This window comes from Apus apus, chromosome 1, assembly GCF_020740795.1.
Source record: "Apus apus isolate bApuApu2 chromosome 1, bApuApu2.pri.cur, whole genome shotgun sequence".
NCBI lineage: Eukaryota > Metazoa > Chordata > Aves > Apodiformes > Apodidae > Apus > Apus apus.
In genome coordinates, this window is record NC_067282.1 from 101,840,737 (window position 1) to 101,984,915 (window position 144,179).

Here is a 144,179-nt window from a genome sequence, read left to right on the forward strand (position 1 = left end):
TTCGGTTGTGCTACAAAAGTAATCAGCAGGAAAAAAAAGGAATTGGAGGAAGTGCTAAATCAGCTTTGAGCTCCTGGAATATGTCCGTTTTGCTGGCTACATTCGCTCACCATGTTTGTGTTACACAGCTGAAGGTGAAGGCCCACCTTTAATAATGCAGATTATATCTACATGATACCCTTACAGATACCATGATGATATCTAGCATAGGCAGGACCCTTGCAGAATACAATGTCAGCATTCCTGACAGCTCTACATGAGGTACTCCTGCTCTGCTGTCACTAGTATCTTTTTCCTGATGTTTGTTGTGATAATAAAGCAAGCCTATACAAGATGACAGGCTGATCTTAAAAAAAATGTGCTTGGAGGATTAATCCTGAACCCTCCACATGACTCTATCTTTGTATAACTTAGAGGCAGCTGTCTAGATCTTGGTCTGCATATGCCTCCTACACATAAGCGTGTCCTTAAAAAGAATACTGGTAACATCATAAAATGTACCCTGTAAAGGTGAGGAATGCTTAGTTTCATAATCTCAATTCTAGTAATAGGTATTTTAAAGTATGGTTTGTACTCATGTGGTCACATACTATTTGCTTTGTGGAGAATGATCTGATTTACTCCCACAAGGCCAGGTTTTTCCTGTGACTCATATGTTCATGTATGTGGCTTTGTCTCAGACACCTTTGCCCGTGTATCTTGAGCACATCACAGTCAAAGTTTCTGACAGTGAAAAGCCTAATTGATGCACTTAATGCAAGGGTTGAGGCACAAGGGTATTTCCAATGCCTGATTTCTCAAATTACTCAGTACCCATTTATGCTGGTTACTATTGCATTTAAAAATCAATCCCCAATCATGACTAAGTGACACAGAGGAAATCTGTGGCCATGGAGTCTCCAGCTCCTTTCCCACAAACCCTGCCTGCCACTTCCTTCCCTTCTGCCTCTCAGCTCATCCGTTGTGCTGAAATGGTTGTTTTGTCTCCAACTGATTTTCCTTCTTCTGAAGGCAATTAGAGCACTTTAGGAAGCGAAAAGCAAATGAAGCGTACTGCAGTAAACCTGTTATTTGGCCTTTTAATGGAATAATCCCTCTCCACATACATTTTATTTTATTATAATTTTTGTAAGTTTTTGTTTTAAAATTATTTACTGATATACACTTTATGCACCAATTTGGTTGTAATTTAATATAAAGTAATTAACGTACAGTAACTGTCTTCTTTTCTCTATTGTCACGATATCCCCTGGCACTAGTAAGAGCACCAGCAAGGAGGTTTGACATTCTAAAAACCTTTTTTATTTCCCAATGAATAAAGGTATTTAGGCTATAATTAAATTTTAAAATGCCTGCAGTGGACTCCAGAGGCCACGTTCACTCTTCATGCACATACGTCCACTCCCATTGACTAAAATCTGCACTTGGATCACGGATTCATTGATTTGCAGCTTTGGTCTGAGCTTCCAGTGCCTTTAGTTTTCCTTATTAGAAACAGCTTATTTTTGGTAAGTTTCTTTGCTGCAACTGTTGCAGATACCTTTTAATTTGAAGCTCCTCAAGCACTAATGGTATGACCATTTTCTAAAAAAATGCCAATTATTATCTCTGTCTTTGAAATTCTAAAAACATTCGACTCCATTTTAGTTCTTAGGCAAGTTGGTATAGAGACAATTGTTTACAGACTTCCAGGAAGATTTCCATAACTGCATATTTTCCTGAAGGATTAGGAGGAATTTAAATTCTCCAGTGGCCTGGGAGTACTACTAACAGTTACTTCCCTGTTGCAATGGATGATCATTTCCTGAGATTTTAACCAAAATTTGGAAGTGATGCCCAAGATTATGGTAAATTCTGTTTGATCTGTGTACATTCATACATATTTACCAAAGGCCAGGCTGCCTTCCAAATACTCTCAGACTCTCCCAGAGGTACATAGCTACAATCTGCAATCTATAAAGAATGAAAACATGTCTTGCAGAATAGTGAAACATAGAGACAAGGAAGAGGTTTTCCCCCGTGGCATGTCAGTGGGTCAAGAAAAGAAGAAAAGAGTTCTAATTCCACTTCTGATGGCCATCCCGTAAGTAACCTTAATAATTTCACCTCTTGTTTCTCTGTATTACAATTAAGACCGTAAGAGAGGTTTTATTAAGACATTTATCCCTGTATCCCATGTCTGGTGTCAAACAGTAATAGTTACTTGAGGACAAACTGTGAGAACAGGACAAATGTGAAACAGAGACTTTTTAGGCCTGAAGTGAATTGGCATCTTGATATTCAGTAACCATGCCTGAAGTTTTCTTGTCTAATTGCTTTGTTAACACATTTATACTCTTGGCTTCTGCAACACAGTATGGCAATAAGCTCTGCTGTTTAATTATGCACTGTGTGGAAAACTCTGCCTGTTGTTTCTTTTAAAACCTGACTGTGACACACTTGTTTGAAAGCCACTGCTTTTGTAGTATAAGAAATAATTTCTCCCTTTTCAGCATTGCCTATGATTTTGGAAATAATTTGGTTTTGGAAATAATCCTTTTTCTTCAGGGAAGATGACAATTCTATTTAGTTTCTCACTGTACAGAAGTTATTCCATAACAACAATAATATGTGTTGCCCTTTTTAGTACTTTCATCAGTTATTCTCTGGTTCTAGAGAAGACAAAACCCGGACTGTAAAATTTAGGTGCCTCACTGCTTTAGCTGCTGTCTGAAAGACATGCTTTGCTTTCTTTCTATGTTTGTCTTTTTGTGTGTTTCTTTTCCTGCTTATTTTTCTTTTCTTCTTTTCTCTTTCTTCGCTAACAACTTTCAGCACTCTGTATGACTGCCCCCGGGTAATGAGCTATTTTCACAGAGCAGCCTACACTGATCTGAACACGTAATCCCTTGAATCATAAAATCTGGTGTGGGACGTGTCAGTCTTTATGTATAGGTGGGGTTGTTTTTCTACAGGTGCATCAGGTTTTCAGCTGATCAAATGATAATTTCACCTGCTATTTTATTGCTCATCACTCAGCATCAAGTCATCACCCTACAACTCTTCATAGTCAATTTTACTTTTTAGTACTCATCAGCAAAGGTTCCTCTTTTCCTCTTTGTTCTTCTTTCCAGACAATTCACTAAGACATTAGAGAGCACAAGTTCCAGCACAGCTCTCAGTGGTAGCCCCTTGCAGCATTTTCTGCACTGTGATAACTGAACATTTATATATAACATATATAAAACAGAGAATTTATTCTCTGTTTTCTAATCACACATCAGTCCATGAGAAGAACTGGAGCCTTCTACCCTTCTGCTTAATTTCGTCATGTGTTTTTGAGGAGGGAGCTTTCAAGTGTGCTTTATTAACAGGTTAATCACAGAGTCATTGACTTTCATTGATTTTGATTCTTGTCTGCATCACAATGAGGTTATAGTAAGGAAACTTCTAAGACACAAGAAGCCTGAAATTTGTCAGCATTCACATAGATGTTCAACAGCTCCAGAAACGTTGACTCACATGGAATGTGACGCCTCTGAGATGTGTTAGCCTTGTTTCAAGCTGCTTATGTTTGGATGTATCTACAGGAATGTGTCTCTGGAACTTAGATTCTCTCTTGTGCCAGAAAAACTGTTTAAAATCTTGGCTTGTTTCAACAAATTTGACAAAGGTTTGGAAAAAAACAGTCTTTCGAGATCTAGAAAAAAAAGGAGGCTTGATGAAGGTCAACATTCATAGTGCTGCCATGAACGTCTAAGTTTAACATGAGCACATGTCAGAGCACCTTGTAAGCCAACAGAGGAAGAAGGATAGAAGGAGCAGATGGTATGAAAGCTTCAGCTGTAGGAAAAATCTTCAGTCAGATCTTGTGACAAATTAGATGACAGAGAATCCAACCATCAGTCACAAAAAGCTTTGAAACGTGGTTTTGGTCACTCACAGATCTTCTTATCTGATAATAATAATTGTTCAAAAGTCCTTGGTGTAAACAGCCCATCTCCACATATCCTACCAGCAGAGACAACTGGCAGTCTGTACTCCTGATTTAGAAATGTAGGAAACATCTATCAATTTATTAAAAACAAAACAAAACAAACAAACAAACAAAAACCCCACACCAACAAAACCACAAAAAACCATGCAAGTGGGAGAAGTTTCATGGAAAATGTATCTGCTTTTGGTTGTGTTTTTTTTTTCTTTGTGAAGGAAACTGAAGAATGAAAAACTGCCTGCAAAGCCAAACAAGTGTTATGGGAAAGTGGATAATAAGAATAAGACAATCAAGAGAAACTGAACAGTTCTGCATCTGGTCAGATCAACAGCTGTTTTATTTGAGGAAAGCTGAGCCACAGAAGCTGAACTAGTCCAATAAAGGGCTGATGTAATTGTGATTATGACAGTAAACAAGCTTACAGTAAATGAAACCTTACAGTATCTTCATTCTGCTGTACTCCCTTATCTGGAGTACCTATTGACCTTATTCCTGCTGCTGATATAAGAAACTGCAGTGCATCACTGCCCTACTGTCTTCACTTTTAAAAAATCACTACAGAACCATAAACTGGTGTTATATTGCAAATTCCAGATTTATGTACACAAACAATTAGCTCACTTTAATAAACATCTATTCAACACACCCACTGAAAGCTGAAAGGAGCTTGGCAAAATTAATACTTCCTGATTAAATTTTACTTCAATGAAAAAATGCAGATTGTATGATACTGCAATGCTTAGTCATTCATCTCAGTTTCGATAAAATATTTCATTCCATAACAAGGTCCAAATACTGTATTTTAATATTTTGAAACAAAACATTTTAATGTTCGTATTATAAACATCTCATTTGGAAAGAAAAACACATTTTTATTGGAGCTTTTTAACAGATTTTAACTTCAAAATTGCTGGCTTCACTTTCAGCCTCACCAAAAAAAAAAATATTTAAATGTATATTTACTAAAAATATCATCAGCTGGAGATGTTATGCTTGCCAAGAAATTGAAAAAAAAAAGTTATTTGCATACCTCTAGATTTCAGAGCTCCTGAAAGTCGTATCATTTTTTAAGTTCTTCACTTGAATTTAGAAATTTTGCTTCAGACATCTCTAACTAAAATAAGAATACGTAGAGTCATTCAGATGCTCAGAATTCCCCACACATCTGTGCAACACAGAGGGATCTTCCTAAGAGATGAATTTTTAACTTAGAGCTAGAAGTGGACGTAGTGCGCAAAAAACGTGTTTTCTTTCTCAGCAAACAGCCCATTAAAGTGATAGTATAAAGAAATTAATGTGTTTCTGAGTGCTCAAAAAGCAACCTCAGTGATCCTCTATGTACGTTGTGTTCTGTCTTCTTAGTATCCCAAGACATTTTCTGCAACATGGTTCTGAATAAGACTGCAGCTCTGTCCAGGCAGTGTAGAAGATCTCCTGTCCAGCAAAAGAATATTCTTTGAAGGAATTTATCTTTAGTAATCAGGCAGATTTTCTAACATGGTTGTCCAGCTTTGCCCACATCTGACACCTCATATTACAGGTATGACTGCCAAGCTCTCTGCCGTTCTCATGTTAAGCTTTCTGCACTGGCACACCATGTCAACAAACTGATTTGCTGTTGTCTTGCTTTTAGTGTGCCTCTTCCCCTTCTGCTTTCTGCATGAAGATGTGGGGGTTTGGGTTGTTTTTTTTCTCTGTCCATTTCTCATGGTTTTTTGCTGATTTTTTTGTTCTTCTGGCTAGTTTTCTGCTAGGCTGTTGCTTTTGCTGCTGAGAAAGGAGGGGTGCAAGTTTTTTTCTCATTACTGGTTCTCAACAGATCTAGAGAAGGCTCAGGTAAGCTGCTGTCTTCTCTTGCTGGCATTTGGTGTCCCTGCAGCCCATAACTCAGACACAGGCATCTGGGATTTCACATTATGATTGCCATCTCCTCACCAAAGTGGTAAGGAAGCCTCTCAGTGTGCCCACAATAGTGTACTCTATGCTTTCAAGGGTCTTCGGATATTCAGAGATGGGATTTGGAAAAGGACCGGGTGAATACTGCATTTTTGGTTTAGTTCCCAAACTGAGACACTGTGGGTGAGGAATGAGAAAGAAAATTTTGGAAGACTGTGAATATGGTTTCTTTGATACAAAAAAGAAATGCTGTGTTGTGATTAGAGCTTTGAGCCCCTTTAAATAATCAGAACAATTTTTAAACAAACAAACAAACAAAAAGTCATCTTGAAATGAAAGGATATAAAAATAATTGTTTTTTAAAAGGCCAGATAAAACATATTTATATCCTTAAGATATATATTTTCTACTAAAACCATTCATCATATTTATCTCAGGATTCACAGACAGCTTGTCCACCCAAAAAGGGGTTTCATTTTTAGTGAATTTACTTTTTATCTGCTTAAAAGCAGATATCCTACTGTGAGTCAACACTGGCATATTTAAATCACTAAGGCACTGGAAAAATCCCACTCTTCACTAACAAAATTCACAAGGCTTCAACCACATTGCCTGGGGAGTGCAGCACACTGCACCAAACACACTCAGTATTTGCAGTCAGTGAAGGGAGCTGTGCTGATGACATTGATTCTATCTGGGCTATTTCAACCATAATTTTCAGTGTACCTGATGCATAAAGCACAATTATAACTCCATGTTTTGTTTTGGTTTTTTCACTTTGCACTCCTGAGGTCATGGTGTTCTTAAAAATTCCACCTATTATTTATTGAGAATAAGCTGATTGAGGAAGCTGATGGTAGAAGATGACCAGAAGGGTTTCTCCTGCTTTCTGTGTTCTGCCTGCTGCAGATACTGGATATCTTCATGCTGCTCCAGGTGCTCTGTCCTCCTCACTGTATTTCTCAATGTTTTGGAAGTGAAATGAAAGGATTTTCAAACATTCCTCTGCATCTAAAAATGGCAGCAGGAGAAGCTGGGTACAAGGAATTAAACCAATTACAAGTTACCTAACCCAACTGGGAAAAGACAAGCTTTGGGTGGTGGGCCCTTAGGGTTCATTTGCAACAAAGTGGTCTTAAGAGCCTTCTTCGTGCCATGCTGAGTGCTAATAAAGCATCATCAGGCTTTATGCTGACTGAAGAGAAAATACTGAACTCTCTCTCCTGTAATTTCTTAAATGCATTTAGCAGCTGCACGCACAAACTCTGACTAAACTGTTCTGGTTTACAGCATACTTTTCTATCTTTTACAGACTGGTAAGATTCAGCCTTGACTCCCTGCCAGGCTCAATATGAAGCATTCTATAATTATCGGTCTAGTGATGGCATTTAAAAGCAAATGCATTATCATGCACAGAAATAATCTCATGTCCCCTACAGCGAGTTCCACAACAAGGACCGTCACTTTGTTTAACTATAACTCTGGCTTTGTTACATTTAAACCTCTGCCATCAATAGACTCGCCCAGCCAAAAAAGGTGTTATTTTAGTGACAAAATAGCATGCAGTCTGGACTGGCTGCAACATACCTAAAGGTCACATAATGTCAGAGTTGTTATTTTCAAATCATCTACACTCATGAGCTGTACTTGCAAAGCTAGCTATCAAAACTATAATAAACACAGAGCGTGTTTGGTGCTGCATGAAAATTTGTGCCCTATCGTTTAGTAAGTATGGAAGAGAAGCAGAAAGATTTCTTCCCACTCCTCCTCCTCTCACTATTGTGCAACCACTGTATTCAGCAGACCATTACATTAAAAGTAATTAATAGCTTGAGCCCCTCTTTACCAATATTTTTTTCTCCTTGACCCACTTGGCAATCAAAGACAATGCAGTATTATCCATTGCAGAGTTGTGAGCTCCATCAGATCCTGATATTTTACCCTGTCATGGATCAAAAAGATTAAAAGCAACTTTAAAAAGCCCATGTTGTGACACTAAGTCCAGTAACTCTAGCCTGTCTGCTTCAACAGATTTGGAAACTAAGCAAAGATTAATGTTTTGAATGGTATCTGAATTACTGTTCTGTCAACCAGCTGCAGAGACAGGGGTTACTGTTTTCCCATTCTTTTGGTTGGTTTTAGTTTCCATAATCCAGATTGCTTTCAATCGCTACTTGCAGCATCAGGGAGGCTATGCTGCATCTGCAGTGACAGGCATTGTTAAAAATAATATTTCCAGCCACATTTAAGGTGGGAGCTGCAGGTCATTGGTTGAACAGGTTAATATGACTGACATAGATTGCACTAACTCTAAGAGTGATTACATTTATTTGCTGACCTGGATCTTCTGTAGATTAAGTCATACACCTGCCTTCACCTTTTTCTACCCTCTCATTTCCTCTACCTTAAAAAAATAAATTGGTTAACAGATATAGGCAGCTGGGAGGCTTCACAATTTACCTCTCTGTTTTCTTTTTTTCAGTGACAAAAGCAGTGGAGGAAAGGAGCTGAGATAAAAGAACTAACTGTCCTGTGCTTACCTCAGGCAGCTGTACCACACATTGCCCCACTCTGTGCTCATACCTGGCACTACTCTTAATATACCCTATATGACATCAGTCAGGGTTGAAACGAGAAGACAGAAAGACTTTAAATTTGTGTACACAGAGCTGATCATGTTTATCAGGGCTGAGCTGCATGCAATGCTCTGCATGAACTCCAGTCAACAAAAAGCAACTTCTCCTTATATTACTGTGAATTATTTACTGCAACATTTTGAACTGACATCCGGATTTTTTCCCCCTCTGTTCGGAGTTTTATTGCAGAAAAGAAGTAAACAAATAGCAGAAGAGGGGAAATAAATCCCATTGAAATGCACTGGCTGAAACAGTGCCTTATGCAAGAAAAATTGTACCATTTGTTACAGTGCTGTACCGATGTGTTCAGACCATCTCTGACCATGGCAGAGATGTGCGAAGCAAAGCTCTAGCTAGAGAATCCCTTGGGCCATGGGACTTTGTTTATGGGTTGTTAATGAAGATACACCCAAGTGGCCAGCCCCAAAGAAAGGGCCTTTGAATCCTCCCTATAAACTGTGGAGAATTTTAAAGCGGAGGCACTGGGCACACACACATACACACACATGCAAACATGCACACATGCACAGACCAGAGACGGAAGTCTTCCCCATTACCAAGTAACTGAGGACATCATGTCATTGGCACAGAGGATAGAGTAGTCACTGCGCAACTGTGTTGTGCCCCACACACAGAAATAGGCAGGGCTGAGAACAAGTCCCTGTCTATTTCTCTCATACAAGCATTAGGGGAAAGAGCCAGCTAAGTCCTGAAAAGAAGTGTCAACTATTACTCAGTGTCTTGTATTTGCCTTGAATCCAAAATCCAGTTTTTTCCTCAGTTAAAGTTTAGGTTGGTTGTAAGGACCTTTTCCATAACCTCTGGCTCTTGCCATTAATGCCGTTGCTGGATCTGGCACATAAGTGCCGGCTGAGTTTCACCTTCATTTCTAAGAAAAACAGCATTTAAATACACAGCTGGTGTTACCAGGTCACACTCTGCAGCAAAGGAAGTTAAGGAAAATGGCTATTATGAATGTTATTATGTAAGATTCTGCCTGAGCAAATTATTAAATGAACAGAATATCCATACGTTTTTGACAGGGTGAAAACTTATTTGGACAAGTCAGCAAAAAGCTCTGCTGAGTGATTGCCACAGGCAACCATCTGAGAAAGGGGTGCAGCCAGAGACACAAAGCTGAAGTGGCAGACAGAAATGAGAGGCCAGTGTCAAGCTGAAATGCTGGGCTCAGCACTCACACAGCCAGAGATGGGCATTTGACATGCAGGTAGTGCCATATATGCCAAGAGCAACTCTGATGGAAGCAGTGACCAAGCTTTGGTGCACCCTTTCTGCAGCTGTTTTGCTTTCCTACAGATGCCAAAGTCTAGGCACCCACAAAATAGGCAGTGGCTGAAGGCATCAGTTACTCCACCACCAGTTTCCCCTGCTGATGGCCAGACTGCTTCTAAAGGAGGTATTAATGTGTGGGGTGGCAGCAATACATGACAGGGCAGTCCCTCACATAAGCAGCACGCCTTCTCCTTCCCCTGGCAACAGCAGCAGCAGGTGTCTCCTCCTCTGTGGCTCTCCCCTGAATTCTGCTTCTTTTCCACAGAGGGAGCAGCTTCACCCCTAAGCAGCAAACCTCTGTAACCACCTTAGGCCAAGTGCTTTTTCCAGGGTGAAACCCATGGGTGTGAGTCTGAGCCCCCTTGTATCAGGTCAGCCCTGGCTGGCTGCAGTGATTCTGTTACGGGCAAACTACACACACATGCTTGTCCCTTAGCCACACACACCTCTTGGGGGAAAAAAAAAATCTTTAATGAAGCATTTTCCCAGTGTAAGGGGGAGAAGGTGAGAGAGGCTTCTCAGGGAATAGAAGACTTGTGTGAGAAATGGATGTAGATGGTACAATTAAGAATTTGGGGGGGTGGATGCTAATTGTGGAGAGAAGCAGGAAACAAAGGGACAAATCCAGCCTTTTGCCTGAATAGATTTGTTCCTGTAGGAGAAGAGATTGAGGCTCTGCTGTGTTGCTCTGTGTGTTGCTGAGCTGCACCTCTGCTGGTGGGGATGAAGCAGTGAGCAGAGGAGCAACCCCATACCCTAGCAGGACAGGTTACAGTGCAGCTGTGCCCCACAGAGACTGCTTTGGTGTCTGGGCTGCCCTTGGACACTAGCCCCAGAACTTTTTGTCCAGTGTTTTCCACATGCAAAGCCTGAACCTGAGACCCTCTCAATTATCCCTGATCTCCAGTGCCAGAGCCACTTACAGATGCTTAAGTGTCACAAACCAACGACTGGATTAACCCTGGAGAGTGGAGGAATAAATATAATTACTAGGGAGTCTGGATGCTACAGATGCAGACTGACCCGATCTGCCTCCTTTGCTTTGACTGCCAAACAGAAAAGGAGGGGACAAGCCTCTGTGTCAACTCACAGAAGAAATGAAAACCTTCAACCATTCATTAGCAACACTCCTGCCTAAAGACATGTGAGCCTGCCTCTGGTAATGTAGGTAAGCCAACTTGAAAATACAGTAAAAATGAAAGAGAACTGTCAAGCTGATAATTAATGTGCAGTTGAAAAATTATGCCTCATTGATGCTGTCCTGGTTAGCGGAACAGCCCCAGGGAGAGGATCTGAACCAGCTTGTACTCTCACTCTCTGCATTTCCATGTCTATTGTGGTAGATGCTATGCAAGTACTCTTTATTCTGTTCAAATTGAGATGGAATATTTTTATTCTGTATTTTTTATTAACCTGAGACTGAAGACTCACTTACTTTGGTAGGTCTGTCCTAGCTGAAGGAAAGCAGCCTCTTTCCTTCCTTACAAAGGCAAATACAGGGTGCAAAAGGTACCTGCGATGACCTGCCTGCTGGTTATAGCACCTTAGTTGGCATCCATAATTTGTCAAGGACACTCCTTTATTTTCCTGAGGAGAAAATAAATAAATATTTTCTCATATTGTCACCTGATTCGATGTGAGATACAGGAGGCCTAAGGAAGAAACACAGTAATTCCAAGTCTTAGATAGGCCAGGTAAACACATAAATCTGGGCTAGCATTAGAAGCTGTTCGTTTTCCTTTCCCTCCCTCTCCTCCAAATTGTTCCTGGTCACAAAAATCCAGGAGGAAAATTCATAGAAATGTCTTCACAGGCAATAAACCAAAGTTAATGTTCTGATATAAAACCACTGGAGTAAGAATATTTTCATATGGTTGGAAGATGGAGGCAGAATAGGCAGAAATATGGCCTTGTGGGTGCCATATGACTTTATGTGTTACATAGAATCTGAATCCTTCTTACAGCTTTTAGAAGGGATACTGCTCTAATGTAAAGGCTGTAGAACAAGGAAGTTTAGTGAATCAGTGGAGGGGTTCTGAAGCAGAACTACCACCATAAGCAAATCAAACAGCCTTGCTATCCTGCTGAAATTAAAAGTACACAACAAAATTGACTTGTGGTTAGCAGAGCTGCATGGAAGGATGTGGTTACCTCCTCAGTCGCTCTACATGCAATGAAAGGAGCACACACTCCTTTTTTGTTTGGGAACACTGAGAATCAGTTGCCTCCTGAAGGAAATGCTGCTGCACTGCTCCAGATATGTTACTGGGACATCAAAAAGAATTAACATCCTGCTTCCACTTACACAAAGAGAGGGGTCTCATCTGATGCCAAATGGCCATATGCACTGATACAGAAATAATGTCTTGGCAGCCAGCAGTGGTGAAAAAGAGCCAAATTATATCATTCACTCTCCTTTCAGTGGGGATAGAAGACTTTATTTACTACTTTGGCAATTGTCAGCACCACAGCTGCCTCTGGTCACGTGTAAGGGGAGCAGAGAGAAGGCAACAAAAAATAATTGAATCCTTAGAGCCTAGGGATCCTCTCTAGTAAATGCCCCACACTCGATGCAACAGGGTGCTATCCTAGAACTCAGGAAACCTCCATTGTGGTCTCACTGCTGTCAGCCATGTCTCCTGCGTGACCCTGGCTGGTTGCTTCATCTCTCTTCTTTCCTTCTGCTCTTGGTACTGTTTATTTGTCTCACAAGCTTTGAGGACAGAGATTGACATATTGTGTGAACTCCATGCTTAGCTCAGCACTCTGCTAGTCTCATCTGTAGGCCCTGTAGGCACTCCTGCCACAGAATAAAAACAACACCAGCTGCATACCTAATAAGAAAGAGATTACACTTGAAGGGCCAAAAAGGGGCAGATTTTCAGACAGATAGAATAAATATGTAACATGGATGTTACAGGATGGGCAGTTTTGTCACTCCAGAGCACCTTTAGGTGTGCAGATGACTGATGGAGTACACATACAATGCGAGAATTCACCGGTGTGGCTAGAATGAGCAGCAGAAACAGTTAAATAGCTTCAATATTTTTTAAGCAGAAGCTATCAGGGAGAGGAACTGAGTTAATATGAGAAAGGAAGGATAAATACCTCTATGAATGGTTGCCAGATTCTTCAGGGCCATACTGCATAAAGAATATACTTGCAGGGCATTGAAAAAAGGAGAACAAGTGTTTAACTCTGTGACCTAACAAGTTTTAAGATTTGTCCAGTTTCCATTGCCAGAATATCAGACAGCCCACCTGTCTGACAACTTCTTGTATGCTTCAAGCAACTGATAATTAACAAACACAGAATAGAGTGACCCCATCTTAATTTAAGATGCATGCTCAAATCACACAGCTCAATTCTTGTTGCTCAAGCAAACCCCTGCAGAGTAGTAATGTGATAAATGAGGACTAAAAAATACTCCCAAAAAGCTAAAGCCCTTCTCACAGGACAGAAAGCAATGCCAATTTCTAAAACTTTTGTTACATACAATTCAACAAAACCTGCTAAAAAAAAATAAAGGGGTCAGTGCCTCAGAGAATTTTTGTACTTTTAAAACAAACCATAATCGCCCCACAGAGAGAAGCTGAGGAGACCCTCATCTGTGCTTTCTCTGCAGAACAGTTCCACAACTTCATTAAGAGGATCAGTGTATTTTGTAACTAAATGAGTTTCTGTCTTGCTGGCAGGCATATTCTGCTCACAGAACAAAGAAACCACACATAAAAATGTTCCAAAGGGAGATGTCCTTAAAAAAAAAAAAAATTAAAAAAAAAAAAAAGGCATTGTAACACCATCAGACTGCAGAGTCTGCCAGAAATTATGACTTTGTTGAAATAAAAAAAGAGACTGACAGGAATTAGGAAGCAAGCTAGATGCATGTGACAAAAATCTGTTCTCTTGACCTTTTTATTTCTCAGTTAATGCCTGTGAATTTCTGCGTGTTCTAAAGCAATTGCTGTATTCTTTCCCTGTATTCAAAAGTCACTCTGCTGTCCTCCAACTTCTGCACCAGGCGGCTGGGTTTAGGGACATGGCAGCACACTCAGACTTGCTTTTGGGGAATTTTAAGGTATCTCATCAACACCTGGAGCCCTGGAGAATAAAGCTGTGAAGGCTTTCTCTCAAAGGCAACAGGCTTAGTGCTCGTCTCCTGGTGTTCTGGTCCTTAGATGCAAGCCTAACTGGGCCCATTAAACCTGAGATGAAGAACTGCCTGAAAGACAAATGTGAAAAATCACAGCACTAAGCCACTGGGAAATTCAAACTTCTCCATGCATGGGAGCCAACAAGGCTGCTGATCTGTAAGGAAATATTCAGACACTGATCCATGAACTGCGTTCTTGCTCAGAGTCTGACTGGGAGAAGAAAGGGATAATATGACCTCAGATCTGGCAAGTAATGGTAACAGAAGGTGAGAAGGGGGAAAAGGAAAACAACCACCAGTCAGCTGAGGATGATGATGGTGATTTGAGATCAAGAGCAGTTCTGTCTGTCATGTTTTACTTTTCCCCTTTAAGATACCCAAAAACAAGATGAAAAAGGAAGCTGGAGATAAAGCCCCAAACAAGATTTTTATGAGGGACTTCTTTTTGTTTCTCCTAATGCATGGCAGATTGGTAATTATTTTTTGTATTTCAATTATCAAACAGAAGAACAGGAATTCACTAGATGGTGAACATTTCCCAAAATATATAAATTTTTAAGATAAGCAAAATATACCCAAGATGTCAAGTGTGAGCCTGTTGATCTCTTTCATCACCCTCAGCTGAAAGAGAAACCTGCACAAGGAATTTTTTCCAAACTTCTTAAACACACATTCACTCAAAAGTAACCAGTTTTGGTGAATGTTATCCTTTAATACATCCATAGTTAAAGGAAATTAATCTCTCATGAGGTTACAACTATCCTGTAGAGTCACAACTTGGTCTAACCTTGTGACTTCTTTATCACTTGCAAACAACAACCCATCTCAACCTTGCTCCAGACTCTCCTGAAACATCTGAATTCTGAAAAAAGTGGTTGCAGCATTTATGGAGAGACTAGCTAACCTGAGCTCTGCCAGTCACAGCAAAAGGAAAAACAGCCCAGAATAAGAGACCGTTATCAGAATATCCCTTATAGATGTCTGTCTGTCTTTTACATAAAAAAAGCTTTGCGACGCTGATAGCCTCAGTTGTGAGCATTTGATAGGAAAAGATCAACTACCTTCAGGCAATGTAGACCCAAATGTGTTAGGGATTTAAATCTAATTCCAAGAGAATGGATGGCTTCATGTTTATTTTGGCTGGCTCTAGAGTGGCTCCATGCATGCAAAATCAATACTAAATGCTACTCAGAAGTCAACTGCTAGCTTGTGCAGATTATAGCAGTCTGGTATTATGTGATGCCAGCATAGAACTCCACTAGTAAATGAGCTGAATCATCATGGATAAGTTTCCTCAGTTATAAACACACATGGAAACTATGAGTGGTCTAATCTGCAAGTGATGGATAAGCATACCATTCAAGAAAAACATGTATTTGCCTTATCAAGCTCCAAATATTCCTTTGTGCTTATGAACAGGTCCAGGACTTTTCTTTCATAAGCCAAGTTATAAATTGTTGTTAGACTCTGGCTATCATGAAGCCACATCAGTATCACTTTCTTCAGCCTCCCAATATGATTTATGGATGTATACGTATTCTTTCTGTTAAGCCACATAGTCCTCATTTAGTTGAAACCTTGTATTGAATAATGAAAGTTTACTAGGATGCTGTGTCAGCAGGATATGCCATTCATTTCAGGCAATATTTGAATATTTTCTACATGCTGAAGATGCTGTGATACTGGAAGAGACTTCTGTTTACTTCATGTCAAATGTTGAGCAAAAGGAGATAAAAGCTTCTCTTTTATCTCTTTAATCCTACAAAGATTTGTTTCAGAACCCTTTTTTTTTTTTTTTTTTTTTCCCAAAGCCATAGAGTTTTACTTCATGGCATTCACAGAAGGTCACAAAGACCATTCAAATCTTGAAGCATCTTTAAACACCCAGGAGAAAGTAATTGCATTGTGTTCAAACTAAAAGATTACTGTGGTAATGAAATTTTTTAGGAATAGTAGGCTGAATATCAAAAAGAAATTAATTTAAATGCACTCCCTGGCCTTATTTATCGTGCACCCAGTGAAGTAAGAGCACCACAGCTGCTCAGTTCCTCACCCTCCACTACTCCGTTCCCTCGTGTGTGAAAGCTCCCCAAGGAGTCGGAAGGGTCACCCTTGCCAACTATTCCAGAGCTTTACCACAGGCATCTCCACAGAGCAGGATGGGCTGTCCCTATACATTGATGTTTTTCAGATAACAATCATCCCCTCCTCTGCAGATGCTCTACCCAAATTAAAACCATGCTGGAACCTGTGTAGGCTCAAAAATTCATTAATGGATTTGAGTGAAATTGCCGTTTTATGGAATGTAATTTCACATATGGGTAGCTACACTATCTATGGAGTTCATGGTTGAAACAATGTAAAGCACATCTTACGCTAACACTAAAGATAAACTCATTTTGTGAGCTTCTCAGCTTCCTCTAGCCCACATTAAGCACAAATATATAATGGGAACAAGAGTCTTTAAAGTTGGATCATCAAGAGGAGCTGAAGAGATATTTATTGTTCCAAAAACACAGCCCTTTTCAGGGCAGTATGTGGTGCCCTGCCATTTCAGAAACATAATCTGAAATATCAGAAAGCTTGCAGTTGACTTGCTAAATATCTCCTGCTATAAGTGTGCTATTTTTTAAATATATGAGAGATACACTTCTACTCTGGGGAGGTGATCCATGTCTCCAATTGTTGTGGAGCATGACTGGCAAGTAAGAAGTTATCTTCTCTCCAGACAAAATAACACAAATGTGATCCACTGCAAAACCCACAATGATTATACGAATAACGTGCAAACCTCAAAATCAAGACACATTTTAGTATGATATTAAAAACAATGTATTTAACCTGCTTTGGTTTATCAAAGGTCTTAATTTCTCACTTACTATCACTGTGTGGTATCCAATATTTAGGTTTCAATCATTCATTCAAATCAGGTCTTCTGCAAAAAGTATTTCTTACTTGATTGATTTTATCTCTTGTGCACTGCATTTAAAAGTTCCTATCACAAGCCATAGGCCTGTTTAATATTATTGAAATTACGTTGCTAATATCCATATCAATTATCATTTGAGATTTATGTCCAGTAAAGATATGAATGCAGTCTGGCTTTTCCGTTTTTACTTCTGCAAGTATAATTTATTGAGACATAAATAGTAATATTCAAGCTATCAAGTATAAACATCAATACTTGGAAGCACTGTGTAATTTAAGAGTTACATACCTCTAAATTAAGTTACAGTCCTTTCTGAATGCTCACATCTTTAACTGCAGACTTCAGCTCACCAGGAATTCTGATTTTTGGAAGCAGCAGGCTGTCAAGTAATACAGTACTAACATCTCGAAATAAGCTTTTCAGAACTGGGGAATCAGCAGCACCTAGTTGGAAAATAAAAAATGTTTAGTTTTTCATAGTTTTCCATACTTTTTTTTACTAAACACTCACGTTTATATGTAATAATCGTTTTCCCACCTGTCAGTCAGTCTGATTTAATTATACATTTGGTGGTTTAGTGATTCCAGAGACATACAGGAAAACAGGCTGGAAGGAACCTCAGTAAGTCGCCCATCCTGTCACTACTCAAATTTCAGCTACCCTGAAACCTTCCTTAATGACCAGCTTGTGTTTAATATCCTCCAATGCTCCCCTCCATGGGTAAGTTATTCCTTTGCTGTTCAATGTGTTAGAAAGTTCTATCTTATCGCATGAAACCGGGACTAACTGGTAAACAATGGTATGTCATCTGGGAAAGAGACAGCATATGTGAGGCCTGGCCTGGCCTGTCCAAACAAAAATCTGTTTGATTGCAACAGATATTTGTTTTGGTGAACCATAAAACAAATACCTTCCTGAAGCTGAAAGCTTACAAAGCAGGGGCGTCTGTTGCTCAGTTAGTACACAACTGGCAGTGGAGGTAGGATTGTCTAAAGGCTCAGTCACTAACACAAGCTTTTAATCTCAGTTCACTGTTGTCACAGATAATGTAAACTGGAGGGACTTGTCCTCTAGAAGTGTCTTTCCCTCCCCTTTGACTACGGAGGGGACACTGGTGACTGATTTGGCCTAAATGTCTAACTTACATGAAGCTGCGTAAGATGAACTAGATGAACTCCAGCTTCAGTGTATGCAAAGGAACAGAAGATATTAAGCATTTGTCAATGGTACAAAGAGCCCACATTTAGGTTTTTGAGTATCAATGGATGCAAAGTGTTGTCTTCAATCTTAAGCTTAAAATACTAGTGTTTTATTTGCACAGCTGTTCTGAGAAAATAAGTACCACTGGCATATTTTGAGACTACTGTGTTGAGTTATGTATTAATGTATGTTGTTACAAGGAACTCTTCTAAGGTGGCACCACCCCAAAGCAAAGCTTGCTTCCTTTCAGCTGAGGTGGTAATATTATCAGAGACCATGGCATGCTTCACACTTGATCTGTCTGTAGACATAAGGGAGAAAGCACCTTAAGATAAAAGAAAGAAAACCTGAAAGTCATGCTGAAGGCAGAAGTTTTGTATTGCTTTGGCTCAGTGAGCTGCCTAATAGAGACAGATGCTTGTACTTACCAAGAGGGGCTACCTCTAGCAAAAAGAGTTAAAGACCACACTTAACACTGTCAAACACTTATCAACCTTTTAGTACTTTAAAGTGTAAATCTGACTGGGCTCTATAACTATCTCAATGACCTTTATCTTGTGCAGCCCTCTTATCTTGTGCAGCTGTCTTCCTTTTTCTATTTGGCATTGTTTTTATTAGGATTTGTCAGTGTACTGAAGTGTGCATCTGAATAAACTGAGAAATTTAATAGTGCAAATAATGGAGAATCACGTCCTATTGTATCTGAAGGCAAAACTTTCTGTCTATCAGAAAATTGACACAACCTGCCTTTGCATTGAAAAAACTAACTAAATACTACAGTTGCTACGTATTTCTGTGAGTCTATCTAGAAGAAGTATTGCTACTAAATGACATTGATATTATTTTTTTATTTAAATATCTTCTGATAAAGTGAGGATCAATCATTTTTCACCAAGAAAAACAACAACAAAAAAGTATATATCTCAACATTACCAATGCTATAGAAGTATCAGTCCATAGTCAAAAACTTCCCACATCAATGAAACTGGAGCTGAAGATGTTTTTAACAAAACACACTGACCCTAGCCTAACAGCCTTGTGCCCCAGGGGAGATCCCAGCTAACAGTTTTGGTGACAGCCTGTTGATGTTTTCCAGCTTTGGAAATCCTGCAGGGAATGGAGTTATGGCCAAAAAGGATGGATACCTGTGGGATCCCTATCTAAAAAGGTACATTGACAATACAGATGAAGGAATGCATTTGTGGGTGTGCAACGGTTCCATAAATTCCTTTTTGGAAATATTTGTGGGATTAGTTGCATTTTTCCCCCTTATTTATGATTAATGTTTCCTAGTTGGTGGGGAATACTTCAATATTTTAGGACTTTCTTTTCTCTTTTAAGATTCTAAAACACAGCTGACAACACACTAGCCTGGCTAACTTTTACCTCCTTTTAACGTGTTTTAGTTTTCAGTAGTACTCATCTAATTTTATTAAATCTTTATTAAAGTTAAAATAAATGTGGCACAGACCGTAAAAGGAACTATTCATTTACTAGCACAAGGCAACTACTTTCAGGACAGATGCTTCTTGTGGAAAAACGGAATGATCAAATGAAAATGTCAGCAAAAAATGCAGCAAGTTACAGTCCCTGTTGTCAGGAAATTGATGAATTTCAAAGCATCATCAGTCGTATATGGAAAGGTGAATTATTAAAAAGTAAATAAAGATTCTTTTAAAGTTATATTCTGTCTATAAAAACCTGAATAATAGTTGGGATTTTGCCTGCAGCTCTGCAGGTGGATACAGCCATTATTCTCTCAGCCCTTGTTCTCACCCACTCACACTCCTTCGTGTCACCTGATGGCTAGAAAGGCAGATCCTGCTTTCCTTTGAAGTAGCTGGAAATGAGAATAACAACACCCTGCTGCCACTTAGCCCTGTTTGCTGGCAGGCTCTAGCTGCTTTACAGGAGCCATCAGCATCATTAGCTCCACTTTACCAGTGTGGAAACCAGAGCCCTGCAAACAGTAAGTTGTGTCTATGAACAGCCAGTGAGTCAGTAGGAGAATCAGGAGAACCCCAACATCCCCACTTGTGGGTGGTGTTACCACAAGCACGGCATGATGGACAATACTCTGCATGCTCTCAGAAAGGGTCCATTTCTTTGCCAGGGTACTCCAGATGGAAGCCCCCAAAAGCTCACCTGCCCATCAGCTTAGAGACTTCCTTCAGAGGTTCAGGCTCCATTTTCTCTCATGTGACAGGTGTCCCAGTTGTTCTGCTGCCAGCATTGCCCTCTGGCCTCATTAGCTTTATCCTTGTTTTGCATTCACCCCTCTGAAGCATCTATCGACAGAAACCATGCTTCCTCTCACCCCCAGTATGGTAAATTATTCAAACAAGGCTCTTCTAGTATCATTGTAAGTATTATGCTCTGCATTTTCCTAACCATCTTAATAGCCCATCAATCATGCACCCTATTTAAAGGAACTTTTTTTGATCCTGAGTGACCAAATTATACTCCACCTGCCATCAGTGTATGTGTACTCCCCTCTCTCTGAAAGGAATAACTCACCTAATCCATCTTGGGTTTTTAGTGTCTTTTTCTTCTCCATTATGTTGACAGCCTGCATACAAAGTTATGTCTTTATCTTATCTCTGTCTCTGTCATCCCTGTAGAAGAGTTTTTAATAGTAGGCATATGATGACAGCAGCTGTTCTTACAACTCATGTGTTCATATGAGTTGCATTTTGAGTTGTGAAACTAACATAGTTTTAGTGCTCTGTGTGCAAAGTCTATCTGTAAACTATTCTGGATGCCCTGTCTGTCCCTATGATGTGTCATCAATGAGGCAGATAAGTACACTCCCACTTTTCATGTGAAATAAGCCACGTCTCTCGCAAGCTGGTCCTTGAAGAAATCCCTTTCTTCAAGCACGGGATGCCTCAGTATTTCTTTGCTCTCACAGGGCAAAGAGTGATTTTAGGGGGAAATGAGGCAGAATCCAGAATACTTATTTTCACACTGAAAATAGTTTGGAACTAAATGGACAAACCTTCACAGTAAGGAACACAATAAAAAAATCTGAAGGCAACTGTGCTGCCGTAAGCAGGGAAAGGTAGAAAAATACTGTGATATATATCAATACAGGCTAACTGTAGCAGTGCATGGCACTGTTATTAGTAGTCTGTACACAAAGCAAGAGAGGGAATGACAAGTGAGAAAGTAAGAAATAAACAATCATCTTGGAAAACGTGCTTTATCCAGAGAACTAGATCACAGGGAGAATACGAGCTTCAAAGAAAAATATGGTGAAAAACATCAGATCTCAGAAAAATAAGTATCTTTTATGTACACTGAGCTTATCACCAACATGGCTCACTACCTTCTGCATGGGGGTGTTATAAGAACAAAGCAGCTAGTGTTTCAAATTAATATGTGCATAAATTAGGTTTCAGAACAACCCCATGAACTGAACTGGTAGGGTGGAGTTAGTTTGGCTGTTGCCATCTAAAAGTCAGGAAACCAGACTGTGTTTATCATCTAAGCATCTAAAAGAGAAAGAGAGAGAAAGAGTGACCATATGCAGAAACCAAAATCTAACCCAGGTAAGGAGAATTTTCCACTGGAAGTGCCTATCAGTTGCCTTTGACTATGGTGCTAAATGAGACACGCACACACTTTTTATGCAATTAAAATTAAGTAAAATAAATCTGGGCATTTGTAAAAAGAACCCAAGAAGGTCAAATGCTATATTTCATACAGTTCTAAAATAAATTCTGTATAAAACTTCTGAACTACTAAGGGTTAACTTAGTTTAGGTACAAAAATTTTTTCCAAAGGCATGAAGAGTTATCACGAGTACTAGTGACCAGGAAGATTGGCTTCTGGACCCTAAAAATTATTAAAAACTCTAGTAATGAAAGAAAACAAGTGTTTGTAAGAAATACCAAGGAAAAGCCAGCATGGCTTTTGCAAAGGACAGTCATGCCTCACATATCACACAGTTCTCAGATGAGGTGAGGAACAAAAAACATTACAGTTAATACAGTCTGCTTGGATTGCAGAAAAAACCACAACGGCAGTGAGAGCCTCTGTCAAAGGGCCTATGAAAACTAAGTATTTATGGAATAAATGGAAATGATGAATTAGTAACTACTTTTAGGAAAAAAAAAAAAAAAGGAAGAAAGAAAAATATGAGAATTATTTGATTCTTCACAGTATAATTCTGTCCCTTATGGTGCTGCTAATGGATTGGAGCTGGGCCCAGTCCTCTTCCACATATTCATAAATGTTGCAGGAAGCAGATATGAAGGGCACTGACAACATTAGTTCAAGCAAAATTATTCAGAAAAGGACAATCTAAAGCTGACCATGAAGTATTCAAAAGATTATAAGGTTTTATATTTAATTCCGTGTTAGTAACTGCAGTGTGATGCCAAAGGGTAACATTCTGCTTACATACAAACAGGCAATGTAGCCATAGATGTGTACGTACATATGTGCATGTGTGTACAGGCTATTATATATATGCAGCTAGACGGTAAATTACCTCATGTAATTTAAGAATAATAGCTGGAGTCCTTCCAGATTCTCTGAATATTTTGAATAAATGATATATCAATATTCATGAGCTGTCTAGGAAACAAAGTATATTAAGAATGATTAGGAAAGGAGAAGAGAAAAAAAACTGGATGGCATTATGTTTCTATTATTACTGTACATTATGTACTAATTATTCACTTCACCTCATCTCAAAAGAATGTACTCGAACTAGGATAGAGAAGGAATGGTTTTGTTACAAGTAGAGTGGAGGGACTACATGATAGATAATAGATAATAACAGACTAGATGATAGATTACATAGATGGAATATGGCTGAGATAGATATGAAGAGTAGGAAATTATTTATTCACTATTTCTTGCAATACAACAGCAGGTAGACTGATAACGAAGTTATCAACCAGCAGTTTGAAAGCAGAGGGGAAAAATCTTTCCACCTAAGACCAGAAATTAATTCTCACAGGATACTATCGAAGCTAGGGCATAAATTTGCTCCCAAGTGGCAGTGAGAGTCACTGAATGCAGGTCTACTGGCATTTCTGGGCTAGAAACATCCAGCCCTGCTCAGAAAATTCCTCAGTGAGCACTTTCCACAGTTGTCAGTTTGTGCTGGGGAAAAAAAAAAAAGACAAACACCACCAAAAACAAAAAAACACACCTTGCAAGCTTTCCTTTTGGCCTCTAGAACTTGGCTTTAATGCGGGTTAGAAAGAGAATTTCAAAGAATGAACAAATATGAAAGGATTATTTTTGTGTATTTGTAGTTTTAGTGTACTTACAAATGAGTTTACATCAAATAAATATTTGAAAGGTGTCCAGTGTGTTTACATAACTCAGCATTGTCTCTTAGAGAGGGAAAGAGGAAAGAAGACATACAGCTTCCCTGTTTCCTTTCTGTGATTGAGTTCTGTTCCTCACAAAATACTGGTTGTTGACATTCCTCGTTTTCTTCCTGGTACCTCCAGATTATTTACAGAAGTAATCCCTTCATTCTGTCTACAAATACAGGAGTCTGCCTTTTTTTCCCATGTATTAAAACAAACAAACCAGCCCCATAATCAAAAAAGGTCACGGCAATTCTGTAAAAATTGCATCCTCAGATGAAATAAATTACTGTAACTTTGGCTTCAGTGGAGCTGTGACAATTTACAGCAGCTAAATATTACCCCAGCACTAGAATTCAAGTTATCAAGAATGTGAAATGTTACAATATTGATTCAGAAAAATCTCTTTGAATTTATTTTTCTAAATTAATCTGCTGCCAGAGCCATTAAACATCATAGGGAAATATTTCTAGGGTGCACTTTAAGGTAAAAAATGTAGATTGGAGTCCAAATTCACCAATGCATTTAGTTATTCTGGGTCATTCTTAGGCTCCTAAGTGTTTTATGACTCTGACCCTTGTGGTGTAGGATTGCATCAATAGCCTATTTAGCAAATGTCACTCAGATGGACAAATGCAGTCCTAAATACTACTATTCTTATTTTTTGCTAAATATACTGTCAGTATTCCAGTAGCATTCATGAGGAGTGTTCTCCAAAAGAGCTATGGACATACCCTACCTTGAGATCTCACAATTTATAGAGGCAATATAGGAAGTGTCTGTGAAAATTCTCCGTTCAGACTAAGCTTGCCTCAGTGGCTCATCTGCCCTTTCCATTGTATAGTGGCTAATTTCCTCCAGGTTCCTCAGCAGAGTGGTTCTTGAGAAGGATCAGGAAGGAGAAAACAATCTCATGATTCAGATTTTATCAGCCAAACCGTACATAACTTCAAGGGGGAATAAAGTCTAAAGGGCTGTATTAAGATTGTTAGTTATAATTACGTGGTTTACTCATTATAGCCCCTTCTCCCCAGTGGCTATAAAGTCTGGCAGCAAAAAGGCCAAGTGCTGAGTTCTGCACTGAGGCCACAACAACTCCATTCAACCCTACAGGCTTGGGGAAGTGTGGCTGGAGAGCTGCCCAGAGGAAAAGGACCTGGGGGTGTTGGTTGACAGTAGCTGAGTATGAACCAGCAGTGTGCCCAGGTGGCCAAGAAGGCCAACAGCATCCTGGCCTGCATCAGAGCCAGTGTGGCCAGCAGGAGTAGAGAGGTGATTGTCCCCACATACTGAGCTGCACCTTGAGCACTGTGTTCAGTTCTGGGCCTGTTACTACAGGAAGAACGCGGAGGTGCTGGATCAGCAGGTACAGAGAAGGGCAACGAAACTGGTGAAGGGGTGGTCTTCAGGATAAGTCTTATGAGGAGCGACTGAGGGAGCTGGGGATATTTAGTCTGGAGAAAAGGAGGCTGAGGGAAGGCTGAGGCCTTCTTGCTTTCTACAGCTCCCTGAAAGGAGATCGTAAAGAGGCAAGTGCGAGTCTCACAAGTAACAAACGATGTAGGATAAGAGGAAATGGCCTCAAGTTGTACCAGGAGAGGTTTAGGCTGGATATTAGGAAACATTTCTTCACAGAAGGGGTTGTCAAGCACTGGAACAGGCTGCCAAGGGAAATGGTGGAGTCACCATCCCTGGACATGTTTAAAAGTCGTGTAGATATGTTTTTTAGGGACATGGTTTAGCACTGGAATCAGTAGAGTTAGGTTAATGGTGGGACTTAATGATCTTAATGGTCTTTCCAATCTAAACGATTCTATGACTCTGTGATTTCTGTTACTCAAGAACTGAGGGAAGAAATGCTGAGATGAGAAGCTGGGATAGAATTCAAAGGTGAGTTACCCAAAATACCAAAAAATAAAGAAATTTCCTTAAAAGACAGAGTAATGTTTCAGTCAAATGCTTTGTTTTCAAGCTCTACCACACAACTGCCATATGACTTAAGATGTGCTATTACTTTTCTTTTCCAGTACCCCCTTTATGAAGTGTTATCCATATTTAATTTCTAATGCTTGTCTTGGTTTTAAGTACCCAGCTGAAATTTTGCTGGAGGAGGGAGAACCTTTATAAACCTGTACATGCATGTGTGGACAAAGCTTTCTGTAACTGAGTCCAGTTTTCAGCTGAGCCTCTAGAAAGTAATGTAAGATGAGCTTCATTTTACCAATAAAGCATGATTGAAAAATTGTTGACCTGTACAGCATGAAAATTGTAAGACTGTAAAAAATGAAAAAATATATTATAAAAATAGAAAGATATATTATATCTTTGAGAGAAATATAATGAAGACAAAGTGTTTCCTTCTCTTTACCTGCATGAATTTTGACTCTTGCCAGGTCCTCAAAGATATTTATTTTAAATATTTCTTAGAACCCAGGTCAAAACGATAGGTAGCCTGCGTGTGCTAATATTGTGCAGAACACTGCTAACCTCTCTTTTTACTTATGGTATTTGTAACTGGCATTTACATTTACTGGCATCATAAACAAGTGAGAGAGAGGGGCAGTTTTTCCCACTGTCTATGTATTTATCTTGCATGTTAGGCAACATTTGGAACCAGATCAAAACCAATTTAAGCATTTTTCATTTATAACCCTTTTCTACTCTTGGTTTGCATGGGTATTTCCAACAGCAACAGAGAAGAGAAAATATTTCAAAGCAAAGCAAAATGTGGTTATAAAACAGCCAACAAAGGCAAGAAGTTTCAAGGGAAAATGTAGCTCCTGGAAATAATTTCAAGAATTTATCTTTACACAGACTGCTACACATACTAATATAATTACAGAAGTACAAATCCCTCACACACATATCAATGCACAGAGTAAATACAATTACATCAGTGCTTATGTGAGCATAGCTTGTTTTATCACAGAAAGAGAGAAAAGTTTTTATGGTACTTGGCCTGCATGCACCTTACATCCATAATATTAGTACTATTATTTTGGCATAAACCTTTGCATTTCTCATACATGTAGTCACACTGGTACAAAAACTGGATGTAAAGCAATGCTATCCTGTCCCCCTGCCCCTTATTTTCAGGTTCTTCCTCTTCTGATCTCGTTTAAATTATCCTAAGTTTGGGGGATTGATCAGCCCACCCACTGCAGAGAGATTTGGTCCCAGTTATAAGCTGTTTTTTAGTGGTTTAACTCAAAAACGTGTTCTTAGCTTCTTTGTGGCAGCTGCTGAAGGTGAATGCAACAAAGCTCTGGCAGCAGTAAATGCAATCCACCCAGAGTTATAATAGTTAGTGGAAAATTGCTGAAATTAAATAAAAAGTGTTGAGTTAAAAGCAGTTTTTTAAATCAGCATTTGGAGGTGTGTATCTTCTTAATGGCTCTCTGGTTGCTATGAGAACAAGGGCTTTCCTCTCTCCCCCCAGGTTTTGCCTTTAACGGTGTTCAGTGCAATGCTGCTCCATGTCATTCTTTGAGCTGGCTGAGGCAGCATCATATGCTTTTATTGCAATACATGTATACATGTAGCCACCTACAGAGAATGAAAAGACTGATTTTTCTTCTTTGTGGCAGGTACAGTGTTAGATAACCAAGTTAACTGTAATAGATTATTAGTCCTACCCAGGTTTATTGGCTTATTTGTTCATTCATTCTTTCCCTTCTTGTAAGTATTGACCTTAAACCTATCACAAGTTTTGATGTCTCTTACAAAAAAGGTTGGAAAGAAACTGGCAGTGCAATTAGTAATGTTAAAACAGCATGAATTCAAATAATATAACTTGTTTCTTAGCAGCTGATAGAAGGAATACAAATTAGAAGGTGGAATTAAAATTTACCAATGGAATTGGAAAGCTTCAAAACAAAAGACCTCATTTCAGGCTGAGAAATACAGACTTCTTTCAAGACAGCAATAATTTAAAACAAGAGAGGGTCAGAACATGAGTTTAACAAGCACACGTTTGTTTGCTTTCCTTTCAAGAGACTGGCAGCTCTACAGTGTGCAACTGTGAGGATGGTTGTGATGGCACAATGAATGCTCTTACCCCTTCTTGCTTCAGTTCTCATCAACACCCATTCATTAGTCGGCTGTGAAGAGGAAGAACACAATAACTGCTGTGTCGTGGACCACTCTCCTCCACTTTCCATTGACAGAGAGGAATACACATACCAAATATTCTTGCTGTCATTGAGGAAGGGTTGAGTTGGGATGTTGAGCTGTGTGGGAGCACACTGGAGCCATTTCTCCCTGCACCAGGCACATCACTTCCGACATCTGACAGTGAAAATGATGCCACAACAGTGGATTTTTTTCTTCCTTTATTTTTTGTTTTAAACAATGTCGTAGCTGAAGGATGAGCAAAATATGCTTATTCCTCCCAGGACTCCTAAATTTAGGTTATGTGCAGAAAAATTATTTCCACCATCACAGATCTTGCCCTCCTTGCCAGCTTATCTGGGACCAAGTTGCTGAAAGCAGCCTGTAGGTGAGCAGGGGGAGAACACACACACCACATGATTTGATGGCAGAGCCAGTGCCATGAGGACCAGTGTGGTGCTGCTAAAAGAGCCCAATTCATAGATTCTGTTGCGTTAATTCAGAATCCCAGTAACGGGTGTGATGGCATTTTAACAATTTCGGAAGTAGAGGAGGGAGAATAAAAATAACAAAAACTGCACTTCTTATTGCCCTCTCATGTGAGTTGCAAGGTAAGCAGCAGTAAGCCATGTAAGCAAAAGTAATTTCAAGGCCAAATCCATTAACAAGTCATACAAGTGGCACTCCAGAGCAACCCTTTGGGCCTCCCTGGTGGCCAGTGTATGTATCTCTGGCTCCTCAAAAGTCTTAGAAAGCTCTTGTGAATGAACTTGCTATGGATGGGTGCCAGGGCTCTCTGTCTGGCCCAGTCTCCTCCATGTATCCCATCTGCTTTTCATGATGCCACATAATCAACATCACACATAAAGGGTGGCTTAGATGTATCCTAAAAGACTCTGAGGTCACCTGTTATAAAGCCTCAGAGCATTTACCAGCAGCCTAAATCCATGTCTAGCCCTTAGGAGCCAGTTTAAAGATGCTCCTTCAGCCTTAAAGTGCACCACATCCTGGGAAGTTCAGGAGCATGGCAGGTGTAACCCAGGAGACCTTGCTTCTTTTCTGTTGCTCTCTGAGAAACCAGAGACCACCTGAAAAATTGTCTTAGCTCCCAAAAATCTTTCCTCCAAGGCAGTAGTGAAGAATGCAGCAGAGGTTTGCACCCTGAAGTTTTTCCTGCTTATTGCACAGTCTCCACAAATACTCCTGCATATGAAGGCTGCATTTGAGACATCAGAGGGAATTTCAGAACCAGGCTAAGCATGTGCAACTCTACTGATAACTCCCACCTGCACCTGAATCTCAATTTGTCACCAGTGTAACCATACCATGGCTAAGTACACTTGGGGAACATATGCCTTGATGCTGCTCAGAAGGTGCTCTGTGATGAAGGAAATGTCTATTTCCTTGTTTGGTTGTACATGACAGACCATGGAGGAGCTCCCCTATGTAACATTCTAAATTAAGAAGTCAGTGCACAGGTATCCACTTTTCAGTTTAATTTGTTCTTCATTAAGTTCCCACTAAGGAATACTAATGTCACAGTGGAGAACAAATCACTCCAGTGTGTCACATAAAGTCAAAGTTTTTCATTTGACCTGAGAGATAATTTCTCTAAACAATATCACTACAGTCAAGAGGAATTATAACTGATTCATACAGCAAAAACATAATTAGCATTCTTAGAAAATAACTGACTGCTGATGTACTTACTGCCTTATAAAAAGGTTTTTTCTTAGGAGTGAGAGAAATAAACTAAGAGGCTTTTTGTTAGTGTCATGTGCAGGATGATCATATTTACCACTTGCCATGCCACCTTTTGGAAGTATTATATATTAAATAAAAGATGTATCATATATTTTAAAAGAAGATTTACTACTACTACTACTACTACTACTACTACTACTACTACTAATAATAATAATAATAATAATAATAATAATAATAATAAAAATAATAATAATACATACAACGTTGGCTATATCAGAAATAGCTTCGGTATCAATAGCTGAAGAAAAAACAGTCCCCTCCATCTTCATGTCTATCTGTGCAGTCAAGTTCAAATTGATTCTTAGACTCATTTATAGGTATGATATCAAAAAAGCTGGAAGGCTGTTGGAGGGACACACTTATTTGTACCAGCTACAATGTCACAAAGCTTAAAGAATATGAAACAAGGAAAGGGTACAAGTTTTATTACCACACACTTGCATCAACCTCTTAAGACAACTGAATGATGCAACTTTCTTCACCCAAAACGTATGTGTGTAAGTTATCAAATTCCTCCAACTGCTTTGGCTAAAACTACTGTGATTTTTCTAATTTTTACAGAAAATGTTTAAATATTTGGTTATTCATCAATCTACCATTTTGCAATGACATTTCATTTTGAAATCTACCCTCAAATAATATTCAAAAGGGTGAAAAAATCTAGGGCAAAGAAACAAAGCCAATTTGACTGATTCAAAAGCAAATAGCTTGTTGGACTTAGAATAAATAATAATAATAATAAAAAAACACTTCTGAAGCACAAAAACTGGAAACTATTGGGTAAAATTAAACTCTATTTCCATCCTAATTTTTTCAGTTCTTGAAAAAACAGACATTTGCAAAAATTTGTGACTTAATATACTCATCAGGCCTCAAAAGCTCAGCAGACTTATTTGTTCTGTGATTTTTGCAGTGTAAATACCTGCTAACTATCATATTTTATTATTGATTTTGATGAGTGAATGATGTAAATCTGCAGGAATGTACCTGGAATTCTGTTGCCCACATGTTGCAAATAAAGACTTAGTATTCTCACATTACTTCTGTATGCAAACTGGCTGGAGAGGAGTAAAAAAATTGCCTCTATATCTAGCAGATGAGCTGGGAAAAAACCCAATTGTTATGCTTGCAGCATTGCTTTAACTTTTAGTTTGTTTATTCGGGCATCAAAAAGCAGAGACAGGTACAAGTGATATGAAGACTATAAAACAGTAGAGAGCCCATGAAAATCTTCCTTCGTTTAATATCCCAAAAAAGCTGACTTAAGACAGATATTTTTTTTTTTCTAAACTTTAATTCTTGTAGGTCAATGCAGTGATTGATTTATTTATGGCTCTGGCAAGTTGTATCCAGACTAGGTTGGGTTCTCTGTCATAGCAGCAATTTTGTTTTTATATATATTTACAGATGTTTAATTTTCAAAAAAAATATTTTTATGTAGAAAACGTATTGTTCAATTTTCCTCTGGGCTTTGCATTACCATTGTCTTTCATTTTCATCCAAGACAGAGGCCAAAGATTTTAGGCCCTGAATGTGCACCACCAGAAACCTGACTTTTAAATATGAGTATGCACTGCAAGAAATATAACACTCACCTGAGGAAAAGCAACCAATGCACAAGGGAAAGTTTCACTGTTCAAGCCAATAAGGACTTGGCCCTTGGAGTTGTCTTTTCTAGACATAGCAAAGAGACAAAATTTAAGTGGTTTGTTTCAGACTGTGAAACCTGGACTCTGCTGTCTTCCAGCTATTGCTGTTCCTTGGGTTTTGTTTATGTTTTCCTGCTCATCTCTTTAACACTTCTTTCCAATTTCTCAGGAGGCCATACCAATATATGAAAGTATGTTAAATTCATATTTCATCTTAGTTGTTAACAAAGAGAGATTTCTGACCATTTGACAGTAAATTACACCATCACTATGCTCTAAATTTTCCAGATTTTTCCATAGACATATAATATCAACACCTATTTAATTTTCCCCATTCCTTTCCTTCAAGGTGATCTCTGCATTTGTAACTTAATCCCAGGAACACCACCACTAGCCATTTGCACAAAAGTGATGAGAAAGTATAGCTGCACACATTATTTTAAGAATTGATACCCAAAGTGATGAACGGAGATTTAAGTGCTAGACTGAATCAGTTATTTTGTGAATAGCAAAAAGCAGTGCATATACTAAACAGTGAATAGCTGGCTCTTGTAACACAGCAGTAGTTGGTTTTGCTGGGGAAATGCAACTGAATCAATAAGCATCAGGGTTGCAAACTGATTTTGTTGATTGATCTCGTGATCTCAGCAACTTCTAAGCAATATAGTTACTACTGCTGTCCATTGCAAAAAATTATGCATGTTCTGAATTTCTCCTAAATGACTGAAACAATATTATTCTTTTTAAAAGCCTCCTAGGTCTACAATTTCAAATAAATTTTCATCATTTGAGGTCATTGTCTTTGTGTGGAAACCTTAAGGATATGTTAAAGCACTTTGGCTTGGTTGTCTTCTGTCTCAAAAGACATTTTAGAAGTCATCTGGCTCAGATAGGCTTTTGCACAAGATTTCACTTCTTTAATGTCTTGTCTAGTCTCTCCCATGACTTAGCAAGGAACCACCTTTCTAGTTCTTTTCTGTATGTCTGTGTTTTCCATTGTGTATGTTATAAAGGTGCATATATTACTATGGAAATCTAAAATCTTCTGTATTTGGCTGCAGGGAGAATTTCAATCACAGTGTTTAAAGGATGTGGTTTTATTGCAGTCATGTCTTTTACAAGGTTTTGCTTTCAACTTGGTAAATAGTTTGTTTCCTTTCTATCCCTGTAGAAACTCCGTATCACTATGCCCAAGGAACATGAGCATTTCCAGACAATCTTTAGAAATCAATGATTCTTTGTGGGAAGTATTAAAACCTGAGATCTCCATTAAATATCAAGTGTATGAATTATAATAAGCTTTCAAGGGGAGATTTGAATCTGAACAGAAGCTGAGAGAGAAAAAGAGTATGGGAGAAGAGACTCATCTCCAGCTCAGTATCCTTTCTGGGAAAAGCAATTCTGCAGACAGACCTTGGGGGAGAATCGGTTCATATCTGACAAATGTGGAAGCTGCCAGATAACCTTTCAGTGGAATGGTAGCAATATAGACTATCTCAAGACAGGAAAAATACATCTATAACTTTTTTTTTTTTTACTCTTTTCATTTTTTTCTCTACAGCTGTTCCTAATACACCTTCCTTACTCTCTTCAAGCATGTTATACTGAATTATTTTGTGGTTTGTGGTCTAGCTAGCTTCATGGGTGACTATGAGGTCTCTGGTAAATCATAGCATCCTGCTTTCAAGAGAACAGCCAACTAAGCTATTGGTCCCCAAAACCTCAATTCAACACGAGCTCTAATGCATAAAGGAGGACTAAGTTGAGGCAGCTGGGGAAGCCTGTCTGGGGAGCCCAGGTAGTTTGAGATCTATGTCTGAGGCCTAAGTATCTTTTAAACTTTCACACTATCCAGCTGTGATTACCTAACACAACATGGCAGTGGTATGTGAAAGTGAGCAGGCAGTTTCTGAGCTCATTCTTACCTGTAAGGAAAGATGTCTCAGAAGAGGAGAAGGGGAGACATTACCCAGTGTATGGAAGTGTGCTTGGCAAACTGAAGAAACATCCATCAATATTCAATTTTGAATGGACTATCTAGACATTTCCTTGGAGGGTAACATAGATTCGGAGACTAAACATAGTTAAACATATGGATTAACAAAGAAAGAAGGTGCATATTGCTGCATTTCTTTGGATTCCTTCCTTAAATACCTTAACATTGACTAAATAATCATTATGCTACATAATCTCCCCTAAAAATTTAACAAGGTAGGAAAAAACAGTCCTGGTGCTGCTCACTGATTGAACTTTAGGAAATATCTGTCACTATGACAGTTTTTTCAACATTTGAGGTTCTTGCACAGAAGTGAAGTCTGAGGGGTGCTTGTTCCACGTGCGTCAAGAACCATTTTCTGAAAGCAGCTTTCCGTGAGGCATGTAGCATTCACAATTGGCAGGCAGATGGGGCTCAGTTAAAAGGCTTCCAAAGGCTACCAAACCTGCTGGGCTCCTTATAGCTAAAAGGAAGCATTAGAGAGGCACAGTGACGCATTTCCATATTTTCTGTTGTTCTCTATTATGTTCTCTACTGTGGAGCCATTTAGGCAAGTTATTTCCTTTAAGTGTCCTTCCATTCCATCTGCTAATACCACTTTTGAAGCCATGATCTCTCTGCATAAGAAGTAAGTGATGATAGAAGAGGTCTGAAAGTAATTAAATGTTAAGATTTTTCTGTTAAAACCTGATCCAATTCAGAATTTATTCTTAATTGTTTTCATCTATTTTAAAATCAATCTAGAAATTGATGAAAACAGTTCTGATTAACAGAAAATAAAAATCCGAGGTACCTAAACACTTCAGAAAAAATATGTAGCATTTCACTTTTAGGATGGTGGTGGTGTTTGTTTTCAAATAATTAGCAGAACAACTGAATTTTATCAGATATGTCTCAAAAGAAAAAACTTATCAAATTTCTCCACAGTGTTGATTAATATTTATTCTGTAGATTTCCTTTAATTCAAGAAACTAATTAAAATGAGTTTTCTTCTTCCTGGTCATACTTTAATCTGATTTTTGCAGCATTGATAGCAGAAATGCATGTTGATAATTCCTGAAACAACTATTTAGAATTTGTGAGTTCTGCTGGTGAACAGTTGGTGTTGTCCTGAAAGAAGTCTGAGTAATAATTATGACCTAAAAGCTCCAGATGAAGTTTGAGTCTCAACAAGAAGTACTGCAGAAATTAACACACCCTTCAAATAAAAAAGCAGCATGATGGATCCTGTTCCTGATCTGTTATGAAACATGTTAAACTGATTTCAAGATACGTAAAACTGAGTAGTACAGGACAAAATATTCATACAATTGCTATCAATCTTATACTCCACAGTGTTTGCACTGGCATTACATCAAGCATCACCTGTCATGGGCAAAACCTTATGGACCTACACACAATACAGTCTCTGAACAGAAGAAGAGAGCCTGCCTCAGTAGCAGTGTTAGAGGTTAGATGCAAACAGATGAGTGAATATAGAATGGTTTCGGTTGGAAGGGACCTTAAAAATCATCTAGTTCCAGCACCTGTGCATGGGCAGGGACATCTTCCACTAGACCAGGCTGTGCAAAGGCCCATCCAACCTGGCCTTGAACATCAAATAATAATGAAACACTAATAAACAGTGCAGCCTAAATGGTGTTCTGTCTTACAGGCACTCACAGACAAGGAGAATTTAAACAAGGTCTCTGAAATCACTGGGAACTCCTCCTAGGTAAAATGAACAAGACAGAAGGAAGTTGTCAAGAGGACAACAAAACCTGGTACAACAGTGTGGCTGGCATGCAAATTGACTTTGCAGTTCCAAATGAGAACTGGCTGGTTGGAGGCATGACTGTAAAGGTCATGACAACAGCAGTAAGGCTAAGGCAACAATATGAATCTAGCATGAATTCTAAATGGATGGAGAAAAGAAGTTGCAGTCAGTGCCATCAGGAACAGATAGCAAAGTGTAAATTCCTACATTTTAAAGAGATTTATTCCTTCTTTGAGAAGATATTTAAATCCCAAGAAGAAGTCAACTGTGCACAGGTGAAGGGTTAGAAGAGTTTGCAACATCTCCACTGAATTTACATAAGATGAACATGAACTAAGGTAACAAGGGGAAGGCACAGAGCCAGGGGTTACATTTTGGAGATGGGTCAAATGACAGTGATTAATAACACCAATATGTCAGGAGAGAAGTGGAGCTAGTGTTTTTTTTAAAAAAAGTCAAAGAATGGAGAAGGGAGCATCAGCCAAAGGTGGACGAAGTGTTGTCAAAGACAAAGCCAAACACCCACTCAAAAAGATGTGGATAGGAATCACAGCTTGTCTGGTAGAAGGAGGGAAGAGATTGGGGGGGATATAGGAACAGAGAGATTTAATGAGAAACTCTCCATGTGTGTGAATTGTAAGGACAAATGGAGGCACTGGAGAGAGAAAGGGGAGAGGATGCAGGAGGGGGAAATATTCAGTGAAGCAAAGCAGGAAGTAATAAAGGCTAGGAAATATTACAAGCAAGCAAACCCAAAAATCCCCAGTGTCTACGAAAAGTATCTTTTCTTTGTTTCAGGGGAGGTAAAGGGAATAACACTGTTTTGACTTAGATCTCCCTTGTTTTGCCTGCAGCTGCCATTTTCCTGCATGCAGTACAACACTTTTCAGGGAAAGGAAAATTCCCTTTATAATGGAGATGGCCACTGTCTAGATACCACAGGTAGTTGTGCTTCTCTGTCAGCCTGTTTATAAACAACAGAACACTGGCTAAAATGAAACTATTTTTTTCTTGTCATAAATATTAACACCAAATGACTTTTGCTATTTTTTTATTCAAGGCAATGAGCAAGAGAATATTTCAGAGGTATTCATATGAATATTTTAAAGTAGGGAAAATAAACAGTCCAGATATGCTGCAATTCCATCTTGTTCCCACAGGCAAAATGATACCAATCCATCTCTGAAGAGCTGTTTTGCTGGCATTTATTGGTTCTCATCAACTGCTGATTGGAGGGGGAAGGACATAATATTCAAGAAACAAGCATACTAGAGGGATCCCATTCTGTGCTTTGGGATTGCTTGTGGTGCTAGCCAGTTCCACCAATTCATTTCTCCTTGCACATGTAGGTTCAATACTGAATCAGACTCCCCTGTGCCTTCCTCTCCCTGCACTCCCTTTACTGAAGGAGGTGACACAGAAGTGTGAGGAGAGGGTGATTTAAGGGATTCCAATCCCATGCATCAGTGCTGCTTTAGGAGGTCCTTTACTCTATTTGCACTTGTCTGTAAGCCATTTATACCACATTTAACCCAGTTTCTGGCAGAAAGAATAATGTGCTTTCTTCTTAATGCACAACTGAAAGTATACTTGGGATTTGTGAAGACAATGCAGGTTTTAAGAATATCCATACTACTTCCAGGTTTTTAGTTTGGGCTGAGCAATGTTTGCTTTGTTTTGTGGAAGGCTGAAAGTCACTGCTTAGTTCTTCCCAATGCTATCTTCTTTCTTGTGCCTTCCAGCTCTGCCAGCTCACTGACAATACATGCCGTACTGTTACCCTTGAAGCCCTCCTACCTCTTGCCTGTAGCTCATCTGATGGGATCAACAGAAGGAAGGCTTTCAGTTTCCAGTGCAGAAGAGCTGGTTGGCCAGGTGCGGCAGAAAAAAACCTCCCGATTTCTGACTCCCTCACCACCTACATTCCCTTTAATACATAATTGCCTGAACTCATGCAATGCATCTTGCTTGTTCTCTGGGCACGCAATAAGACTGGGAGCCCAGCAATGGAAAGTCTGAAAAGGGCTGGATCCAGGCAAGAGCAAACTTCGCCTGCCAGAGACCTGGAGCAGCCCTGCCCCGCGGCTTTTCTGATGCAAGCCAAGGGAGTGTGTTGACTTCATTAGGGGAAGCTTTGATGACAGAGGGGAACGACATCTCTCCCTCCAGACGTTGCTCCAGGACAAGATAGTGGTGCAAAACCTGCCTGACTTCCCTTGAAAAGCCGTCCGCAAGGCACCATCCAGAATGCAGCTGCTGTTGTGCAAGATGGCAAGTTGCACAATGTAAAACCTGTTCCCCACCACTTTGGCAGTGGGTGTAAAACAAGCCCAGTTAATGGGAAAGGGGAAGATCAACCTCCTCACTATGTGTCTGAGGTAACTAAAGATAAGCGAATAACAGATAAGATAGCTTGCTGGCAAAAAAAAATATTTAACTGGCTTCAATCAACATGTTGGGACACTAGGCAATGGAGGAGAAGTCATGTTTTAGAATGTTTTCTTCCGCACACACACTCTGGTTTATGTCTTTCATTTTACTTTTAGAACAGCTTAATAAGATGTAAGTAAAAATCAATTTCAAATAGCCATATTAAATGAGAAAATCCAAGAAAATATTTCAGTAAAATATTTCACTTTGACCAAAAATCATTTACCAAGTTTTTCCCTTAATTTATGAATAGCTGTATATTAACTAAAAGCTGCATTTTTCTTTGAAACAAAAAATTGGTGAAGTCTGGCTGTGACATGCTCTCTGCCACTAAGTATCTCTGAATCAGTAGATACGGCAAGTCTCAGCTCACATGTAACCAACAACAAAAAAAAAAAACAAACCAAACTGACTTGCTTGGCACTTCTAAAAGGCAGTTATGAAAGAAGTTATGGGAAAAAAAAATCATTATTTCTTCTAATGATAGGAGGTTCTTTCAGAATATACTGTGTCTTGATGTTATTGCTTTTTTAACTTATTCAGTATTATCACATAAATTCCCTCTCTGATTTCAAAAATGCTGTCAGCAAATATTCCAGAGTTAAAAGTAGAAAAACTGAACAATTTCTTCATAACCGCAGCCTCCTTTTTATTTGTAAAGTACTGGTGAGTACAGTTAGTGCTCACAAGTGTGGTTATTGCCAAGAATTTTTCAATTAACCATTCAGTATGCATGGCAAGTATTCATAGGATTTTAATTCTGAGCATATGCTCTGTGTGTTTCTTTATTTGGATTAGCCACTGTCTTCTGATTCTTTAACCCATGCAAGACTTCCCAGCCCTGATGCATACACTTGCCTACACACTTGCACAAGAATTCTCAACATCATTTCGTTGTGTGAATAGAAGATTCATGTACATGTAATACTCAGCCAATAGCTGATCAACACCACACGAGGCACTCCTGCAAGCAGTGGTTATGAAAGTTTTGGCTACGTCAGTTCTTACCAACTTCAGTTAAGATTTTCTTAGTAGAGGTGACTGTGAACTGCCTCTTTTGTGTAACGTCCTAAGCACATTAATAGTGCCTTCCTAGGGCAGACTTTTTTAAATGCCTTTCAAAGTAATAAGCTAGAGGATTACCACTAAGTAAAGCAGGTGAAAAGAATAAACTCATCATGGTTCCTTCAGGAATAGAAAGAAATCCCAAATAACACTAAATGTATGTCCAGCCTGAAAAGTAACCACTCGATCCCTCAGATGACACCAAGCTAGGTGGGTGTGTCAATCGGCTAGAGGGTAGGGAAGATCTACAGGGGGGCCTAGACAGGTTAAATCAGTGGGCCAAGGTTAATTGCATGGGGTTCAACAAGGCCAAGCTCTGGGTCCTGCACTTGGGTCATAACAACCCCATGGCAAGCTACAGACCTGGTGATGTGTGGTTGGAAACCTGCAGGTTGGAAAAGGACCTGGGGGTATTGATTGACAGTTGACTAGATATGAGTCAGCAGTGCACACAGGTGGCTAAAAAGCCCATGGCATCCTGGCTTGTATTAGGAACACTGTGGCCAGCAGCAATAGGGACGTGATGGTCCCCCATTCTCAACACTGGTGAGGCCACACTTTGAATGTTGTGTTCAGTTCTGGGCCCCTCACTATAAGAAGGACATAGAAGTGCTGGAGCGTGTCCAGAAAAGGGCAACAAGGCTTGTGAAGGGCCTAGAGCACAAGACTTATGAGAAGTGGCTGAGAGAGCTGAAGTTGTTTAGTCTGGAGAAGGGGAGGCTGAGGGGAGACCTCATTGCTCTTTACAACTACCTGAAAGGAGCCTGGAGTGATGAGGGGGACAGTCTTTTCTCCCTAGTGACATGTGATAGGACCAGAGGGAATGGATGCAAGCTGCACCAGGGGAGGTTTAGGTCAGATATTAGGAAGCATTTTTTCACAAAAAGGGATGCTTGGCATCGAAATAGTTTGCCCAGGGCACTGGTGGAGTCACCATCTCTGGAGGCATTTAAACAGCATGTGGACCTGGTGCTTAGGGACATGGTTTAGTGGTGAGCTTGTGGTGTTAGGTCTAGGGTTGGGCTGGATGATCTTGAAGGTCTCTTGCAACCAAAAACGGTCTGTGATTCTGTGATTCTTTGATTCTGTGATTCTGTGATGTAGTACAAAAGCACCTAATGCCACGGAAAACACACTTTTAAAATATATAGTACATTTTCAACAGCAAGGAAGAGTTCTTATGAGCAGTTAAAGTTTAAAGCCTGTTGTTACCATGTGCAGAAGCATTATCAACAGCTTATTCTGAGATGACCTGTAGCACAGCTCTGAGCCAAGCCAATTTGACAACCCAGATGCCCGCAGTTAGCTGTTTCCCTAAGTCCCTCCAGCTTTCTGCTCACAACCCAGGAGTTGCCCTGAGCAGTGTGAGGTTTGAAGCAGGAACATTAGTGAGGACATTACACAACTCCTGAGGGACAAAGGTTTGGTTCTTCTGGGCATGAGCAATATACATCTGTAGAGCAGCAAATCCAGAAATTGAAACAGGGAGAATGTGACAAATAGCAGCATGAACAAAAAAAATGTTTTGCCAGAACTTTCTCCAGGTCATTGAAATTGAAGCTTGTCCAGGATTGTTTTTATCCTCTTTTCCTTTTTGTATCACTTTATATTGCCACCCGTTCCTCGATCTCTCTCCCCTTTTATATGAATGGTTCGCTCTGACACCAGTATACCACAGAGTAAATGAATCACTGCAGTAGTCATTATGAAAATAGAAATCACTGCTTATCTGTTCCTGCATGTGTAGGCAGACAATTTATTTGGTAATAAACCATGTGCTGAAATGGAGAGATTTATCTGAAGCATAATCTTTGGGAAAATGTTTGCACCTAATCTGAATCTGTAGAAGCATGATCTCACCTGGTGGCTCTCTGAAGAGAGAGGAGGGTGTGGAGGAGCAGGATCAGTTTTGATTCTTACAAAAGAAAACCTGTTGCCAAAAGTGCATCCAGGCATTCCACACAGGAACAAAAAGAAAATACAAGCGAAGAGAAGGAAAAAGCAATAATCCACAGAAGGAGGAAGTTAGTAAGAAACAACTTCCTATACTGTCTTCCATTACTCAAGGAGAACCAAGGGCAATAAACATGCATGGTCCTACTAGCTTTATTATCTTTTGAACTGCCCCTGACTATACTCTCAATAATGCAAATAAACCACAGAGGCAGAAAAGGGACAAACATGAACAATAATAATTCTCAAAAGAAAAATTCAATTCAATAAATCCTCCGGGTCTCTTCACCACATTCTCTCTCCAAGAAGGCCAGCAGTTGGTGAAAACCTCAAACCTATTTGGCAAAATAAATCACTAGTTGGATTTGGAGTTGGTTGTGGTGGAGATAAGGTCTGTATGTAGATGTACACGGTAAGAAAATATTTGCAAACAACAAAAAAAATAAATACAGAGGCAGTAACTATTGGCCATTGCTGCATAAGCAGTGCAAGGGTAAAAATGTGCACAGGCTACATCCACCAGATCTTTCATTGCATAAAACATCATATCCAGGGGGCACTGGTTGTTCTGGTGTTGGTTTTGGTGCAAGAGGTTTTCTTCCCCTAGACAGAGGGACACCCCTCATCAGTGTGAGCTGGCTTTTAGAGAAAAATGCCAATCAAAATGTTTGTGGCATCTGCTGTAGAAAACCCCAAACAAAATAATGTGTAGAACAGCAAAGGAGAAGGAGAACTCAGAGAAGGTGGAGGTGAAGGCAAAGGAGAGGATGGAAAGTGTCACTGTGACAGTTCTCTGAGAACATCTCCTTGGATGGAAAAGTGCAGACAGGACACCTTTGTGAAGGGGTGACTGGCAGGCACTCTGACATATAACTTCACTGTGATTGCTCATAGTATTTAGTCAAGCTGAGAAAAAAGCTTCAAATTTTTCACATACAAGTAAATATCCTGGTGCAGATCTATAGAGCAGTGTCAAGGAAGCTCTGCTGGACAATCCTTTCCACAAACATTAAACATTCTCCACTTTTAAAAATCCAGGATCAGACTAACACACAGAGCCAAATTTCTGAGCATCCCATCCCTCTTCTCCACCAGCCTTGTAGGTTACCTGATATTCAGGCAACAGCACAGATCTGGAGTCAGGTCCAAACTTGCAACATGATCCTTTCCTGGGATCGTTGTCTTTAATGCCATGATACAGGTAGTTTATGTCCTTAATGAGAATCCATTTATCTCACAGCTTTGTACCTTGCATTAATTCAGCACTGCTTTAGGGCAGAAGTCCCATAAATTCAGTGTGTCAGCTGAGTCAGGTTTACGGTGCATGTGCAGTAAGCACAGCGAAACTGCATTTTATGTGCATGTGAGGCACAACTGTGTAATACACATGGTAGCTGGGGGCATCTGGCATCTTTAATAAGGCCCTCCTTTAATTTGGTTCCCCATCTGACGTGTTATGCCAATACAAGAAGTTATTTACATTAACCACTTCATGGAAATCCTTTACTCATCTACAGTGTCTCATTTATGACCTGTCATCCTTTTGTAGAGCAATAGCTAGGAAGATGTTTGCCCCTCCACAAGATCAAAGAGAAGCTAGAGATTTGGATCTCCGATGTGTCATCCAAATGCCATCAGTATATGTCCATGCAAGTCCCATCAAAATCAGCTGGAAAACTGCATACACACCCATGAGAAAGGCTTTACTGTTCCATTTTTTGAGCAGTGCTTTGAAACTGGGAAAAGCTGGTGATGGCAGTTACTTGATATCAGCACAATGGAAACATTCATAGAACCTGGGAATTCTCCTTAAATTTTTTTACAGAGACTAGACACAAACAGGTAAATAAGTATGATGAGCGATAACCCCCCTGTCCCCCTGAAGAACAGATTTTATTTAACAGCAGATGATAAGTAGTTGGAGATGTTTTCTCAATGAAAAGGTAATGTGACCAAGAAGTGCTGTGTATGTTCATGATTCTTGAGATCTTCCTGGCCTTCATATCCTTAGTTTAGAACCTATTGATCCATGGTGATGTTTATAAAAACTACCTGAGACATGGTACCCAGGATGTGTTTGCTATGATTTGTGTCAATTTCCTTCAGTATTACTGACCAAATACTTGGGCATTACTGACAAAAATATTTTTTTTTTCTAAATTACCAGAACTGATGTTTTGTTTGTTTCCAATAAAAAATAATTACATTAATATTTATCTTAGGAATAGCTTTCAATGGACCCAAGAAGAGGAAGACACTGAAAGAAAAATACAGATAGGTAATTTTGTCACTAACATGCACACTTAAATATTGTTATAAAGTACTTTTGCCCCAGGAATGTTTTAGGGTTTTGTTGGTCAGTTCAGTGAACTGGTTGGCTCTTACTCTCTTGCTAAAGTTGTGACTGCAAACAAAATTATACTTAATACATCTACTGGAATAGTTAACTGGGCAATTTTATTTAAAGTTTGAAACATACATGCATGTATATAAATAAATTAATAAATAAATAAAAAAATATAAAGGCTTTTAAAGTTTTTCTTTGTGGAAGATCTTTGGGGGTTGTTACTTCTTACAGGCAAAAAGCAAGCTTCTGGAGAGCTTAATTGGTTTATAATTGCATTTGATAGGGAATAATTTTTTAGAAATAGATTTTTGGTTTTTCACATTCAAAGCTGTTGAAACAATACAAAAGACACTTTTTAATGTTAGGAAAACAGACTGTTTTAAACTTCCACCTCCTCTTTGTTACTTTGATTTCTAGCAAGATGGAAATTGTGGGAATAAGGGAGGCAAGCCTTAGTACCGCCTGTTTTCTCTATTCTAAAACACAGGAACAAAGAAGGAGTTTTTTTCAGGAGAAATTTCTTGAACATCTGAGGACAAAATTAGTTTTGACTTTGAAGTACCTGATCATATTTAAGCATCAGATCTACATCTTCTGTATCTTTTGAGTTTCTAAGCTGAGGGATAATATGGAACTGAGCATGTGCTATCTCCTTCAGCATATTTGAGATAACAGAAATCACAGCTCCAACATATTAGACAAAGGATGGCAGAATCTATCTATGCCAGTTTCTTAAGTGTTTCAGATTATCAGGAGTGGAAACCTGACAGCAATCTATAGACCACCCTGGGTGGCTCCTCTGCCAGCAGTTTTCACTCTCTGAGGCTTCTTCACACCTGCCATTTACTAGATAGTTATCTCTAAGACAGAATTTATAAATAAAAATTATTGTGAAATGCAGTGGCACAGACCAAGCTTTCATGGAGGCTACTGAGGTTCTTAAGGGCAGTAATAATTAAAATGCCTCATTACTATTTACTTCAAAAGGAGGCTGATGTTGGGCTGTATTTTCTAATTCCTTCAAATTACAAAAAACAAAAGGACAATACAAAGTACTGTCAGTATCACAATAACAGATCTAGGCTCCTTCTGACCCCTCCTTCAGAGGAAAAGAACAAGAATACAATTACTTTCCTTTAAGGAGTTTGTGGAGTGCTGAGCTTCCATACAGAAAATAACAAGGTACACACAAATATCATTTGTAGCTATAGGTCTGACAAACCAGCGCTGCCTCACTTCCAGGTAACATTATGTCCATCCACGAGCACCATGTGTTACATGATATAGATAACTTGCAAGGACCCACTTCCATAAACACTGTATGACCCAGTGAAGCACCCAGGCTGCACTAGTTTATTAAACAATGCAAGACTGTCCTCGACACTGAGATTCAAACATCTTTACCTGGCTGAGGTACGTCAGTCCCTGGTACAGTTCAAGCTTGGACCAGCCAGAACTCTCCCAAGCAGTCCCCAGGTGAGAACCAGGGACCAAACCAGCAGTTTCAGGGGAAGAGAGAGTTTGTAACATTATGAGCATGGACTGTGCTGTACTGATTGGTCTCTGCACGAAGAGCTCCAGGCACATTCAACCTCCTAGACAGAGATCCAACCATAGCAGCGCTCTGACATCCAAAAGTTGAAGCAAGTGTTTTATATTCTCCACTCACATGTATGTTCCTCCTGCATCATTCTCTGAACTTGTCAGGCATACAAACTGACATTGTGGTTTCAGCTTTGGGATTGCTTACATTTTCTGTAAAACACAGCAAATGTCATATTATTTGTTGTCTTATCTCCTGACTTCCACTAAGTTACATTGAAGGGGATTTTGGTCAATGGGAAGATTCCCCACTACATCTAATCAACAATACTCTTTATCAGGAAAGCACTTGCAGTTAAATTGTGGGAAGATCTGTTTAACAATATCTACCTGAAACCACTGAAATATGTTTTATCATGACCAATTACTTAACCAAAAGTATTCTGTTAAAAAAATCTCTTTAAAGGTTCTCAAAAGAAATACCTGAGTGAATACTTGTAGATTATTTACATTGCTCAGTTTGTAACAGCAAGCTCTTTATCCTCTTCCTATTCATGCAGTTTCCCATCCACTTTATATTGTAGTCAGGTAAGCGAACTTGCTACCTGACCCACACAGACGACAGACAAACATTTGCTTTCAAGCAGCTGGTGGCAAGGTTATCACCCCCACCTGTCTGGTTTTTTGCTACCTTTTAGCAGAGCTGTTTGTCTGATTGCTCCCTAAGCAATTAAGTTAAAATGACCCTCAAGAACAAACACCAGCCACTTGATTTCTTGAAGCTAGAAGGTTCCTCTTGGACTGGAGCAAGGTAGGGAGCATTCACATGAGCGCCTGTGCTGACAGACACAGCGATAGACTCTAGCTGCAAGAAACTGAGAACAAGCTGGGGTGAGAGAATTGCTTTTCACCAGCGAAGTTCAACAGGGAAAGGGTGTTTGCCCATAGCCAGAGTGAAATAGTTTATTTTAAATGTGATCATGTCTAGGCATAACATTGAGCTACATAAAAAAAACTGTTTTTTACTCCAGAATGCTATTAATGTGCTAAATGCTGGAGCAAAATACATGTGTATTTCCAGATATTATGGAACAGCAAATGTTGATGAGTTTGGTGGTGGGTTCTATTTGGTCTTTTTTTTTTTTCTTCTTTTCCCTCCATCTTTGAGGGAAAGAAAAAAAAACATCACCAAGAGAAAGTACTTTATCAAGTGACTAATTTAGGTAGTTTTCTTTTAGTGTCAACTTCAAAAGATAAAGAAATCTCTCCCTAAGTTCCACCTGTGACTACACAGAAGAGGTCATAAGCCCTGCAGAGCACATTTTTAATTTGCATTTTAAATCAACAGTCTTAGCCTTTGCTGTCATTTTATTCCACAAAGTGAAAAAACAAGGGCTGTACATTTTTGTATACAGATTTTTTTCTTATGTCAGTTCATTTCAAAATGGACTTTCAGATAAAGGTACTAAAAGTGGCCCTGCCTACATTAAAGGAAGCTGGTTTAATTAATGAGTCTTATACTAGAATTCCTTCATCCTAAAACCTTTCTGCAATTTAGAATGGCACAGGACTGTTTGATTGTTGGCTATAAGATGCGGAGATTATGCCATCCTAGAAGGATTCCAAATATATATGGTCTTTTCAACAAAGAGAATTGCTCCTTGCAGGTAATACATATCCAGGATGATCAGTGGATCTCCACCCTGAATTACAGCTCCAGTACAAACCTGGACAAGTTCTGACTTATGGTCCTGTCCCAGCCTTTGCTTTCTGCCACGAGCACCTCCAAACCACACTTTCCATGTGGTACAAGTGACTGAACTTAAACAGTGGGGCATGACTTGAAGACGTCTGCTAGACTGGTCCCACAAAACTACTGAAAAATAATTTTTGTGGTTTTCTGCCACATAATAATAAAGAATATGTACATTTTAAATGCTTCAAGATGTTTTTTACATTAAATATGCAACTATTCTACAATTGTATACATGCAAGCTGCTTTTCAAAATAGGGGCCCACTTTCCTACTGTGTTGAGGCAGAAAGGATGTCAGACAACTCTCTCTGAACCTTGGATTTTTGATAGATTTTGTGTCCAGAAGTGGTAAACTGAAGCCACTGAAATTAACTGGAAAAAAAATCTCTGTGTGGAGAAGATGTTACCAAAAAACATATCTATGATGGCATGTCCAGTCTAACTTCAAATATTTCAGTAATTATTCTCCCTAGTCACTCTGAAGTTTTCCATCCTGCAAAGAAGGGTTAGTGTCTGTCTAGACTGAAAGACCTTAGCATTTAGTGAAATCTAAGGAGCTGGTGAACTCTCTCCTCATTAAACAGTAGAGCAGTTTATAAACTTTGTGACCGATTTTTCACCAGTATTCATGCAAGTATTCAGATCTATTAATTTCTAATTCCCATCCAGAGAAAGAATTATTCCAAAGTCATTCTCCCAGTTCTTACTTTTAAAGGCAGTTTCAAAGTATGGAAATGGAACTTCTCATGGGAGGGAAAGCCTGACATTCTTGGCTGCTTGTCCTTTTGAACCTGACATAATTAAGTCCCAGGAAAGCTCCATCTCAACAGCAGAGAGTTTTATGTTAGTGAATAATAATTTCTCTTTAAAGACAGAAGTGTCATGCAATAGGAGGTTTTGGATTTATAAAATGTGGTCTTGGAGAGCAGCACCCACTAGAACCGCCACCTCACCACATGCTACTGCTGGATGAAGTTTTGATATAAAAAAGGGCAACCTGTGGAAAGTTGCTCCCTTTGTACTTCTCTAGCTATTTTCCCCTTTTCAGAAATAAACACTGTGACCGGCTCAGACACTGCAATGCTCAGAGCCAGTAGAGCTTGCAGAGCAGTTACACAAGCTGCTCAAGACAGACCCAGCAGTCTGCCACAACCGTGACCTTAAATAGCTTTCCTTTCTATGCCAATTCAAGCCACTGTTTGACTGTGCAGCAAATCTGACTTCAGGGCTGCTAACATAAGAGCAGAAATGCTGTGGCCATATAATGCAATGCACTGATCCAGTATAAATTCACTTTGCCAGCTCAAATCTGCTGAAACAATATCAAGAGGTTATGTTTGTACAGGCGGGCTTCATACAGTACCATGTATTCACATCACACTGTGCTCCTGAGCAGGTACCATCAGTCCCACCAGAGCCAGCAGGAAGCCGGCACAAACTCCATGTCCTGTGCATGGACTATCTGCACAGAAATGCAGACAGGCACCCATGCTTAAGCCACATCAAATCCCTGCTACTGCATGATTCAGCAGTGTCTCATCCAGCATTTCAGGTCATGGGGGCTCAGCTTCATTTGTTTCCAGTCCTGAGACCCAGATCAGAAGGGACAGACATTTGCAGTGTGGGTTTTCTTCCCCTTCCCTTTCCACTTCCTGTCTCCTCTCCTCTCTTCTCCTCTCCTCTCCTCTCTTCTCATCTCTCATTTTAATTTCCATGTTATTTATGTCTGTTTGTATTTAGAGGGAACATACATATCAAATGTGTTTGAGAACAGAAATTTCTCAGTGTATGTTGGAATGAAAAGCTCAGCAGGGTGGATCAGAAAGGCACAGTGATGTCCCTCTCATCACGCCAATAGGTATCCCACTACTAAGTCCAGCTGTATAATACTATTTTTACCCTTGGTTTCAGAAGAAAATAAAGGGAGTAAAATCAGTCATAATAGTCGTGAAAATTTTCCCACCAGGAAAATATTGAAAAACTCTTTTGGTAGTAGCTGTGTGTCCAGTTGCATCAGTCTTTCTTCATACATACCATCCCCTTGAATAAATATTAACTTTTCTGATCAAGCATCAAGCAGTTATTCACATAAGCTTCATTTCTAACATAATGACACTGGCAAAAAAAAACAGAAACAAACAAACAAACTAACAAACAAAAAAAAAACAAAACAAACAAAAAAAACCACCAAGTGTTTTAACACCTACCCTGGCAAACACTCTGTGTTCTTTATTGGATGGTTTGCTATGATATGTTACATTACTGTATTATTATTAATTGTTATATTACTATGTTTGGAACAGACTGCCAACAGCAGATGGACTATTACTGATATGCAAGTAGGTGAGACAGTGGCTGGGCAAATGAAACCATTGTTAGCAGATCTCTTCTCCAGCTTCTCCTTGGTAGAGGGCCATAACAAAGTGGTAGGAATCTCTCAATATAATATCATTTCTCATTTTTTGTAATATGATATAAAAAGTAATGCAAACAAAAATTACTGGTGAGTCATGGTTGTGAAAGCCATTTCTATGCATCATTAGCGCATGTATTTACAATCAGATGTAAGATGCACAGGGAAACTGTGAAACTCCCATAGGGGAGCCGTATGCGGAATAAATCTATGCAGGTTTTACTGCAAACTTACTTAAGCTTTAGGTGTTTAGGTAACTTTATGGCTTGAATTTACATCTAAAGTTTTAATGACTAGATTTGGCAGATTTTAATGCTCTAAATTAGACAGGAAAAATTGTCTCTCTCAAAAGTGAGGCCTAAATGATATTTCCCCATACAGCTGGCTTATTAACAAACCTATGCAAATCGAAGTCAGTTATGTGTCTTTTTCTTCCCTAATGTCAGTGGCAATAGGGTCTCTTGGTTATATGCAGTCTACAAAGAGAAAGAGGTGGGGTCAGTATGCGGACAGCAACACCCTCACAGATGGTAAGCGAAGTGTCAGCATGCAAACAGGCGGTGCACTGTGTGTTTGCTAAGATGAGGTACCCAGCCAGAATGTGCAAGCAGCCCCTGCTGAATTGAGTCACCTACAGGGAAGGGAAGACTGCTAGCTGGTCTGGCTCAGGATTAATTATTGGTGTTTATAAATTGCTGTCACAGGTGCTCACAGACACTCAACCACTGGGGAAGGATGCTGGCTGGTAGAAGAGTCAGTAAATTTCTGCTGTCCCCTCCTCCCTCTCCTTGTGTCTTCAAGAATAACACCTGAATAAGTTTCATAGAGACTAGACCTTCATGGCAACTATGCTTGCCTTCTGCCCATCTTTCTGCTTCTCTTATAATTTGAATCCCAAGACAGATAGTACCAGCAGGTCACTGGCTGCAGGGATGGATTCCTATGTAGGCAGCACAGACACAGACACAGACATGAAGTAGATCATCACATATAATGCCTGCACCGCTCATCGAGGTGTGTGCACCACACCATGCTGATGCAGAGAGCGAGCATAGCTGTAGGAAGACCTTCTCCCTCTCTTTTTTCTCAGTCAAGAAACAGCCCACCCGTTAAATGAAGAGCTGTGTGCCTAAAAGCCCAGGAGAGGGACGCAGCAGTGGGAGTCCAGCACAGCCAGAAGCAGGGCCTTGAATCCTGGTTGGCTGTGTACACAGGCAGATGTTAAGCAGTGACTCATGAGCGCTTTGTTTTGTCTTCTCTAACAGGCAGAGATGATATGTAGGTCCTCTACCTCCCACTCTGACCTCCAGCTCAGGCAGAAGGATGACTACGCTGGCCTCCTGCAAGCTGTATCATGGGGGAGTAATGACAGCTGTCTGATGATGGGCAATTCTTCTCAGAGCCATGGTAACAATGATCCTAATCAAGGGACACAAAAAATGAGCAGTCTCCACCTCCCACTCTCTCTGTCATACGCACACATACACACCCACACATCCACACACACACACAGGAAACCCAAAAACATAATGATGCAGTACTCCTGACCTGAAGGATATGTTAGCTCTAGAGAGGGAGAACATACATGGGGGCCACCTCCAGCTTTCTCTCTGCTGCAGTGTCTAAAGGGTTCCCAGAGATGCACAGCTGTGCTAACAGGACTGCAAGGCCTGTTTTCCACAGGACTTAATGAGGCAGGTTTATAGCAGTGAGGGAAGAGCTATAGGTCTCATCACTAAAGGGGCTGGGGTTTTTTGTTAAACTTCCTGCCAGGAAGGATTACCTCTGTGCTAATGAGAGAGGCAGACTCAGTTTGTCCTTATGCCTCCCTCTTATCAGTGGATTACAGAGTTCCAACTGATCAGATGATCCTACAGAGATTTTAAAGAGTTTGCCTTCTCCTTTCTAGGTAATGTTTTCTACCATTGCTTCTACCATGGTTCAGTCAGGGCTCTGTTCCTGCTGTTATGTGCTACAATAGATGACACCACACACAAACTTGTTCATCCAGTGCAGACTCCATGAACTGAGGCCTTCTCAGGTGCTGAAACTTGTGTACCCTCACACAGAAATGCTGTGCAAAGAAACCCTCACAAGTTGCAATTTGCAGTCTTCTTAACTGTAGTCCTGTGTCATCATCACACAAATATAAATCCGTAGCACTCCACACAGAGCTAAAGTTATGCCTTGCTTTCAGCCATCTCCAGACAGGAAATTCCCATTGCCCATTTTGAACATCCTCATATACACCTTGTCTCTTCATAGGGTGAGTAATTAATTTCACCAGCAGCCTCCTGCTTGTTTATGCTGCACATCCCAATTGAAATTAATTAGCCATGTTAAAGTTTTCAAACTAAAAATAAAACATTCCTGAACATGCTATATGTGCCCTTAAAAACACTATTTGTGCTGGCATGCACAAATTCTATATGTCTTTTTGGATCATGATTAGCCGAGGGGTTCCTTTCCTCTCTCCGAGTTTTCGCCTCCCTCCAAATTTGCATCGCTGCAGGAACCCAGGGGCTCTTCTCAGTGTCGGCTGTTTAACCCCACAGGGTTGTCCTTAGCCAGGACCTCATTGCTGCAGAGCACTGAGCACCCACTCAATTTCAGCAAGCTCTTGCTCCAGTGAAGCCACAAGGGAAAGTAGTTTCCTGGGGAAAAAACTAACTGTGCAGTGGTGTCAGTCTTGCATTAAAGGAATCACTGCCTGGCAATAGGGTGGGTTTTTTTCCCTATTAAAGAAAAAAATATTTATTGTGAATTGCTGCTAAAATCAAACTGTCCTCATAAGGTCTTATTTTTAAAAATAATTCTAACTGATCATTTCTATGCAAGTGCAGAACATTTTTCCTATTACTACATTAAATAAAATAAATAATATAATGTGCTATCATTCTAAAACTACAATATCTAGCATTCTAGCATTTCATAATTGACTGTTAATAGACCTGGAGATTTCAAGATGTGCTCAGTCCTAAATGTTGGGGGGGAAAAACAAAGCTTTTCCAGATAATATACCAAAACTAGCCTGTGGAGGAACCAGACATAATTTGATAGTCTTGCTTTACTCTCATGAAATTGGGTATTATTTTTCAAAATGTAAATGCTATTTACTGGATGAAACACCATTCTGCATGAGACCAAAAGTCCATTTAGTGCCACCTTCAGTAGCTGCTCTTCCCAAGGGAAGAGTAAGAGCAGGACAAGCACATGTGATGTTCTCCTCTCCTATTCTTCAAGTCTCCAACTATTTTCAAGTAGAAACAGTTGCTGTGCTAGAAGAGGTTTCTTCGTAATTAGTAACATACAGTGCATTTATTTCTTATGCATTTGTCCAGTCTTGCCTTGACCCACATCAGCCTTTGAAATCTCTTGTCAAGTTATCCCCCACAAATGGGAAAGCTGACAATTTCTTTAATTTTCCTCTTTTTTCTTCTTTTTGTTTTGTTTATTTGTTCAACAGTTTTAAAGAAAGTTGATATTTAATGACAAAAGTGCACAGTCAGGACGTCAAGAAGAGCACCATTTCTGTGAGAGCTGGAAACACTAAAAATAGGGAGCAAACCATCAGTGTGTGAGCCAGCTTCTGACCGGTTAAGTTTAGGAAGAAAATGGCCTTGCAGTTTATTTCATAACCACTTACTGAGCTGCTTCTTGCAGTTTTATTTGAATTATTTGGTGCTGGTCATTGCCAGAGGCTGGCAGTCAGATTACGCAGACCTTAAACAGGAAAGTTTCCGTGTTCCTGTTCCAACAGTTTATTTATTAAGTGAAGAAACAGGCAGATTTGGCAAATGGTTGGTTTCCTTCCAGGCTGAAGCTTCTTCCATTCAGATGAGCAAGTGCTTTATCCACTGACTTCAAATATGTTCCTTCTATTACTGATCTGTGGCAGGGAAGTGCACATATTTTCCCACATTTACTCTTTTCTCTGTATGATTTCAAGTTTTCACCATCCCTGCTGGCTTTTCTGTAAGAATAGAAGCTGTGATACAGAATCTTTAAACACTGGTATCTTCTTTGGCCTTTCTTTTTTCTCCCTCCTCTCTTTTGCTACTTTGGAACCAGCAATTGCCCCAGAACCTGCAGGAGGAACTGAGATTGACTGCTGATGATAGCCATAATGTTTGCATCCCTTGAAAGCAACCTGAGGAATGCCCTAACACAAGACCTTAGTCTTTGTTGTCCTCAATAAGTCTATCTGGGCTGTAAAAACACCAGGTCAACTCTAAGCAAGACTTCACCCTCTACCGTTGTCCGATACAATCCCAGAAGGGCTTTTGAAGGGATTTTCAATCTCAAAAGCCTTTATGTCACACTCCAGTATATGTAACACGTGCGTCTAGGTGCCTGCAAGAACCCTCTCCCCAACTCAGTGGGTGATAAGACAGCCCTGATGTTAATTCAGACGTCTCAAGCTGATAAAATGTATCCTAAAATTTACAGCTTGGGACAGCAGGGCTTCTATCTGAGACAAAGAGTTACACTATGTTTGAGGTGATGCAGACCCCTCTGTCACACTTGCCAAAGGCAGCTTGGGCTGGGGGCAAGGCTTTGACCTTCTCTGCTCTTCTGCAGGTGCACATCAAAATGATTCCTGCTCCTAGAAACAAACCTTAACTCTCAATCTTTCTTACTAATTTTAGTGTGCTGCTAGAAACACTTGGACAAAACTTGGGTTGGAGAGCAGCATAAATGCCTGTTCTCTGCATCTGTTCCATGATCTGACTGCCCTGCACAGAGCAGCCCAGTCACAAGAGAGCATTTTCAGGAGGATCTTATCACTCTGGATGCCCATGGACACAGGTTCTCACAGTGGGGGCTTTGGGGCAAAAGGTTTTGAGTGGCCACAACTCGGCCTGAGACCAACAGAAGGTGCAGAGGCTCTTCAGCCACTGGGTGACTTGAAGAGGGCATTAAAAACATAGAAGGCATTCAAAATTAAGTCATTTTAACACTTAACTCCTTAATTATCCCTAATTGGCAGTACTAAAGATCAGCTGCTCCACCAGGTTGCTGTAAAGGTTAAATAGTGGCATTATTGAAGTGTTTTAAAAAGGTAATTAATCAGCATTTTTATTTTTTAGAGCCAAAGATAACCATTACAAGAAATTTAAAGGATATTTCTTACTTTCCTGGCACTTGCCTACCATTTATTCTTTGGGAATACCCATTCCTAAGGACTTCTGCTTTTTTTATCTACATCACAAATTCTCAGTTAATAAATGCCATATCATAATAATTACATTTTGTGTCATTTAACACATTATGTATCTGCCAGAGTCTCTCCCAGACTTATTCTAAGTGCAATTAAATTCAAATTGAACCAGTGATCAGACTAAAGCACTTCTGTTTGGAGCAATTTCTCTTTTCACAAGACTGAGGGATTGAGCAGTAGCCAGAGAGGCCACTGAGCTGAGAAGAAAATCACTGTTTCTGTCCTTTGGGAAATTCCGATATGTTTGTGGGTTTTCTTTTAATCCCAGATTAAAAGAAGAGGCAATTAAAAGAACTTTCTGTGGGACAAAAATGCTTCTAAATTCTAACATAACTTCTGAGAGTTCAGATGACTCACTCAGTTTCTGGGAAATATCAGGAGATGTAATATTAGGAGAGAGCCAGGGGTCTGAGGGAAGTTTTACTACACCCATAAGGAAAGCTAGGAAAGTGAATCCTGCCTCCTTTGAGGCACCTGTGCTTTGGTGCCGAGCACAACACAAAATGGCTCCCTTTGGTTCCCTTTTTATATAAAAAAGTGAAACACTGTGATTTGGTCTGAACACCGATGCAATATTTCACTTTGATAGCTTGAAGAAAAAACTAATATTTTGGTCTAAGTAGAAAATTCCCTTTGGATGCTTCCAAATTTGTTGAAAATCTTTTTTTCTGACAGTAAAAGGACAAATATTTAATGAAAAATTCCCAATCAATCTAGCAAATAGTCTCTGTGTCTTCCAGCACAACACTACACAGGAAGATCTCCCAGCAGCATTCAACAATTTTAGCCCCTAAACCTTAGTGTATTCTCTACAGTGCTTTTAACTGGAAATTGTTGTTTAGAAAAAAAACCCTCTGCTTTCATAAGCATGCATTATTTCTGGCACAGCTCAGTGCAGAAAAGTGAAACTGTACAGAATCTCTGCTGCACAGGAAACAGCAAAAGCTACTGACTTGAAATTGCCTTTTCTCAAAAAGAGCTGTGGATTTGACCTATACATGTACTGTGCAGCTAGCTCCAAACCAGAAAGGTTTCTGCTCTAACAAAAAACATTGATTTTCATAAGTAATTCAAAAGTAATGGAAGACTAAAAAATACTATTGATTTTTTATGAAAATTTTAAAGATGTTTCAAAAAACATCAGATTAACATCCAAATATTTCTTCTCAAGCTCTCCAAACCTGAGATGAGAAAGGTTACCACACTGTGTCCTAGGAGCTATATAGCCAGGACTTCACCCTTATTCACCTCTGTGGGTCAGAGTTTTGGACCAGGAGGGGTTTCCCACAATGCACCAGATCCAAACTTTTTGGAGAGATGAGGCAAAGTGAATTGAGAATTGCTAATTCTAGAATGTCATGATGAGAGTCAAACTGGCAGTGGTGGCACAGCTCGCCACAGACTGCAGGGGTGTGATGAGCACCCTATAATTCCCAAAGTCATTATAGCAACTTGGTTTCTGCTTTCAGGTAGAAATTTCCATTTTGACGTAAGAGTTTCCAAGCAATTTTTGGTCCTGATTCCCCACAAAGGTATGTTCTTGGCAAGAAGATGTTTTGCCAAAAATGTCTATTTACAATCAGAAATTTTATAGAATGAAGGTGTTCAACCAGTCCTATTTTCATATGACAATAGTTTTAGTGTGTTTAATGTAATCAGCCTCCAGACTGGTGCCTTCACACTCTCAACCTGAAATATTCAACCAAAATAGAGCATTCACTGACAACAGTGAAAATGATGAAATTACTTATAACATCTTTTCTTTGAGGACATGAGTGTGGGTGTTTATTAGCAATCTATGTGTGAATTCAGTAATGATACACTCTGTGTTTGCTATTAGGAAACTGCATATGGGAGCTTCTCAGGCTGCTCCAGCTCCCAGCAGGCACAGTTCCCACACCACACTGCATGGCAGAGGTGGTGGGTTGAGGGCATGCAGGAGCTGCATCTCCATACAGAATTCCCAAAGAAAAGACTTGGGATGGATACAGGATCTCAGAGCAGGGAAAAAGCAGCAGGACATGAAACAGGAGCACAGAAGAGCAACAACTCTCATGTTCAAAACCTCCAACTTACCAAGACCTGTGTAATAACCAATCACCCAAATAGTTACATTAATTTTCTTTAGAGGTGACTGGCAACATAAGCAGAGGTGAAGGTCAGCACTTAGAAACAATCCCTGCCTTCCAAGTCTCGGAGGGTAAGAGGCCAGACACATCAATCCTGTGAACAGAAGTTGTTCCATTACCACCCACCAAGATTTGTGGATTCACATCACTTGATTTTCTGGACACTAATTTCTTGCAGGACTATATGTAAAGTCTTGTTCCCTACAGGCTGTGGGGAGAGAAACGTACACCTTTCTCACAGGGCAGTAAGGATAGCCACATTAATTTTCATTTAACCTTGGTCTGAAGTGCTGTTAAATGTCCTGCCAAACAGCCAGATCACACACAGAATCTTAGGGGTTGGAAGGCACCTCAAAAGATCATGTAGTCCAACCCCCCAACACAGTATCTGCTAAGCCCATCTTCTTACCTCGCTAAAACCAGTGATGTTTTGCATGGGGAAATGAGCAGTATTCAGGCAGACCTGAAATATCTCCACTTAATTTCTGCTGCAGAGATACTGGGCAACCCTCCAGCTTCCTGTCTGGGTCCAGTTGCATTGTTGCTCCTTCATATTGTTTTGTTTCAATTTTTCAGTTTCTGCTCTCCCAGTCCCCTAATTACTGAACTTTTTGGGTTTGGGTAGAGTTGGAAACAGGAGGTGACAGTCTCTAAGCCTTCTCCATTCGCAAAGCACCTCAGCTGGGTGACTGTTCATGATGCTCCCTTCCCCACTGGTTTCCCTCTTTAGTTTTCTTTCTGGGTTTTTTTTTCCTGTTGAAGTATCACACGACAGTGTTCAGATATTGGTCCTATCCAACAGGGACTGGGAGGAGGGAAGGTTTAGCACAACTTTGCCCGCAAGCAAGGACACAAATATGATTTAAAATAGAGCGCAACTATGTCATCATAGTGTCCTACTGACAGTTTCAGCTAAAAAAATTATTCCTAGTAGGAAGCCATCCCATTGATTGCCACATTTTGGCAGAGGGGAGAGCTGAGGGTTTCAGGAGGCTAAGGATGGAGGGCTAGGGACCGAGTCGGCAGGGCCTGCTGGTTACACCATTGCCTACCCTTGTGCCTGTGTTGAGAAAGGGATCCCAGACTAATGAAACACACACAGAAACTTGACCACTTTTTTTGGTTTGGGGCTTTTTTTTTTTAAATAATAGAAAAGAAAACTATTTTTTCAAAGGATATTACCTCCTGTGGGAGGAGCAAGCAAAGCTCAGATGCATCTTAGATCTGCCTTCTCCTGGCAGCCACCCTCCGTGCCCCCTTCAGGGAGGGGCTCAACCTGTGCTGCTGCCTTCACCTCTGCCCCCTGCCTCTGGCTTCAACATCATGCCAGGCCACAGCTGATGTGGCAGGCATGTTTTATCCACTGCTTTTTTTGTTAAGTGCACTACACCTTTCCTAACGATCTTACTTGTCTGGCCATGTGTCATATTTCTCCCATTTTGGGTTTATCATAGATTTTTTTTAAGCTGAGGCTGAACAGCTACCTTCTACTAACACTAGTCATATGCCAGACCATCTCCAGCACTCATTCCTCCTCACCAATGACCTTTCACAAGGGTTTCAGAGAAGTGCTATTTCCCCCAAAGTGCTGGTTCCTTTCTCCTGCTCCCCACTTGATAATTAGACTACCTCAGGGCAAGAAAGAATTAAGATACTCAAGTAGAAAGCAACCAGTACATCTGTCCTGCATGTATCTGGCAGGGTGCAAGAGGAAGTGTTTTCATAGCTTTTGTAATCTGGTGGTTACCTCCACAATCACCTGCCCACAGCAAGCTGACAATCTCTGAACAGGCCTGCCTAATACCTGTGTATTGATCTTGCAGCATACTAAATTTTACCAAACCCCGCAATAATGTAATTTTCTGAATAAAAATTCAGCCCTTAAAAAAATAGAAAAGACACTTTGATACTTTACTGCCAAAATCTGCCTCTGATTATCATGTATTCACAAGGTTTTCATAGAATCATAGAATTGTCAAGGTTGAAAAAGACCTTCAAGATCATCAAGTCCAACCACTTACAACCCCTGACCACTAAACCATCTCCCAAAACACCACACCTACCTGTCTTTTTTAGCACCTCCAGGGACAGTGCCTCCACTGCCTTCCAGGGCAGCCTGTTCCAATGCTTCACCACTCCTTCTGTGAGGAAACTTCCAAATATCCAATCTGAACCTCCTCTGTAGCAACTTGACCCTATTTCCTCTTGTCCTATCACTAGTCACTAGGGAGAAGAGGCCAACACCCACCTCACCACAACCTCCCCTCAGGTAGTTGTAGAGAGCAATGAGGTCTTCCCTCAGCCTCCTCTTCTCCAGGCTGTACAGCCCCATCTCCCTCAGCCTCTCCTCATAAGACCTGTTCTCCAGACCCCTAATCAGCCTAATTGCCCTTCTCTGCACCATCTCCAGCACCTCAATGTCCTTCCTATACTGCAGTGCCCAAACTGCAGACAGTGCTCGAGTTGCAGCCTCACCAAGGCCGAGTAGAGGGGCAGGATCACCTCCCTGGTCCTGCTGGTCACACTATTCCTGATGCAGGCCAGGATGCTGCTAGCCTTCTTGGCCACCTGGGCAGCCAGTTCAGCCAGTTGTCAATCAGCACCCCCAGGTCCCTCTCTGCTGGGCAGCTCTCCAGCCTCTCCTCCCTAAGCCTGTAACACTGCTGGGAGTTGTTGTGGCCCAAGTGCAGTACACGATGTTTGGCCTTATTGAAACTCATGCCATTGGCCTTGGCCCATCAGTCAAGCCTATCCAGATCCCTCTGCAGAGCCTCCTCAAGCAGATAGACAATCCCACCCAACTTTGTGTTGCCTATTCTCAACAGAACTATGCTGAATAACACACCTAGAAGCGGAGTCAGCACTAGGTTTAGCTGACCATACCACCTTGAAGCTTTTTGTTTTTTCTTTTTTTGTTCTTTTCCTTATTACATAAAAGCTCACTTGCAACATCAACATCTTTGTTGCTGCAGTTGCTCCCAAAACCTCCGACTCCAGCTAGAGAACTGATGTTTCCTAGAGCACAGTGCTGTGCACACTCTGGCTTGCTGGTTACTTCAGTTTCCTCTTCTGCAGCCCTGAGCCACTGCACAACATAAACAATAGCTGTGTCTTGAAAACCATCCAAAACAAACGGTTCTCAGTGCCCTTGCTGCTCTCAGATCTGTAAAGAGAGCTTACTGTATGCACAGTTGGTTTAATCCTGAGAATAGTCTGGAAAGTATGATAAAATGCTCATTTCTAACCAATGGGTCCTCTGTGGGAGTCTTGCTAGAAAAGAACTTACCCCCAGATTATTCTTTGCTCAGTGTAGCCTACTGAAGAGTTGAGTTGTATTTCTAGAGCTATTTTTTTTCCCACAGTAAAATTAACCATCTGTAACAAGGAAAGATATACTATAAAAAAAAAAAAAAGAGGAAAAAAAGGAAAAAAAATAATCATCCTCCATCATTATGACTTGGCAAAGCAGTTGCAATAAGTAGCTAGAGCTGGAGTCAGTATTTGCCAATACTCTGAACATTCAGAGGCATGCTGTGCACCTGGGATTTTTTACTAATATTTCCCAGATACTCATATTTTCTCTTTGCCTCCAGCACACTTTCCTGCTGTCTGAGTAAACTCAACAGAGATGCTGTTTTTTGCAATCTCCTGTGTTTCATAGCTCAATGGCAGTTTATCACTCCTTTGAGTAATCCACATTGGCATATACTGCAATCTTCTGCTACAGGCTTGTCAGGTGTGGGATCTTCCCTCCAGCTCAGAGCAGCTGGTTTGCTGACCTCGTCATGACAGAACCACAGGTCAGAGTGGAAGGATCTCAATAAAAACAGAGATTAATGTCTCCATTAAAGGGTAGGTTGTAATTTGAAGGTGTTAACCTAAGAGGATAATCTGATTTATTTTTTTTTCTCGAATCAGTCTGCATCATACCTAGTTAATAGGTTTTATTTTGAGGCTGTCACCTGGGTTTTTTTCCTCCTCATCTATTTCTTACTGATGAGACCCTCTCATACAGGGAGCAGGCTGTATGTGAATCCCTGAAGTCATGGCTTTTCATTATGTATTATTACACTTTACTCAAATGGAAACCATTCCCTTTCTGCAAGATAAAGTATTAATTTAGGTTTAGGACTGTATCATCCTCCTGGGAATATGGTCTCAGTTTTTCCCTTAATTGGTTTTCATAATCCCAGGTGCTGTTTGGCTATCCAAATACTTCATGATCACTGGAGTTTTATTTATTGATCACTCCTTTTCTGAATCTTGCAGGCTTTTAGCCACAGACTTCTCTTCTGTGATTACCCACCCCGAGCTTCCAAGATTCACTCTTTTTTGGCCTTTGCTTTGCATGCAAGTCCCAAAATCTATTATTTTTTTTCCCCACTTCTGTAAACAGACAACAGTCGAGTGGATGTGTTTCTAACGAGGTTCTGCAGGGACTGGTCCCTGGCCTTAGGCTTTTGAGTAGTTTTTTTAGCCTGGAATGAAAGAATACCTTTATCTTCAAATTGTGCAGATGACAAGAAATTAAAGGAGTAGTAAGCAAGGAAGAGGAAGAAACCTGATAGAATTAGTATGGTCATTAGATATATAACCAGAATAAATCTAAGAACTTGATATTAAATTTACATTTGGTGCTGATGAAATTGCTGTTGAATCTGGTTGTGTTAGACAATGTAATGGAAGTTGATGAATGTGAAAGAATCTAAGAACTTCAAGAATGACACAGGACTGGAAATTTTTCTTTATTGTGATTGATTTAGGGTGAAGCCAATCTGTGGGATGCATGTAGCTTCAGTATCTGAGAGGGGTGCAGCGCCACATCCATGAGATTTTGGCATATCAGTTTGCCTGCTGGTGGCAACTGGCCAATGATGGAGGGGTGGACTGAACATGGGATAGTACTTTTTGTCTTCCTTCATTCTACTTTCCCCTAGACTTAATGCACTTTTACCTCTGTCCTTGTCTGCAATGCAGGAAATCTGTTTGACAAAGCCCATCTGTTTCTGAAATGCTCTCTCCCATGTGCCCATCTAATTCTCTGCAATGGTCTCCTTTTCCAGTGAAGAATCATTTCCTCTGCACACTCTAATCTCCAAATTTTCTCTGCCCATCTAGGCAGATGCCTCTGCTGACCATAATGTATCTTACTTGATGCTGCTGCAGCCTCCAGTAGAGAGGTAATTCACTCTCCTGAACAGTTTACAAGCTTCAGAGGTTCGGATTTTCACCTTTTTGAAAATAGAAGAGTGTTAGCTGCTAGTAACAATCTTTTAAAAGGCAGAGGTTGTCCAAGGATTCTGTGTACACCAGGATTTTCAGTGTTCTGAGATGCAACAAAGTAGCTTCATTGATCACTACATATCCCATTAAATCATTTACTGTTGAAGTCTTTTTACAAAATCCCTTTTTTAAAACAGAGAATATTTTGTATTATTTATTACAAAATCTTCTGCCAACAGCAAAACTCACTTCATACAGAACTTCAGTAATGGTAAACTAACTGATTTATTGCAAAATAACTGATCTTACATTTTTAATAGCTCTGTCTGTGTGACTACTGTTATTTGCAGTCTTCAAAAGTCTCAAATGAAATACTTAAAAAGATCACTATCATTTTAACAAACAGCTACCTGTCTGGGACTACTGCTGAAAGAAAATACCATTCCTAACTGGCTTTTGAAGAACAGGGTTTAAACAGGTTATAAAGTATTACTAGCCCTAAAGTTGTCTTTGCATCACTTGATCACTGGTGAAGGGAGTCAGCTGCAGGCTGGTTGCAGGGGTTACTGTTTATTCATGGCTCACAAGCTCTGTAAAGATAAATTAAATAAGTTAATGCTACCTGGTTCCTTGGAACTCTAAGCATCAAAACTCCAAATAAGCCAGGTTTCAAATGTATCCAGCAAGGATAAACAACAGATAGTTTCTACTGAAAGCAGGAACTGTACTGAGCAATGCATGAGGAACAGTTACCTCTTAATGGTGATGGTATTATCTAAAGGGTCACACAATTGAATTCAGTATTTTCCCCTTTCCTAATTCTCTGCAAAGCTTACAAACATTGCTGCTTTAGGTACCTAACAGTTCTGGACATAAAGCCCTATGAAAAGAGTATCTCCTTAGACTGTTTTGTCTCCACTGCATAGAGAACCTGTTTGTAACCCTTTTCAGTGCCATGCCTGACACAGAGATTTCAATTCAAGCTGCTTAATCTCACTGTAGAAATTAAGTCCAGGCAGGAACAGCAGAGAGCTGCCAAAAGTGTGGATACTTGTCTTTGTGTTTTGATATAAACTTATCCTAATGACATGCAATTTCACATGAAGATTGTGCTTCACAGGGTTATGTACTATGATGCTGAGGATGCAGAGAAGGTTTGTTGAAGCAGGTGTAATGCTACTCAGCTGTGTACACTAGAAATTGTCTCCCTTTCCTGTAGCTGCCAAGTCCTTTAAGCTAATGAGTAGGGAAGAAAAATTAAGGGAGAGGTACTACGACATTAGCTTATTTACTGTGTTACTTAGGACTCACAAAATGGAATAGGATCCCTGCCCCCAAAATGTAAGACAGGAGTCTTAGACAGGAAGGAAGACATACATGATGATAGGCAGGAAAGGGAAAGGAAACAGGCAGCAAGTACCTGTCCCTCAGTAAGTAGTGCAACCATGGATAAGCCGTTCTCTACCTTTTGGTTAACTCATAGATCATTAGCAAAATCCTTTACCCTTCCATTTCTCTGCTGGGATACTGTAACCACGCACAAAGATGGGGATCAGGACTCCATGCTTCCCACCAGCCTTCAAAAGAAATCAACTTAATGCGGTTAACAAGTCACATTTAGATATGAATGAATTGCAGTAAAATGTAAACCTGGCAGTTCAATTAGAAAACATATCAAGGCCAAGGCCTTCCAGGAGTGATTAGCACTGTAACATTGGATAAGGCTACAAGAGGATTGACTGACTAATTGGCAGCGTTAAATTTCTTTTTAAATGCCAAATAGTGTCTTAGTGATGTGAGTTGCTATATGGACCATTTACAGCATTTGGTAACTAGTGGCACACGTACCTAAGGGGTACATCTGTATCTTGAACAAGCAATATCCAAAGGGCTTGTGAGCTGACTGGCAAAAACCATAACCTACAAAGTTATTTGGGATAAAACCTCACTTTTGTCTCTAGATGAAGGACTGCTAGCTGAGGACATTGTTACTTAGGATACTTTTCAATAGCTAAAAAATATATATATTTGTTTTTTATGGAAAATAGACTTTCCAGATGCTGTAGAGACTTTTTAATGGTCCTAGCCCAAAGGAAGCTGAAACAGAACAATTTGTTACTAGCTTGGCTGCTGTGGAAATAACTTTTTGTTGGGAGCTGTTTACTTCCACTCTTTCAGTTACTAACTCAGAGACTCGGGCATAGTGATCATGATTTTCATTTCCTATAAAAGCATTTTACCTGTGCTTTAGATCATGTAAGGTGGTGCTATCCCTCACCCAGGGAGAGTCTCCATGTACATTAGCCAGATACAAAATACAAAGAGCTGGAGAAACAGAAGGGACAAAGTGACATCACATCTCTAATGCAAAGGTAACACTGTTAGTGTTGAAGAGTTTAGAAGTAGGCCTTTTTAAGTGTCAAGTGTATAATAAGTCATGAGAGAGCAGGGGGAGAATACAGATAATTCCTGAACTAAAAGAGTAAGGAGAACAACTTATTTAAAATAAAATCTGCACTTGCACTATAGTGTTTCAGGGGAAAGCAGGATGATGATCCACATTGAACAGGGGCTCTGAGTAGCTTTTTAGTTCATATTCAAAGAAAACATCCACACTTTCACACTGTCACCATCATCAAACCACCTGATCAGAAAGAAGTAGACGAGGTTTTCCTAAGGAAGATGGAAGAAACCCTGCTGGAGGAGCTGGCCCATGTCATTGCAAGGCCTCTCTCAATTGTCCTCGGAAGTCTGAGGCAACTGGGCCAAGGTCCTCAAGGACTGGAAGAAAGTGAATGTCACTGCTACTGTCAAGAAGGGGGTTCTGGGCAACAGTAGGCTGGTTAGGATTGAATCAATCCTTAGGAATGTGATAGAAGAAATAATCCTGGTAACTGTTTCCAAACACTATGGAAAATAAGGTGACTGGAAGTACTCAGCATGGATTTCTGAAGACAAAATTGTAACTAGCCAACTTGACAACCTTGATTGGCTCAGCAGACCAGGAGAGAGGACTGAATCTGGTCTGATGCTGGGCTTCCCAGTAGAAGAGAGACAGTGACATACTGGTGCAATTCCAGCACAGGGTCATAGAGATGTTAAAAGGCTTGAAGCACCTTTCACATGCAAAGAGCTTGAGAGTCCCTGAACTTGTGCAGCCTGGAGAAGAGAAGGCTCAGCAGGGGCCTTTAGCAATGTGTATAAATATCTGACAGGAGAGAGAAAGAGAGATCCAGACTCTTCTAAGTAGTGCACAGTAATACAGGACAAGAGACAGTGAGCACAAATTGAAATAGGGGAAATTCCATTTAAATGTAAGGAAATACCATTCTGCTGAAAGATAACACCAAAAACTGGAGAAGATTGTCCAGGCAGGTTGTGGAATCCTCACTCAAATGCTGACTGGACACAGCCCAGAGCAACAAGCTCCAGTTGATGCTTCTCTCAGAAAGGGGTTGGAGTGGGTGGTCTCTCCAGAGGTATCTTTCCACCTCAGCAGCCTTGCAATTGCAGCGTTTTAGTTAGACAAGAGGAATATCACAATGTATCCGTACAGCAGTGAGTTTGGGCTTGTGTTAGAGGGAAGACATACACTTCCAGACTCTCAAAAGCATCATTTCTGCACCGATTAAACATTAAAATGGCCAAGCTGTTTTCTTAGTCATATGAGCTTACGTCACAGAAATAAGCAAGAACAGACAAGTGTAAGTATTTTGCAATGTTAAAACATTATTTTGATTTGCATTATTCACTCTGAGTGTGGTGGTAACTGGATTTCTCCAGTTAGATGGACAGACACACATCACTGAATGCATGTTCCTGTAGCACCACAGGAGTCATTCTCTTATTTTGTATTTCTAAAAAATCTAAAATATGAAGTATGAGTGCTCATTAGCTCATGTAAAATACTTGTTTCATAGTTGTCGTAACTGCAAATACTCATTCTTGTCAAAATACATTTCAGAAAGTGTAGTCTTTAATTCCCTTGAAATAGATACACTGTGAATGTGAATTGAGCTTGCAGTAACTTCTGGAATAAGTTATTTCAAAACTGAGCAGATGGGTAATGTCTATTAAAATAAAAGCAGAACATAGTCATTTCCTGATCTGCTTTCTGAATTGCCTTCTTTTAAATATATAGTGCTCCAGTTGTGTGATGTACACAGAGGTAGTTCTTGTAGTTAAAAACTGAAGTAAATACATACTTAAAGGCATAGTTGTTTCTATAGCAAAACTGCAAGGTAGACTGAAGACTTTGACACACTGGCTAGACATATTTGAATATGTTTCGTTTCCTTTAAACGTTTCCTAAATTCTTAATTTACAAATCAGAATAATCACAGCAATAATTTCATCTTTGACTATTGAAGTAGTGAATTGTGTTTGTAAATTAAAACCTTGTTTACAGAAGTTGTTATCAAAGTATTTTATATATAAAAAGATCTTTCTTACATATAACTTCATTGCTTTGTCTCCTAAGTCCCTGATGAAAATGAAGTTTCTAAGACATTTTGAAAATGAAACTTAAAACAGTTTGATATGTTACAGCCAAGCCCAGAACAAGATTAGCTCAAAACATAGAGATCATATCTATTTAAACAAAAGACTGGTTTGAATACATGCAAACTTTTTATTTTCCTCTTTCTTAGCATACTTTTTTGGTTTTAGTTTTGGCTTTGTCTTGTTAATAATTCTAGGATCTGCTAGAACTTTCGAGAAAGTTCAGAGATTTCAGGAGGAAGTAGTAGAAATACCTCTTATGATACCTGGAATAAGCCCTGCAAGCACAATCCTCTGCTTGCAAAGATTCAACTGGAGGAAAGAGTTTATAACAAAACGCCTGACTGAAAAGCATAGAAAATAAATTAAATAACTGAAAATGCCGCTTCTTTAATAACAACCATTCTTTATGCAACCTCAGTTCCATGATCTGGCATTTTTAATGTAGATTATTTTGATCACTATATGCCAGAAAGAGCTAACACGTGCAGTGGAGCTGACAAGAAGACTACTATGAGTAATGCTCCGTGAAATGAGACATTCGTCTCAATGCGAAAGCTCCTTGAAATGAGACATCCCTGAGTATGATCCTGAGTTCCCAAGTCACTTCAGCAGGACTTTATATATTATGGAGAATGTACGGTACTGTTACACACACTGAGAATTTTCAGTATTCCATTTAAAAAAAAAAAAATAATTAAATATTAATAAGAACCTCAATTACTACAGTGTCAAAGACATATGAGAAACAAAATTTGAAACACCTGGCAAAAAAATGCATTCAAACACAGTGACTGAAAAGAACAAAACAAAACACAGCAAAGCAAAAAGGAAATAAATAATGGATGAATTAGTGGTTTCTCTTGCATTGTTAAAAACACAACAGAAGATTAAATGACATTAAAAGAGAACCAAACATAAAAGATTCTTCATGGAAGAAGAACTGTCAACATTCTCACATGCAATCTTCAATTCTGCAAAAACATAAAGAGGAAAAATGACAAACAAACATTCACATTGCTTGTTAAAGAAGTTTGGAAGTCTACTTTTTCATTTTCAGGTTGACTTTTTCTCAAGTTGGTAAGCTTGTGGACTTAAAAAAATTTTATTCTTGTTCACTTAGGTGTTGAAATAGGAGCACTGCATAAACAAAAAGCTAAGCAAATACATAGAACATTTATAAAAAACCTGTAATTACATAAAAATCTGTTCATCTTTCATGCAGCCCTGTGATAGCCTGAACATTTTTCAGTATACCTGGTGATTTTCAGTGTTTGCTCAGATACTAGCTGATCCCCCTTGCTCCAGTGTCGTCATTTTATTTGACACTTGTAGCAAAGCTGAGGGGTCCGTTACTATTTTTATTAGAGTCTCTGGAAATTTTGCAATCTCCTTGGGTCTCACTGATGATAAAAAATTTTGGGTCATGTTGCTGAAACCCAAACCAATGCGAGCTTTTTTGTACAGTCATTTCTGTACCTGGGCACAAGAGCAAATGTAAGAACATATAATCCACTCTCTATTCTCATTGGTGAGTACTTGTGTGACAAATCCTATTAAAAATGACTGATAGACTTAAGCCACCACTTTTTTTCATTACTATTATCTCTGTGAGAGTGAAGCTTATTGGTCATACTGACAATCGGAGTGAACATTAGACTTTATTGCTCTTCTGAAAATGAGGATGGTCAAGGAAGGTGCAACACAGCAGCCTTCTCTCATGACAGCAGGTCAGATGCCACCATCTTCTGTTATACTCTTGAATGATTTGATGCTGCTGCTTAGCACATCAGGGTTGAGGGGTTTTCCCACTCTTGTTCCTCCTTGCTTCTGAGGGAAGGATTCAGCTGCATAAATGTAAGTACCTAAGATTTTATTTGCTCTTGGGATATCTTGACAAGCCCCTATTTGCCTTTCCCCAAGGTATGGCTTGTTATTAAGCCATGTGTGGCATCTCCCGTGGTTTCAGCTGGCTCAAGTGGAGCTGTCTGGAAGATTATGCTCACAGGCAATCTATGGCTTACGGGGTAGGGACCAGGATCCAGAAAAAGGAATGGGCATCTGACAGTAGCAAACTTTGCAAAATGTAGGCTGGAGTGCCGTGATCCCTGATTATGTTCCTTGCTGATGTTGCAAAAACTGAAGTCTGTGGGTACAACAGAGCACAGTTTCATGCTTTGGCATGAGATCTAATTGTTGCATATGGCCAGATCCACATTAAATACAAATTATTTAATTATAGAAAAAGAGAAGAGCAAACTCTTTTCCGTACAGCGCTTGAAACCACAGCAGCTGTGATAATCAGGCTGGAAGCCATTTGGTTGTTTTTATTCTCTCAGGTTTGATTAGCTGTTGAGATCTTCTTCTAAACAGAAATACAGAAGGACATACCAAATCAGATCCATGAAAACAGACATACCTGTATTTGTAGAGACAAAGTGGTTCTGAGGTAGGTACTGTTGATTACAAAACCGTCTGTATCACCAGTTGACAAAGACAGACCCATATGTCTTTACAGAGCAGTGATGTGAATATCTTTGTGGGTCATAAGGTTAACATTTGGGTTTCCTCAGTGAACCTGGGATCTTCTTGCTGACTGATCTCCCTAACTCAGCTGCTGAAACCCTCCAGAAGAGTAACACAGTCAGGGGCTTAGGAAACAGCAGAACAAAATGCATTAGCCAGTAGGAGTGGAGGAAGGTGTAGGCAAGAAATAGTCTTGTTTTCCCTATGGGAGAAAGCACTCTCACCTTTAAACATCTCAGCTTCTTGAGAGTGGGCTTGTGAAGCACAGCACTGAAGAACTATTTTTGTGACAGTTATGCTAAATTTGTTGAACTACTACATGAAGGAGTTAGGTATTACTAATATCAAATACACCTACAAATCATTTTTATTAACAGGAAGAAGAGAAAAGTTATCTGTTTGCAAAGTAACTAAGAGGCATGTTTTGTACACAGTTTTCATTTGCCATTGCAAAGAAAAAAAAATATGGAGAAAAATAATTCAGCCTACATTACAAGCAATGGCCATCTCTGCTTCTGTGAAAGACAAAGCTGAACAACAGTTATGTGCCCTGAGGTGGGTCTTTACATAAGCTTTGCCCTTCATAGCTGCTCAGAGGGTTCTTTCCTCTGCTTTATCAGGGGTCAGCCCAGTCCAAAACCTCAGTGCATCTCTGAATCAGGAGCAGCTGACAGAGCTAATGAGAAGCTGCTAAAGCTTGCCAGGAATCTGTGACTTCTCTTCCAAGCCAGAGGCAGCTGCCACCCTGACTTTACTCAGAGGTTTTCTGGGAGCCCCCCACAATCCCAGAAGCAGCTTCCTGAGAATCTAGAAGATCTTAAAGCAAACCTAGAAGCTGCTGTGTCTGTTGTCTGCCTCTCTTCAATCCACTCATGGTAAATTAGGCTTGTGACCTAGAGCAAAGGGTGGTCCAGCTATCTACCTCAACCCCCCTTCTAAAGCTTGGAGTTACCTATCTCTGAACACAGGGGAGAGATCTCTGACTTTTGATGGAGACACATCTGGAACAAAACACCAAACTATAAGAAAATGCAGGAAGACCTGCATTCCACCTGGAGCAACAGGCCTAAACACAGATTGCAATCTGGATAGCAGGAACAGGCAAAGGAACAGGTGGCCAGCTGCAGCATAACTGGCCTGACCAAACAGCATGAAGGTTTGTATAGGGGATAGGAGTCCAGTGAAAAACCACTGGAAAACAGGTTATGCCAGCCAGCCTGAAACCTTTTTCATTTAATTGTTTATTTGTTCCTTTTTCATATTCAGACAAGACTGCTAAGTTAATATATTAAGTTCAGGTATATATTTACACTTTATCCTACTTATATAGAAGTATATTGAAGACTATTGTGAGACTTCGGAAATACCCTCCACACATCTTTCAGTTTTCATCACACAATGTCCGTTTTTGTTATTCTTTCACAGTCGACACTTCTCCACTCTTAGAGAGCAAAAACAGCTAGATTGGTAGATGAAGGGAGAGCAGTGGATATTGTCTGCCTAGACTTCAGTAAGGCTTATGACACTCTCTCCCATAGGATCCTCAAAGAGAAGCTGATGAAGCATGGGATGGATGAGCAGACAGAGGTGAATCGAAAACTGTCTAAACAGCCAGGGAGTGGTGATCAGTGACATGAAGTCTAGGTGGAAGCCAGTAACTAATGGCATATCTCTGGGGTCAATACTGGGTCCAGTCCTCTTCCACATCTTCATTAATGATCTAAATGATGGGGCAGAACACCCCCTCTGCAAGCCTGAGATGACACCAAACTGGGAGGGGTGACTAGATACCAGAGGGCTGTGCTGCCATCCAGAAGGACCTCAATAGGCTGGACAAATGGGCTGGCAGGAACTTCATGAAGTTCAATGATGGAAAGTTCCAAGTTCTGCACCTGGGAAGGATCAACCTCAAGCACCAGTACATGCTGGGGGCTGACCTGCTGAAAAGCATCTTTGCAGAAAAGGTCCTATGGGGTTCTGATGGACACCGAGTTGAACATGAGCCAAAAATGTGCACTTACTGAAAGAAAGGTTAAGGATATCCTGGACTGCATTAGGAGGAATGTTGCCAGCAGGTGGAGGGAAGTGCTCCTTCCCCTCAGCAAAAGTGAGGCCACACCTTGAGTCCTGTGTTCAGTTCTGGGACCCCCAGTATAGAAGAGACATGGAGCTATTGGAGACAGCCCAGCAAAGTGCCACAACTAAGATGATTAAGAGACTGGAGTATCTCTTCTGTGAGTAAAGTCTGAGAGAGCTGGAACTGTTCAGCCTGGAGAAGGGAAGGCTCAGGAAGGATCTCATCAATCTGTACACATACCTGAAGAGAGGGAGCAGAGAGGATGGATCCAGGCTCTTCTCAGTGTTGCCCAGGTGACAGCACCAGAGGCAGTGGGCACAAACGGAAACACAGAAGGTTCTGAACATCACAAAACATTATTTTACTGAGGGCAATTGAGCACTGTCACAGGTTGCCCAGGGAGGCTGTGGAGTCTCCATCCTTGGAGGTAATCAAAAGCCACTTTGGTATGGTTCTAGGCAATGTGCTTTCAGTGGCACTGTTTCAGCAGGGGGATTAGACCAGATGACCTCAAGAGGTCCTCTCCAACATCATCCTTTCTGTGATTCTGTGAAAAATTATTTGAGCCTAGATTTTTATTGAGAGTTTTTCGATAAATCACCTTATTCAACAAAAATTAAAAATGTCAACTTTGAGAGTTTTTCCAGTTTGCAACAATTCTGTTAATTAATGCCTCCTAATTTCCTTTATAAAAAAAGTTGTGCTTGTTTTGACTGGGATAGAGTTCGTTTTCCTTATAACAGCTATTATGGGCTCTATTTTGGATTTGTGTTGGAAACAGTGTTGGTTATGCAGAGATGTTTTAGTCATTGCTGAGCAGTACTCACACAGCATCAAGGCCTTTTCTGCTTCTCACCCCACCAGCGAGGAGGCTGGGGGGAACAGAAGAGGCTGGGAGGAGACACATCTGGGACAGCTGACCCCAATTGACCAAAGGGATACTCCACACCATATGATGTCATGCTCAGCATACAAAGCCAGGGAAAGAAGAAGGAAGGGAAGATGTTTGGAGTGATGGTATTTGTCTTTCCAAGTCACCGCTACACGTGATGGAGCCTGGCTTTCCTGGGGATGGCTGAACACCTGCCTGACCATGGCAAGGGGTGATTTAATTCCTAGTCTTGCTTTTCTTGTGCATCCAGCTTCTGCTTTACCTGTTAAACTATCTCAGCCAACAAGTTTTCTCACATTTCCTGTTCTCTCCCCCATCCCACTACAGGGAGAAAGGGGACAAGTAAGTGGCTGTGAGGAGCTCTAGTTAGCTGCTGGGATTAAACTCCAACAAAGGTATTTAATTTTAAATTATCCATAATTTTCAGATTACTATTCCTTGAAAGCTTTCATGATATTAGTATTCTTTTCCTACTCCCTAATCTCTAAACCTCCTCTGGGATGAAACAAACCATTTCCTTCTCACTCCCTATCATAGAGTCCCCAAGTGAAATACTGGCACCAACAGAATCAACAGAAGATTACCACCCACAGTTGCCTTAGGCAAGGCAATATCCATACGGATTTTATGATGCTCTCCATTTTAAATATAAAGAATTTATTTTTATACTGATAGAATCTTTCAAAGCAATGAGCTTTCTGAAGTTCAGTCTCTGTGAAGTTACTAACCTTTTTAATTAATGCCAGGAAGGCAGTCAGATATCTTTTGTATAATATAGTGAATTTAAATAAGTTAAAAAATAAAAGAAAAAAACCCTTTGCTATTAAGTTCTCATTCTCTGATTCCTCAGAGTTTATTAGGAGCTGTTATATCCACCAAACCTGCATTCAGCACATTCAGAGGGGGCAAAATTTTACCTGTCTTCATTGCCAATGTGACAAGGTCAGTTGGATGTTAGTACACATATTTTTGAAACCTGCAGGTGCATAAGTAGAGTTTAGTATGCTCTTGAAAGAACAGCATTCAGCTTTCATGCTGAATTTTCTGATGCTGTGAGATTCAAATTAGACTTTATTTATTTTAACTTTATGTTTTACATGTAATATATAGTATAGATGTGTGAAATAACACACTGTTAGCTATCGCATCACAAGGTTTGACAAGATCACAAAGCGTATTATCTAAGTGGTGCTTAGCTCCCCACCTTTACTCATTAGGTATGGATTGATAGGGTGGAAACCTCAGCTAATACTGGGGTCAGAGAGCATGACTCAAGGGAAAAGATTTGCCTAAGGCGGCCTCTGACTTAGTGAATGAAGAGACTGCAAGAGGTAAAGGAACACTAGGAGAAAAAGGACAACAGATTGATGCAGTAAGCTGTTTAAGATAGCATCTAATTCATGAACAAAGAGTCATAAGCCTGACATTCCCTACCCTGGTAGCAAAAACATTATATTTTGTAGACAGACTGTCTGTTTGAAAAAGTGGTCACAGTGCAAAACACCTGTTCAAAGCCAGGACTAGATGTGTAAAAAGATCACCTGCAAGATGACTGGATACACTTCTCCAAGGAAAGAGGTTGAAAAGGTGCTGTTGCTAATTAGATTTGAACAAAAGAAAAGAGGCTGGCTCGTTTTAAAGCCTTACAGAAATTGACTTTTGTGGACCATATGGTCTTCTGCCCTGAAACACTCCTGTTTTGAAATAATTGTCTATACTTTAGCCTTCCAGAAGAGTAAATTGAATGGTGGGTGTGTAGTACAACTCTCATGCCAACCTGCAGACCACACAACATCTTAGTGAACAAACCACGCGAGAGGTGGGGAATAGAAAGCATCTGACACAGGACACAGTGCAGAATAAGTCCCCTGTGCTTCTGCAGCCACTGTTCAGAGCTGGATCCAGGAGTGATACCAGGGTATACCAGATATATCCTGAATACCAGGAAAAGAGGCTCTGGTAGTCAGAACTGGTAAAGAAGAAGAGATATTCTACTTATTCTACTACCTAATTCAGTCTCCAGATAACAGCGTCTACTGCCAGGGAACTTCATTTAAGTCTTAGGTTCTTAAAGCTTAATCCCATACAATTCATGTTCCTTTCTTAGCCCCCAAAAAAGCATGAAAAGCCACATTTCTCACAATTGCAATGTGTAACCTATGCATCAGCTCACTTACCAGTGACTTGCAATTGCAGAGAACCTTCAGCATCCATCAGTCCCTGAATAAATTTGAAGGGACCCCATAAAGTTGTGAACAATGGTATTGGAGGCAGAACCTTCACTTGGCTTTGGAAATGTTGTCCTAGCACTTTATGACTGAGCATCTGTCTTTCCAGTGCAAAACAGTGACATTAATATTCTTTTTCTCCAGCCTTCTGAAAGCTACACATCGTACTGCTTCTCCTGCTTTATTACATAATGATCTGATGAAGAAACTCCTGAAGTCGTAGAGGTATTTGATGTGCCTTTGTGGTTTGCAGCTACTTTTGTCTTTGCTGTGCATCATGACCCCTTGCAATCACTTCGTCCAAGGCAGGGGACACTCTGGTTTGTGAAGGCTTTAATTATCCACAGACTGCCCAATTATATTGAAGGACAAGGTGGACCTGCATTGTCAGTAAAAGGTCCTCAGTTTTCTCTGCATGCTTACACTTTGTGTCTCTTTGCAGCTATTCCTAAATATTCACACTTTAAGTATGGTACCAATCAAGCACTGCTGATCAATTTAAAAGAGATACCAATGAGATCATTCTGCCCTTTGGGTAAAACCATAGCAACCACAACAACTTCCAAGTCAGTGAACTACAGTAATACCGTAAGTCAATTTAAGGCCAGATCTTACAAATTCTAAGAAAGTGAGCCCATTAAACTCAGTGGGAAACTGAAAACCTGGGGTGAACTGAGAGGGAAAAGGGACCAGCTCCTAGACAGAGGCTATATAACCATAGGCTCTGTAAACCCAGCCATTACAGTGGCCTGCTTCAGGGATTGTAAGAGTCATTCCCTGCTTGGCTGTTCTTTTCTATATAATTAAGTAGAGCATGACAATGGAAAAAAAGGTAGCAGATGCCATGATGCCTTCCAGAGTCTGAAGGCAGTCTGAGCAGCCTCTTTGAAACAGCTCTGTTAACACCAGGTGTTAAAGTAAGTCCTACCCAATACAGTCATCCTTTAACAATACACCCACTGTAATTTCTGTCTGGCAAAACAAGCCACAAGCATTGACAGCCTATCACCATATGCTATGAGGTGCTAAATTTCAGAAAGAAAGCCTGGCTCTCTGTCTCTCCCAGTCATGTGGGAGCCCTGATCATTTCAAAGAGTCCTTCCCTGAATCTGCAATTGAAGAATAGCAACAACTGCAGAACACCATCAGATAAAAAACAGAGGTATACAGGATCCAGTGGCTGTTCTAGATTCCTCTAGGAAGGAGATCAGCAGCTGATGAGCCCCAGAGCTCATGCTTTTGACCCATACTGCATAGTGTTCAACCTTAGCCTAAGGGCCAAACCAAAATATTTATTATTGGTCATATTACACTAAAAAAAGTTGCTGACAAATAGGATGCCCCCTTTGAATCAACTTCAATGCAATGCAAGAAGCTAATTAAAATAGTTTAATTACTTTTTTTGTCAATATAGCATCAAGTCCAAAGTAGATATTCAATCTCTAACAAAGATGCAAAAGTTTCATTCAAAGTTTACAACTGCAGCAACCAAACCTACCTGCTCACATGGTCATGGTCAAAGTGCTTCTTGTGGTGTGCTACCCTGCACTAGGAGAGCCAAAGGAAAAATAAGAGAAAGGGAAGTGATTTACAGGAAACCTAGTGAACCCACTGGCACAAGAGTCAGAAAAATAGCAGAGTTTGCACTCTTTTCCATTGTTTTTTGAGAAAGAATTACCTGGGATGCACGGAACACATATCTGCAGATGCTGGCAGCCTGAGTGAGGAGAGCAAGGACTAGGCATGTTCCTGGAAAGGAGACCACCCCCGCCGTGGTCCAACTGGCTCACCACTGAAGCAGGTAGTAGTCTAGTCTCTCCTGCCAACCTACACTGTCTACAACAGTATTACACAGCAAGACTGCCTACAGGACAGGAGGCAGGAAGCCACAGGGGATCCCCCCCAGGGTCTTACCAGTCCACAACCCCCAGCAAAGATACAAAGCAGAGCAGAGACACTGGCCAGGCCTGAAATATATTCTAGGTCATCATGTAAGCTCATGGCAACAGCAAAGATTCAGGGTCAACATGAGAACTCAACTCTCAGGTCAGGTCTTCTGATTACCAAGCAGGTTGGAGTTTAAGCTAGAAAATGAGCCTGTAAGTACTGGTTTGGATCAACAGGGTTCATGACTACACAGAAGCATGGCTGTACCTAAGCTGCAAACTAGCACTCCTACAGCATTACTTAAGCAGACAGTAAAGGACCAGGACTGGGCTTAAATGGGATCCTGGGATTATGGGCAGGTAAGGTCGATGGATGCCACAGGTGAAGCTGGGCAGGCATTCAAGACCTGTTAGTTCCCTCATGGCCCTGACACTAAGTGTGTTTGGAGTGTAAGATTTCTGCATGGTCTTTCTACCAATACTGTGTGCAAGTAACATAGAAAATTGTATTTCCCTGGTGTATTCAGTGTATTTTTTCACCAAAGTTTGTTGGTATAAGTCACCAGAATACTCTGTTGTCAGAACAACTGTAAAAAGTCATCCAGGAATAAATAACTCTATTTTATGTACTTAGAACAAATGTTTGAGCAGGAAGAGCCAACAAACTATCAAAATCTAGTATATGACACCTACATATCAGGTGCCTGGGTCTTGTCTTTCCAACAAAACTCTATTTTTACTATTTGATAATTTATTAATTTGAGTTTTAGAGCCTACTGTCTGTACATACTGTGTTCCTGCAATAGTCATTGTTTTATCAAATAACATGATTTGTCAGAAGCACTTTTTTTTTTTTTCCTGAAAACCGCTGCTCAGATAAAAGAGCAAAATGAAAACAAGATGGGAAGGAGGTGGAAGGGAGAAGCTCTCTAGGCACTAGATAATTTGTGCTTCAGCCCATCAGTATTTCATTTGTAACTGCTTTTGGATCTCATTCTTGTCTTTCTCTAGGATCTCTCCACTTTGTAGAACCTGGCTGTGTAATGTTAAGGAGTCATATACTGTTGCTGCAGTAAATTATATTCAGCCTCATTTTTAAGCTTATGTAGCCATGCTTGATCCCTGTGTGTCTGCCCTACCTGTCCCCAATTACTTTTGAATCCCTTGTTTCATAGTCACCACCACATTTGACAGAACTGGACAGATCTCACTGACACAAAGTTCCCACAAGCTTTGTGAAATAAAGTGGGCCAAGAGAGGAGAGAGGATGAGCTCAACTTAACTCTGATTAAGCATCAGAGAATCCATAGTGAGCTCAGGTCTGACCCTGACATACATGCACCTACACATGTTTACGAAGAAAGGCAGATTTTGGAAGCATTAGTTACCTTACTTTTTCTGGTGAAGATTATGCTGCAATTTGGCAAGTAAAAAGATCTTTATTTATTTTTACTTTTAACTGGTTCTTCAAGGCCCTGTCGGCTTGGAAATTGTGATGAAATTAATTTTCTGGTAAAGACATGGGCAACATTGTTACATTGCTTTGCATACACTGGTTTCTTAGGCACTTCCATCACTTGCTGCACACTAAGATATCAAGCTTACTTCAACAAGCTGAGTCTGAAAAAGAACATTAGGAAAGATACAGGGGGATTCTTGTAGTGTTTAGTGTAATTCAACAGCTACGATTTCAGAGGACCCATCATGCCACACAGCTGTTCTTCTCCCACCCCCTGGAGGCCCTTCATGATCACTAATGCACAGGGAATAGGCATGAAGGGTCTTCTGCTCTACTTCAGAGAATCACATCCATAAGTGTGAGGGCCTGGGACCTTGTGACTGCTTGATCAATGTATGTAGGTGAAGGTGATTCTTCCCTGCATAAAGGGACCATTCATAGACTTCTGTAACCTTAATGATTTCCTGACACTACTTCACTGATATTTATGTGAAAAATTAAAATTTCCCATGTCTCTGTTGTCTCTTTAGGACGCTTTACCTTGTAGAAATAAGCAGAAACAAGTCTGTTGCTGGTGACAAGCTTGTTTTCTCACCACACCCAGCACACTTCAACACAGGTATCTGAGTAGTTATATCTTCAGGAGAATGGTCCTGCACTCCATGGTGTTGACATGATTTTCTCTGACATCAAATTCTTCACCACTTGACCTCTAGGAAATTAGAAGAAATCCCACAGGTATGGATCCTACCTTCCTTGCTTTAGATGCAGATTCACATGTTTGCTCACCAGTGTACTCATGTTATTTCCTTTATCTTTCAGCACATGGACAGCTGTATAGAAAAGTCAAATCAACCACTGTTGGACGTCCTGATAAACATTACTTTACAAATGGGTAAACATGCACAGTCAGGAAATACATGTTCAAAAAATGCATAATAAAAAATGCATGATTCTTCAATATTCAGGAGGATAGCTCATCTTTGTGATGACTGCCTTAGCAAGAAAAATAATGTTTAAGTCATTAGCATTGTCTTTGGTCCAGATTCAGTAAGCTTATATTCCACCTAGCTCTCTCTTCTTGTGTTACCTGCAGGTGGCCCTGGGCCTTCAAAAATGCCAAGCCAGTAGCAAAGACAAGGCAGAGGATCTCTGTGGTAGTTCAAGGCACTCTAGTCTAGTCACACCTTTGGATCACAAAAAGAAAGGTCAGCCCACTGTCAGAGAATGGAAATGAGGAAGAAAGGAGCTTGAATGCTCAGGTCTTGCCTGTCCCCAAAGGTGCCATACCTATGACTGCCTTGGGACTGAAGAAAGGCAAACGCCAGATCTCTCTGTCACTTGTTAGGATCACAGTATGGAGATAATTTTCCTGGTTCATCTCTCCACTTTATTACAATTTATAAACAACCTGTTCATCCAAACCCCTGTATGTTATCAAGTTAACAATCCCAACAGACCAGGGAAGGTAAGGCTGCCTCAGCTCTATGCCCCCAAGTCCTATCTGCAGCTGAGCATATTTTCTCAGCAGGTGCACACACAAAGGCACATATACACTACATGTACATGTACACAGGAGAGCACAGCGCTAGTGATCACACCCTGACACAGACACCTGCACTTGCTGCAGTTGTTAGCACCACCAACATGGAGGCCAGCCCAGCTGCTGGCACCCAGGCCCCCATACACACACACACACACACACACAGCCCCACACACCCACTCGCATACATAGTGGGAACAGAGGGCCCCTCAACCCACAGTTAAAAAGGAATTTAATGAGGAGACAGGACAGACTCTGCTGATCAAGTGCAGGACAAGGACAGACACACTAACCAGCCACTTTTCACACACTGCTGACCCTTTTAGTCACTGGCAATCTCCTGCATAGTTACATTCCTATATTACTATTCTTGATAGCATCATCCTTTGTTGTTGTCGTCACGCTTTGACTCAGGATCGGTGACTGAACCAATTACAACAACGCTCTCGATCCCCTCCCCCTTCCCCAGGTAGGGAAAGGAGAGAGAGAATAAAGAGAAAGACCTTCCGTATTGAAAACTAAACTAGACAGCCTTAATGAAATACTAATGATTAAATAAATATGTACAAAGACACACAATTAGGTTCAGGAATGTGCAAAACCCTTTTGCCTCCCCCCACCCAAAGCAATCTCCTGAGCGGGGAGCAGTTCTGAAATGTCCCGGAGCTGCCGGAGAGAGCAGCAGAGCAGACAGGAGCTGAGGGGAGAGTTGTGAGGGTCAGGAATGCAAGGGCCTAGAGATCAACGGTGATGAATAGATGGATTCCTCCCTGGATGCTGGCCGTGGATGGAAGAGAAGCAAACGAAGAAGGGCTTGACTTCCATGATCCTTGAATTATATATGGGATGGAATACTTTGGTTGGCCAGTTTTGACATCTATCTAGTCCACACCTCCCTATGGGAGGGTTGTAGAGAGGACCCTTCTGCTCCTTTAGTGTCCAAAGCAGCAGATTAAACAAACAGAGCACAGCGTCCTTGGTCTCTCAGCAGCAACTATAAACATTCAGGCATTATCAGTCCACCAGCTGGAAAACTTGCTGTTACTTTCAGCAAGTGTGCTGCTTAAAAGAGAGTTCACTGAAAGAAAAAAAAAATCAGTTAAAGGAAAATTTGCTTCATCCTGGCTCAAACCAGGAAATCTGTGCATCTTCTCCTTAAGTCTGGTGACACTCCTGAGAGCAAATACCAATAGAAGAGACAGCATATTCTATTGGCTGCCAGACTAAGGAAAAGGTAGCAGCAGAGTTGTTTTTTTAGTAATGAAGATCTGATTCCCCACTCTTGGCTTAGTCCATCTGCATCTTGAAACAAAAACAAAGTCAGCCACATTTAGATATATCCTATTACACGATTGTGCTAACAGGGCAACCACAGAACTGCAAGAGCCTGACATGTCCTTTGGTGTCCTTGGGTATCTCTGATATGCAGGATAAATGGGTATCAGTGCCAGGACGCTCTTCTTCCACTTCTCTTAGCCAACATAATGACATAGACAACACCTGACATAGGTGAACTACTCATGAGCTGCTTTTGCTTATGTTGGGAGCCAGCCTTTGGGAATTTGAAAAGTAAGAAAGTAGAAAGTAATGCAGCCCTTGGCCCACTCCCTAAGCTCTGTGACAGAACTTGGTCAGACACATGGTGTGGGACATCTGGTTCTCCCCTACTTCTTGCATTTGCTGTGAGGGAAATTAAAGAGTGTCCATTATTGTGCCATCACAACCTCTATGTTTCTGTTCCTCTATACATATCATACAATGACCCTGTGAAGAACAAACATGTCTGTGAACACCATGTACTTCTGGTGCAGGGTATAAAATAACATGGTCAGGCTGAAAAAGTCAAGATAAACCAATTCAGAATTCCCAGAGCTTATTTCCTCACATCACAAAGGTAATGGAAAGAGAGGAAGAATATTGGTAGATCTGCAAAATAGGTCAGTTATTTCTAAAATTACATCGATTTCTAAGACAATTTGTTTTGTTGACATGGACAAGTCTGTCCTGGTCACCTAGAATTGAATTTCAGCTTCACTTACAGAACTAGCAGCAACCACTACAGTTATACACCACGGGGCAGGTTCTCAGATGGCATAAATCTGGGTAGCTCCACTGACTAGGCCCAGGCCTAAGCAAGTTTATAAATGCAGCTCACCTCTTTCTGTGCTAACCATGGCTGCTTTCCTTGTGATTACAGTGCTATCAACACATACTTTCCTGCCCACATTCATGTTTTGTGGAATCACTGATCTACAGAGCTTTGTTTGACTTTTTGTTTTGTTTTTAAACAACCAGCTAAACTATATTTTGCTATTTACTGAGCAGCAATTGTCTTCTGACTCCTGTTGTTAGGCTAAAAATTGAGTTACTATCTTGAAAACTGTCTTGGTGAAAACATGCCTGTGAAAGAGCATACACTGTATATCTGGAAATTGCATTACCACCTACAGAACATTCACAGGACTGTCCTGCTAGCACAGCCATGCCATCTAGGCCCTCAGAAGCATGAAACTTTATTGCTGTCACTGCAATGTTATAACCATCTGATTATCTCCTTACCAGAAGGACTGAAGGCTTCCTTTTATTCTCACTTGTGAATGTTTTGCACCAACAGCAGATGATTAATCCTTAATTATGGATTTTAAGATCCACCTTCTGTTCCTCAAATAGCTTTAAGGGCTCTCATAGCTCTCCAACTCTTTTGTTTCAGAGCTTAGCTTTGTACCAGCCCTAGCAGAATCTCCATCCTCATGCCTGTAATTACTTCCTGACAAACTTGGTAATTCAAGTAGAGATGTTTGGTACAGTCCTTCAAATTTCCAGGCCAGTTTCTGATCTGTTTGTGGAAGTTTTTTGTATCCTTTAGTCCTAATCTCTGTCCCACAAGAGTGCTTTTCTGTTACATACGGAAAATTACCATCTCCCTGCTGCAAACTGAACTCCTCTCAGTATCCCCGAGGGTGGCAGCAGCTTTCTTTAAGAAGTCAGTGGGTGCAAAATAACCCTTTAAAGTGGGAAGCAGCACTTGATCTACACATAATAGGAAGAGTTCATTTGATTTTATTGTCTTATTTGCTGAGCCTAGTCAGTATTTGTAATGATTAAGCCTGTGTCTTTCATAAACTTTATCTAAAGGTTTTCCAAGACATTTAAGGTTCATGAGTATTAAGCCTATGACATATTTTCTTCACAGGTTTTCTAGAACTTCCTGGGATGTGCTATAGCACAAACTGACATCAGGCAAGACAAAATATTCCCCTGTCAGCACCAAGTAGGCAGATTTTGAATCTAAAGGTGCCATTTAGCACATACCGTGCAGGATCCAGGATCTTGAAAAAGGTAACCTTTCATGACAAAGACTTCTTCATGGCTTTCTAGTATCTCAACTTCAAAAATGGAACCATGGAAAAGGAAAAATTAAGTTGAAAGTAGGGTTTTCATGTAGTTTGTTGAAACTACTTTTCCAGCTTGTTAGATTGAAAGTCCTGTATGCTGCACAGAATACAACTGCATAGTGTAAATACTACATATAATTGCATACACTAACATCATATAGCATGCAATAATGAATATATGCCATAAGACTAATTTTAAATTTGTCACTGTAATATGTATTTATTGTACACTTAAAATAATATTAGTTATTTTTGTACATATCTAGAAGTAGGAAAAATGTACAGTAAGATTAAAATTGTTCATAATGAATGCCATACAGCTAGAGATCTCCTTAAAACAATCTTCAAATCATTGAAGTATCATAAGGGTGGGGAACATGCAGCAAAAACAATGATAGATTTGAGCAGTGGAGAATGAATCATCACTCATCTAAGGGTGATAAAACCTGTGGAAACCTGAAGGAGCTCTAGAAATCATACTAGCAATATCGCTAGGAAAAAAATAATGACAAGAAACAAATTTTGCAGGGGATGTGTAACAACATGTTCTATTCAAGAAAAAGCTGCTATTGGAAAAAATGGTCAGGCTTTTGTGCACACAAAACCATACTTCAAGAGCAGCCTAAAGACTGGTTTTACAGGCAGCATTATAAGTTCTTGAATAAATACTTACTGTGAAGGAAGAAAGGCATATCACAAGTTCAACCATTCATGACAGTGTAGCTGAAGTTGGACATCTGATGTGTATAAACAAGCCACTTACATTTTTTCACTGATTGCAGGAATTTCATGTCATGCAGCTGTGACTCCCATCCAGAAAGTCTCTCTCCTAATTAGCTGGCGTATAACTTCAAGCTACATGTTATACGGGCTATTAGACAGAGGGAAGGCAAATTAACAATGAATCAATCTCTTTCACCAGTCACTTACCATGGCCCAGTGAGTTACAGGGCACATCTGCAAGCACAGGTGTTCCTGCCTGTAATGGAGATGGTGCTCCTGGTCCATCCTGCATCCCACTCCAGCAATCCCGCTCACCCACAGCCCCACACAAGCTGTATAAACCCTCCACCCCCGTGCCTGAGTGTGTGCTCAGTAAAGTCGATTATCTGCATTGTTCTGTTTCCTTAACTCCTGCCTATGAGTCCTGAAAGCAGTCACAGAGAAGGCGCACAATAGTTCTCTACAAATTATGAGCAGAAATAGATGGGACTAGAAGGGGAATATCTTCTTCCTCACACAAGCACACATGCTTCTCTCTCTTACTCACATGGCTCTCCAGAGAAAGAGATATTAAGAGCCTCTTCATGACTCTCCCTAATTTTGATTTTTTGTAACAAAAATTGAGTCAAATACACAAAATCTGTGCAAATCTCAAAAGTGAAGCCTCCTGCCTCATCTCAGTCCCAGCTACCTGTATGTTGCCATTGAATACACCTACCAGCCTCTCCAGAAATTCCAGGGAAGAGAAAGCAGTGTCTGAAGCACCATATTGTGTTTCAGGAGCAACCCCGATTAAAAAAAATAATAATAAAAAAATCTCATTAGTGCTTAGAAATCAAAGAAGGACTTGCAGAGACAGGGATCCTAAAGCTGATGTAAATCACCATGGTGTTTCCATAGCAAGAAAAGTATTTCCCTATAATTATTGTTTTCCAGAAAGCACTCCTTACTGATGCTAGAACACAGCAGAACTTATCAAGATTGTCCTCATCCGAGCACCTTGACAAAATAAAAAAATAAATAGGCACCCATCTCAAGCATCTGCTCTGCTCTTTCAAGAACATTCATTCACACAATTCCCCATCTTGAAATCCTCTTTGCAGCTCCTTTTTCCTTCCTTCCTTCCTTCCTTCCTTCCTTCCTTCCTTCCTTCCTTCCTTCCTTCCTTCCTTCCTTCCTTCCTTCCTTCCTTCCTTCCTTCCTTCCTTCCTTCCTTCCTTCCTTCCTTCCTTCCTTCCTTCCTTCCTTCCTTCCTTCCTTCCTTCCTCCCTCCCTCCCTCCCCCCCTCCGTCCCTCCCCCGCTCCGTCCCTCCCCATCTGTGGACCAGGAAGAAACTCTCTTACTCAGAAAAGCCCAGCCACACATCAGTTTTAAACCAGGCAATGCAGGCACCAGCTTCTGGTCCAGGAAAGCAGACAGCTTCATTCTCCAGGGCCCTACACTACTCTGAACACTTCTCACAGGGATGAGAAGCAGCCATGCTTTTGAATGGGATATTCAGGTAGTTTGGGAGGTTTTTTTCCTATCTGAGGACTCACGGTATCTCTTCATAAATCTGCTTAGAGGCTGAAGCCCAACTGTTTATGCTGAAGCCCAGCCCTCCTTTGTAGGGGCACTTTTATGACAGTTTGCATCCATCTGGGAGGGCAGGAAGAGGCATTTTCTTTGCAGCTGCTCCCCATGAATCAGCTGGCAGCCGCATTGCCCATATTCTTCCTTGAGGACTTTTAGGACACGGCATTCACAACATTGCTAGTTTCTAATCATGCAGAGAAACCTGAAGCTTTGTTCCCAGTCAGCAGCCTGTCCCCTGGCAGAAAGAAGCCAGGCTTCTGCATTTTTATTATATATTTAGTTTAGATCACTGCTTGTAATTTCTTAGTCCCAGTGCTCAGGCTTTGGTCCTCCACAATGTCTCGTTTTTCTCGCACTTAGCTGGCCTTTTGTGTTTCACATTAGGCAATAATCAGGATGACAAATACAGCAGCAGTCTCCAGTTCACCCTCCTGAGTGTTCTCAGCCAATATGCCAAAAATGTAATGGCCTTTCTTTTTTTTTTGTTTTTAATGATATTATCTCAATGGTGGCTGTAGGCATCTGGCGAGCTTCCCTTATACTCCAAGTTTTCATATAGAAAGATGATGATGCTAATAAAGTAATTATTTGAAGAGCACTTTATGGTTTAAAAGAACTGATTTGATGTGCACATATGTAGGTTTCAACCTGGAGCTATTATACCAAATTAAAGCATCCTGCACTTGGGCACGCATTACAGTTTGCACACAGGAGCAGTAGATTTATTTGTATTTTTAGTCTGGTCATAATATTGAATCACAGTTTGCCTGCAGCTTAACCCCCTTACAGCTAAGTAGCTGGAGCAAAACTACAGATTAATCTAATAGACTAAATCTCTTCTTTGAAGAGACTGTACATATCCCTGCTAAATTAGATAGTACAATTTTCTGTCTCTTGCATTTTTCTGCTTTGTGGCTGAGTGTCTCAGGGAAAACAGTGAACTGGTACCCTTGTGGTACTGGTACCCCATAAGACTACAGATATAAGCGATGGTCCCTCCCTGAGGTCTCTGGGACAAGGAGCACCACTTTGGGCCATGCTATCATTGTGACCAGCACAGCCACAGCTTGACCCAGGACTCTCAGGCAATGTCATGGTATAAACTTGATACACCGATGCAGAAGTGCAACATTAACTTTTCAAAGAGTACTGGCTATTTGTTTCTACTATTTTAAAATATACAATTCATAAAAACTCTAATATATGGCCACAATCATATCTCTGCCTGGCAGGCCCTGTCCAAAGGATTGACTTTCCATGTTGACCTCAGATCTCTCTTGTCTTTGTGGACCTGTCTGACATGCACTGGATCCGACCTACAGATTAACTTCTTGGCATGACCTTGGACCTGCCTCATCACCAGGAGCTTGCTTGTTGATCTGGACACTTGGTTGAGCCAGCCTGTGATCTTGTGACCTGCCCTGCTCCTTTGCTGGGGGTGTGGGGGTGGGCCCTAGATAGTGAGACTCTTCTGGCCCCTATGGAAACCCCTATGGTGATCTGCTCCCAGGGAGCTCCTGGACCTTGCTGCAGACTAACATAACCACTTTTTGAAGGAGAGCTCTAGCATTTCCTTAGCTATTAAAAGAAGCAGAATTGCTTTTGGGGTTGAATGAAGTCAAGCCGAAACCTTAACTAAGAAGAACAAAAAAAATCCACGAAGTGGAACTAAAAAGGGGAACGCTGCCAAGGACAGACCTTATCTGGAAGCTTCCCAGGGCACCGACTTCCACAGTAGATTACTTCACCCCCTTAACAACAAGCATCCAAGTGAGACTTCTTCAGAGTCATTCATCAAAAATGGAAAATATTTGTCACTTAGTACTTGCACCCTTTCAGGGATCTCTCTGGCCCTGAAAATGGCAGCAATACCAAAGAATGGGAGCCCCTTGGTGCATGTCTTAATCCCATTAATCAGAATGATGAAATCTGTAGCTGAACTGTGGCAGGATTTTAGCTGGATAATGTTTTCATTTGTTTTGGTTTTCCCGTGTTACCACTGTGTAATCCCATGTCCTCTCTGCAGAATGATTTGAGGTCTGTTGTTTCCTCTCCAGCATTTGGGGCTGGCACCAGGCGTTAAATTAATGAGAAATGTATCTCAGATCATCAGCCATGAAAAGTCACTGCTACCTGATGCTTCCTGTGATCTCTTTGAAATAAAATGGTTAGGGAGGCACTTCAGCCACCCCTAGCATCCACAGCAGGGGATAAGTTAAATTTTAATAGAAAATTCAGTTTTCACATCTTAGAAAGGTATCTCTCGGAACCAGCAATGGGTTTCCTTTCCTTCAGTGCCTACAGCCAGAGGCTAAGCTTTCAGATCCTTTCTTTCCAATGTCCAGCATAAAAGTGGGTCCTGCTAGGGTTGTGCCCAGATGAGTTATTAATTGACCTTACTGACCCAGCCCTGAGGTCAGGTCCACGCTGAGCAGTACAACAGGGGTGACCTGGAATGGTTCCTGAAGAAGAGAAAGGAGAAAAAATGTGTCTGCTTCACTGCTACTTGTGTCTACTCAACTCACACTGTAAACATGTCTGTCCTGTACCAAAAATTACTGCCAGAATGGCATTGACTTACACTTTCAATGGCAACTGTGGAAAAAGTGGACACACAAACATACAGTTATTTCATGTGAGATGGTTTACCATTTGGCCACTTGGCCAGCTGATGGTATAGCTCAAAGGACTACCTTCTTGATTCATTCCTGCTGCTTTCCTCAGAGACAAAGGACAGGGTGTGTAGCCTTTATTTACTAAAATCAATGGCAGAGCTCCTGGCCTCTGTTCACTGTGCCTCTGAAGAAGGAAGAAATGCCTATGTTGAACACTAGAGACATAATCAGAGAATCATAAAATGATAGAATGACTTGGGTCAGATGGAACTTTAAAAATCATCTAGTTCCAACCCCCTTGCATGGGAAGGACACCTTCCACTAGACCAGGTTGCTCAAAGCCCCATCCAGCCTAGCCTTGAACATTTCCAGAGAGGGGGCATCCACAACTTCCCTGGGCAATCTGTGGCAGTGTCTCACCACCCTTGCACTAAAGAATTTCTTCCTAATGTCTAATCTGAATCTTCCCTCTTCCAGTTTAAAGCCATTACCCCTTGTCCTATCTCAATACATGCCCTTGTAACAAGTCCCTCCCCAGCTTTCATGAAGGAGCCCTTCAAGTACTGGAAGGCCATTATAAGGTCTCCCTGGAGCCTTCTCTTCTCCAGGCTGAACAGCCCCAACTCTCTCAGCCTGTCTTCATAGGAGAGGTGCTCCAGCCCTCGGATCATCTTTGTGGCCCTCTTCTGGACTTGCTCCAACAGATCCATGTCCTTCCTCTGTTGAGAGGATAGATGATGACCACAGAGAAAGTGAAAATAGGACTTGCTAGTAATGCATGAGAAATGAATGGCAGGTGTGGCCAGCATGCAGATACCCTTGGGGCCCTCTGGGTGTCCATCCAGCAAACAAGCAGCACAATCCCTGCCTGCTCATGCTCCTGCTTTCCCAGCTGTGGAGAGGGAAGCACCTCCAGGGAGAAGGACCTATGTTCATTTTGGGAACTTGCGGTGATACGATGTTGGGTTGGAGCCAGGTGAGCCACCAGAACAGAGGACAGCAGTGCTCCCAGCACCCCAGTTTAGAGGATACAGGGCTACAGATGGCATGCAGGCACTGGGGAAAGCTGACATACAGGCATTAAATGAAGAAGGATTTGATCAAGTGTTGCCCTTTTAAACTGAGGAAGCTTTGCAGGATTATCAATCAGACATATTGTAAGAGAGCACAGGCAGACTTACAGGGGCATTTAGCTATTGACTGGTGGGTTGTCTCATTCACATGAGTAACTAGGACTCTGTTTGCTGCTAATAATACGAAAGGTTACATGGAAAAATGCACTAATTTTGAGTTGCTGAGTAATTCGGAGACTCACTGTCTAGTCAATGCATTGATTTGGATGTAAATTGCTCATAGTTTTGTGTCCTTATTAGAGGCTCAGTGTTTAGGACAGAAATATCAGTATTTTCATTAAATATTGTGGGTTAAGATATTGTGCACTGCATTCATTTTTATCTTTGCTTAGTATGTAGCATTTAAAATTGCTAAGCACTTGAGCTTATGAGGTGGGCATTTTTACATATTTTTTGATCTGTATAAAGGCATGGCTGAGTTTTATAACGCTTAACTTCCAAAGGTACCACGGTCACACAAATCCCATTGGCATCAAAGGCTTTTATGAGTTCTCAGCACCTCTGAAAATCCGGTCATCCTGAATCTCCATACCCACATTTTAATCAGCTCTTTAGGCCCTCTTGGTCAGTGCACATACCACCTTATCCAGCTCCCAAAGGAACCACCTACAGATGTCTCCTGACTGCCTATTTCTTAGGCAAGGAGGGATTATAATGAAATTGCCTACTGTCCCTCTTTCATCCTAACATTTCCGTGTTTTGCAGAAAAGAGAAAAGATCTTCAATGCCAAGTTCTCCTGAAGGTTCTGCTGCCAGAGAAGATGCTTTTTTTTTTTTTTCCCCCTCTGGTATTGGATAAGCCCACCTCTCCAGTTCCTCACTTGTTCTTCTAGGCACGCAATAACCATCTGCTGGAATGCAGCCCTACAGAAGCAAAAAACTGTGGAATGCAAATAGGAAATGCAGCAGAGCCTACCAGAGAAGGAATGTTGTGGGATGTGTGGTAATGTTAAAGCTCCTTGCAAGGATGGTGTTGCTCTCAAATTCCCTGGCATGGTCTTGTGATACCTGTTCTGTCCAGACCTCGTTTCAGGCCCAGTCATGCAACCCAGCTGCAAGTATCTCTTACGTGGTTTCCTCTGTCCTGTTATGCAGAATGCAGGAGTGTCACCCAGCAGGCACAGAGGAGGGCTGCCCTTGGCTCTCACACACCTCTCAGCTCCCAAGAGCCCTTGTTCAAACCCTAGCATGGTAAGCGAGACAGCACCTGGATAACTTGGTGCTCCACAGGCATGTAGTGGTAGAAAACACAGTAAGAGGCCATTTCCCTTGGCAGAGTCTGTCATAGTAGCCAGTGCCTTTTGCCCACCCTGTATTACCATGAGTATAAAATCCCACTCTCAAGCCGTTATTTATAAACAGGGGTTCAGATTTCCACAAACTAATCCATTCTTTGCCTCCCTGGACATGGTGCATTTCCCAGCCATCAATACCAAGTGTAAAAGTATCCCTCAAGAGTTGAAAACATTTTACGAACATGTATTTACCAACCCATTTTAGTAGATATTGATATGAATCTGTGTTCTGCTTACTTCAACCACTTTTTACCAGAGTATGATGTATGGTATTTCTATAAAGCCCTTAACGGAACAGCAAGCTAGAGAAGGGAAAACAGAGAGATCCTATGGCTGACATCCAGGTATATCTGCTGCCACATGTGCACGAGACACAGTTTTGTTTAGATATGGCAAAAGCTGATCTGCAAGATGACCAGATACTCCACTGGGGAAATCTGAGACTGCGAATTTTTTTACATTTTTGATAATACATAGGTTCAACAATACAACAGAAATGTTTAAATAGCAAAAGTTAAGGCCCAGCTGGTTTATGAAGTGGTTTGGTGCACTTGTGCATTAGGATCAACTTCCTGAAAAATAACTCCAGCAGCAGCTCTGGGCTGCAGTCCCTCACCTGGCTGGGACAGGCACCTGCTCTCAAAAGCAATGTGGTTTTGGGCACACAACTGCAAAGCAGCTAGAGAAGATTGGTTTGAAAGACTCGCTCCATACAGATTGACCTAGAAAATTAGCTAAATCATGTAAAGCAGTTGTTTTCCCAGCTAAGCATCCTTTTGACTTTCCTGCTATCAGTTAGCTCTGTGTGAGGCATGTCTACACTTGCTTTCACCCCAGGAGGGAGAAAGCAGACACTCATTAAAAAATGACTGAAACTCACTTTAAATTCAACTCATATTTCCAGAGTGCAGTCCTGAGTTGGAAATACAGAATCAGCATTTGTGACACAAAATCAAGGAGATTTATTTACCACAAGGAGCAGAGATGATGCTCTACTCTCACTTCTTCCTTATATCTATCAATCTTGAATTGTCTGAAACTCCCCAGTCCACTAACTGTTCAAGCTCAGGAGTGCCTCATTTTTCTGTAGAACTGTATCTATATATATACAGTAGCATTCTCAATATCACATGAGGTTTTTTTAAGCAGCATTTGAAGAAATTCATGAGTCACCAGATTACTCCCTTTGAACAATGAGAGCTTTATTCACCAGTAAGGTAAAGATGTGACCAAAGCTCATAAAATATACTCAAGAGAAATTATCTGAAAAGGCAATAAACCAGCCCTGCAATACATTTCCTTGACTGTCTTTGTCTTTACACACTTCAAAACACAGGAGACTTTCTTCAGGCAGGTTACATTTTTTTGGCCTCCTTGTCTGATGGGCCTCTTTAATGACAGACCTTGAGTTTTGTGGGTTTGGTTCAGCCCTTTACAGAGAGAGGGGCTGAGATGGTGGCTGATATGGGCTTGCACTCCCAAATTCCACCATTCTCCATGGTGTGGTAGAGCTAAAGTTTTTATTCAAGTCCACCTCTACTATGCACTTACTTAGTAATGTTTACTAGCACACTGTATTTTTTTAGCTGTTAGTCGTGTTTGTTTTCATACTATACCCTACCAATAAAATATTCCCAAACATGATCTGCTTATCATATCTGTTAAAAAAATCAACCAGTGCATAGAATTCTCTCTCAAGCCATAGAGACCACAAGTGGGAGTTGTGCTGCACCCATTAAAGGGGTAATGGAGCACTATTATAATTTATGTTTTCATTGTGACTGTAAGTACAAGCCATGGTTTAGAGATTTCACAATCTTGCAATGTCAGGCAGACAGATTACTGTGTAAAATATTCCACAAAATCTTGAAAGGAACTTGAAGTCAGACTTTGAATTTCAGCTAGATGAGTCAGCTGGAAAAACTGAATGAGATAAAAAAGGGAAGAGGAGAAAAAAAAAGCCAAAATATTTTCTCCTAAATTATGTTGGTCTGATTTCTGGCAGAAACAAATTGAGTTTATTATTGCATTTCCTAATATTCCCAAGCTTTGGGACATTTCTTTTTGCTATTTATCTATATTTCTCATTAGCTGAGTCTCCCCAATAGCCTGTGGCCCTCCTCCTGAGAAAAGCCCCCATTGCTCAATCTCCAGGCACTCCCAAGCCACAGCCATCTTTCTTAACATTGCCTTTTTTTGTTTTCTTTCTTTTTTTTTTCCCCATTAGGATCATACATATACCATATTTGTTGGTCTTAGCAAACATCCTCTTCAGGAAGAAGAGGCTGGGAACAGAAGGATAAAGGACAAGACTCTGGCACTTCTGAAGTCCATGGGAATGCTGCCATTGACTTCAGTGGGCCAGCATTTTAGCATTTAGCATCCAAAACCAGCATTCGTGTCACATCTTTAGCATGAACATTACAGAGACTGGATCAAAAGGAAGGAGATGCTGTTCTCTCAGCAGTGGTCCCTTCTCAAGCAAACAACTGCTATGTCAAGACGTATCTTATTTATCCAAGGTTGTTATCAAGGGAGGACCCTGATCCCTGAGCTGGCTGAAGCACAGCTCAGAAGAGCAGAGCTAGCAGTGCTGGTTGGTGGTGGGGTTATTTCAGAGCCTGGGAGAAGCACATCATTGCAGTTCTAAATCAGGCTGGCAGCCTTCAGCCAAGGCCCCAGAGTGTCCCTTCCCCACGCCTCTCAGGGCAGCCTAACCCCACTGCTGTGACCCTGAGGGGTCACAGCAGAAGGGAACACCTACAGGGCCCAGGAATCACTGCAGCTAACCACCATCTTCTTGATGGTCCTTACCATGAAGTCACAGACCTTTGATATAGAGCAGAGGTGACCGCCTTGGATGTTGCCACTGGATGGCAACAACCACTTCCAAGGGCTTTTATACACATACATACTAAATGCCCACACAGCAAGCCAGAAAGCAACTCTGGAAATCAGGGACTTCAGCCACTCTGCTACAACTGGGGGATTTTGTGTTAGCTTCAAAAGCTGCAGCCCATCTTCAGTTTCACTCTGATGCACTCCTCTCATCAGCGAGATTTTGAATGTTTCATCAAAACAAAGCTGTGAGCCAGAAAACCAAACCAGTCAAGTGCATTAACTGAGCGGCAGCAACTGTCACTAGAGAAGGTGTAGGTGTTAAACAACAACCACTAAATCCACAAACAGCTTTTATCCTATTTGCTGTATCTCATACACACAAAGAAGTGTCTACTTATTTGTTTCCTGGCTTAGCCTCTGCTTGATTTTGTCTTTATAAAGGATCAAAAACAAAGTCTCAGCTTTAGCTCCCTGAAAAAAAAAAAGTTGGTGTCTTCATTAATCACTATTCACAGCCTGCTCCACCTTTGATCACAGCCACAAGACTCAGAAATAGTCCCTGCAACGCACCTGCTAATGACTTGATATTTCAGATTAACAATCTGGTGCAAAGAAAAATGTACCTCAGGTTAATTGCTCTTCTCAAGTTACACCACATATTGGAGCTAATATTTTCAGGTTCACGAGATATCAAAAACAAATATTTTTCTCTCTCGAGTGTGGTTGTTAAACTGCTTCCTGATCAGTATGTTTTCAATCTTATTAACATGGTTATGGTGGCTTTCTCTTCACATCTCTTGTCAATGTCTTTGCCATTTGAAGCTAACTCTTTCCAAGAACCAGCTGTCCAGCCCCACCTCGTCCAAAGTCCCCTGGTCACCTTGTAACACAGTCTCCAGCTGTAGCACCTCTCTGGTACTAGAATTACGGATGGCCAGACACTTTCCCTAGAACATTTTCCCCATTAATCTTTTGATGAAGGATGTCCTCCTGCAGAGTACTCAATTTGACTTGCCTGCTCTTCTGCAAACTTTTTTTTTTGCGACTAGGCAGGAACACGAAGGGGAAAAGAGAATGATTGCCACTGTCTCCTCTAACACCAGAGAGGGCATTGAGTGAAACTTGCAGGTAGCATGTTTGTACAGGAAACCAGAGCCCATAGTTCACAGAAGTAACCTTTGGAGTCCTTTTTTATTGGACATTGACAGTGCCTACAACTTACATGAACTTTACAAAAAGGGTTTAGATATATCCATGGGAAAAATCCTTGCAGAATTATTAACCAAGCTGTTCTCCTCGTCCAGTGCACTGCTACGCTGAAGTATGTGAATGTTAAGAAAAGGAACAGAAGCCTATCTAGTACCCTGTAGAGAATGGGACTGCTCTCTATCAAAAGGACTTTCTAGCCACCGGACTTTGCAAGCTCAAAATGGTTGTCCAGCTTCTGCCTGTTGTTGTCTAGATCCTGCCTACTGTCAGTCAAGGACACTCAGCAAGGACAAAGACTAGGAATGACGGATAACTGGTTTGGCAGGAAAGGTGCGACAGTGTCGGGAACCAGGAACACTGCCCAGGGAAGGCTCAGCATAAGGAAAATCGGCTGCTTAATTGGCAGAAGCTGCCAGGGCAACTACATTATACGGATCAGGAGCTGTGGAGGGGACCCCTGAGTATTATAAAAAACCTGCTACTTACCTATAGCAGTGGTCATCTTACCTATAGCAGTGGTCATATCTTTTTTTACTGGACAGTGGACTTGCTGAGAAGACAGCCTGCTCTTTCAGGGGTCTGACCCATCTGCTTGCTGATGGTTCCAGGTGTGCAGCTCATTACCTACCTGCAGTCTCCAGCTGGTCTGCACTTTGCCACTCACCTGAGGTCTTTGGTTGGCGGCTCTGCTACCCATCAGAGACCTGCCTGCGCACCTGTGTCCCTCCACAACTCAACTGCCTGCGGTGAGGTCTCCCTCTGTGGCACAAAGAAATTAAGTCTGTGCCACAGGGGAGATCAGCCGTATTGACTTAAAACCTCAGACCATCTTGGGACTAAGTAAGACCTTGCATTCAGTTTAATTTTCCATAAAGTTAGGCCAGTCCTGCTCACACGCATCTCGCAACCCCACTGAAGGGAAAAGAAGCACTGGGCAAATCCTCCTATCTCCTTTCCTCCCTTAAATGTCATTAATTAGGGTGTGTATATATAGATATAAGTGTATGTGTTTTGGTGTTTTAATATCCTATCTTTCTTGAACCCTTCCTCCCCTAAATAGTTACCAAAGCCCTAAATAAACTGTTCAATTCGTAAATTATAAATTTGCTGCCAATCAAATTCTGTGGGTGTGGTGAGAGGCGGAACCTGATTATTCACTCTAAAAGGCAGCCTGTGTAGGCTGCTCCTCTGAGCAAGGCAAGCAACACACACACACCCCTTGGTCTCCCCTTAACAAATTATTCCAATAAGGAAGGTGAGCTGTGCTTTTTATCCTGACAACTTGGCCGGCTCACAACACTTCCTTATGAATCTTAGTAGGTATTAGAGAAAAAGTATCCAGAGTGTATCTCCAATTCAATACTATTTCATGCAGGTCTGTGCAAGAGATAAGAAAAGAATGGCATTTGCATGATTAAATCTGTTTACTGTAGGAGTACTTCAAGAACTTACTGCTAGGATTAGTTTCTTGCATTTTTATAACCTCTCACTCTTATGATTTTAATTGCCTTTTATTATATTTGTTCAATGATTTTTACATTCATCTTTAATTATATTTTTTTGTTGCATAAGACTGAGATCAAATTTAGGTGAACTGCTTTAAATAGGAAGGATGATAAATTCTGGCATATGGCTGGAACAGTAAAGTGAACAAGTGTTCCTTTAATATAGGAAGCTCCTGACTGGGAAGTCTATGAAATGCCAAGAGAGTCTCATCTCAAGATGATCAGTCTGTGAGCACTTGTTGGAGTCAGCAGGAAAGAAGATCAGGAGCTAATGAAAAACAGGCCACATCAAAAGTATTTCAGCTGCTTCACCTGGACTGCCCAAGCTTTCTATATTTTGCCCTCCTGGGAAAAGCAAAACTCAAGATGAATTACAGTCTTTTTAACCAGATGGATGGTAAAACTCCTTCAAACATGAGTTTTGCTTCTGCCATATGCTGATAAAGATGTGCTGCCCATATCAGGTGAAGTTCTCCTCCAGCTTTCTCCTTTCCCTTCAGAGCGAGATGCCTGGGTGAAGAAAGCCCCCTCACTGCCCATCATGCAGCATCCCTTGGACCTAGGGCAACGTTAAATCTACATTAAACCCACATTAAAGGGGGGCACAAACTACAAGCCAAAATTCAGAAATGCTTCCTAATAAATGTTGGAAGAGATTGCTTACACCTTAGCTTTAACGCAAGTATTTCTTAACCTCTTTTTTGAGCCAACCCGGTTGTTCTGTTTGGTATAAGGAGTCCCCATGGCACCTGAGTCTGTCTCCACAAACAAGGTTTATGAGCCTTTGTCTGCCAGCTGTGAAGACTCACCTGCCCAGGAGACAAATGCAGCCTCACCCCTCACTGCACAGCAGCACAAAAATGAAGTGTCTTTGCCTGCCTAGGTTACTAACCCACCATTATATGTGGCCTGCAGAGATCTGAGGCTTTGAAGCACACTGGCTGTAAACTACAAGAATTTCATGCTACCAAGAGCTCTTAAAAGTTTCATGACCAGTTTAGAAACTTATTAATTTAACATGCTCCATGTTATTACAGCTCTTGTACAAATTAAACACTGAATTGTTGCCCTGCTATACGGAGTGACAATGCCGTTGTCCTTTGGATCTTACATCAATGTTTTGACTTATTAGTTTGGTTGTTTAATCCAGACTTTCAAACATGTAATTAATAAAAACTGAAGGCTTCCATTATGTAGCCATAGTGCTGCCCATAATTATTAATTCAATCACTTTTCATGGGCTTGTACTAATTATATCACTTTGGTTGTATTTAAATGCCTTTGAAACATTTTGATTCAGAGGGGAAAAAAAGCCAAACAAAAGAAGAACTTTATATTCCACTCAGTAATGCAGCAGGCTGTCATTTGACCAGCACTATGACTGGCCACTTTGAAAATTGTAACTTTTATTTTTAGCTTTACCTCAAATCCACCTGCAAGACGTTTGATGTTTCTTTCTCACCAGGGAAGGTAATGAGTGGACTTAGAATATTTTATCTCATTGATACAATAGTAACATCAGTTTCAGCTGAATACAGGAATCTGAAGTAAAAAAAAATACACTTATTGCATGCGTTCATATGATTAAAATTCCACAACTGGCTGATGGGCTGTAGGTTACAATAGCATCTGTAGATCAGATCTGGTATTTCCTCCCTGGAGTTATGACACCTTTCCTGTTTAGGAAGAGAATAATTTCTTTTCCAGTTAATTTCTTCTCAGTATCTTTTGTTGCCCCCACAGTCAAGTCAGCTTCTTTTGCTGTATAAGAGAGGAGAGGCATGGTAAGCAGTACTTGAGTGTTGCTCATGAAAGCCATAGTGGTTTCAAGGACCCTTGAGACTCACATGCAGACAAACTTTTCTGCATGATCCTGAGAACAGGGAAGAGTCAAAGCCAAACAATTAAGTTCAATGCTCTCCCTCATCTGGCAGGTTGCGTGGGGCTAGCACAGCACACTGCATGGTGACAGCATGCACCCAGGGACAAGGGACAATAGAGGGAATAAATAAAAAATAATTTAAAAAAAAGTCCAGGAAGAGCCCCTGGAGTGCACGTCACAGTCACCTATGCTTCAGCTGGTGGTGTGTTGAGTTAGGCTGTGGGGGCAATCTGTGCTCTCTGTCAGCCAGAAATAGGAGAGGTGGAGGGGTGTCCCCCAAAATATGAACCCTTTGCTCTACAGAGGAGAGAAATGGGCAAAGCACATCTTCTCAGCATTGTTCCACCTAGAAGGGGAAGGTCCTCAGTGGTGGGGATGGGGAGGTCTTCTATTTGGAAGGAGCAGTGAGGCGATCCCTGGCAGGACACCTTGCTGGGCTGCCAGACAAGGACGGCAGACCCTGTACACCCAGACCAGAAGCACTGGGCTTTTCTACTTATCCCACGCCAGACTTTCTTGCCCCACATAGTTTCTCTGCACCATTCAAAGACTGGCTCTGAGGGAGTTTTGCTGCCACAGAAGACAGGAAGAAACGAGAACATCCCCCTGCTTCTAAGAGTAGAAGGCATCCATATTTTGCTCCTTTTCCCACTGCTGTCTTCACTGCTGCTGGGATCTAGCTATGCTTTCACTTCCAAAACAACATGAACCTCTGCTAGACGAGAAAGAATGGTAAGTTTTTCAAGGAGCAGCTGAAGTGCCTGTTTCCACAGTTTTCACAGCAGCATCATGGCCTCTCACTTGACAAGGGAGCAGCTAGTGGCCTCACGATCATTTCTTTTTGCTCCAAAGGTACAAATCTAAGATTAAAGACACTCCTCCTTGTTTAGACAGGAAAGTGACCATGCAGTCTAAAGAGCTACCCATTGACCTAAAGTTGTCCCTCCTTCCTGCTCTCCTGCTCCTTTGGGGAGCACGGTTCAGCCAGAGCTTAGAAAGGGCTCTTCTTTTTGACTGAGCTAGCAGCTCACATCAGGGAAAGCACATAAACACCAAAAAAGCTATTGCAAACAACCATGTTGGACTATAATTTACCTGATGCTTATGTATCTACACATCTGATCAAGTAAAAGGAGCATCTCCCATTGAGCATTCATACCAAGGCCTGCCACAGCTGCTTACCTAGGCCCCAGAAAAAGTTCTAAATGTGATATCTATTAGCCATTTTAGGTAGCACAAAAAATGTTACCCCTTTCAGAGACACAGCCACTCATACCCTTGAACAGGTGTTTCTAATGCCTGGGATAATCTCCAGCCATCCACCTGCATATACCCATGAGAGGTGACATGTCCTAAATACACATGGTTATAGCAGCTCAACAATCAGAAGGTCCAATGGGACCAGCAGCCATGACAAGGATCACAGCTTTCCTCAGACTGCAATAAACACCAGGCCAGAACAACAGGTAGGAGTCAAGATTTGCAGAGTCTCAAGAGATGCGTGAGTTGAGTGCTTCTCCACCACTTCAAATCTAGGCCTCCTCTTCTGAAAATAATTAGCAAGCCATCTTACATAGGGCTGTCACAGTGTCACAGCAGCTCACCAATTTATAACCAATAAAGGTCAGCTGAAATTCTGAACACTTATTAATTACTTTTATGTGTTGTGTTCCTGTGGTGGAGGTCTGGAAATGTCCACATACATTTTTCCTTAGCCAGTTTGCTTGTTTAGCAACCATTCCCACAGGACACAGGTGGAGCATCTCTGGTCCAATCCAGCTGCCTATTGCCTTTGCAAAGTGGAGTCAGCTGTACATATGTGATCCCTGACAGCTCTGAAAACCTTCTGGGAGCAACAGTGTGAGCTCTTGGATTAAGACTCAGTGTTTCTCTGTCGAGGAGATGAGAAGTTTTAATTGCTTTTTCTGCAAGGGATCCCATTGCCCAATATGGTACTCCAGGTACAATAACCAGGAGATTTTAATTTAAAGAAATAAAAGGAGGAAGACTGTTGCCTACTCTACAGATATAAAAAAGACCATTTTGTGTCTGGATGATTGACTCCAATTTACAACAATCTTGTAACAATAATCATTTCAATAACGTGGTTTGCCAAGGGTTTTAGGGCAGCTAACTGAATTATAGCAAATCTTTACAATTACAACGTTTGTAATGAAGGCAGTTAGTGAAGCCTCAGTGGCCATCTCTCATCTTTCACCATTGACTGATTGCTCATTGGAGGATCTCACCTTTCAGAAAAGAGCAGCAGAGCAGCACACAAACCAGCCAAGCCTCCTGCAGCTTCAAGAAGCCAGTGCTGCAGCAGGGAGGGAGGCTACAGGAGATGTGCAGAGGCTCCTTGTGCCCCTCCTCATTATTTTTTTTAAGGACTGTCTGTATTTATTTATTCCTTCTCTGGTGTCTTCTGTTCCATTGTCCTGAAGCATCCCTATGCAGCCAGTGAAGAAGCAGCCAGTTGTGTTGCTGCACCTTTGCACATTTGTGGTCATTTTGTGGGATAAAACCACAATGACAAGGGAAAAGGGCAAGCCTGCCATTTCCTTCCACCCTGGACACATTAAGGAAGTATTTAAGCCATCGTTTTCCCACTACGTGCTATATATTTGCACACCACTTTGCTAAAGGGAAATTCTCTGCCCTCAGGGCACACAGGCATCCTGCTCTGCTGGAGCAGAGCAGGTCTGCCAGTGTGCTCATGGACACTGTGTTTCAGGGGAAGAATGGGGTCACCCACAGAGTTTGCTTCACCCTTCTGGTTCTCTGCAGCTAAGTCAACACCAGCTGACATACTGACATTTTTTTTGCCTTTTTTTTTTAATTTATTTTTTCAATTTATTTCTTTGTCCTTTCAATTTTTTTCTTTTTTATCATTTTTTTCTCATACTTTCAAATTTTTTGTTGTTTTTTTACATTTTTTTTTGCTCCTCCACATTTTTTCTCTCATACATTCAAAATTTTTTTTATTTTTTTTTTCAATGAGCTGCTTCTCATTCTGATACCAAACAATTCCTGGGAAAGTGGGCATCTTTTTCTCCTATGTTTCTGCAGCACCTGCCATGGTAATAATGATATGGATTCCTATATTCCCAAAGGAGATACAAAGGGATATTGCAGATGTTAGCCAAGTGAGGAAATCAGTATCTTCCTGTAAGGAGCAGAGCTAAAAGACTTGAGTGCTCCAAGCTCCCATCTTCAGGCCTTGTTTTATCACTTTGTAGTATTGATCATTGTAAGTCTGCGTTATCTACTGAGCTGTTCCGGTTTCCTTGCCAGCAAGAGTCATGACTAATTCAGTCGACAAAACAAAAGCCCATCTTAAAACTTTACTTTTCTGCCTTCATGACTGTACTCTCATCGTTCTTGGCAGACAGCACTCCTCATACTCTGCCTGCAGACAGTGCTTGCTTTTCTTAATGTCACTACATTGAGCCAAGGGAGTTCTGCATTGTGCAGATGTACAACACCCTCAATAGAGAAAACAAAGAGCTCCCTCACATTCGTGTGTGTTCTACAACCATGAAAAAAAAAATAATACATCCCTCCCAAAAAAAATTAGGAAGTCTTTTGTATTTGAATTTTTCAAATGTGAGTTTACTTATAAAATTCAAGTTTGAGATAGATTTCTTCTAGAGCATGGCCTACATTTAGGATATTGACTATATAATCACATATACAACTAAATATATAACTGTGCTGAACAAAGAGAGTTGGCAGAGACCCGCCACTGAATCTCCTGCCCCAGCTACTCTTGCTCCTCAGTGGTGCTGTAATTGACTTTTCTGCTCTTTATTAAATGCAGAAACACTTAGTTCATTGCTTCAGCTCCCAAGCTTAGTAAACTACCAGCTGAGTTTTTCTTAACCCCATGACAGGAATAATAAGGAAGCAGTGTGAGCTTCAGCTGCAGCCTATGTCCCTCTCCCCCATGGTGTATACACATTTTGAAGAGAAAGTAGAGCCTACATGGGGTGTGTTCTCCATAGCAGAACCAACACAACTAGCTACCCTGTCCTAGTCACAAAAGTATTTTGTTTTACTGGTTTGGTGTGGATAATACCCCAGTCACCAGAAGAGAAGCTATGTGTTTATGACAGGATTAAGAAAAATCAGAACTCTGATTCTAAAAGCAAAAGAATCTTGTTTCTTCCCCTTCTCCTTGTTAAAAACAGCTGCATCATTTCGATCACTTCTGCTGAGTGAAATCAGACTTCATACTCAAATGGGCAGAAACTTCACCAGGTTTTGCTTGCTGACAAACCCAAGCAAGATGAAAAAAGAAAAATTAATTTATTTCAAGCACTTGATGCATGCACATAGGGCTGAGCAGCACCTTTTTCACTGAGTGGGGGCACATGCTGTGAAGAATAGTATGCTATAGCTTCCAGACGAATCACTAAAGCCATTCCCTGTAGGTTGATCTGATTATTTTCTTCTTAATTAGCTGTGATTCTGTGACTGAGCTGTGACATCCTACCTTTGAAAACAGAAACAAAATTATCCTGCCTTCTGGCTTTCGGCACCAGCTCTTCTGGCCAGCCTAAGTAGATGTTCAGTCAAATCAACTGCAACAGATTGTATCTTGAAGATGATGATGCTTGTATATCTGAGAAGTAAACCAGTAGTTTCCAACAAGCAGCTGTTATATCCCAGCCCATCAACCCAGTAGAAGAATTTGTTTCTTCTGTAGATCTCCAATGTGTAAAAAAACCCTGAAATATTTTGGGAAAGACTCACCTTCCATCCTTCCTTGAATGATTCTTTCTTTTTTTCCCCCAAGGAAAATTTGAGTCATGATAATTGATAGAGAAGGTAGGAAAGGGATTCAAAGACAATGCAAAAAGCAAGTCTCATTTTTTAAGTGCTGCCATCAAACATTACAAGCCTTGCCACTTTTCTCTCCCTTGGGAAATACTGACTTTAGAGAGACAACTGCCCACACACCAGGCTAAGAAGCAGCTATGGTGGTTCCACATGATTTATTTGAAGTATTATCCCATCACTGACAGTTGTCAGTTTGTCCACCATATTCAGAGGAAAGGTCAAAATACGCCCAAACTACTTACAAAAAGATCTTCAGAAGTTCTGTGCATGTCAGAAGAGTCTTTTTACTCAGCAGGTTGCATTTTTTGATACCAGGAGTACTTTAATACAAGAAATGCAGTTCATATCTCCTATAGATAAAACAGAGCACTCCAGGATGGAAGCTAATTAAACACCTCAAGTACTACCTTCTAATATTCTAGTTTTTCTATGCATATTTTTCTCAGTCTTATGTTGAAACAATGTGAAGAAAATGGGGTGTTTTATTTTTTTAAAAAAGTATTATTTATTATTCTGTCAAAGAGAAATCTACAATGTATGAAAAGATATTTTTATACAATTCATCTTCTAGCTTGCATACCCATCACATTTTGAAAACTTTCATATCACTCGATTACTTTCTTTTTTCTGTAAGAGAAGCACTCAAGGAAAAAATTCCCAAAAGTCAAGTTCAAAATCTTCTCCTGTCAACATTCTGATTTTCACCATTTGCTTTTGATCAATAATACTGCAAACAGAGAAAGAAGAATAACTACTCAAAGGCCCTTCTTTTTTCTAGTGCAATAGAAAACATTGAAGTATTTTACTTTGTCCCATACTCCATTACCAAAAAAAAAAAAAAATCTGTAAAATGAGCCTGACTAGTTTTTCACCCTAGACCTCTTAAGAAATCATATTCAAAGTCTTGACAGAACCTTTGGGCTGTTTGTTCTACTATGGTGGGAAACGCACAAGAAGCTTGTCTTTCCCAAGTTGTTTGTCATGTGTTGTCCATTTGTGTGCCCCTGCAGACACTGGCTCTGCTTTACCTCTGGTTGCTGCCTCTTGGGAGATGTGGTCTCCCCTGGAGTCCATCTCAAATCCACAGCTGCCCAATCTGAGCCTCTTTAGAGGTTAGGAGTGAGTAATGCTTCTGCCTAACCCCAGATTAGGCAGCCAGATGTGATAAAATCAGTGTAAAAAAAAAAAAAAAAAATCTGATATATGTTGTGGAGACAGACAACTCTATGAACATAAATGATCACACTTTGGGGCTCAGAGAACATTTGCTTTCAGTACCCATAGCTTCCTCTTTGGAGTTGCTGTTCAGCCTTCCAACACAGATGTCATTTCTGACAGACAGCCAAACAGTTGACCTCCACGGTTCTAAATTTTGTAGCTCATCACAGAGCAGTCAAATGGGTGGTGACTTTTTGAATTTAAGGCCTTAAGGCAGACTTCAGAACAGAAAGACTGTTTTCCATAACCAAAGCCATAAGGCTTGTTTGAAAATATATTGGCACTAAAAGGTAGGCTAATAATGACATTTTAGCTTTGAGTTTTCATTTAAAAACATGTAGCTGGTTCTGTAATGTCATGCCAGAGAAGGATACACTTGTAACAATTAAATAAAATGAAAGGTGGTGGTGATGTTATTATAATTATTATTATTACATCAAAGTTCCTTATATATTCCTTATAATGCTTATATAAGCACTAAAAATGCTTAGCCTTACAGTTCAGGTCTAAGTTTCATATATTTGAATACTGATCTAGGATTAGTATTGAAGATATTCTTAAAAGTAATTTCCTTCAAGGCAAGTAAATGCTATGTAATTAAATTTTGTGCAACAAAAAAAGCAAGAAATAGTAAAATCGACATAAAGAGTGGCCAGATGGGTTCATCCCATATAGCTCACATCTCTGTTTAGGCTTCAGAACGAGCAGACGTGTACTTATATGTACTCCTTGTGTAAACTAGCCTTATATTTATCCACTGAGGTAACTCTAATTCTAAAGCTAATACCAGAGGTCAAAGAGGAGAGTTAAAATAATAAATTTTTTAGGTAGGAAGGCAGTGGGCATTCCTGTAAAAATTTCCAGGCAGGCAGACAAAAGAAGCAGAAGATAAAAATAGGAATATGTCATCATGCATCTTTGGGAAATCATTTATCCTATTCACAGCTACCAGCAGGAGTGAAAAGCTTGTTACTGTTGACTGGTTATGAAATGCAAAACAAAGGTTCAGAATGAAATCCAACAGCTTTAAGGCCACATTTCTTTTAAATGCTTATGAAGTTATTCCTTTGTATGTTCTAAGTGAGGCATTGGTCCTGCTGTTTCATGTATATAGCATCTGTCACAGGCTGGAGCCATAAAACACTAAGCACACGAAGTGATCACACACTTAGAGAAACTCAGTTCTTAAGTAAGCTGTTGTGTCTAGTTGCATCCCCAGTGACACTGGATTACTGTTTTCTGTAACAGATTCTGTAATCTATGTGATAACAAAAAATAAAGGCTAAGCCAAACTAAAAACCTGTAAAACGTGCAAATGTGATAGACCAATCACCTTCTTGAAATACCATCCTCACATAAATCCCAGCCTTCCATACTTCTCCCTGTCTTGTACTGCAGGAGCAAAGGGCTTCCTCCTTCCTCTGATTAACCACTTTTAACTGGAAGCTGCTTAAAAAACACTTAATGAGAACCCCACGATCAGCCTCCAAGAGTGAACCCCACCAAGAACTGGCATCTTCAGTGAGGCAACTCTGGAATAAAAGACACAAACCAGGCTTCTTGACTGAGTGCACAACAAACAACCACCATCAAACATACATGCGGTATCTCTGGTGCTGTGGCATAGCATTAACAATGTGGGGGGGTTTTGCCGTGCTACAAAGTTTTGCAGACTGGCAGGATAGTACAATCATGTTTCAATTTCAGAAAGCAGTGACTAACACTGAGAGATGGAAGTTGCACACAGTTATATTCTAAGAGCATATATAATTTCAGGCGTATTTTTATAGGAAGTGTTTGTACAAAGGAGCTTAGGGTTTTTAAACACCATAGAACATTTTGACAGGCATTAACTTATAGAAAATGCTTCCAAAAATCGAAGGTTCTTTCTCTCTCAGATGGAGGAAATCTTGCCGAATAAATACACAGGAAAGTGAAGCTGATGGCTTCTTTAAGAAAAACTATGTAATACATGAAGATGTATGAAAGATCAAAGTAGGAGTTGTCATCCTACCAAAGCAATGCACCCACTGTGCTGCCTAAGAGCAGAAAAGCAGTGGCTGTGCAGCAACACTCAACTCCCTGCTGCTAGCAATGGGATTAACTTCATTGTGCTGTTCTCCAGAGTCTGGGGGTGGCTGTACTTGTTGCTTTCCAGAAAAGGAAAAAAAATTAAAATAATAACAAAATAGTAATAAGTACACCTTACAGAAACAATAAAACAGTTAGGAGCTCTGCTAAGAATGCCTACTCTGCCCCTGAGGTGTGGAAAACCGTGGCAATGGTAGACAGGAGAAGTTATATATAGGTGACACTGTTAAAGTACATTGCTCTTTAATCATCTGCCCTGGGCAAATATTTTAATCTTTTTCCATTCTTCATCCTGCTGCTTCCCCACATCCCTGACACTAATGTAAAGTTTCATTTTTTAACTATTAATAAACTGGTAATGCATCTGGTTGAATAATATCAAATTATCAGCCTAACCACTGACCATATTTATTTCTATATAAAGAAGGACTATCTGCTTTGGTATCAGTGGCACTGTAGTAGGTTAAACTTGAAGATCAGTGTCACTCTCAAGATTACTGTCTACGATAAAGCTTTTTTTTCTCCTGTTCATTTATCTGTCTGAAACCAGATTAATCTTTGAGAACCATATTGCTTAAAGATTAGGCTACAGGTGAATGTCTACCAATTTGATTGAAAGGTGAACTTTAAGCTGATGTAATCAATAAACTGCAAAATACAAGATGTTTTTTGAAACTGCTTTCCAAGAAGATATTTAGATTGGTTTATGAGTGGACCACACTCAGCTTAAGAGGCGAACACCTTGCACACCTGTTTAAAAGGTTTGTCCTCAGCCAGAGGTTATAGTCCATCAGCTGAGATGCAGGAATTAACTCAGCTGGCCACACTCAGTCCTCTAAGCACTAAGGGACAGCAGCTTCACAAACAAGTCCACCCCAAACACCTGTCTGATCTTGACTGGAGTAAATTCCTTTCTCATTTGACCTAACCTGGAATAACCAAATATCCCTCTGAAATACAAATATCTCTACAGGCTTTGGGGCTTGTTGACAATTTACTTAAGTCCCCTCACTCTTACCCTGCTCCAAATCCTATACCCTGATATTTCGCCCATGCAAATTCTACTCAATGCAGATTTAAATACTCTTCTGTTAGCCAAGATTTATATGTGCTCTGCCCCTCAGTGAGTCTCCCAGAAATCCTTACCTCTGCTTTGATTTGGCCTGATCCTATGGAACTGCTATGCACTTCTCTCTGCTCCCATGGCTGTGACGTCTGGTATCAGTGGGAGCATGGGGCAGCTTGCAGAATCAGTCTCCAAAGCCCTGATTATGATGGATACTACAGCTCCTTCCCCATAGATATATTTTTCCCTTGCTCTATGTCTAAAATCAAGGCTTCACTTGCATCTTGATTTTCAGCTTGTGGAAACGTCTTGTTACTCCTCCTTCCTGTATGCCTCCAGTTAGACCTCTGACATTTTTAATCTAACTTCTTGTTCAGCCTGGACATCTTTGAGATCAACTTTCTTTAGGATTCTCAGTCTGACCTCTAATTTCCTCATCACAGCAACTTTATTTTCTGCCTAGCATGCTTCAGGAACAACTGCTGCTGTTATACCACGGTCCTCCTTTCTCTCTCAATCTGCCCATCAGGAGGCTGCAGGTATGCTCCAGCTCCCCAGTTGCTGCCTGTGTGCTGACAGACAGCCCCACATTTCCTGGGGATACCAAGTGTTCAGGTGTGCTTCTCACCTGCCAGGGAGGTGTTTCTGCAGCCTGTACCAGCTGTAAGAGTACAGGAAAAAGGCTAGTTTCACAACAGGGTCTCTAGGAAGCCTCCCTTTATTTAAATCTTGGGGAATCCAACCACAGCAATGCTGTGGAGTTATAGTACTCTAGCTTTAAGTGTGCTTGGGTTTTACTACGTGTCCTTTCTTGCTCCTGGCTGTTACGTATTTGAAGACACTCTGTGTAAAGCCCACCCAATGCCCCACCAAATCGCAGGTTATGCTGGCTCAAGCGTGGCTCCCAGAGAGAAGCTAGTCCCTGTACCTCTCAAAGGGGAGATCCCCTCATCATCCCATTCCTATGCCTGCTTCAGAGGAGCAGGCAGGCATTTGAGACCAGCATTTCCTTGCGGGTGGAATGGTTTGTCAGTCAGCCTGAAAAACCCTTCTGAAATTAGACCAGTATTGTGCAAAGAAAGAATAAGCTTAATAAAACAGTCTTGCAACGAATTTATAAAAATGAAAAGGAAGCTATCCCTCTCTCTCTGCTAACAGCATCCTGGCTTGGCTCCAGAGGGAGTTGCTGCTCTCTTTATTTTATCCAGCTGAAGTGTTGTGAGGGCACGTCTCAGGTCCAAGAGCCACAGTCAGACCCTTAAGAGCCTTTAAAACCTGAGCAGTTAATGTTGAACACCTTCATTGCTTTCCAGCTCCTTAGGCAAGGCACAAAATAGGATCCCACCCTGGGGATGCACCCTTTCCTACCCATCTTTGCAGGTTGTTCAGGTGCAGACCTGGCAACATGGAGTGTTACCTGCAGCTGTTAAACTCAATCTTTCATCAAGAGATGCATTTTTATCGTGCAACCTGTGTGATTGTTATATTTTACAACCTGTCTTTAGAAATGCCATGTCCCCTGGGCGCAAGCCAGCCACAGCCTGGTATCACCATCTGTGTGGCCAGGGAACTCCAGGCTTTCCTGGGATTGAACACTGAGAATAACAACCAGGTCAGTGATATTTCCTGCAACCAGCTCAGGTGCTCACCATGGATAAGATGCTCCCTGTACTCTGGCAGGATGGCATTTAATCCTACATCCACTGCAATGCTACAACTCTGCTGGCCAAAAGGGTATCTCTACCCCCCTGTCTCCAGCAACACTTCCCACCCCTTTCCCTATAGCCAGCAGTGATACAAACACGTGAGCAGCTCACTCAAGCCAAACAGCCCTTCAGTGTATGTTTTGCTTGCTGAATTCCCTGAACCAGCACATCATGAAGTTGGACACACAGCAATGGCAGTGCCAAGGAAGCAGTCAGAGTGAACAGTCTGGCTCTTTGGGAAGGGGAGCGGAGCCACTCCTTTCTGCAGCAGCCCACTGTTAAGTCATCTTAGCCACCCACTTCATGCTCAGTCCTTACAATCTGAAAGCTAAACTTCTTGCAAACACAGATTTACTGTCATGCACGGTACAAAGGATGTGACTAGAGACATGAGTAACAGCAGGAGGGTGGGGGATAAGTTCCTAAACGAACTGACCAATAACCGATGCCAGGCTTTAACACCTTCATTGCCGAGTACACAGAAGTGTGGGATGCCAGCACTAAAGGCTTGCAAATCTTTAGTATGTGCACGGTTTACACATTCATCGCCTGAAAGTGTCCAAGGACAGGTTGGTCAGGACTTTGAGCAACCTGGTCACATGGAAGGAGTCCCTGCCCATGCAGAGGAGTTGAAACTAAATGATCTTCCAGGTCCTTTCCAACTCAAACCATTCTGTGATTCCATGATTTATTCTTTCTCTATATTAAATGTTGAGTTGGGCAATTCTGCAGCTTCTTTCAGGCTCTTCATCTTTCCATCACACCATGATGCCATGTCACCATTCAACATAGCTTGTCTAAAAATTACAGTGGGACTGCAACTTCCAAGGGTCTGTTCCAGGTGCAGTTAGGAACAACATTCAAATCTCTTTCAGACTGCAGGTTCGTAACTCACACCTAGCAGCTCGTGCAGCAAGTCATAAAATGTTATCTATTGAGCCTGACTTCTGTAGCTTAATGTTTGCATTTGCTGAGAACAGCAAGGGTTTTCTCAAGGAATTGTTCTGTCATCTCTGTTACAGGATTTGACAAGAAGCAAGTGGCAAATTTCACTGGCATCTTCACTTACCAGCCATCGGAAACTCAGTACTTTTGGACTTCCACTTTTGCTTGTTGCTCAACTATTTCAACAATTTAAGTAAGCTGCAAAAATGAGGCAAGGACACACACCAGCCTTTTGGTAATGAATTTGCTTCAAGCTACTTGATGATATATGGACAACAGCAGCTAAATCTAGCAATGATTATGCTGAATGCTACCACCAGTGATGAAGACCTGTACTCACCACAGTATATCAAGTTTAAAAGTAGGCCTGAATAGTGCTGGGGAGCCAATGAGTAAAATGTTGGCATTTTACTTTAAGAAACATGGTTGGAGTGGAAGATGTTGCCTTAATAAAATATGCTTTGTACCTACTCTGAGTAAATCACAGAGAAATTGACAGTCTATACAGAAGAGGACAGCTAGAGCTCAGCTTGCAAGCAGACTGAATAACTTCTCACTACAGATTTGAGGTTATTGGCAGACAGCCCATGTTGCCATTTAGTCCTCATAGCAAGCTTGTTTTAAAAAATATTTTCCGTATAGACAGACACGCTGTAGCCGCTGAGACTCCAGAGAGCTGCCATATAGGCCCTCCTGGCCTTTGGAGGCTCTGATGTGATTTCCAGGTAATAAAAATCAAAACAGAAATTGCAATTATATCTGTACCAATAAATTGCTGTTTCTCCACATGGAAAATAACATAGAGACGGGTAAAATGTTCTCAGAGAATGAGGAGAAGCACACTGGTTTCTCTCCTCTCCAGAGCTGCAAGCATGTCCCCACCTTGGAAGAAGAGGAGCATTTCTGACAAAGTACCACACCCTGACAAAGTACCACATCTCTGAGCCCAGAGGTTTTGTCACAGGCAGTAGTGATGCTCACACTGCAGAATCGTCATCTCTGCATCCACATAGACAAGAAAAGAGTTTGAAACTATGTAATCATTATTTAATACTGCCATGTAATAACCTGCTGAATCTTGGTAACAGCCAGCGACCAGTCGTATTCCCAGAATGGCATCTCTCTTCTGCACCACTGCTCTGGCAAGTACCAGTCTGTCAGTGTGAATTCTTATGGTCAGAAGAAGTCAACAAACTAGAAAGGTAAGCACACCTTCACCCATGGCAGGGCTGCAAGGAAAAAATTAGTAAACTTGACTGTATGATAATGGTGAGAAACACATAAACAATAAAGCACACAAACAACAGCAAATGAACTTTGTCTACTCTCATATCCATTGCTGCTTGTAGTTTGCTGGCTGTTGGATTTTTTTTATTTTTTAAAGCAAGATGTAGAAACAACCTAAATCCTCCCTTGGGCCAAACCACCACAAGGAGAGGGCAACCATTTGCAAGACCGACCCTTCCATGCACTTGGTCAGCCAATGTCTAGAAACAAGGCGGCCATGATGGCAAAACTGTACGGCCAACTCTGCTAGTTTCTCACAGTCCTGAAATTTGCTTTGAATAGAAACTAATGTGTCTTTATCAGATGAATGTCTTCAGCTACAACCGGGAAAACGCTAGGCAGAAAAAAAAATTACAGTTTTACTGTTTGCTAATACTCGATTACTATATATCTTCATCTTGTCCTTCTCCCTTTTCTACGTTAAACAAGAATATCCTCTTATTTAAATACCTCTTAGTTTACTACTAAAATAATCAATGAAACATTTTCCACAAAAACCCCACACAGACTTACTCGTTAGGATACCTTCTTTAGCTTTCTCCTCTGGCCTATCAAGGTAAGCTCACCTATGAGGTGTTCCTAACAATGTATTATGGTTGTGCATTAGTCCTCCTTTAGACAGACCCTTAGGCTATTGGTTTTCTGTGTGATCAAAATAGAATTGCACCAACTTATGAGTGACTAATTGATGCAAATTGTACTGACATAGATGGTGATTTTCCTGCTTTAAATTGGCAACCATTTCAATGCAAAAGCCATTAAAAAGAGATAACTGAGTAAATAAAAAAAACCTATTTGTTGTGTTGTTGGCTAAGCTGAATCCACTAATGCTTTTACAGTACTTCTAGCTCAGCCAAAATTCAGCAGCTCTTGTTTTAACATTACTGTATCCTTGTCTGGTTTGGTCTAGTTTGAAACTGTGGCTGGATAAGAATTTGCACAGTTGCAAGAATTATGGTGGTATCAGTACTCAGGATGGAGGGAGAGAGGGAAAGAGGAAGGAGGGAGTGAAGGAGGGATGGAAGGAAACATGGGTTTTTATTACAGAAGGATGACACATCTGCATTGAGCTCTAGGATTAGTCAGAACTACCTTCTCATCTTGCATTTTCTCATGTCATTAAAAGACTGCTTTTCAGACATCATAAATTCAGTGAAAAAATCCAGAAAAATGTATCTGTTTTAATAACTGTTTTCTCCTGACTTCCCCAAAATATCCTCTTTTCAGCCTGCCAAATAGATTTTTTGTATTAGCCTCACTTTCCCAACCTTCCCCAAGCCAACCTGCTATTTCCAAAGCCATTTTGGCAAAGCAGACATTTTAATTTTTATAAAGGTCATGAATGAAGAGCCTTGACCATCTATGGCCCTCTTCACAAGACAGACATAAGCAGCACTGAGCAGCAACTGGAATTTGTAGCACAAAAGTGAGACTCTGGAAACCAGTAAATGAAGCATTTAGCGTGGTGTATAGTTCCTCATGTCCAGTCTTGTGTAGGAAGACCATGTGGTAGAGACAGGTCCAGCCCATTGCAAGAAGCTGCATCACCAGCACAGATGCCCTGAACAGCTTTGGGTGAAAGACTCAGCCTCCTGTTTTCCCCAAGTGCAAAGGGCTGATGGTGAGCATGGCCGCAGGATGGACAGCAGCAAGGACTGCTGCCCCAGGGCACCTTCAGGAGCAGGGGAACGGAAGGTGCCAGGTTGAGAAATGCTGCTGTCTGTCTCCCATCCTACTTCATGGCCTGTAGAAGCTGGCAAGTCCTCTAGTGTTGCCTCAAATAGCTGGAAAATGTAGACAGCTACTTCAACAAACATGGCTAGTGTGCTCATGGGCACTTCTCTTGGAAAACTTGCTTCACTCTTTCCTTACTCAAAACACTTTCCCTTTGAAGTTCACACACCGCACACCAGCACATGATTGCCTTCTAATCTAATATTAGCAGGAGGAAAAAAACCAACCTTAAAACTCATTATGCAACTATTATTCCCCCGGAAAAACACGCGGTCTCATAGCTGTAACCTTCATCTTCACCACATTCTTATTGTCCCACTGAACTCTGTTAGCTCTTTAATCTCAGTAATAGACCTGTGACTAACATAACATTTTAACAGCATTGGAGCTAAGATCACAGTGTTTTCATGGAGCTAGGGCATGATTACAGTATTCAAAGATGTGATGCATTAATAAAAATAAATTAATCTGCTATAACACAAGGAATATCTTGAGGCATATTTATTAATTCCACTGGGATTATATGAACTGCTTAGATCTTTAGAGCTGTTGTATATTGTGCTACAATTTATGCTACTGTGTAAGGGAAACTAGACCTGATACCAGCGTGCTTAATCTGTCTATGCATAGATCAAGGATTAAGTGTTATCAGTGTATTAATAGACTCGCCTGAAGAGAACAAGAGTAAATGCATCATCAATAAAAGCAACCTTGCTAAAGTTAAAAATTGTTGAGCTTCTGAAGACTGTTGCAAAGTACATTGAGTACATTGGCTCTCAGCATTCTGTACCTCTGAACAGAGGAAGTGGTGCTCCACAGTGACTTCTGAAGTGAAATTCTGCAGTGGGATGAGAGCACAGGCCATCTACAGCGGACCCATTCTGCTGGTGAGCTCGCAGGCAGCTGGGCTGCAGCATCTCCTCTCCATGGGAAGATAGAAGGGAGGGAGCCTGTGCCTAAAAAGAGGAACAGAGAGCCCATATGGAGTGCACTGCTTTACTTCTGGGACATTTCTGGGTTTCTGTGTCAAGTAATCAAACAGGGCTGCTCAGTGAAGGTTCTACAAGGGGATTTCACCAGAGCTGTGTGAATATCAAGATCTCTGTGGCTCTGTTGTCTAAGAATGAAGGCAGCCCCTCAAGATGCTACTTGGCCTCTTGTGATCATGCCCCAGAGCACACGCTGTTAGCACCTGCGGCCACCAATATCTGGATTACAAATCCCGGGAGGATAGCTATAATCAATGCTTCATTAGGCTGTTGTTTTGTTTATCCCCTCTTCATATGAAATAACAATGTGTGCCCTGTCTATATCCTGTGATTTGTGCTTTTGTAACTATATTGTACACTCATTGATTGCTGCAATCAGCTAAACTTGAGGGGCTGAGAGGTGGTTAATATTCAAGCATGCAGCTCAGCCACATGGCTTTATAGCTTTCTAAACATATTCTCATGTCTTGCTCACCAGGTAGAAAAAGGCATTTGGAAGTAAAGCCCTGTTCCACACAGAAAAAGATTTGTTTAACCTGAATAGTGTTGCTTAATGCTGACACCAGAAAGTCAGAAACCTTCACATCAGCAGGTTTTTTTTATAATCTCTTGAGGTTCTACTTCAGCTATTCTCTGCTCAGCTTGAATGTCTATTTGCCTCATCACAAATGACTGCCGATTTATTGTCAAGGGTAAAATTTCCTACTCTTAAATCCCTGCTAATTACCTCACTTTAAAAATTGTGAATAAAAAGACTAGGTGCGTTTTTTTATTCCTCTAGGATTTTATGTGACTAATGTCCCTTAACCCCAATTTGAGGTTAAGGCAATTATATCACTAAAAACTATATTGGAGTAATATTACTAATTTTAATTGAAGTTACAAAACCAAAGAATTTCAAAGATAGATCTGAAATTCTGACTTAGCAGTCTCTCCTTACTGCATCCTGTAAGCACAGAGGCTACACAAAGTAAAAATGTACTGCCTACAGATCAGAGACCCCTGAGCTAGGTCAATACTGGTAAACCAAAAAGGGCCATGGCCTGGGCTCAAACACTACGCATCAATATCTATAGTGTCTACATGTTAGCACACTCCCTGGTATGGTTTAGGTTCATGCCCATCAGCACCCTGCCATGCAGCATCCATGCATGGTCCAGAAGCAGCACTGAGCCACGGCTGCCCTCGTTAAGCCAAATGGACAAGAACACCCACTCTCTGGAAGACCAAAATGCAGCAGTATGGGAGCAAGTAGCGCATCTTCATGTCCCTCAGCAACTTGGGAGAGCTTGCTCCCATCTGATTTACTTCCTAAAACAGGCATAGCTGTTCAGTATTTTTATAATTTTAAGCCCCAGGATAATACTTTAGGGTTTGCATCTAGATTTCTTTTCCTTTTTCCCCCTTCTGTCCTTTCTGCTTTAGATTGAGCCATATCCTTAGTGTATTCTTCAACTCCCCTTAGCACGTTAAGAAACTTAACCGAGTCTGACTGTTCTCTGATCAAGCACAGCTCCTCAAGGGAAATGTGTAACCCAAATAAAATTAAATGTAGGGATTAAGATGAATGGGGGAGGATGTGATTAACACAATCAATTAACACAAGTTCTTCTGTGTGGAATAAGACCTACCGCATCCATGGTAAATCTTCATTAAGTTACTAATTTTATCATGGATGAACATACAGATGACCCATCACAATTCCTTTTTGTAGGTGATGTCTGCAATACAGACAGAAGTAAAAATAGGTATAGCCAAGCTGAGGCCTTCCCACTGGCACAGCTATGGACAAGTGCTCATGGCAGACAAGGGGGCTTATTTACCCTTTGAGGGGGCTGGCAGCTGAGTTCAGGTACTCACATCTCCAGACTTGGAGAGGTCTCACTGTGTAGGCTGAGTACCACTGTGCAGGCTGAGCATCCTGCTTAAGCATGTTTGTGCAAATCTGGCGGGGGGGGGGGAAGCAGGATGGGGAGCAAAAAACTTGTTAATCTCCTGTTTTAAATATACATCAGTTCCAGCATGGGGAGTCGGATCAGCAAACACTAAGCAGAGAGCCACAGCACAGTCCTTTGTCCAGGTCTCTGTCTCCAGGAACTAAGGATGGCTGGCAGGGACAGTAAGCTGATTTTTTCAATACTTACCTGTTTTAGAGGGGAGTGAAACATTTTGCTAAGGCATTGACAGACTTTTTCTGGAAGCAGAGGAATTTAGGAATTTAGAAGCAGCCTCAGATGCCTTTGGCTGCTATCAGTCCCCAGCCCCTCACACTTCCTTGGTTTTGCTGTAGCACCTGTAATTGCAGGTTCCTGAAGAACCTCACCACACCCACCACCTGGCAGACCAAAACAAGCAAGGTGCTGCTTCCCTGAGTAAGGGGTGCTCCAGAGGTTACCATCATAGGGCTGAGGTAACATCAGGTGCTACATGAGAAGATGTGGGGTTTAGTCCCAATTGACTATGTAAGGGCCATTTCTGAGGTCGGACAGCCCATGCCCGGACAGCTGCTTTCCATCTCACAATATTTCAGCTATGTTAAATACAATTATAACACTTTAAATTAATGCCAGTTCCAGAGTTATTCACAAGGTTAGTGATCTTCAAACCTGAATGTGTTAGGAAATACCTTGAGCACACGTTCTAAAAGAGAGAGTCTCTTCAGAAAGATTAGAGGAAGGTGAAAAGCCAGGTAAATACTCCTTCATTAAATCATGTTGAGACATCAATGGAGAATGAGGTTGTTTTTCTGTTCCTTGTATTTGTACAAAAGCTGTTTGGCGTCTATATTGTACGTGTTTGTTTGTTTGGCAATAGGCTGCCATATGGTTTTTCTCTTTTCTTCCAACTGCAGCTCTATGTTTTCTAAGAAGCATAAATCAGAACGACAGGTAACATAACAATACTTTTGTCAAAAATATATGCACTTCTAGTGTTTTAAGAGCATGTTGATGTAGCATGTGTATGTTATGTTTTGGAGAGTGGCTGGAGAGAGCCAAATTCACTTCCACCTCTCCAATGCATTGCTGTCCTACCCCCAGGGTAGTAAAACCCCATTTCTGTACCCAGGTGCAGGTTTCCTTCTTTCTTTCACTTCCTTTCCTTCCCAAATATTGGTCTGTTAGGTATATGTCCACAACAATGGCCTTCTACTCTCCTCAAAGAGGACAGTTCAAAGCTGGTATCAAAATCACAGTCCCTCCTTTTTCATGGTTGTTTATTTGTTTTGATTTCTGCCATTTCCATCAAAACAAGCCAACTCTACTCTTAACAGCCTTTCCTCCTTATGAAAACAGCTTAAAATATTTACCTCGATGAAACCTGGACACCTGCCTTATTTTAATACTCTCCCAGTGCTTTAAGTGAAGCAGATGCTGTTGAGTCAGACCGGCAGAAACTGTATTGTTCCATTTTTTGTTATCTAGATTTCCCCCTTCTAAAAAAACAAAACAAAACAAAACAAAAAAAAAAACCCACAAAAAAACCCCAGCAAGACCAGACTGAGTATTGACCCCTGGGGGACACTACTGGTTATGGGTCTCGGTCTCCAACTTGACCCTGCTCTATTGATCACAACCCTCTGTCACACAGCCAGCTTTCAGTCTACCTCACTGCCCACTCATGTAGCCCACAGTGCCTCAGTTTCCTAATGAGGATGTTATGTGAGACAGTGTCAAAAGCCTTGTTGAAGTCAAGGTAGATAACATCCACTGCTTTCCCCCCATTTAGCCAGCTAGTTACAATGTCGTAGAAGGCAATCAGATTAGTCAATCATTATTTTCCCTTGATGAATCCATGCTGACTTCTCCCAGTGACTTCCTTTGCTTTCACATGTTTTGTGATGATGTCCAGAATGATTTGTTCCGGCAAATGAAGAAGAAGAAGGATCTGGGATAGTGGCTTTGCAGAGAGACAGCACAGCTGAATGAAAAGAGATTAGATCTCAGGTGGGCCTCAAAGAGCAGAGTTAGAGAAACAAGTCTCCAGCTCCAGAAAGTAAACCATTAGGTTTTCAGGACACAGAAATCTATGAGGCAGCTCTTGGCAGCTGAGTGGGGTTTCAGCCTTGGCTCCTTGAAAGCTGAAATTCTGGGCTTCTTCATGCAGCAATCCCTCCTGCTCACCCTGGGATGCGGAGGGAGCGTCTCACTTGCACAGTTGCAGCACAGCTGGTAGCACAGGCTGGACAGCAGGCTTCTCTGAGCATGCATAGGTTTGTTCACCTCTCAACATCAAGAGCTCTAAAGGATTCAAAATGCTTACGCTATATTTTGTCATGTTTGAATCATGCTGTTTCTCCATTCTTTATGGTAATGATGAATGGTTGGCCAGTAAGACAACCCAGTTCAGACAAACTTTTATAAAACCATGATTATATTTACCTACAGCTTGGCTTGTAACGACAAAATAATGGAATAATAAATCCTCCCCCCTGGCCACTGAGGAGTTTCGTTTTTCCTAAGTTAAATAACTTAGTGGATTGTGGCAGTGCACAGTTTACCCTTTCAGCATGTGAGTCACAACTGGTTTTAATCACTTAAATAATTCAGTCTCTGAGCCCTATTGACAGTGGACACCATTGCACTGTTTGGCATCCAGCCCATGATTTATAGATGCATCTGAATCTCCCACATGGGCGCTGTGCTCCCCTACATAGAACTTCATATATCCCTACTGTCCTTCCAGGAGTCATACATTATTTACATCATCCGTATTGCAAACATACCAAAAGAGCACTATGTTTTTCTCTGGAGTTCAGCTGGCTTTTTCATGTTTCCCATGCCTGAAAGTACATTAAACATTCCTTCTTCATCCTGTGTCTCCACTTTACACAGCCTCTTTCATGCCAAGCAGTACTCCTCCTGTAAGTAGGTGAAGGTTTGTTTACTCACAGAGTGAGGGGCAGCTTCTAAGTTAGGAATTCCAGAAAAGCAGCTGTAAGGTCAGTGAGAAAGAACAGAAAACAGCATTTGTATGGGCTTGACTAGAACTGAAGATGAACTGGGGGGAAAAAAAAAAAAGAAAGAAAAACAAGAAAACAAGAAAACACAAGAAAACACGAAAGAAAGAAAACGAAAGAAAGAAAACGAAAGAAAGAAAGAAAGAAAGAAAGAAAGAAAGAAAGAAAGAAAGAAAGAAAGAAAGAAAGAAAGAAAGAAAGAAAGAAAGAAAGAAAGAAAGAAAGAAAGAAAGAAAGAAAGAAAGAAAGAAAGAAAGAAAGAAAGAAAGAAAGAGAAAGAAAGAAAGAAAGAAAGAAAGAAAGAAAGAAAGAAAGAAAGAAAGAAAGAAAGAAAGAAAGAAAGAAAGAAAGAAAGAAAGAAAGAAAGAAAGAAAGAAAGAAAGAAAGAAAGAAAGAAAGAAAGAAAGAAAGAAAGAAAGAAAGAAAGAAAGAAAGAAAGAAAGAAAGAAAGAAAGAAAGAAAGAAAGAAAGAAAGAAAGAAAGAAAGAAAGAAAGAAAGAAAGAAAGAAAGAAAGAAAGAAAGAAAGAAAGAAAGAAAGAAAGAAAGAAAGAAAGAAAGAAAGAAAGAAAGAAAGGCAAGAATATAGCAGGAGGGAAACAAGCTGAGATTGGCTCTCCAGACACAGTAACTGGTAGATTCAGTGGAGAAAGCCAATATGAAGAAAGAGGAGGAAGGCAGCCCTGTAGAGTTCCTATGTGCATGGCTGGGCTGCAAATTACCTCTCCTGCAGCCACCCCAGGCTCAGGGAAATCATTTATGTGGCTTTTGAAGTCTTTGTCCTCAAATGGATCCTTTGTTACATCACATACCGATCAGCTTACAAGCCATTCCGGGAAAACACAAGAGGAAAAAAATCATTTGAGAGAAAAGTGGAATACTGCAGAAAGTAACATTTCTAGAGTGCACATTAGAACCAGATGCTCCACTCAAAAGTATTTGTGGTCAGGGACTATGCCGAGAAACTAACTGCTATAAATGGAAAAACCCTGAACTGCAGCACACTGGATACAAGAAAAAGTTACAGCAAGTGAAAAAAAGAAGACCAAAGAAGGATATATTAGGTGTCTTGCATCGACAACTGTAATTACAGGTTACTATCCAAGCAAGAAAAGCATTGGATCCAGTTCCCACCTCCTCCACAGATGTGCTGCTGGACTTTGACCAAACCACATAGGCTCCACTTTTGTGTTGAATAAGGACTTGAGGGCTTTGTCAGACTGGGGAGTTTTATTTTCCTCTCTCGCTGTGCCTTAAGCCTAAGTGTTGGATGCAGCCCAGAGGTGGCCAGTCCTGGGAGGGCTGACAAGGGAAGGGCTGGTATGGCAAGCCACTTCATGGCCATTTCTTCAGGGCCCTACATGGAGTGTGAGAAGGAGGAGGAAGGCAGCTGTCAGTCCCTCAGGGCCCTTCCCAGCCCATCAGACTCTTCCCAGGGCAAGGATTCCCTTGTAAATGGGGACTGGGCTGTTTCTCTCTGAAGAGCTGCGAGAGACAAATTCACTGATATGTTTAGGTCACTCATGTAATACGGTGATGGAAGATTTTGAACCCATTTATTATCTTGGTCTCCATAATATCCTGTGGCCGTGAGTTGCACAACTTCACCACATGCTGGGTGATGAAGTGCTCCCATTTTAAACACCCAGCTGATTATTTCATCAGCCCTTATTCTTACATTGTCGGGAATGATAATTAGTCTCTTTCCTCAACTACCCATTACCATTCATGATGTTATCAGACTTCATCTCTTCCTCAGGCTGAAAATATCCAGCATATTTTGCCTTTCCTCACACAGAGACCACTCCACTCACCAAGCCTGCTTTGTCACTTTTCTGGGCCACTTTCAGCCCTCTATTCTGAGCTGCGGTGGTGAGTTCACTGCATAATATGCAGGATGTAGGTGTATCCTGAATTTATGTCATAGCATAACTGTTTTTTTCTATTTGCTCTCTATCATTTTCCTAATAACTCATAATAATCTTTTTTAACACCATTGAGCAGTGAACTGATTTTCACAGGGACTTATCAGTAAAGACTCCCAAATCTCTTTCCTGAACATTAGACACTAATTTAGAAACTGTCATTCTGTATGTAGCTGGGGTACTTTTTTCCATATGCATCACTTTGCATCTATTTGCATTGAATTTCTTCTGTCATTCTATAGCCCGATCACTAGGCATTGTGAGATTCTTCTCCAAAGGCAAAAAAATGAGAAAATTGATAGGAAAGTCTGGCCAATTTCATGTTAAATATATTTGCAATTTCATAGGAAGCACAGTCAGTATGTGAAGAATACAAGTCAGCAAAAAGCATACCTTTTCCTGTCAAAGAGTCATGGGAAGTTCATCTTATAGAGGACCTGACTTCTAGGAAAAATAAATTATTTTCTTCGTTTGTATATGGCTGAGGGAGTTATAGCTTTCCAATCTAAACCCCAAGTCTGAAATACCTATCATGCAAGGAAGGCTGGATTTGGCAACCAGGTGGTCAGCATCTCATCATTGTCTCAGGGGGACTAAATAAACCTATACAATTCAGAGACTATTGACATCCTAGACAGGATACCTATATCCTGACAAGACTATGTTGGGTCTGATAAGACTGCAAGTTGACATTCCTCAATGTCCTGACACCCTGATGTAGGGTGCACCACTTGCTTTGCTGTTTGCCTTCCACTGTACCACAGGTGGCTGCTGCTCACATGCTGCATCCTCTGAAAACATACTCTGGAATTTATTTTAATTAATGGCTTTTTGTAATAGTTTTTGAGCAACCTGCATAGGCCATCCACCCCTCCAAGCAATTAGCTGTCACCAAAGTAAGGGCATGTCCCACATGCAGAAGAAGAAAAATCTTCTCTATATGCAGCAAGAAAGCTAAAGAGGACTTGTTACCACTGTAATGAGCAGGTTCAAGTGTGCATAAGATAAACCAGACCATATACATGTATGTGGATGCCTCTATAAGCCAAGAGGCAAGTGTAGGGCTATGAATTTGCTAACAGATCCTGCACAGGAAAAAGTCGTGGCAAGACCTGGGAGAGATTTGATCCTGTCTTCTGCCTTTCTTGGTCAAAATTTATGAGATTGCTGCAGGCTTCCCACCCTCTTTCCTCCCTCCCCATTGCCTTGACTCTAGAAGCTTTAACTCAGCAAATGTGCAGGTTTGTGCTATAGCATACACAGTCTCTTACTCATCTTAAAGGTGAGTTTTTGGCACCCAGGGTCATCACTATTCTGAAATCGTACATGGAGCACTTTTCAAGAGACTGAATTCAATTATTCATTCAGTCTCTGGTTCTGTCCCTATTGAAAGCAAGAGCACTGACTTTAATACAAGGAGTAGCAGGCGTACAGCTGGAAAGAGAAAAAACATGAATTAAATGCCACTTAATCTCATTTAATCACATTTCCTCTCCTCCTTGCCCAAAAGAATAAGATTTAGAAAAGAAATAGACTATCTGAAAAGGAAAACTATTAAGGAAGTTTCAAAGTCAAGATCATGCCAACTAATATTATCTATTTCAGGACTTCCTGCCTTGCTTATCTCCGTTTAATTAACCTATTTCTGGACCATGTGTTTTCCTGGCAGACACAGTCACATTTTGCAATTTCTCTTGGTTAAATAAAAAAGTCTGTAGTAATGTTTGTGATCAACACTGCTGCTACCTATTTCCTGTAGCAAAGCTAAGAGCAGCATGCAAGTGAGGCTGGGAAGCAGATGTGGAGCAGGAGTAACGTAGAGGGAAGGGTTTTACTTGAAACGCTGCACGTTGAAGTGGTTGATAAAACAAAGTGCTTGATCTGTTTCTGTCTCCCTGTTTCTGCAGCTCAGATGCCTGGACACAATCCTGAAGCCAAAGGGAGCACAATCTGCAAAATTTCTGTTCATTCTTATCTTCTAAAGTGCAGATTTAAAATCCTCTCATGCACAGTGACAAACAGGGCATTGCTAGGTGACAATAAACTTACTTCCTAGATGGAATCCATCCTTTTATTCAAAATCTGAAAACAAATCTGATAAAATTCTCAAACTCCAGATGACACTTGGATGTCCCAAATGTGTTTTATGCAAAAGGCAGCAGCCCCAAAAATGTGTCATTTTAACTGCCAAAGATTTTATCTCTTATGACCTTAGTAGCAATTTGATGCAGCCCTGTACATCGAAAAGAGAGACACTAAACCACTTATGAAACAAATCCTGCCCTCCAAAAAGTACAGAGACTTGGGCTAGGGCAAAACTGAGCTTGAATAGTTCCTCTTCCAATGTAGTAAATTACAGCAATATTGTTACATAAATAGAAGTGTTGAAGGAAGCAAAACAAGATTCCTATGCAAGAAAACAAAGAAGAATGAGTAGGATAAAATACCTTCATCTAGCCAAGTAAAAAACTTGTTGGTAAATACAGGACACTGATGTTATGAATAGATAATTTCAAAGCTGATTCCTTTTCTTGCCAATTGTTTTCCTTACTGTGTTCCAATAATTAATATAGAGCAGTGGTTATTCAGTGCAGGAAGGCTATATAAATAAAAACCGAACACAACCAATTATGAACAATTGCAACAGTGTTTTAGGAAGAGAAAAGCAAATAAAAGGCAGTGTAGAGGAAATTCCACCAAGAAATGCAATCCGTGGCATGGTCAAACCTCACCCTCTGGAAAAGAGCACATCTAAGCTGCCTTGCAGGTGGTGTCTTATACTGTGGCATGGACCACATGTGGCCTTGCAGTGATGTGACTCCCCAGAAGTCCTTTCCTGGACCCCAGTGCCTTCCAGCCTGGTCCAGCTACCAGTATCACAGTGTCTTGGATCATGGACAACCAACAACGTAAAAGTTGAAGATAAAAGATAAACACGTGCTTTTCTCTTCTGTCTCTGCTCAGCTGAAATCCAACACATTCTGAGGCAGAGAGGAGATGATCTTAGATGTTGTTCCCAACCAGTTTATTTACTTACTGACAGATAACAAATGCTGGCAAGTCTTCATCTCCTCCTGTTTGACTGCTGAAAATGTTGTTTTCCAGAGTTTTTCCTGTCAAAGACAAGGTGAAGTGGACATAAACTAAGGTTGCTGCACAAAGCCAACCCCCACGCTGCTGGAGGAACTTGCAGAACCATGTCCCCAAGACACAGCAAGCCTGAGTATGATTTCCTTATTCTCCCTTTCTTTTCTTGTTCAGGGTAATTATAATTCCCAAGGACAGTTAAACTCTGGCAGGCAAGGTACATATTCAGTGTTGTGAACAGGCAAGGCTTGAATACAGACATCACAGCTTTTGCCTCTAAACAGGGCAGTCACAAATTAAAGTGAAAAGTTAGAACCATTAAAGGAAAACCACATATCTCTGGCAAGAAGTAACTATGTGCCTGCTTGCTATACCAGTTAGCAGCACAGGGGTTTTTTGCACATCTCAGATCTGAAAGATAAGAACTGCAAGATCCCAAGAGTAGAATGTAAAAGAGCATAATCCAGCATCACTAAAGACAATTTAATCTGCTCCTTCCCTGCCACACTGGTCAAGGAAGAAAGATTTGCTGCTCAGAATACTCTTTTGTCTCTAACACTTTAAGGGAGGATTTTCTGCTTATTGTATTTGCCTGACCCAGACCAGTCCCTGGCTCAACGGGGCAAAATATCCTTGGGAACTGAAAAATTTGTTGTGAAACAGAGCTTGAAAAGTGCTGGGAATATTGCATCAAAACACTGTGTTTGGATGCTGTATAATAAGTGTTTCATTTCTGAAATATCTGCATGTTCTGCCTGACATCAAAACAAACAATTCCTCTGAAATGACATTATTTATCTAAACAAAATCTAAAGCAGAAAAAGGTTAAAAAGATTAAATACTCTCAAAACAAAGTGCGGGGGGGAAAAATCTCATTTTAGTTTGAATGAAGTATTCGAGTTTCACAAAAGAATCCTTAAAAATACCCTTTTTGGCTCAGCATCAGGCGAACATTTTTCCTTTCTTTTGGTTCAATCATCGTTCTGACAAAACTAATATTCACCTCTCTCTCTTCCACAGCACAAATTCAAAGCAGGAGTACCCCTATCTTCCCAGACAATGTTGCATTCTTTCCTGAGAATAATTTCTTTTGAAGTTGGGATGTCTTGAGCATAAAATCTATAAATACATACTGAGGAAGGTGACTGGGGACAGCTGTGAGCTGTATAAAGGGTGATTTTCCTACTCAACGAGAGCAGCAAAATTGGATTCAATTTATTTCTATGCCAAAGGCTCATAACCATGTATCCAGATGTCTGTAATTTTCCAGAAGAGGAACTAGCAAACTTCCCTCAGCAGGAAAGCAGGACTTTGTCTTGGGGAACTCTTGTGCAGCCCAGTCTGCGGGTGTTGGTCTGCAGATCAGGCTTGCAAAGGAGATGGAGAAGCTCTGACATTGCTTTGAGAACTGCTCTGCTTTCCCAACTCAAAGGTGCAGTTTCAGTGTCAAACCTCTGAACATTAAGTGGACTGGAAGGCTCTAGAAAATGGCAAGATGGTGATAAGACCTTCCCCAAAATATATCCATGGGCTGACCTTGCTTCTGCTAGGCTGCCTTCGGGATTACTGGGCCCTTGCTCGAACTCATGGCTGACAGAAAGCCATGGCACAAACCTGCTATCACAACCACTGCTAGAGTCAGACATTTTAATACATGCCAAAGGTGAGATGTATATCCAGCTGTCATTACCTTCCCACAACAAGCAGAAGAGGTCCCGTGAGTCAAGGCTGAGAGACGTTTATAGAAAGCAAATGGAAAATGTTATTGCCACTGGGGTAGGAGTACCTTTACCACTGAGTTATTTGTGCTAAGTCTATCTGCACATCCAGGTATGAGAGAAAATGACAGATTTTAAATCAAACCTCTAGCTTATTATCAACAGTAAAACACCTTTAATTTTATATATGCAAAGAGATTTCATTTAGACATCATATCCACACTGTAATTTCAAATAAACAACATTTAAAACTGCAGCTAACAAGACTTAAAGTTAAAAGCCTGATGATTAATCCATCACTTCACCTGTCTTTCTGAATTATTTTTCTAAATTTATTTCTGAAATAAAGTATTAACATTCTACATTTACATACAGCAGCACTGACAAATGTTTCCAGAGGGTGGGGGAAGACTTGTAAACTGTTGAGAAAGCTGATGTAATGCACAAGAAGCTCTCAGAGGTTTCATAAGCAAAAGGCTGAGTTTTCTGAACAACACCTTGCACATATTTTCAGAAGGCATTCACACTTGTACTGAGTTATACCATTGTGCATTTTTGGCTGCTGTCACTGGCAAGGAATCACAGTGAGAGCCACTGGGATGGATACTTACCCCTTAAGAGAGGGTTTCACTCCGCACTGCAAAATTACATAGCTAGACACAGGAAAGGTGAACAGGAAAAACTAGAGAGCTGAAAATCTTGCTCCATCATGAAGCACAGTGTGGGGCTGACAGGAGCTGCCAAGCATAACTGTGGTTTCTCACAAAAGCAGCCTGAGAATATGCAGAATAACTGATTCTGAGCAGACCAGGAGCAAGCATTTTAAAAAGGCAATGCCAGCTTGAGAAACACAACCAGAATAGCACTGAACACTGTGACACATAGTCAGAGAAACAGGCTCATAACCTCATGCATATGTTTGGAAACTGTTTCTGGGGGAGACTTTCTGGTGATAGGTACAGTTCGTTCCTCTTTCTCATTTACCTAGGCAACATTTTCACTCATTAAGAAGAAACATAAACCAGTGACAGCAAAGTCTGTGACAGTTCCTGGCTCATGTCTAGGCTTGAGTGGGGAGGCTGAAACTATGTCACCAGACCTGTGAGCTCTTTCTGGCATATTGTATGCAACAGTCAGGCTGCCCAGTGAGAAGGACCTGAAACTACAGGCAATTCAAGGCAAATTTTTCACGTTTATATAGCATGTCTTGCACTTCTGTCACAGTATGCTTGTATATAAAAAGCTTTAAACCTGGGAGGGATGGTTTATAGGCACATGACAGCAAGGCATACTGGTTTTCCTATGAATGTCCTGTTAGCTCTATCACCATCATATTTGCAGGCAATATCTAGAAAATGGGTGGAGTGTGCCAGGCTCTGACTGCTCTCAAGTATAGCTCTTCTTGTTGTGGACTTAGTGGACTCTCAGCTGGCCACTAGGACCTCAGAGGCAAAAAGTCTGGAAAAATGGCAGCCTATGAATAGTGGGGGCACCAGTATTCAGTTTTACAGTTTATTTTGGCATTGATTTTTGAGTCTGTTATAAGATTTAGTGATTTTGGAGTCTAAGTTTTAGTCCCAGCATCATGCAGAGTTTACACTGCAGAAAGAGTCAGAGGTGCTGTCATTGCATTTCAGTGCTCTTAATGGCATTTTTTTTTTTTCCCATTCATTTCTTCAAAACCTTTTAAGCCCCAGGTAAGATTTCAGCATCTTGCAGCAAGTTCCACTGTTCAGCTGCATGTTGAGTAGAGGAATAGTTCCTGGGCTTTTCTGAACCTGCCAACCACTGCCTTACATTTGTTGTTCCCTGTTTTTGCATTGGAGGAACAATCTCTTCTGAGCAGCTCTGAGCAGTCCATGCTTACCTTCTCCATACTGCCCCAAAACCTGCACTGTGCCGTAACTGCTGCTCCGTCCCCTTCCTTCCAGGCTGAAGAGTCCCCCTCAGGCTCTGAAGCAGGACAGCCACCTCTGCACACTACTGATCTGTTACAACGGGCACAGAGGAGCAGAGTTTGTCAACTCTGGACATGATATGGTGCATTGGGTACTCTCCAGAGCTAATGCACTCACAGTTCTACATCATACAGATGTGCCTCAGATACTCAGAAATCCCTGGCTCATTGTCAGAAGCTTTCAGGGGGTTGTCACCTGGCATGTCCTTGCCCCAGAACCCCAGGTTTCTACGGACAGTGAGAGTGGCAGCAGCTTTCAAACCAGCCCATTTCAAAACTTCAGCCTTTTGCAGGCATGTTTGTTTTGACTGCTCCAAAGTCTCTTCTCCCTTTAATAGATGGCAAATATATTAACCAGCACAAACAGCGAGTGCATATGATTGGGTGGAGGGACAAAACAGATGGCACATGAGTCACTCCCATTTGCAAAGTTGGTGATGAAAACACTCTCTTGCTTTAGCATCCTGCTGGAGTCTTTTTTTCAAAAGACAGCCATAGAGCTGTGCTTGGCACCGAGTCCCTGCAGCCTTCCAAGTGAGGAAGGAGTTTTATGAGTCCCTTGTAAAAGTCCTGTGTAACAATAGATAACTTGCCAGCAATGACACGCAGGTACAGAGCGATGCCACCAAGATACAGCCTGCAGGTGTCTTTTCCCCAGGGCCACAAGCTCTCAGTACTTCTTCAGTGTATTAAGCTTCCTTGTTGGATTTATCCTTCTGTGGGTAATGGACTTTATATGCCAGCTAACATCACTGAAATATCATGAATGACACGAGTAGGAGTAGAAGACATTGGTTATGCTCTTGCCAGGAAAGATCGTAGGCCTATTGGAAATAATGATTATTTGCACTGTATAAATTGGATTTCTGCCATGAACAGTATTAGAAGGAAACAGCAGTGAGCAGTATTACCCTGCTGTTGAGCATTCATTGTGTTAAAACAAAAATAGATATAATATCAGACAGCTACTACCTGGAAACTGCATTATGTATTTGGCTGAGAATACAGTCCCAGTCTGCAAACACATTTGCGGATGATTACTTTTACACATTGCAAGAAATTTCCTTGAAATTCAGTGAGTATAATGTTAATAGTCTTTATTCATGTCTGCAGATGAGTCTTGGCTTTTGGGAATAGGCACAAGGTAGTTATTGCTAGCAAACAAGTTTAGTTGATTTTCTCTCATAATTCAGGGAGGGGGGGATTGTTGGAATCAAAGGAATTGGAATTGTTGGAATCAATTATCATATTATTAGTTATTTCTAAGTTAACTGTCCAAATTTAGAATTCTTTAGATAGGAAAAGATATTTCACTTCATACCTAGAAGTGATTTTTTTTTTACAAAAACAAACAAAGCAGGTTTATTAATAGAACTATCTGAAAATTAAGACTCAGATTTCATAGAAAAAAATGCTGTTATTGCAAATCAGAATCTTTCACCAAAAAATTCAAACATGAAACCTACCAAAATCAAGATAAATACACAGAGAGACATTCTCATTTTTTCCCTTTCCTTTTCACACTAACACAGTAAAATTGATAATATCAAAATTGTTCTGCTTTTGCATTTAATTTTTCCTTTATGTCTCCTTCAATAATTTTGAAATGTCCTCACCTTTGAAAAAGAAAAGTGAAACAGTCCTTCCTTTGTGTCACACTTCAAGTACTAGAAAGGTTTGTCAAATTTTCAATAGCAACCAGCAGCAGAAACACTTGAAAATGCAAAAAAATGTGCTTGTGTGGGCAGAGGTACCTATTCAGCTTTCATTTTACTGTCCCCAGTTGCAAATAAATATTTGACACTGTTGAAATTTCAAAAGAATCGGACATCGGTGTTCTAAAAGTTTACAAAAATGTGTTTTTAAAAAACTATACAGGGTCAGGCAGAATAACATTCAGAAGAAAATCCTGACTGTGGCAGACACTGGTTATTTGCATTGGAGTGCCAGTAGTAATAAGCACCAGTAGAAACAGCATTTCCTGAATACTTGAAGGAGCAATGCTCTAATTAAGAAAAATAACTTACACAAGCTCCATAATTTGTCTCTTACAGTGTCTCCTCTTAATGGAGGAGTTCTAGCAAGGAGAAATACATTTTTTAAAGATGTCGCAGATTCTGTGTGCCCTCACCTTTAGATATCTAACGCGTGGGATCTGATTTTCACCCATTGTGCAAGCTCCAGCCCTTCAAACATGTCTCATGTTCAAAGTCTTCCACCAGTATATTTCTTGGCGCACGCAACGTACACCATAAGACAGCGCACACATGCACACAGATTTCACAGACCAATAAACATAATGAAAAATATGACAATTCTTGAAGTTGAGAGAAGAAATAATATAAATAGAAAGCCATAGATTAAAAAAAATTGTCTATGTCAAAACAAAACGCCTTCTTTTTTATTGCTAATCATGCAATATGACTTTGTATCAGTACTTTGGCTTTGATCTTTGTCTGTTACCCTCCTGTGCACACAAAAGTAGTAGCTGATTTCTGCTGTTTGTTTGGGGTTTTTTTGCAGTGTTTTCCACTGCAAGCAGAAGGGATTCATAGCCTCTCAAGCTTGGGCTAGTGCCAGGTAATGGGTCTGTTGCCAGACTCTTTGTAAGTGCTGTGCAGCCACCTTGCTCTCCTGCATTGATGTAGCCCACCACTTCTCTGGTCCCTTTTGCCTCTGGTCAGCCTGGGAGAGGGGGCTGCAGGAGGTCTAAGAAGGACTTTACTTACGTGATTCAGGTAACTCAAGTAGAAGTGAATATACTTTCTCACCTTCCACAGACAGATACATTCCTACAGAGAGGCAAGAGATGGCCTGAGCCTTACAACTTTTGCTGAATAAGCAAAATAATAGAATTTTTAAGTGGAAAATGTAAGACAATCCTCCTTCAAGTCACTTGTGAACAAGTGAAGGTGCCTCACATCAGTCACCCTGTCATCCAAACCTGTAGAACAGAAAAGTTATGAACAGAAATCCGAACACATCAGTAATTACCAGCATAGATGTACCTTAAGCCTACCATACCCTTCTGCAAGTAGCATCAGATATGGCTCTAAGAGACACAGATAACTTCCATATATCCACTTCAGTATATGCAACTAAGGCACTGACATCTGATTAAGTCTTAAAGTATTGATACTAGCTATATGATCTGTTCACCAGAACACAAAAAAAAGACGTGACCACAGGGTGAACATCTGCACTGGCTCTTTGGATGACTTTCCTTCTTGACTGTGGAATGGGAAAAAGTTGGTATTCATACCATCACTCAAATTTCCTCCATCTGACCTATGTATTAAAGTATCACAAGTTGCCACGTTGCTCATTTTTTTCCTTGGGGAATGCTTTTTGAACAATAAATCTTACTTTCCTTTTCATGTTGTTCCATACAAAGAACACTTCTTAAACAAAAATATCATGGTTTTGTAAATTAATCTGAAGCAATGAAATACCCACACATAATCCCTGAGTCTTGAAACCTTAACACCTCAATTTGAATGTGGAGAAATACAGCTGGGAACTGCATGTCCAGGAGAGTGGAATCACAGAATCACTCTGGTTGGAAAAGAACTTCAAGATCATCAAGTCCAACCATATCTTAACTCTACCAGCCACTGACCTAACTCTTACCAAGTCCAGGGCTTAAACTGTGTCCCTAAGCACCACATCTATGCAGCTTTTAAACACCTCCAGGGACGGCAATTCAACTACCCACCTAGACAGCCTGTTCCAGTGTTGATTATCCCTTTCAGTGAAGGAGTTCCTTCTAACATCTAATCTAAACCTCCCCTGGCACAACTTGAGGACATTTCCTCTTGTCCTATCACTTATTACTTGTGACAAGAGACCAGCTCCCACCATGCTACGACCTCCTTTCAGGCAGTTGTAGAGAGCAAGAAGGTTTCCCCTTGGCCTCCTTTTCTCCAGGTTGAACAACCCCAGGTCCCTCAGATGCTCCTCATTAAACTTGTGCTCTAGAATCCTGACCAGCCCGAAACTGAACACAAACTGAAATGCCCTGGTTAAAAGGAAGTTTCTGGCTTGAGCCTGTGATGGAGGCAAAGGACAATTGTGTCAGGGCCCATTTTATATCTCTATTATAGAAGGTTTTCAGTGGGGGATGTCAATTTGTTAACTTGATTCATGAAGTTTTTAAGGAGGGAACAATAAAATAAAATGAAGAGGCTTTTCTATGCCAGGTAGTAGGTCCTTCAAGCAGGACTGCTGGTCATGCTGACCACAGTTGTCAAGAGAGAGGCTTGGGGCAGACCACTGGCTAAGCACTGCCCAAGAGGGAATCTTTTGGGGTCCCTTGCATCCCAGAGTCTCCATGAAAAGACTGCAGAGGTGGCGACTCACCTAACACAGCACTGATCGAGCCCTCACCTTCTCTCCCTCTCATGCTAGTCACCAGCTTCTTACAGGGGGTATCAGGCATGAAAACATGAGGCCAACTGGGGAAGGAGTACACAGATGCCAGGAAGGAGGTGATGTCAGGTGGGCAATCTCATATTGTACTGGGTGAATGGATGGATGTGGTCCCTGGGAAAGCACCTGAAGGACAGCAGAATACCTTGAACACCTCCTATACACACACCCTGTAGCACCATGTAGTCAAGGACTTGTGTCTTCTAAAGAGCTACTGGTGTAGCTCATGCCCTTGCTTCTGTTCCAATGCTGCTTCAGGCTTCTTGTGAAGAAGCTGAAAGTCACGGACACCACCGTGCTTCCTTCTGACATCCCCTATTGGAAGTGTTTCACATGTACCCATGGTAACAGAAAATTCACTAGACTTGTCCACATATAAATCCCTTGGTCACTCACAAAAGTGATGTTTGAGGATGAAGTCCAAATACATTTCAGTTGCAAAAAATTACTTTTGTTATTCCAAAAATGCCTCCCACAGACAAGTTAATGCAGCATTCAATTTGCATAGTCAATGCTTGGTTTAGCTTTAAAATTGACTTTCAGTATACAGTCAGGAGACCCACATAAAAGATTTTAACTTTGTAAAACACATTATTATCAGGATTTACCTAGCTTTCTTCAGCTATTCAACATGGTGCAGTGGGGAACAGATTGAAGGATCACTGAACTGAGGACAAGACTGTTACTGATTCAAACCACCTAGTAAAAGTTATTTCCTTGAGTCGAGGGCATGCAACCCACACATCACTCTAAACTAATAAAAATGTACAGCCTACAAGAATACAATGAAATATTATGATAAACACAAGATGTTGAATGAACAGTATAGCAAACAGCTTCCCTGAATTGTTTGTTGGTTAGTCAACACCAATGCAGAAATCTTCACGTGGATAATTTACTGGTCCCATAAAAATCACATTAATATAACATTTTCCTGTTCACTCAGAGATAATAAAAGACATATTACAAATCAATATTTATTATTTTAGTTTCCCTTCCTCCCTACTCTTAAGCTTGACATGCCTCTCCACCCCATTTATAGCCTCCCATTGCTAACTGAACCCCTATGCAACCTCCAAGATAAGTATCTATAAGAGATCTATATATCCTGATAGCAATAAACCACCCCCTCCAGACACATTTAACCACAATGGAATATTGTCAAGCTCTGAAGACAAGTTGCTCCCTGAGGAGCAGAACTACTAAACCTTAATTTCCTGCTGTTCAGTGTCCCACAGCTTTTCTCTTCCTTTCCAAATAACCAGTCTGCTTCCAGTATCATAAGTGCACCACATGTCCCCCAAGTCCTTTCAGAGTATCTCCATGCCCTTCTAACATTTTGCCTTGCAATATCTTCAGTTGCCTTCATGTCTCCCAGGCTTTCTGGCGACTCCAGTCATTTCTCCCTCATGCCCTTGCTGCTCTTTTCTGAGTTGGCACTGGGGCAGGAGACAAAAGGTACTGGGACTAGGCTGGAAATACACATTGGAGAACTGATCTTTTAGAAGGTGCCTGCCACCTGGCCAGCTGGGAGGCTGCCAAAATCAGCAGAGTGCACTAATCTCTCAAGACAAGCCATGAAGAAAACTGCTGTCCTTTTTCCATCTGCCAGAATTTTTTGAAAACTCAACTGATCAATTAGGAATGCTGGAAATACTGCCCCTCCTCAGATTTGGTTTGAAGTGTCCAAGAGTGTCACAAGTTAGCAGAGGGCTGTGATCAGACAGACAACATAAGCCAACTCCTCTACTTCTCAAAACACCACAAGGCCATCCACTTGCTGACCCACCTCATACTCCACTTTTCAGAGTCAGTCGAGTGACTCACATGACTCCACGTGATCTTCAACAGACTGATCAAAATCTTCTTGAAGTGGCTTTACCAGGCACCAATCATCAGCTTTTTGATGGCTAGTGCTAAATTTACATTAGCAATGTCAAATTTGGTTATGTTGCCAATGTTTTGCTCTGTCCAAGGTGGAGCATTTAGTTCATTTCCATAAGCGTTATTTATACAATTTCCTAGTTCAAAACAAAGGAAAAGAACATTAAAAGTACTTGGAGTATGGGGAAAGCCTAAGAATTGACCAGTTAAGATAAACAAGGCTGCAGTATACACATTTCCTTATGTTCCTCTTGTAAACAAAGTTTAGCTGCCTGAATTCTAGTTGTTTATCCTCTTTAAGCAAATGTTGAGCTAATATCATGATTCATGTCGCTAGTCATACTCCAAAGCAGGACTATGTTCCTTCCACTGTGATTTAGATGCATGCAACAGAATGTTACTGTTTGATCTAAAACATGTTAAATTACTTGCTTCCTTTTGTGTATTGGCAGATGTTTCTGTCAAGCCTGTCTCCTTTCAAAAGGTTATCAGGACAAAAGCGTCAGATTCTAATTTCACTGACGTGGAGGAAACTGAGTGGATGGATAAAATATATTTCACTTCCCTCTGTGTGCCAATAGCTATCCCCTGTAGGCAGTCTCCGGCCCTACCTTTTCTTCCATGACAATTTCACCTTTGAGTCTTGGCTTTCACCATTAAGAACTGAGAACATATTTTTAAAGCCACTTTGACACCAATTAATCATTTTGCTCCCCTAAGACTATAATTCATATTCTTATGGTATGTTCAAGGCTGCCATTCAGCTGCCAGCTAGTCCCCAGACAGATACTGAAGTTTTCTTGGGTCCCCTCAGCACTTAGCAGTGACTCAAGACTGACAAATCAGTCAGGGTTCATGCTGTGGCTGGGGCTCCTAGGAGCTGAAATGCAGGCTGGTTTCAGTGGCCAGCTCCAGCACAGCAACCAAGCTTGGAGAGTGACAAATACCAGTTTTCTGCCACCTCAGGAGGGCCACAGCCCCACTGCTGCCTGTGATGGGGACTGAGAGCCACCAGCACAGGGCGGCACATGCAGAACAGGAGAATAGGTATGGCAGGGTGAAGGAGATATTTCTCTGCCAGGTCTAGAGAAGACTCACATGAGAAACTTATCTTCAGGACACTGTTCACAGCTGGGTGTCTTGCACTGAAGAACAGGAATTAAAAAGGACTGCATAGCTTAGTTTCATCCCTGGGCTGATGACCCCAAGGTGAACAAGCATAGACACTCTTCACCAGCTTGGGTCAGGGCTAGCTGGGAGTTCTTCATATCTTGTGACACACACGTGTTCTCTAGCTTACTTTTTACATCCATCTTGACCGCAAGAGACCTGGCTCTTCTGTGGCTCTCCTCCTTCGCACTGGGACTTCTCCATGTCATCACACAGCACAGAGAGAAGGAGCTGTCTGAAGGTATAAGATCAAGGAATGGCAACAGACATGTTGATAGAGACCATAAAACCTTAAATTGCATATGGAGCAAAACACGCAGGCAGAGCTGAGGAAGCACAAGCCTTTCCAGCCCATCACCAGCGGCAGGCAGCAAGCAGCCCAGGAAGCCATGAGGAGAGAAAAGTTGCTGTCCACGACGTGGAAGACCATAGCTCTGATATTCACTGTCTCTGAGTGTGCCCCAGTGGGCAAACCTCCTTCACAGTGTACAGCAGCACTGGTGGCTTGTAGTGTGAGAGACTGTGCTGCGTAACACGGCAGCCCTTCCCCAGCCAACAGGGACTGCCTGCTTCTGTCAGGGCTCATCTGGCAGCACCTCCCCGACTCTGAGCAGCATTTCAGACTCTGTGGGTGTTGAAAGCTGCTCAAGAGTGACAGGAGACATGGTGTCAATAGCTGAGGAGTTAATTGTTGGAGTGAGATTAAGGTGAAAAACAGCAGAAATTACTGAGGCCATGGTCTCACAAGCAGTGGCAGATCTACTCCTATGCCCCGCAGCAGCATAGCTGTGTGTGGTCACCTTGGGAGACACATCAGGGAACAAATCCAGATGGAAAAAACACGTTCAGATTATTTTTAAGATCATCAGACATTTTTTGTCGGCAAAGAGACAGAGAGCAAAAGGAGACAGAATGGACAAAGGAGGGTCAGTGGGAAGGAAAGGGCGTGGAAGCTGTTTAAGACTGCCAGTGAGACCAAACCAAATATTTAAGTCACTTGGCATTCCTCAGATCTCACTAGAAAAGGGGATCTGGATTTCACTGGCATAGTTTATTTTTTTTTTTTTAACATTGCCCACAGTCCACATCCCTACATTATTGCAGTTTCATTTCAGCTTTTGACCTGGCGGGGCATAGTATATATGTATGTATATTCATGTGCAAAATGAGAGATTAAGAAAAAAAATGGGCCAGACCAAAGACTATATCTCCTGTGGGTTTCCCCAATAAATATCTCTATTTTCCTGATAGGGACAGTGCTTAGTTGCCTGCCGTTCATATGGTGGTATTATTGTGTGGCAGATGTTTGACTACTTTTTGAGTAAGCTAAAAAATAAATGTGTTTGTCTGACACTTATTCTTTGTTCAAAAAACATGCTTACATCACCAAAAAGAGAGAAAGGGGGGGGGGGGAATCTATACTTCCCTTGACATTCCACAGTGCGTTTGAACTGTCAACCTCTCCCTTGCCTTGTAAGAAGACTTTTCAAGAATTCCAGTTATTGAACATCCTGTAAATGTCTTTATTCCACTTTAAATAAAAATAAATCCAAATCTCACTGAGTGCAAGAACAAAATGTGAGAGAACACATATTGTGCAGACAGGTACTGTACAGTACTGCCAACATCTGTCGCCATAATTAAAGAGAGCAGCATTCAAAGCTATAATAAAAATTAGAATAAAATGCTGAAAATACAACTTTTCATTGTTTTCATTCTGATGGTGTGCTGGTTTGGGTTTGGTGGCGTTTTTGGTAGTGGGGAAAGGGCCCCGGGAGTGGCTCCGGTAAGAAGCTGGGAAGCTCCCCCTGCTCCAAACCCATTAGAGGGACAATAGATGCGCCTCTGCGATTAACATACGAAAGAACTGAGATAAGAACTGAGCAGCAAAGCTCTTAAAAAAGAGCTGTGCTGGAGAGGCAAGAACGGTGCTAGTGGTTGGTGAGGAAGAAGGGGAAGAAGGTGCCCAAGCAGAAGTTTCCCTGCCGCCCATGGTGAGATGGCAGCTGTCCCCCTGCACTCATGGAGAAACGTGGTGGAACATTCCCTGAAGATGCCAGGAGGGGTGAACTCGGCCAGTGGACTTGGATTTTGTGGCCAGAGGATTTGCTGCCAGTGGAGTCTGACTGTGCAGCTGTGGAAGACCCCGGCGCCAGGGGAGGTGGCTGTTCCCGAAGCAGCCCCTGACTCTGTGGGAAGCCCAGGCTGGAGCAGCTCCGGACCTCGTGGGAAGGACTCATGAAGGAGAGGTTTGTGGAGGACTCTCTCCCATGGGAGGGACCCCGTGGGGAAGCAGGGAAGGACTGTAAGGAATCCTTCTTCCTGAGGAGGAAGGAGCAGCAGGAACCAGCAGCCTGTGAACTGACTCTAAACCCCATCCCCTGTCCCCCTGTGCCGCTGGGGGGAAGGAGGGAGAGAAACCGGGAACAAAGGGATTTGGGCCTGGGAAGAAGGGAGGGGTGGGGTAACATATGCAAGCCCTGCTCTGTGTGTTGTCTGTGTCCTGGGTGTGTTTGATTAGTGTGAAATTGTATTATTATTTTTTCCCCAAGTTGAGTCTGTTTTGCCCAGGACCTTAATTGGTGAAGAACACTCCTTGTCCTTTGTCTCGACCCATGAGCTTTGTCCTCCTCATCCCAGAGTGTGTGTGGGGATGGAGTTGAGTGAACGGCCATGGGGCTGCTCCTTTGTTGTCGTGTTGAGCCCAAACTGCAACACTCTTGGTGATCGAGGCAGGAGAGAGACAAGGAACCATGACAGATGGGCAGCCACATGTGACATACGTGAGGAGTAAAAAGCTGTTGCTTATCTTTTGATGCTGAAGTTCTGGTATTCTGAGCTACAGCAACTGCCATTATGTTCAGACTTTCACTATCTTTTACCTTTGTGTGTTTTAGATTAAATTGCTGTTGTTAGAAATGAAATCTAGTGCTGGTTTTGCATCTTAGTGTTAGAAATGTAGTGTTGTTTTTGCGCCCTAGTGTTAGGAAGAGAATAGTTTGTTTCTTCCCTAGTGAAAGAAACTTTATGGTGACTGAAGAAAGAAGAGAGATATCTGGGCATTCCAAGGACACCTGGGGTGGTTTACAGCCCAAGAAACAGAGAGACTCAATTGAGCTCCATTTGGGGGAGCTGAGACATCTGAACATGGCGAAGGCCATAATAAAGTCAGAACAAAGTCCCTCCTATGCTACTCCCTGGGGCAGGATGGCACCAGATGGTATAAATCATTCCGGTGATTGGGAAGACAGCCAAGGGGGCAAGAAAGGTCAGAATTAAACCTTAAAAGGTAAAAAGTAAACTCCTAGAATGGAATGTGTAAACAGGGGCTGGAAACTTATAGGATAATTAGAAGCATCGGATAGGCTGTCAACCCTGGACTACCCAGCCAGTGGGGAAGCAAGGGAGGGAACTTTGAGTCAGGAATAGGGAATATAAACAGTTATTAACCTTACTATGAGGTGTGCCTACTTGTTTAGGTCACCCATTCTTGCACAAGTGTAAATAAACTGTGCTTCACTGAAGATCTGTTTGGGCCGATTGGTTGGCGCAACAAACGTTTCTCACGCTATCACATAAATATGCCTTCTTTTCCTGATAAAACAGCGCTGCCTCCATGCTAGATAATATGTGTTGCTGATGCAGCTTAGTAAACACTTATTCTTTTGTATCAGATTTTAGCAAAAGGAGTATGTTTTCTAGCAGTTGGATTAATAAGTTGACTAGCTTTTTTTAGTATAAAGTCACATTAACTTATAAAACTTACATTAATAAATGAAATGTCTAGAAATTCCTCAGAGGTGTTTGGTTTTGACTGATCGTGGATATTTTTCTGGCATGGGATCCATCAAAATTTTTACTGCCATACTGCTAATCGCCATATAAAATCTTACATAACCATACCTAGAAAGCAAAATTGCAGTCTGAATTTCTTATTCAGCTTATAATCTGAAATTTACTGGTGTTTATATACTATGTTTATAGACTATCTTGTCCCGTTGGTCTGAATGACAGATTACAAATATAAATGTAAAAATCTTTGCCCTGGGGGATTTACAGTCTACTAGGTGAGTTATCTTGCAAATGGTGAAATAATGCAACCAGCAAGTTTGTGGGTTTTTTCATTCTGCTTTTTAACAATAAAACATCACCACATCTCTAATAGGAACTTGCTAAATTAGCAACACTACCAGGCAAACTGCTAACTAGAGCATCTGAGAAATGGCTACCATTAAGAAAAATCTGGTGATTAAAGGCTGTGATTAGCTTAGAAAGGTGAATTTGGCAGGGTCAGCCAGCTCTTTCTGAATTTAAGATGGCTCATTGTAGATGTCATATTTTTCATATGTAATGTTCTCAGTTACCAAGGGATAATAGACTCTTCATTGAAAACATACTCAAATTCATCCACCTGGGAGTTCTAAATGAATCTATACACAGTTTGAGCCTTTTATATATCAGCCAATGTGCATTATTCAACAAGAATGAAGGGCAATTTTCCAATGCCTGAGACTTAAGGAGACTGAACATGTCAATTTTTCTAACTCAGTCTTTTACAATACAACCCTGTTACTGTATAAATTACTGATAAATAATAATCCCCTTAATACTATCTTCACCTTCTATTAACCAAAATGTTCTTAACTTTAAATTGCAAAATTAAATAAAGGAATATTGCTTTATCACGTATTAAATGCACTGTTCAAAAGGCATGCAGACAATTGCTGCCTTGTATAAGTGCAAGTATGAAGCCAACATATACTTTGTTATTCTAAGTGAATCTTTCCCAGGTCTCTGTTCCAATTTTCCAGAGCCCTGGCAAGTAAGAGACTGCCGCACTCAAAAATTATCAGTTTTTAGTGGTGATTATGACTGGTTTTATCCACCATTAGAGTCATGGAGGACAAGCAAAATAATTTTTGCAACTGCCCTCTTCACTGCTATGTTTGAGAAGTGGCATCCCTCATCATGGGCATTGGTTAACTTGAAGCAGAGACATGTGCCTGTGCTCTAGAGAATTATATCCTATCATATATCATCATAACACATTTTTCCCAGTCTTTAACCAAGAATTGGAGGAGAAGTGACTCTTTCCATTTTTCTCCACTGCCAAATTTTGCAAACAGTATCTCTGACCACAGACTGTATGCTTGTACTGCATGCACCATGGCAGTTCTCACCAGTTTCAGTGTTTCTGGTAATTATCAGCCATTTTTAAATTGGGTCTGCTAGCTGGTTGACTAACTGTCTTGTACAGTAGTTTATTAAACAAATGAGCCCAGACAAACCTGGTACTGAAGAAATTTAAATATCACATCTGGTCTCCTTCTCTGGACAGCTATCTTAATTCCAACATAAAGCCTTTGACATTAATATAAGAAATACAAAATGCTATTAGGCTTTCATTTTAAACACCTCTTAGATGTCTGTGTTATACTTTAAATTGATGCATGTTTTATAAAAATGAGTCATCACAAAGGACTGGGTCGAAATAATCTTGGCCAATATTATAAAAAATATTGTTGATCCAGTTAAGCATCTCTTCCAAGTGGGCAACATCAAACAGTACTTTTTGTAGCCAAGAACAGAATTAATTCCATGCTAATATAAAGAAGTTCTTAATATCTAACTCTGTCAAGCCTGGCAGCACAGGTATTGTGCCATCCCTTCAGCAGTCACTATATAGAGCCTCAAGCTGTAGTGCCAAATTCTGCACATACTCCTCACAAACATGTCTCTTGGAAGTGTTTGCCAATAGTAGACAGTAGTCACTACCTACATCCTAGGAATGTTTCCATGTATCCTGTGCACTAATGCACATGGCCTTTGCACAAAGAGTATAATCAAAAACATTTACGTTGGCAGCTCCAATAGTTCCAGAGCCGTTGGTACCTAATGCCCTGACTATTGCAGTGCAGATGACAGAGGGCAGGTAGTCTGCACAGCGGTGCCTTCCCAATACATCTTTCCAGACTGAAGCATTGAACCTTGTACTGCTGGATTGGGTTGCTTTTGGTGTGACAACAAACGTCTTTACCAGGCAGTGTCGTGTATGCACTACATCCCTGGTGTGTTCTGCTGGTCCAAAAAGCAGGAAGACCCATCCCTAAGCCTGCAGGCTGTCTTTGATGTTGAGTGTTCACTGTTTACATCTCACAGCAATAAATGAAAGGTTTTCTGGATATAGTCTTACAAATGGCAACAGAACAGCAACTCTGCTTACACAATACCAGGTATCATCCCTGATCACCTCTTGAAAACTGTCAGCATTTCTCACATGCAGTGTTCTGCACACAGAAGGAAGAGCATCTAGTAGCAGCACAACATCTTACTCAGAGGTTGATTATAGATTGTGTACCAACACTAAGGTTGTCTCCCTCTCCCAAGTTACTGAATGAGACACATGATGTCCCAGCATGCTCAGTATTTAAATGCCATTCACATTCCTTGCTAGCCTCATCGCATGACTTCCTAAAAAATAGTAGTAAATTGTGCTTTAGGAGATTATTTTTTCCACATGTAACTGTATAAACTTTATTGACTGAAGTCTATCAAAGGAGCATGGAACACACAGAAGTCACACAATTTCTGAAGGTCAAACTGTGGATCCTCTAACTCTACTATAAACTCAGGGATTACTCTTCCAAGAGCCACCCAGATTTACAGTCGTGGGATCTGTTAGTTTATTGTGTGTAAATACAAAGGCCTGGAGATGTGCAGAGGACAGTACCAGGCACAGGAAGCCAAATAGCACCCCGACCTGGCTACTCCTAGGAATATTAGCAGAGGACATCCTGGCCACGGTCTGAGTGTTGGAGGAGTCTGCAGGAGGTGCTCTCACCAGACAGCCTTGCAAACTGAGGGGTGTAGAGGACTCATTATAGGATAACATTTGGGGAATGGTGTAAAACTTACTGTGGGATCTTTTAAAGGAGTTAGCAGGAATGTGTGAGTCTTGTGAAATATCAAGTCTAAAGACCAAAGGCAAGAACAGGAGGGTGAAGGTGGCTTGCAAAGGAATTAGTATGGAAAAGTACAGAGATAAGTGGCTAAAAGGAGCCAGCTGCACATAAACAGGTTGCTGCTCAGTGTGCTTGTTTGATCATGCCCCACGCCTGACCACCACAGTCTTCTAGTTAAACTGCATTCCGACTAGTTGGGTGAGGGACTCTGTTCTGTGTGCTTGTGTGCATTTATGGGGGTGTGCATGCGACAGCTGGAGTCAGGCCATGAGTCAGAAGGCCCATGTGTCTGGGGTGCCAGTAACAAGAGACACCAGTGAATGTTTGTGTGTGTGTGTGTGTGTGTGCATGTTTCCCTAGGGAACATCAGTTATGTGTGAGTGCATGTATGTGTAATTCCCCAGCAAATTTCAAGCCAGACCTTCTGAGAAGTAGGATAAGGGGTCTGGGAGACAGCTATCAGGGAGACCATAGGTCAAGAGCCAGGTACCAGAGAGACACCAGGGGTCTTAGAGTTGGATACTGGAGTGACCATAGGTCTGCACAAGCTCCCAGAAGTACCAGTGTATATATATAGGCATGTGTTTGTGCATGTGCAGCAGAGGGTCTGACTGCCAGCAATTGGACTGGAGTTGCAGGCTCACTGCTGCACGCACGTGCACATCCTGATCTTCAAGTTAGCAGCCAAGCAGAAATCAATGGCAGAGAGGCAGAGGCTGGGCAGAGCATGTAACAGTGCAATGTGTGACCTGGGAAGCATGACCACCCCCACGTTCCCAACCATCCGGCTAGAGCACCTCATCCAGCTGAGCCAGGCAGAGGAGGCTGCAGGCAGCTGACTTGGCAGACCTCCACTCACGAGTTTGTCAAGGTGCCAGGTCTCATGGAGCACATTGTCAGTCCCTACAAGTCTTGTTCTCCTAAGAAAGGAGGAGGAGGAAGAACCTGATGCAGAGGTGGCCACACAAGGGCAGCCCTGACATGGAAGACAAACATGGGTGACCAGGAACTTCGCAATAGTATCACCTAGAGGCACCTCATGCCCACAGGATACCCCTGGGACAGTCACCACCTGCCCTGTCAAGCAGTGTGATGGAAAGCCTGGAAGTGTCAGGACCGACTTCCCAGGTGGACCCTGCTGTGTCCCAAGGGTGCAGCAGTGGTTTGACTCCTGCCTCAAGGGTTGGTGTACAGCTATGGGATCTAGAGCTGTCCTTCCCTCTCCAGCTGCAAATGGCACATCTGTCTCTTGATTCAGGGGAACAAGCAGGGCCAGCCTCCTCACCCCACTGGTTGGTGCTGCAAAACCAGGCAGGAGGGAGATGGACCCTTAGGCTACCCCTCTGCAGCTGCTCCTGTGCAATGATCACAGAATCATGAATTTGCTTTCATTGTTGCCCAGGCACCAGTGCTGAATTCTAAATAAAACAGACTTTCATAGGCTACAGAAAAGATACAAACAGATGGCATAAGACTTCAAGCCCAGCTGATGTGAAGAGCTGTCAGAAGGAACTGGGAAGTGTGTTCCCTTTACAGTGTGGTAGGTCGGGGTGGCCCCAGGCTACGCCACGCAGCCTTGCTGAAGGCATCGCATGTTCACGCCGATGCAGGCTGCAGTGCAGGGGTTCCCAGGGAGCTCCATTAGAAGCCAAATGAGGGGTATCTTCTAATAAGTGAAAGGAGAGGGGGAAGAATCACTTTCTTCAGCAATTGGCCTCACTCCAAAACTTCAATCTGCTCACAGGACTCTGTTTCTGACTCAAGTGTAGAGGAGGATTATAAATGTCTTGAATTTTGTATTTAATGGAGCACATTAGAAAATCCTGCACACATCTGAGAAGCTAGGCATTAAAAAAACATGCCTCTTGAAACTTTACAAAAGTAACGAAGGACGTTTGGCTTTGAAATCCCAATAAAGAGCATTCAGGGGACAACAGAGCATGCAAGGGACTTGCAATTTGTATTTGATTTTATTTCTTGGGTTCTCTTCTACTCTTTGTATATCTACCAACATGTTGCAACTGTTACATGCATTTACTTATTCAAATGCATTTGATGAATGCTATTCAGAATTTTTGACAAGGTGTATTGAGCATAAACAAAATCTGAACAGTGTTGCTTAGGCATAATTTGTTAGGGGAAAGAAATTATTTAACAAACTAGTAAACCAAAGAAGTACTTGTAAGCAGAAGTTGCTTTCTGTATCTGTCTATCTGTGTGTCTTCAAAATTGACTCCCACCCAATATTCATGTCAGAATAACTATTGTTCTTAAAGGCACAGCATGCAAACATTGAAGTTTGTAAGCATGTTCATTCAAACTGAATTAATTTTAAAAGTAAGGCACTGTTTGCATACTTTTAATTACATACTAAGAACTGGCAGTGCAAGCAATAGGAAAAAAAAATCCAAAGAGAGAAGTCAGACATGCCTTAAAAATTAAGATCCTTCTTCAGTCCTCAGCAGACAATATCAGAGCTGGCCCAGAAGAATAAAGAGCAGAAAAGAAGAAAACCAGAAAACAGTTTTCATTTTTCCAACTCCCCCATGTTGCACCCAGTGAATCTTCTCTGCATCCCTCTTGCTTTGTGCAGCCCACCACTGTGTTAGCAAAGCCATTTTCTTTGCCCAGAAAATGTGAATATTCCCTCTGAAGAGCACTTGAAGCATAGCGGGGGGAAATACTGCGGTGGAAAGAGGTTTCTCTGAAGCTAACCATAATGGATTCCTTTTCATTCCTGCATTAAGGGGCTTGCTTCAGAGCAAAAGAGAAGCCAGGCTCCTTCAGAGATAATCTCCCCCTTTCCTTTTGCCCTGTATCAAGTGGAAACTGAAAAGGGATTTTTTTGTTTGTTTTGTTTTGCTTGGGCTCTGCCCTGGGCCTCTGGGCCTCAAGAGCTCTACTTTGTACAGAGCTGAGGGGGGTGGGCAGTGTGGAATTTGTGGTCTAAGAGTTAAAACAGGAGGAAAGAGAGGACTCTTGGATTATAGAGTCTTCACTCTGAGATAGAGGTAAATAGTCACTTACATTCAAATATAAAACTTCCCCTCTGAATTATTTTTTCCATTCCCTAGCAATCCCAGCTTATCTCCCCAAAACGTTCTTCACTTTTAAAATCAATTTATAACCGATCAGACAGCTAAAATAGCTTCTTACAGTAGGTGTCTCTAGTCAATGACTGATTTGCATTAAGAAAGATATGACAGCCAAGTGTGAAGAGAAAAGAATGATAGTTTAATTTTAGAAAAATTCCACATTCATCCGAGAAATGATTACTAAGCAGTGTGTACGTTCATACATAAATTATTGCTAAAAATATGAAAAGATATTAAAATGCTAAATATTTTCTCGCAGCAGGAGCAGGAAAGCTCCAGATCAGATGCCATGGCCTTTTGTGGGAAGGATGGACCAGACTCAATCTCTGGGGCCACCCGCTGGTCCTGTGCCACAGATGGTGACACAAAGCGAGTGCGAGAGCAAACAGCTCAGAGGAAGCAGGACAGAGGGAAGTGGGAGGAGAAGGAGAAGGAAAGGGAGGCTGAGACACAGCTGCTTTGTGGCAAAAGCACCTTCCCACCCTTCTGGGGACAGGTGAGAAGCCTCCCCCTCATGCTCAGCATGTGTGAGTGCTGGGACACCCGTTCTGCTGGTGCAGCCTGCTCTGCTTGGCCTTAGACAGGCCAGGGAATGGCGGTGCACAGACATGTAATTCTGGAAATAAATAGCAAGGTTCCCAAGCAGATGGGCAGCCCACTCTGGCTGTAACCTCTGCAGAGCCAAAAGCAGCTCCAAGGAGCATGACACAGTGGTCAGGGGGATGTGCCAGGGAGCCAGGTGCCAGCTCCTGAAATAAGTCCTACAGCTTGTCAACAGAGCTCTGTCATCTCTACCCAGAAAAAGACTAATAGTGGGCTGATGCCTGGCACTGACAAATTACCAGGTTGCTGGAACTGGGATTTTGATTCATTGCTGAGTTTAGTTTTGATTTTTTAAGGATATCTTTATTTTACCAGGACAAGCTCTTTTCTTTGTCTTCTCATGGTCCAAGCTGGCAGAAAGCAGCCTGAGATTTCCCACAGAGGAAGCCTAGACCCTGCCAGGGACCTGTGTGCAAATGCAGGCCATGTTCAGAGGCAGCAGGGACCCCACTGCAAGGTGAGTTGTG